This window comes from Strix uralensis, chromosome 17, assembly GCF_047716275.1.
Source record: "Strix uralensis isolate ZFMK-TIS-50842 chromosome 17, bStrUra1, whole genome shotgun sequence".
Taxonomy (NCBI): Eukaryota; Metazoa; Chordata; class Aves; order Strigiformes; family Strigidae; genus Strix; species Strix uralensis.
The window spans coordinates 7,854,484-7,971,334 of record NC_133988.1 but is presented as its reverse complement, the minus strand read 5'-3'; the positions used below and the strand labels follow the sequence as shown (position 1 = coordinate 7,971,334).

Below are 116,851 nucleotides of genomic sequence, written 5' to 3'. Positions count from 1 at the left end.
CCAAATGTGCTGTGTATTGCCATCTTTCATGAAACCTGGCATTCTGATCAGGAGTCTGTGCAGCAAAAGGTTTGCTGTTTCCTCAGCACTGTATCATCTCTTCATACAACTACTTTTTGGGTTCTTTTTTCAAGGTGTTGCAAAAAGAGCATTTAGAAAACACTGCAATTGTCTGCTACTGTTCTTAAAATATGAAAAATAGTTCTCTGAGTCTCCTGGCTGTTAAGATCAGCTCTGGTCCCTCATTCTGTTCACAATCTTAATCTTGCTACTGTATCCAAGTTCCTGAGCTCCTGGATACTAAATGGATGCAATGAAGCCTCTCTTTTGACATTAAGTGGCATCTGCACACACATGTCTTCGGTGTCATGCTAAGGTCTAAGAAAATCAGAAGACATTAGAGAAAAATGAAGAGTATTAACATTGTTAGGGTGATAGCTCATTTGCCAGAGCAACATCAAGAAATACAACACACACACCAGCGTGTCTTGCTCCAGTTTCAAGAAGAGTCCCTGCCATGGATGTTGCAGTGGTATGCAGAAATGGAGGTTAGATACCTCGAATGCAAAGCACGGGTACTGGCATACAGGTTATTTTAACGCATTGAACACTGAAATGTTCAGTTTCATAGTGACTGGAAATTTTAATTCCAATTTTGAGTCGCTATGTGAAATGACATGAAACCCACCAAGTTTATGTTCACATCAGAAAAAATACAAGCACAGATGGTACCTTGTCTTTCTGGCAGTGTCAGCAGTTTGAATAAGGATTAAGCAGGTAAGAAGGGTGAAACGCAGGCCCTGTGGCTGCCACTCGTAAAGCTCCACTGCTAGAATTGATTTCAACATTACTGTTTCTTTCTGAACACAGAAACTGTCCCATCCTGTCCCCTACACGCTCGCCCTCTCTGTCAGGCCTGAAGCTCATTAGTGGAGCAGCCCGGGATGCTTGCATTGTCACTCTGCATTTGGCACCTCGTAACTAGAAAATTTCTGTTTTCAGCTCTGTCAGCCTAGCGAACAGCTAGCACGTCAGTTATGAAAATGAGTTCTTTCGGAAATATGGTGTGGGGATGAGAGAAGGCAGGACATTAATGAGTGATGAGCACTGAATGCAAGTGGGGAAGGAGGATGTTTACAGGTATGATCCTACAACCCTGTAAATCAAGTTCTCTGTTCAACTTGCTACTGTAACTGGGAATTCTGGGTTGAGCACTGATGTGTAAGAAGGAGTACAAGCTCTGCAGGACAAGGCTGCAAATTCTGAGCTTCCGTGCAATGGCTCTTACGCTGCATTTGATATTGTCATCAAATAATCATATTTTAATGAGGACATAGAGCATGCAGATTTTTTTACTTGTGTTATTCTATACTGTTGCAAATTAAAGAAACATCAGGGAAGCAAGAATTACAGCCCTCTGTCTCTTCTAGGGATGGTGCACACTTGCTTGAGGTACAGCTTGCCTGTTTTGTCATAGCCACTTCATCTGTATGATTTGCTCTGCAGCCCATGGCTTGTAACAAAAAAATGGATGGCACTGGTTTCGCCATTGTGACACCAGACTGGTGAGGAAAACGCTAATGTATTTGGCATTTTAGAGTGACCGTACATCAGGAAATTATGGCACTTCCATTTTATCTTAACAGCACATTTCCCATGACTATATGGAGAAAACCTGCTACATACCAGCTGGCACTCTCGTGTATTTTAAAAACAACTGTAAGAAAGTAAAAATAATGCTAAAAAGAGTTGCTAGGTACAATTCTGGAGCATAATCTAATATAAATTTGTTTTCTGTTATAAATTAAGTATTTGATTCCGTAAATACTGACCCCCATTTCCCCAGGTCTACAGTTTATACTCTGGGATACATTTTAGCTTCTTCTAACAAAAACTGCTTGGAGTTTGGTAAATTTATAGTTTTTTACAGAGTCAAGGAACAAAGATTAAGTCTTAACAATTCTGACAATTAACTAAGACTTTCCTTCCACTGAGCAGAGTCCTCAGCACACTGCGCTGCACATCTCAAGCACTGCAGTACTTTGTCATCGGGACTGTCTTTCGCTTGCAGAGGTGTTAAAAAATGGCTTCCAGCTTGAAGCAAAATTTCTGGTGACTAGTGACTGCATGGTGATGGTATCTTGTCTGAACTGAAAACTGAGGGGTGACTACTTGCAGGGCTGCAAGCAGGTAAAAAATGACATTAATTTCAGTTAAGTTTATTTCTATGTCCAGGATAAGACAAGAGAAAGACACAGCAGATTTGGACAGCTGAATGAAACTTCCCTATAAAAATCTGCAATTATTTTAAAGAAAAATATTCGTATTACCCAGTAAAATCCTGCTGTCATATATGACATAAAACATTTGTATAAGTGAATTTTTGCGCTGGGTAGAACGATTTAGCACTTTCTTACTTTCTGAGAAAGTTTTTTAGCAAAACCAGCAAACTCAGTCAGAGTATTGGCATGATGGATCTTTTCAGAAATAAATGTTAAAAGAACCTGTGTTCCGCAAGTCCAACCCTTTCACAGGGAAACAAGGACAGCAATGTGTGAGGACCGCTACATAGTGTAGTGTGGTTTTGTGCCTCACATTGGCGGAAAAAACAAGTTGACAGCAGCACAATTTGTAAACCAATTACTGCTTCTGGAATTGATAGTCTCGCGCTGCTAACTGGGGGTCTAACGGAATCAGGTGTTTGACTGCAGCACTGGCCAAACAAGGACAGACAGCAAATTAAGTGCTATCCTGAACAGCGAAGAAAATACTACATTTCTTGCTCTAAATTAGCAACACTGAAGTTTTTATTTAGACTTCAAAGGCTTACATAGAGTCCAAAGCAGTATGTTGCTCTGTGGTCAGTTTACATTTAAAAAAGTAACAATGTTAGATTGAAAAGAAAACAAAAAGTCACAGAATTTGCTCTTGCATGGAAAAGACCACAAACTCTGGGAGCATTTGCCACTGCGCCATGTGACCGACCTTCCCCTGCCCATGGATGGTGGATTATCGTCAAAGCTATTTGGACACATGCACATGACCTCACAAAAATGTGCACTAGCAAAAAGATACTTTTTCTCAAGCCAAAAAGGGAACAAAATTTTTCATAAAAGAGACCTAAGCCTTGTTCTTGTGCTAGTGATTGGATTAGGTAATGACTAATTAGATGAGGTCATCACTTTCTATGTCATATATATACAGTATTTATGGAGAATTTACTCATTCTAATTAACAGAGTAGAAATAGTTTCTTGACAAACTTCATTTTCCTGAAACTAAGAGCCTTGAATTTGTTCCACTTTTGATCTTTCTTCGGTGGCTATGTTTGCTTTACATTAAAATAACTTCTAACATTCCCATTAAGGATAATCCCTCCAGCAGCCACAGTATGACATTTCTATATTAATCTTTTAAGCATTTTAGAAAAGCAAGGTTTCATGTTTTAATAATCACAGTGTTTTTCTCCGAGGAGTTGTAAAAATTTATGGGGCCTTTCTATCCTATTTGACTTCTACATCTTTAGAGTTTGGTGCTAATGGCCCATTCAGCCTGCTTACTCTTTGACTCCTTCTTTACTTCTTTTTCATCTTCTTACAAAAGAAAAATTGCTTCCGAGCCTTACTCTGTTGCAGATGCTATTCAAGTGGTAAGTAATTTCAATCTAACTAGCTGAAAAGAACCCACAGTTTACCCTCATCTCGGAATCACTTGGGGGTCTCCACTGTAGACATGTTCATACAAATCATTTAATTCTTAATTAAGAACAAAATATAGCCACTTGTTTAAAGTGGCAAAAGCAGCACCAACAATAAACATACATGCATTTTTAACAGGTTATCAGCCCATCTAAAAAAACCCACCTTTTCTGCTTTAATATTTTATCCTATTCTTGCTTTTTTGGGCAGAAAAATAGAAGTAATAGATTAACGATTTCTGTTTATTATAATTTTAAGATGGCCATAAAAGTGGCTCTCCAGTGCCCCTGGAAGCATTCTTGTCCCATACTACTCACACTTTGTTCTATGCACAGCCAGGAAAGCCATTGCTACTAGTAAAAATCCAGCCATGCAATCACAGTAAGAAAACAAGGAAATTCCTCATTCTATCACCAAGACCTCTCTCACTGCCCAAGGTTTCACTTTCTGAGAGCCAACAAATCTCGGTGCTTTCAGACAAAGTAATTTCCAAAGTGGAGAGAAAACAATATGCCCGCTTTAAGTCAAGTCTGCCTCTGTTGATTTCTGTTGCTGAAATCCCTGCAGAAAAGGAGATACAGCGTCTCAATTAGGCAAGTCTCAAAGCATTTGTGGTTACAGAGAACAAAACCAATATTCTCTGTTTCAATGCAAGTGGAAGACACTTAGTGGGATCAATTTCTTGTGAGATGCTTCACTCAAGAAATAGGTTGACGTGATTCACACAAACAGCATTACTGTCAGAAATGGGTCCTTACCCCTTACTGAAGCCATCACAAGTCAAGTCTCACCTGACTGTCCTGTAGAGAACCAAGGGGATCAAAAAGTTTTGAAGGGTCTTATATAGCAACAACAAGCTGTTTCTTGATACAGTCTATTGTGGCCCCGCAAAAAGACTGGGGTAGAGAGGATAAAGAACAGAGCAGTCAGCAGCACTTCAGAATAAGTTTGATAATGAAGGAGACAGGAGTTTCAGGGGCTGGGAACACTCACCAAGGAAACTGCAGTAACTATAGAGGAGTGGGAAAATGTAGTTTCTATTGCATATTCAGGACTGTAATCAAAGAGATAAGTGCCAAGATCTGCAGCATCCAGAAACTGTCAGGGTTGTCTTGCCACAGCTTCCTCAGTGATCTTATCCTAAGACAAGTGTTTCATAACAGATTGAATGATAGCTAGAACGCACGTTTAAGAATAGACAAGGAAGAAGCAACCCTTTTTTGCACCAGAAGACTCCATGCCCTATTTAAAAATAAAGTAAGTAAGGGCATGGTGGCAACTCAGTCAGCACCACCAGAGCCAGCACTGCCTCAATGCCACTGGCAGCCAGCAGGCAGATGGGTCTTCCCTCACTACAGCCTCTGTGATTTACTGCATGCACATAAAGACTGAGTAACATGAGTGCCTCCTGTATGAATTATAGAGGCGTGGGTTGCTCATCTAAGCAGAGGAGTGGGATGCAGAAATGCTTGTGCTCTAACCAGTTTCTGACATGGACTCCTGCAGCCCAAGGCACGTCATGTTGTTTCTCAGCCTCTGGGCAAGTTCTCAATTCCTAAAGCAAATCCTGAGCGTTTTTAGATGTGCTGTTAAAGGTTCCAGGAGAATGGGGAGAACTTGCAGAAGTGCCCAGCTGTTCCACTCCAGCTTGCTTTCCTTCTATGTATCCAGCTCTCCTCTCATTGCCCCTAAGAGTGAGTGCTGCTACGTCGCCTGATATGCAAGAAGGTGCAATGATTTTCTTCAGGAGCCATGCTTTGCCTCCTGCCTCTGGGAGAGCAAATGCAGCATATCTGTTGGGCTGGATGAAGAGGGCAGTGATGATGTTCATCTGTTTCACAATCACATATTTCTGGTCCTTCATTACTCCAGAATTTTCCTTTGGCCCTTGCTTGCCTTAACACTTGGAAGAAAGTTTCTCTATTTGTACAATTATGAGTGTAAAATTTACTGTGCTGTATCCTTCTCTAGTGTTTGTAAAGTCACTGAAAAATGCTGCATTTTTGCTGATAAGCTATTTTTCAGCAAATACTATTGATAATATATATATTGTTCTGCTCTCTACATCAAGTTCGATCTTTAGTAGACATTTTGGATAAGTAGACTATTACCTGGCAACATGTCACAGTTTGCAAATGTTACACCAAGGAATGGGGCTAGCATCACAATTTAGAACATTGAATTTGTCACCAGAAGTTACACAAAGGTTGAAAATTATTTGCTCCGATTCAGCCCAAAGTTCTGCTGTGGACCTCCTTGGCCTGTGAACACTACATGTGTGGTATTAGGTGGCTACTGTGGTGTCTTTGGCGTTCAGTGATATTCACAGTTCCCTGTCCCTGCACCATCCTGTCACCCATCATTGGTTAGAGCAGGCTAAAAGCCACTGTGACACTCTGGCACTGGACCAGTATCTGGGTTTTTACTATGCTGCTTTTTACATGTGTTGTCCTTAAGCTAAAACAGTGTGAGAAGACTACCACAGATGTTGGCCTCCAGAGAAACAAAAGGAAGCAAAAAATGCAAGTATTAAAAAGAGGAAGGAGAAGCAGAGGGTCTGCATTCCCACGCATAACCCCTGATAACTGGTACTACATCTAGAAATCTGCAAGAAAGCACCACTCAGCCCTTGATGCTGATACAGAAAACAATGAAACTAAACCACCCCAAACATTCATAACCAGTCTTCTGTCTGCTCCTGAAAAAAATCCCAATCTCTTGTTCTTTGTCCTCTGAACTATAGTCACCTTGCATTACACGGTATGAAATGACTAGCCAGGCTTCCCATTGTCATTGGCGTTAATCACAGAAGATGAATATGAACTGACCAATGGTGTTTATAACCCAGTTTAACAATGTCAGGCACTGAGCTGGAGTCTCCTCTCCCTTTCACCCATATCATTCCAGTGGCTCCAGTGTAGTTATTTCTGCTTTACACCAGCACCATTGAAGTCAGACTCAAACAGAAAGGCACTTTTAAGACAGAACAATCCAACAACCCCTTTGAAAAATAATAATAATAAAAAAAAAGAATCAGAACCCAGTGAATTTCTTTGCTCCGAAGCTCAGGTGTACACAGAAAACACTTGCCATGAAAAGAGCACAGTGTATACTAGAGTAAGAGAGGATGTCCTCTGAAGCAGATCCCCTGCCAGCATAAAGCAAAACATGTTTCACACCCATATATTTTCACTAGCACTTGAAAAATCACGGTAAATACAGTCCATGTTGGTACCAAACAAGCAAATGTCTCTCTGGTGGTAGAGAAACTTTTCTCTTTGATCACCAGTGCCCTGCTGGCACTGGAACATATTTATTTTTTAGCATTCAGTAACCTTTGATACCAGTAACTACAGAGGGCTGCCAAGCTGCCCATGGGCTCTTCCATGCCAGTCTTTATCTGCTTTGTATGCTGGGCAGTTTGAAAATGAACTCTGCTTGTTTGTGAAGAGGGAGGTAGGATAGATAGCAAACCTATAGGGACTGTGTCCCAAGTTTGTGAGTGCGTGCGTGCATGTTGTGCACGTGCCTGTGTGTGTGACACTGATTCTGAGGCCACTGATACTCAGTTAATACACACCTATGTATGTGGGCATGTAACCAAGGGAACTGCAGTTTCTTTCTCTTATACAGTATAAAAAGTAATGTTTGCATAGCCATTGGCTTTAAAGGGCAGTCTTCAGCTGGGCTACAACATACCCTAATATTCTGGTGTCCACTTTGTATGGAAATGAGCCTTTTTATTGTCCTTGTATCTTGTGATTATCTTCTCCACCACATTAATTAAAAACACAGCTGTGACCTGACCAAACCTGTAGTACTCCCTGGGTTTGTACTTCACCCTGGGCAGTGCCAGCTTTGGGGAGTTTGCATAGCCCAGTTGCTCTACGACAGTTCCATTTTTTTCTGCTAAGTTCCCAGCTGGAGAAGCACATGTTGTCCTCAACTAGCTGTCCCAGCAATGACAGCGCACGGCTCATGTTCACCTAGATGCAACTCACTGAGAAAATGCCAAGTTGGGGAGGAAAGAAAAGGTGGCTTTTAGTTAGACCTCCCCCGACTAAATCAAGCTAAAATTACCTATGCCCTTTGCTTAAGTGCCACTGCTTGAGAAGCAATCTCATTACGTGTGGCAAACACATAAGCTTAAAAGCATTCAGCTAAAACCAATCCTTCTGCTGTCCCCTGGTCACCAACTGGCAACAAAACTCCGCATCGACACCAATCTGGCAACCTGTAGAGTTTGCCCTCTATTACATTCTGCTTCTATAAGCACAGCTATTATTGGAACTGCTTACTTGACCATATTGTATGCTTTACCTCCATCTGACAATAATTCATTCTTCCAGCTTGCAACATTAATTACTTATGCGTACTGTACACACTGCCACTCAAAGTACATATACACAAAGAAAGCAAAAAGATTTTATGTACAGCTGAATTTGATCGGGTTTTTCCTAGTATTTTTATCTAATGTGAGAATAATAAGAAATTTTTAAGTTACCTATAACTTGAGAGTCAACACCACAAATACTCAGAAATGTAGCATATTAAGAAATACTGGCTGGCTCTGCGTGTTATTACAGACAATACAAAATATAGCTCAGTATCTCTATGCCACCCAATAAGCAATAGAAGCAAAACTTCACTTAAATATGTATTTATGGATGGATGTGTGTGGGTGTACACACACATATGTACTTATTTGCAAACACAAAAAAATAAAAACAGGACCAAAAAACCCTAGTCAAAGTATACACATGCTTTTGACAATTAACACTTTCCTATCTGTAGCATTAGAAACGTAAGACTGGAAGAGATCCTGGCACCTCAGAAATTCCCAGCCACTACCAGCAACATATCGTACATCTCTCACACCCACGGATCAGCATTTGTCTGTAAAGTAGTTGTAGTTTTCAGCTCTCTGCTCTTGTTGGAAAGCTGGTGTCTCTTACGATTACCCTGGGCATCCTGATAGACTAATACCTGCCTTAATACCTGTGATGAGATCCTACACAACAACAGACATGATGGTCCAGCAGCGCCTTCTGTAACGTCAGCAGTGCCTTCTTATTGCTACTGGAAAAACCTTGTCTAGGACCACATTTGTCATTTCTATCAGTACCTCATGTTCTGATGGTTCATAGTCATTCACTGACAAACTAATGCATCCCTTTTTTTTTGTCTTTTTTTTTTTGTAGTCAGTTTTCTTCCTTCAAGAGAATTTATTTTTCTTCACCCTTCTGCAGAGGGTTCTGTATAGTTAAGAGAGAGAGACACACACATCCACAGAACAGTTCCTCTCATCCTACATTAAGAATCCAGAAGAAGCAGGATAGACCTCCATTCTGGAGGTATCTCCCTGTTTTCATTGGCTGCAAAGACACCCTGATGATCAGCTTGAAGGAGATGTCTAATTTTCGATGGCTAATGCTGAAGTGCATCCCAAATGTATGTTGTTTTTGTATGGAATTGCATCCCATTTCCATTGCTCATTGCTTTCACTGTCTTCCAGCTCATCAGCCGTGATACTCTGGCCCTGTTAATGACAGTGCTTCTTGACTGTTTCATCAGAAAATTTCTTTAACATACTCCAGTTTAAATGACAATAGATCATTATAGTGAATATTAAACAAGTTCAGTCTTGAGTCACTAGTAATCTCTCTATGCCAATAGTAATCTATTGGCACCTCTCCTTCAGACAATTCCTTATGCATTTTACTGTTCTTGTACTGATCCCCATCTCCTCCATCTTAATTAATAACTTCCCATGTGGCATCATATCAAATGCTTGACTAAAATCCACATAGATTAGATCTACTACATTTCTTCTTGCTTAGAAAATCAGTTATCTCAGCAAAGAAATAGCTGAGGATACTCAGCAACATCAGCGCTGTGGTTGCATTTTATCCTGTTTTATCTTCTTTTGCTCTCTCTTTCTTTTTTTCCCGGTTAATTATGTTTTCCTTCAAAACTCTTCTGAAAGCCTGAAATGGTCTCAAAATCAATGAGCACAGTGGCTACTTAGATAACTTTCTAATAATTTTAAAAATAAAAGTATTATATCTACTATTTTCAAATCATGCAAGAACAACCTCCAACTCAAAAATTTACTTCAAATCCTTGCTATCAATCTGGTACTTGTTCCTTTGGAATTCTGGGATGGAAGTTGCCTGGTTTCCCTTGCTTGAAAATGTTGAGTTCTTCTAGATTTGCTTTCACCTTTATTGTGATAATTTCCTTTTTTATCCCCTCATTCCAACTAATCATGCTATTTTTGCTCCCTTCTTCAACTCCATTCTTCCTCTTAAAAGCTATGACAAAGCCTTCATTTAGATTTTGGGTACAAAAGTATTTTTAATCTTTTCCTTGTCCACACACTTCCTAGTAGCACCAGTTCTTTTCTTATTCCCTGTTTATTTACAGGGCTGAAGAAATGTTTCGTTTTTGTTTTAATTTCCTTCTGACATCTATTTCAGAGTTATTTCCAGTACATCTCACTTTATTCTTAACACACATAGGTAGTGGTTTTGTTCATCAGTTGTTTTCCTTACTTTTTATTGCTCTCCCATAGTCTAGTGAAATTATGCCATTGCACAGACTATATTAACTAACAGGGCTGACATAGTTAAATACAGATGTTTTGTAGATAGGTACAGAGTGAACATATTAGCAATGAAATTCACAGGCCAACAGAAATCAAAGATCTTGTTATAATGGAAGCAATGTTTTTATCTGATTAGAGTCACAAAATCCCTTGCATCAGCCCTGCATATGCCAGAATGCCGAGCAAAAACCTTCAGCTTGTAGCAATAAAAATATTGTATGTTTCTACTCTTCCAAGGAAATTAAAACTTTCTATCACTAAGAATACAACAGAAGCAGAAGTGTACAAAATAGTACCTTGTACAAGCACTAAACGACTAGCCTAATTTTTCAAACTGTTACCTTCTGTTGTTTTGGGGTTTTTTAAACTGCGTTTCTAACCCCATGATTTTGAACAGAACCGTTATGATGCAAACCAATGCAGAGCTGAGCGAGTCTGTGACCAGCTGCAGCATAAAACTATCTCTGAATTGGGGACCTTTGTGGCTATTTTTGATACTAAAGATTCAGATTACATTTACAGTTTCTGATTTTCCTTGATTACATATGAGTTTCCTAAAAGACTGTCTTTTCCTTTTCAGCTGTGGAAAAATTATTTGTTGAATTTGTCCACTATCAAGTTTTGAATTAGTAAAAATAGGAACAGATATGAGAAATTAACGTATCATTATACAAAGGTCAAAATGTAATGTTCTTTGTGTCTGTCCACCAACTGCAGTCAAAAGACCACAAATAGCAGTGGGGGAACCAACTAATCCAGCTAATTATAAAGGAGCTTTACTGAGGATAGTATATTCATACACAGAGCATTTGCAGCTAAGAGAAAAAAGATTTTCAAAACCCATCTTAGCATAAAATTGGAGTCTCCTCCACGGACACTTATGAGTCCGGGGGAAAGACCTTCCAGACATATATGTCTGACTGTAGAGGGATATTTCTATTGAGGGGACAGTAAAATAACTTTAATTTCATGAGCTATCACCAGCTGTTCTGTTACCATCCAAGCACAATTTTCCTGGGTCACTGCAATGCCTCAGAGGATGCCTGTTTCAGCTCTAATCTGCTGTTCTGGTCCTCAGCATCTTTAGTGGCACTGTCAGGACTACCTCACTGGAGAGGTAATGACTGCAAACCTCTGCTATGAAACTTTATTTTTAGGGCTAAATCCTTATTTATTCTTGATGAGCAGTCTGGTTAGCCCTTGCTTTCACTTTGCTTTCAGACATGCACCCTGTATACACATTCTCTGCCCTGTATGTTTTTCTTAGTTCCTTGAATTATAGCTTTTCACTTCAACTTTTCCGCCCAGTTTTACCCATCAGTTTACTACTGTAAACAACTGTTTTGCCTGCTAGATGGCACTGGACATCCACTAGCGCTGGGACTGAAGGCAGGTGGCACTGAAGAGCTGTAAGGGCACATGGCCACCCTTTGGTCGTTATTCTATTTACTTTCTGCAATGGCATTCTCTTTGCTCAGATTACTTCATTCCTCACCCAGTGCACTCGCTTGCCACTACAATTCCACCCGTGTCCTCTTCCTGTTTTATGATGAGTATAAGCTTGTTATTAGCACCACTACAAAGGGCTCAAGCTGCTTCTGAACCCATCAGTTGGTCGAAAATGACTAAATCCAAACCGAAGCCCTGAAATTCCTCTGGGTTTCAGCCACTGACTTGATTTGAGTCTAAGTATTTTGCAAACAATAACTTATTGGGGGGGGATACAATTAATTAAACTTTTCTCCCTGAAAGCAGTATTACAGAACTATTTGTGAACAGATACTAAGGGCTAATATACAAGGATGGTGTGAAATCTGCTTGTTCTTTGGATTCTGCTCTGAATTCTTTGTATCCTGTTAGGACAAAAATCTGTTCATCATAGCTACCTTGGATGCGTTGTATTCAACATATTCGTCAACGCACCGAGGAGGAAGTTGAAGCTTTCTTTCGTGTCTGCAGAGCACCCAGCACAATCCACTGCTGCTGTCCTGACTGCTCTTTTCAAAATAAATGTTAAAAAAACCACAATCAAACAAAATTAGAAAACAAAGTTAATCACAAGTATCCGGCTGGAAATAGAGGAGCCTCTTTCTTCAATGTATCTTCTAGCCCAAAGCATCCTTCAGAATATGCTCATTGTGCCACAGTGTCTGTAACCAGAGTGCCACCATTACCCTTCTAGCCTGGTCTTTCACCTGTGAATGCTGTTCTCTGCACCTGAGTAACACGTTTGCTTTTCACGTACACAGGCACATGTTTCACCCAGTGCCAGTGGGTGTGATTTCTTGGAACTTGAGGGTGTACCCTCTGTTTGGATGGCAAGTTCCCTGGCTGTGGTTGCTTGCAGACATTATAGGTATCATGGTATCTGCCCTGCATGCCTGTAGATGTTTTCCAGGTAGGTGTGGTCATACTTCTACTTGGCTCATCAGATTCTCCACAGATGTCCATGGTTCTAGTGACAGCACCAGCTCTAGCTTTCTCATTAATTCTTTTTCAACCTTATAATTATCATGTATATATGAAGCTGAATGCAGTGCTGCATCCTACCATATCATTTCTAGGTGCCAGACACCTAATTTCTATCTTTTTTGTCTCCTCTCCACTGAGAATGTGCTATCTCTCCACTTCCTTAGGGATGCTTGGAACTGATCGTCCCCAAACCTAGAGAATATTCAAAAACAAGTAAAGCTTTTTGCAGACTAAATCTTGTGGTGGCATTTTAGGATGTTTCTCCCCTTCTTTCCAACCTTCTTCACTCCCTTCACTCTCAAAACTTAACCCCTGCCTAGCAAAGTTGGCAGACAGACTGAAATGCTTGTGCCTCAAGCCATTCCTGTGCAAAGCCTGGCACCTTTGTTCAAACGTCTGATGAAAGTGGGTTTGAACTAAGATGTTGGTCTGTCAGTTGGCAGAGGCACACAGACCGTTCTGCTGACTGTTTCTGGAGCGGTAAGCTTCAGCAGAAGGAAGGAAGATTGAGGGCAGGCGGTGGCATTTTTGAGGTCTTGAGATGCCACACAAGAGATTCACAAAAGTGGGTCTTTCTAAACCCAAATGTCTAAACTGGCCTGAAATAACTCCATGATGCATTTTCCCCGTTTAGATAACACAGCACAAGGACTTCTGTGTATTTGCCTACCAATTCCTCTGGCACAGCGTGAAGCAAATCACGCTACCTACACCTCCCTGGCTATTTGCAAGGCCACTTAGCTTTAAAATACAGCTAAGAGCAGCACCACCAATCTTAAATTAACTTTCCCGGTGGGGGAAGAGTCTTGAATTGATCCTTATCTACTTCACTGGGTCTTGTGCTGACAGTCAGGTTTGCTGTTCTCACCACTGTTGAAGTGTTCTGCTCTTTATTGGGTGTACTGTGAACAAACCACCAGTCCAGACCTTTCTGATACGGCTGTTGTGATTTGCCTTATCTTTATTTGCTCCTCAAGCCACTTTGGTAGGGCTGAAGAAACCATCTCCTGCAAAAACTTTGAACTCTGGATGCGCAACTAGAAAATATCTTTATTATGGGGGAAGGAGAGCTTAGGCTGCAGCTGGGATCCAGCTGAAGTGCATGCACACTGCAGGGATCTGCACAGGAAGTGGCTGAGAGAGTCGCTGGCATTGAGGCTATTAGAGAATTCTTAGAGATGTGTTAAATGGTAGGCTCAGCTTCACTAATGAATCACCTTGCTCAGGCTACAGAGAATTTTGGTTATGGATGGCTGTGAGGGCACAGAAGAAAAGAAAATGTCATCTCACACTTGCAGCTAATATGGTGATTCCTACATGGGACAGTGGAAGAACTCCTGTGCATGATTAGAATAAAAATGTTTATATGCATTGCTCCTGTTATTGCAGATTAATTAGCTACTGAAGAGGGGGGAAAGTGCTACAAAGGTATAATTCAGATTTCTGCACAGTTGTACTTTGTGGCAATGGTCAGTAAAATGAAGATGATATCAGTTCACTTAACATTTTACAAAATAATAGCTTGAGCTTGCAGGCTGTGCACATGCTTAGTGTAAGCACCTGAATAGCCCCTGCTTGCTCAGTGTGATTACTGATGTGCTTAAAGTTAAGCATGCATGAAAGTCTTTGCAGGACCAGGGATGCAAAACACAAATAACTTTTCCGCTCGATACGCTTCCAATAGGTAAATAACTAAAAAAAAAATGCACAAAACAAAACTTCAGATTTCTACAGATTCTATGGGTGCAAAGGCCATGTCTTCATCTGTGTCTTGGATGGTGCAAACTGCACTGTCAGTCCTTAACAAATAGACTGGAGTGATAAAAAGCTAATATGCAAATTGCGTTATACACGAGGATGTTTTCTTAATTAGTGTATAAAGCTCATTTCAGATTCCAATGCATGTACAAACTATCATCTATATAATTTCTCTTAACACACACTTGAGACCTCATCAGTGATGGGAGAAATAACCTTAACAAATGCCTTTTTCATTGCTCAAAACCTGGGAGGGAGCAGCAGTATTTGGGTCACGGGGAGGTAGTGGTCGGGCTCCGGGCTGGGTTTCGGGGTGTGGGTGGCAGGGAAGGGGGGGCGGCTCGGGGTGGGGGAAGCCCTGGTCCCTCGGTGGGAATTACCCAGCTCCCCGTCCCTCTCCCAGCCCCGCCGCGGCAACATTTATTGCAAAAGCAGGAAATTGCTTATTACTAAAGTAGCTGGCAAGGGAGCGGGAGCCGATGCTGTTCCACACTGGCACAGCACTTGCTTAGCTGCTGCTCTCCCTGCCTCTCCTTGTTCCGCTCTTTCTTCTTCTTCTTCCCCCTCTTTCTCTCCTCTCTCCCTCTCTCTCTCCTCTTCTTTTTTTCATTTTGGCTTCTATTCAAATGTGGGTCAGGGGTGAGCGGCTCCCAACGTCACAAGCTTGCAAGATGGCGCTGGGAGGAAGGCTGTGAGATGAGGAACAGGCTGGTATAAACCGAGAGGACAGGAGAGGGAGAGGAGGAGGAGGAGGAGAGGGGAAGGGGAAGAAAAGCTGCTGCTCCAGATGCAATAAGAAGGTAACGCGGAGCGGAGCGCGGGCGCGGGCGGGGGCGCGGGGCCGCGCGTCCCGCTCGGGCGGCCGGGCGGGCGCTGCCGGGCTCCGCGGTGCAGCCCAGCCCCGCTCCCCCGCTCTTTATTTGCAGCCCCGGGGATTTGCCCATCTGCACGGGTCCGCTCGGGAGAGTCGCCGGGGTGGCGGGGGTGTCCCCTTGTTCCCTGCCCTGCAGCAGCCGTGCCCGGCACCAGCGGTAGTTCCATTGAAAAAAAAAAAAAAAAAAAATACAGCTCAATTTCTTTTCCCCCTTGCCCCCCTCCCTCCGTGCCCCGGGCCCCCTCCCCTCGTTCGCCCGGCGCGCTGCCCCGTTGCTTGCGGGGCCGGGGCGTGCATAGGGTGTATTCGCCACCGTGCCTGTCTGGGGATCGCAAATGTTGGCGATTTGGTTGAAGCGGCTGGAAACTTTCCCCCTCCTCCCGTGCCATTTGTGTGTGTGCGCACGGGTGTGCGCTGCCCCTTCCCCGGCGGCGGTGGGATCGGGGCGGGGGGCCGCAGCTGCTGCCCGCCGGGGCCGGCCGGCGTGGGGGTGACCGGCGGGGCGGGCAGGCAGCCCCGGAGCAGCAGCCGGCTCCCCATCCCCACTCGCCCCTTGCAACTGAACCGTATTTTTTTTGTATTTCCCCCCCACCCCCACCCCCCGCGAAAGGAGGGAGCGGAGCGTCGGGGTGCCGGGGGGCGTGTTTGTGCCGGGGATCCGGCCGCATTGTGGAGGAGAGGGCAGGGAAGGGGCTCCCGGGACTTGCATCGCCTCCTTCCCCCCCGCAGTCCGTCCGCGGGGCTGCAAGGCGACGAGCCAGGCCGGCATCCCCCGGCCCCAGCGCCGGCCCCTGCCCCACCGAGCACCCCCTGCCCTACCGGGACCGCGGTGAACTTTTGCCCTGGCTCCCCCCTTCCCCGCCGCCCCCCTCGGCCGCTCGGGATCGCGGAGGGAAGGACCCGCCGGCTCCGCTCGCTCATTGCCCGTGGCTGCGGGTCTCTGGCTTTTGTTACGGCACCGTCTCGGACGCAATGGACGGAGCGCAGGATCGCGCACCCTCCCGCGGCCGGGGGCTCGCAGGACCCTGCCCGCCCGGCTTTGTGCCCCCGGAGGAAATGCGCGCTTCCCCGGCCCCGCCAGCCAGGCGCAGAGCTGTCCACCCAGTTTGGGGGAAAAAAAAAAAAAAATTTAAATTGTACGCCCAGGCTGGCAATATTGTTGCCGAGGCGCGGAACATTGTCATTCAGGGAGCCGGGAGGGCTGATCGCTGCCCGGTCCCGGGCGAACGGCGCCGCGGAGCCGGGCCGGGTTCCACATCCCCCGGCGCGCCGGTGCCGCTGGCAGCTCGGCGGCGGGGGGAGCCGGGCGTTTTTTGTTGTTGTTGTTTTGCTGCTTGCATTTAAAAGCAAAGCAAAGCAAAGCCAAGCCGGCGGGGGGAGTGGGGGTGGGGGGAGGCTGCGTGCGCGGCCCCCTGCGCGGTGCGCGGCCCCTTGCGCGGTGCGCGGAGCCCCGCGGGCGCGCAGGGCGGCCGCGGTGCCCGCAGCGCCCAGGCTGCTCCCTGCCCGCTCCCGGCCCCTTTGTATGGGGCGGGAGAAGTCAATTATTGACTTCTGCTTGGAGCGGTCCCAGGTGGAAGTGGGCACCGCGGCTCTCGGCGCGCCCCCCGCGCTCCCCGTTATCGCGGCTGCCAGCCGCGCTCCTCCCGGGGCCGCCGGCCACCGCGCCCGGCCCCGCCGCCGGGGGGACGCGTATTTACACGCGGGGATTCGGTGACTCGAAACTTTCTGCCTCGAAACCCGCAGCCGTGGAAAACTCGGGCTGCCTCGGCGCTTGGAGAGGCGGGTAACTTCGCGTTCAGGATCTGCGAGTGGGGCGGGTGTATACCTTTACATCAAATTAATGAATTATAGATGGGACCAAGTGTTTTAGCAGACGGTTACCGAAATCACCCCGCATGTTATTTAGCTGTTAGAATAAATCCGAGAGAGCAGCCAGTTAAGAGCATCAAAATTACATTCTGCTAATAAACTGTCCTTTGACCAAAACTGGTTTAAATTTATTGCGGAATGCTGTTTATATTTGAATGGCTCCCATGTTTTTCCACAAATTAAAGGGAAAAACAATATGCAATAGTCACTTTCATTGGAAAATGTCAGAACTATGAGCAGATGTTTGCTGTGCTTGATAAATGCAGTGTATAAACAACTAGTATTTCAAGATGACTTATTACTATTTTTTATGACTCAGAACTATTGTATATACTAGAGCAGCTCTGGAGAGAAAGCTGTAAATGACTCCTTAGGATTTCACAGCAAATCTACATGGAGAAAATGACATATGGAAAGAAAATTGACTTATTTCCACAACTGCAAGTGGCCTCCTTTTTGCGCCTTTTCATTAGCAATCTAATTCTAAAAGCATTAGGAGCAATTATTTGCAGTGGTGCCTGACATTCTAGGTCTAATTATTTAAATCAGTTTAACTTTTGATGGTTGACCCATTAGGTCAAATCTGTGTGCCCTTTGTTATATTTATTAAAAAAAAAAAAAAAAAAGGAGGGGAGGGGGGTCTTCAAACTTGCCACCTGCTACTGACATATCATTTTAGCTCTGGAGGAGATCAGCATTAAGAATAAGCAACCTCTTACATTTGTTACTTTCCATTCTAACACGGGTAAGGAAACCCCGCATAAGTGCCCTGTTCTTTTGCGTCTAAAATCCATTGCTTAATCACAGCAGACTTGCATGGCCGCAGGGGTGTGAGCAGGAGGAATGGGAGAATCCGAGGATATAGCAGGTTTTTCTTATGTCATGCTTCCTAATCTACGTGAAATGCAGACGAGATGCACATACATAAAAGGGATGATTTTTCAGTGTTTGGGGGAAAAGCTTCTTCCAAGGATCTGTGAGAGCTCTAAATCTTTAATGCATAAAGAAATAGCTCACGTTAGTATTCACATACGTTGCTGGGCAGAATGACTTATGGATGTGTAGATAGTAATAAGTATCGCAAGACGCTTGAAGCACTTGGTATCACGTGATACGCTGTAGTGTCAGTGCTGAATTGTTTGGCAGAAGCCAACGTGTGACAAGGGGTGGGGGGAGAGAGAAGGAGAGAAAGAGAAGGTGAGAGGCCTTATTCCAAGAGCGTACATGTTCAATTTATTTTGATCAGTCGTTTAAAACAACTAGAACACAACCTAATGCTAATCAGTTTTGCTGTGTAACGGATTGAAACTCCCTAAAACAGCCACCACAGCCCAAAATTGGTGGTCACAGCATGAAATTTGAAGTTGTGAACAGCAGATCTTGCAGTAAGAGTTCTCATTTTCTAGCACCTTTACAGCCCATAGTAATTAAGAACTGTCAAACATAAACTGTATGTTGTGCATTCCTTTGACCTTGTGTAGAAAATAGTATGTGGCTGTTCTTTGAGCTTCTGCTACCTTCTTTGATGATAGATGTAGGGAAATAGGATAATGTTTGAAAACCGAGGGGCATTTGCCTTCATATCAGAAGTCCTGTTTGTGCTGACTGCAGCATTTAACCCTCATCCAGTCTGATGAACATATCGTCGCTTGATAGGTAGAGGTATTGGTATGACAAGGTTGTCATGTTTTCTCTACAGAAAACCAAGTTTCCCATCCCCATGCCAAATCTGACTGATAAAGCGTATGAACAAAATTGCAGTTTTTGACAACATCCAGGGAAGAACGTTGCCACAAAGTGGCATTTCAGTGCAGCAGCAAATGTGGTCTTGGAGTGGGAGAAAGCAGAATCACATTTGTGACGTGGCCATTATATTGGCTGTATTGTGACAGAGAAAGCTCAATGGGAAGAGGGACCATTTCAGCATCAGCAGACATGCCTACCCTGCTGGGCTTGGAGAAAAATTAACAGGGCTCAGCTGTGGGATTGCAGCAGCAGTGTTGACCCAACCATAAGCAGAAGAGTATCTTTTAAAAAATAGAGATGACTTCTCCTTTGGTTTGGTGTGGAATGAACACCAGTGATTAAACCACTAGGGCTGCTTAAATTGGTTTTTATCTTGCTGTAGTATTGGGAACAAGGACAATGCATTGCAACAGAGATTTCACTCTGCTGTGCAGTAGCTCATTGGCAAAGCAACTGCATTGGTTTGTTTAGGTCTTTTTTTAATCAGCGGTGACAGTGTGCTTACTTCTCTCAAAGGCAGCAGAAACAATGTAAAAAAAAAAAGTGTTCCTGAGAGTTGTATTTTCTTGTTCAGTTAGCATCTCCAGGTTCCAACAGGATGCCAATTTTAAACTGGGTTTCTTTCCTTGAAGTGTGCGCGTATTACAAACTAGCTGTCCAAACTTGTAAGTTACTCACGCTTCTTGTTTGTAATTCCTGGAAAGAAAATTCACCCTCCAGTGCTGGCTCCCACAAAACAAGGAAGAAATGAAACAGTGAGGTCAATCATGGATTTTAAGCTGATATAAAATGATTGTTACAATAGCTGTAAGGAGGAGACTACAACACTGCAATAGCTGTACCTGCTGTAAGTGACAGGTGGGAGAAATTTTGTTCTTTTTCATCTGTGTTTGGATGACGGCCCAGTGCTGGCCACAAACTGCAATCCAGGATTAATCCTCACATAGTGTTTTCTTTCTGTATATCAGATTTCTCATTTTGTTAATAAGCACAGCCTAGCATGCACTTCAAGTCAGCTGTTCTGGAGTGGAAGCAACAGGGTTTTGCATTATTGAAATGACGGCTCTCATGCTTTCCTAGAGCCCGTATTGTTTGACCAGGGCAGGGCGGAGGGTGATCCTTGTAATCACAAATCCTAAACAGGGATTCTGGTTACTGATTTTACTTAATGAAAAGGGGTGGGGAATCTAGTTTATCCAGGATTACATATGTACTATATCACATTTTCTGATGTGCACACTGTGGATTTGAAGGGGCTGAAGAGTGATCTTTTAAACTGAAAACCTCAAGCAAATGTTCAGAGATGGACCTATTGTGGGAAACTTCCTTCAGCACTGGCTCTCTTGCTAATCCAGAAAGGACAAAACTGCTCAGCTCTCCTGCAGAAAGTGTCAGAAGACACGTGCACTGACAGCTAACTGGGAGAGGAAGGGTCCTTGTCTTCAGCTGGCAATAAGAAGTGTTCAGAGAAGTGCAGGGAGTTTCCTGCTCAAAACTGTCATCAGGGGCTGCTCTCCCAATAAAAATGGCCCTGAAAACAGGGAGTACTTCTTGCTTCTGTTGCTAAATGTTCTGAGAGATCTATGCAGGAGCTAGGAACAACTCCCTCTTGTTTCTCCAGCTTTAGATACTGGATGGAAAAACTTGCCAATGTTGTCCTCACCCAGGTTCTGGATGGGAGGTGGAAGGCATTTCATGTCAGTATGCTGGCCTGAGGCATTCGCTGGCCTTCAGTCTCTTGGGTAAAGGAAGAGGGGGTAGCTTTCAATAATATATCAGTTTGCCCTATCCACTCCCTTCCCCCACTGAACCAAACACTATGCAAGATAAAACTGTCTTCAAATCAGTCTTTTGCCATGAGTTTTAAAAGAGATACATGACGGACTGACTGGGGGAAGAGGCCTCATATGGTAAACAACCTTACTCTGCTCTTCATGCTGAGTTAGTCCCATTCATTCCTGGACTGGTTTAAGATGACAGGGGTGTACAGCAGATTCCTTCCCCTAAATGTGTGCTCATTTCCCGTTGTATAAAGAACCATTCAGTGTGTGGATTCAGTTTTCCAGGAGTCACATAAAGACACTGCCATGTAGGACTCCACTTACTGCATTTCCATCTGCTGTCAAGATGCCACCGGCCAGTTTGACAGTTTGGAAATCTTTTCTCTTGTCCGATAAAGAACAGAATAATTTGCATTGCCAATTTTAACTGAGAATTGAAATCAGCCAACAAGAAACCTTATTTTAAAGCTTGCTTGTTTGTCTACATGGTAGTTACTCTCCAGTGGAAAGACTGGATCTCACTGGTTTGTACCTATTAAAACACATTGATGTGCAACTAAAAATAACTTTAAAGTAAATTTGGTATTATTTTCTGTTAAGCAGGAGGACAGGGTTTAACACATTCAAGACATGATTTAGCATGTGAATCAGAAACTATTTACTATGTTATTGTTTCTGAGAAATGTATCAAGCAACTTCTTACATAACATTAAATTAAATGAAATGCTAAACCTGAGTATTTTGAAGTGTTGAATACAATTATTTGGAAAATATTTTCTTACCAAAATACTTTCTGACATCCTCCTATGTGACTTACTCTGTGATTCTTATTCATCTCCATTTTAAATGCAAAGCAAATTAAATGTTCTTCGAGCAAAAGGAAATTGATTATTTTCTGGTTATGCTGCTCTTTTATGAGTTTAGAACTAGCAAAAATTAGTCTCTAACGCCTAGTTTTAATTTGGAGGGAAGTAAGCTTTCCTGCCCTCCTGCCCCTCCTCAAATCTCAATTGCTTTCTCCAGTCTGAAAGAACTAGTTATTGAACTAAAACTGAAAAAAACATCCTCTCTGTCCCTTTACAAGAGGCTCCTGATGCGAAAGGTTAGTTAACTGCCCAGGATTGGATGAAACAATAAAGTAGTGGCTTTCTCTGTTTAGGGATTGACTTTCCTCAGAACTTCACTAGCAAGCACATACAATTGCAGACTGACTTTTTTTTTTTTTTTTTTTTTAATATTTAAAAGAAGGTTTGAAATTATGCCAGTGTATAGTGAGGCTTGAACTTGTGCTGTTTTTATTTAATGTTGCTTCCCCTACCCCTGGAAGGGTGAGGTGCTTTGTTATTCCTAGTTTCTGTTTACTCTTATAAAGTATTCAGAATGTTCCTCATGTGGAACTTTTTGCATCAAACTTCTCAAGTCCTTGAAAAAGGCTCTTTGTTCATTTTCTAGGCAGTTCAGATGCTCTTTGATAATGTGATATTAGTGACATGATTATGCCCAGTCCTCAAAGAAAAATGTGGATGTTCTTCTAAGCAGGAAAAATACCTACCAAAGTTGTAGATGGCAGGGAATCCACTAAAAAATATAAATGTGCGTGCACATCTATGAAGTGTACGTAGCCAGAACTGTAGTACCAAAATGCTCAGTAAAAGGACTTTTGGCATGAGAGTGAGACTTGTCTTGTAATTCTTCAGATGTCAGCAGACTGATGTTTGGCTGAGCCTGTTTTAAAAGTAATGTCACTTATGACTCCAAAAGTTTTACCCAGAAAACTTGGTTATAAGTACTTACTGTTAGGAATTTGTGGAGTGGTTGAATGTATGCACGCATTTAATTCTTCTGGGTGAGCTTCTGGTGTGCTATGGTCATGAAGGAAGTTAAGCAACTTAAGTATTCTTCATCTTTAAAGTATGGAGAATACAATGTCCTTGGTTTGTCTTGTATATTTATCTTATAAATGCTCATCATATTTAAAAGTTTGCACAACAGGACCCTGACCTTAGCAAGGGCCTGTAAATGCTGTCATCAGACACATAATTCCAATAAAACTTCAAAATGGTAAAGTTGCCAAAGGACTAATGTTTTAGTATTATGCAAAACCCATGGTGGGGGAGGAAGAATAGAGAAGATGGCTCTCCAGTCCTTCAGAAATGCTACATTTCTTAGTCTCCACTGCACTTTATCAAACAAGGCTTTCAAAATTGTAGTGAAAATTGAAACATGCCAGCTATAAAAATTATTCACTTTTTGCTACAGCATTGAAAATATTAATGAGACTGTATGCCCCTGCAGTGAACACTGGGTTTTTTTGGAAGGTCTGTTTTGCACTGCCAGTCTCTTCCTGGGAATAAATAAATGCCTCTAAATAACCCCTTTCAGGATGCGCAGAGCAGCAGCTTGTATTTTTTTGTCTTTCCTCCCTGGCTTGCATGGTGCAGTGCCAGCGTACTGCGTGACGCAACAGTCTTGGAAATTCTTGGAAAAGCACTTCCGTTTGCTCTAGGTAAAAATTGTGTTGGCAGCAAAACTGACTCTGCTGTTCATAAGCTGGCAGCATTCTTAAGTGAACTCCAAGAAAAGCAGTTTAATGTATGCGGTTCTGCACATCCATCCAAGATGCAGAGGTGTTTGAGACTGTTGGCCTGTTATTATGGGTGGTGCCTCTGGAGAAGGAATGTCTTGAGTATTTCCCCAAGTGTGGACCTCTTTTTAGTAGTTGTAGTCAGCTGCTTATCCCTGGGTCTCCCAGTTTCTGGTTGCTACTTTTAAGTGATGGGTTTAATTGCCATAGTGATATTCCTTAGTTCCTGAGTGAGGGAAAAAGTGACCTGAGTGTGGAGAGAGGACTATAAGCCATTATGTTCATTCTGACAATCTCTGTGTTGGTGGCTAAATCAAAGAGTTGAGTATGAGAATTTGTTTGCCACTGATTTGTGGTTTGATTCTGGAAAAATCATTGAATCTGTCTGTACCTCTCTATCTCTACCTGTGTAAGGGCATGACATTTTGCAGATGGGCTGAATTGCCATTAGCATTTAATGAACAGTAAATAACAGTAGTAGCCGCTATTGTCTAATATTTCACCCTGTTAATTGTGCAAGAGGATTTCAAGCTGAATGCTGTGCTAATAATTCAGTGTTTTGTAAGTGGAACCAAATGCAGAGAAAGCTAGTACATTTGATAGTGCTGTAGTACTGGGAATCATGCTGTTATTTAAAAGCTGCATGGAGGTGTAACTAACAACAGAGTATAGTCATGGAAGGAAAATATATTTTAAGGGTCCTGCTGGAACAGTGATCACTGGAGTATGGAATTAAAATATTTGCCTATCCAGCAAAGAGATCCTTTCCACCCAAGGGTCTCAAAATGCTTTAATAATTAGTAATCTGTGACTTACAGCTGTGTCTCTGGTATCTTCATGTAACCTTTTTTGAGATGTTTATATGACTTTCTGAAAGCTGCACAAGGGTTCTTCCCTAACAGAACAGAAGCCATGGCCATAGCTAGACAAACCAGCTTTCATTCCCAGTAGACGCAAATGACTGATTAAGCACCCCAGTTTCTCTCTTTCACTTGTAATAAATATTCAAAATCTCCCTTTCCCTTCCAAATTTTGAGAGTTCATATGAAATGGGACCTGGGCTACATGACGCCAGCTGTACCGTTTCAAAAGACTTATCAGTAGTTTTCTACCTAGTACCCAGAGCATCTAATACCATATGCCAGAGGCTTGGGATGTTCCCCTTCCATGAACTGGTTGGACAAGAAAGGGGGAAAGGAGTCCAGGTGAGTCCAAGCAAGTTTCCATGTGCATCTGCTCTGCCATTATTCAGAACATTTGCCTATTTGTGCATGCTTCCTCTGCGGTTACACATGGACCCATGCTACCTCTGTTTGTCTAAAACAGCTTGGGTTGTACCCTCACCAAAAAGCTAAAAAAACTCAAAGCACCCCCCCTAAACCTTATTGGAGCAAAAGCAAAGCACATCCCCTTTTGAGGTGGAGGGGAAGCTGCTTCACTGCAACGGCTTTGACCATCAAAAGTGGTGAGTGGGAGGGTATCTGACAGTGTTAGCTCTGTAGATTGACTGGCTGGGGTCATGTTTTTGTAAGTGAGAAGGTAGCAGCTGTCCTTTGTGGCATGCAGGATGCAGCATTTCAGGGGAACTTGCAGATTTTTTTTCCATAAGAACTGCTCCATGCTGTGCCATGCTGCTGTCCCACCCTTCCCTCCTCTATGCTTTGAGGGGGGGGGGAGCGGCTGGGTGCCCATCAGGAATGCTTGCACTGGCACGGGGAAAGCAAGTCCGCCTCTACTAAACTTACTGGAGACTAATCAGTCAAGTTTGTTACTTTAATTTTGTTTTCAGTTCCCAGTTTTTAAATCTTCAGGGAAGAAAGGATGGCAGCATCTCAAGGGAAGTCAGTGTAATGCCAGGGTGTGGGGTTTCTGTAATTCAGTGCCTGTCTTAGTATTTTTCAACAAAATGCTTGAAATTAAAGAAGTGGAGAGGTAGTATGAACATGGTGGTTTTGCAATAAAATAAAAAAATGAACAGTGCAAACTGGTTGTTGGTCAGATCACAGTCTTCAGAGGAAACTGTCTCTAATAGATGTCATTGTAAGGGTAATGCTGCACTTGGCACCAAAAATTAGATTTAATGCCATAAATGGAGATAAAGCACACTGCAGCTGACAATATACTTCCAGACCGTGTCCCTGGCTAAAGAGCTTGCAATGCAAGGCACAAATAGGTGCAGTATAGATAACTGACTGGGGGGGGGGGGGTCAGATTCTGCAAATGCTTACTCAGGCACTTTGCTTGAACTCAGCGTGACTGCTGGAGTAAGAGCTTGCACAATCCAGCCTCAGGAGTGGGGCTGGAGCCTTATAGCTAGCTGTTGGGTAAAACAGAACTGCTTGGGGGTTTTATTTATTTTTCAAGTGCCTGGTGAGGCAGGCTTTAAGTAAATGCCCGCTTCCGACCCTGACTTGCATGTCTGTTTATTTGCTGTAATCACCTGTAACCTGGAATTGCAAAACTCCTGTGGATATACCAGTGATGCCTTTGTAAAGTTTTCCTAGCAAAAATTCAACTGGATTTTAAAAGCACATGCTTCTTTCAAAAGCTAAGCTATAGCTTAGCTATGAAGTTCAGTCCTGCCATCCTGGTGGGCTGAGAACATTTTGGAAAAGGTCAGAGGGCCACATTGAATGCTATGGGTCCAATTTCCCAGGCTGATTTGTTGCCTGAACTCTTTGAAGGGAGCGGAGCACCTGCAAATCCCCTTCTGGGGATTCCCTTAAAATGTGGGGAAGCCTCCAACAGGTGTGTGGAGCTGGCATGGCCTTGGCCCAAAGTGGGGAGAGGTGTGGCTGGGATGCGTCTGAACCTGCACTTGGGCTGCAGCAGGGAATCAAAGAGGCTGTAAGTGGTAGCTGTTCTCAGCTCCTCTCATTCCCCTGAGCGCAGGGGAGGGATGCTAACCTTCCCCAGGCAGAGTTCAGTAAGCTATTCTCCACTTTTCTGCAGCCTGTTAGGAAGTAGGCAGTGGGCAAGGGAGTTGCAGCTGCTTGTCCCCCCCCTCTGAGAGGGAGCGGGTTGGCTGCCAGGGCAGATGCTGACTAATTGTATCAGGAAAGAAGTGGGAGGTGATAGAGCTGATTCAGATCCCTGGTTTAAAAATCGTGAGCCTGGCTGAGTGGATGCCTGATTAATGTATTTTCTTCTCAGATTCATTTGCTTTGAGGTCACAGTTCAGAGGCTCAGGAGAAAACAGGCAAGACATTACGAGTCTTGCTGGATATGTCACACGCTCACTGCCCAGGTGCTCTCCATGTAAAAGGCTTTGACAAAGTGAAGTCCCAGATAGACTGTGGTACTACAGTGTCAGAGAAGGCTCTGTCTGGGATGTCTGATTGGGTAGGGGTTTGAATCTTTCTTCTTCTTAGGAGGCAGTTCACTGGCTGGCATAAAAAAGTTATTCCTTCTGATGAGTCATTGAATCTTCTTCATAAGACCCTTTGTTTTAAAAACTTAATGTTTAAGGGATAGACAAAGCATTTCTTTTGCTTTCACTGAAAAGAGTGTAAGCACTTCATCTGAGTAGGAAAGAAAAGAACAATTATTCATATGAAATCAGTCTCTACAGTGAATGACTGAACAAAAAAAGTCCAACTGGAAGAGTACATCAGTTCTACTGAGGGCAACAGACTTTTACATTCTGTTCATCCCCAGAAGTCTGAGAGAAAAATGTGGTTTTTCCCTCCTGCCTCTTGTCAGAGGATTTGGCAGAAAGAAATCTACCTCCTTCCCAATCTAGTTTTTAGAATGTATTTGCTCTTTAAGAACAAGTCAGCACAGTAATCCTGTTTCATGTTAACCACTATGAAATACAGTGTTAACTTTTTAGGCCTATAGTGGCAGGAAATGGGATTTAAGATTTTTTTCCTTGAGCACAGAAGAGTTTAGGAGCAGGATTTAAAAGAAAAAATCCTTACAATCCTCTTTCTGAGTCTATTTCCGTAAAGTAATCTTTGAATTCATCTCATTTGCCTATTATGCAATTTGATGTATGATTTTAACCATGATAATCTTTAAATACAAGTTGACACTTCAGATCCCTGTGCTGGCTTCAACTCTTAGTCCATAGTGTCTGCTTATTTCGATTTACGCTTTGGTTGTCTAGCCTGATGGATTCTTTGCTTCCTCCAGAATCCTCAGTAGTGCATATATTTGCTTTTCCCAACCATTTCTACATATTTGCTGTATCACTGTAGTCTCTTCATTCTCTGGGCTGTGCCTATTCCTATCTGTCTCTTTCCATACAAACTTTGTACCATGTTTTGGGCCATCCTTCATAAATGTAACAGTAATTTCTTCACTGTAAGCTACTCCAGAACTTCAGAGGGTCACCAAATAGTCTAGGGTTACATCCATGCAAGTGTTGGTGTAGCATCTGTTTGTGCGTGAAGATTCTCTTTAGAATAAGGTCTGTGTTTCAAAACTCTGCAAACATCCTCTCTATTATAATACTTGGCACAAATCTTTTTCCTCCTGACTTGTATGAAACTGATGTCCCAGTAAATAAGAAAGTATCATTGCAGATGCTTTTAGGGACAGGGAAAATGAGTAACATCTACTGCAGGAAAATCTTCTGGCTGTTCTACTGATGATGTCCTTCTGCTTCCCTTAGTATAATTCTTAATGTTCGATTAATTCTTCTGGAGCAGAAGGGTCATATGATAAAGTTCTAAGGAATATTCCAAAAGAGCAAACTTGAATGTGTTGCTGCTTTGTCTTCGTAGATACCAGTGGTTAGATTGAAGCCTATGGCTTTACAATTCCCACTTGTTCTTGACCTCAAACCTCCAGCCTATGTCTAAGTCTTGCTTTCCAGAACTGCATGCCCTTATGTCTAGGGGAAGCTTGTGACTGATGGAAGGTTTGATATCAAATGCTCTCAGATCCTATTGAAGTCAGTATGTTGAGGTTGCTCATTGCTAAGATCAGGCCCAACAGCTAAGATGGAATTTGCAGATCAGATCCCTCCTGCAGGTTACAGAGCCTTAGAGAGAAGCAGTAGACAGTCTCATTCTCTGCCATGGACAGTCTTGAGCTTTCTTAATAAATTGATCATTATCTGTTATACACACACACACACATGTGCACTCTTTCTCCAAGTTAAATACATGTGAATAATACCAGACATGAGTGTCCTGTGTGGAATGACTGAACTCAGTTACGCTTGGTGTTCAGTTACAACAGGAAAAAATGGGTTTTGGTACTTAGTGCTGAATAGCAGAGGCCAACTCATCAAGTTTTTCTGTTGCAAAAATGCTATGTCTGAATTTCTTAAATAGTGTGTGTCTATAATAGGCCCAGAGACATGACAGCACACGTGGAGCACATGAAGGGGAAGACATAGGACATGAATTTTTCTGCAGGTTTTAACAAAGCCACAATCTTCCATGCCCTCTCTGCTCTGCCACACAGCATAAAAGCCCCAGGGGGTTTGTTTCTAAAGTCATCTGAGAGCTGCCAGCACAAAATGAAAGCCCCAAGGGTTTCTCCAGTCATTGAAGGGGCATCCACAGCCTATAAATGTAAAAATGCAACTGAGCTGCACTTTGAAAGTGAGAGGACAGTGGCCTGGCACAGTCAGTGGGGAGTCACTGAACAGTCAAGACTGACACAGTGTAGAACTCATGAACTTGTGCTTAAACAAGTCACTTGTTTAACCAGTACGGGACTTACTACGGGGCGCAAACATCCCAAATGTTCCTCTACCACCTTCCCCATGGCTGTGCGTAAGTCAGCTCCCCTTTGGGTACACCTGATGTGGCACGAAGCCTGCTGGAAAACCCCGAAGTCATGCTTCATTTCAGACCTGGGCATGTGGGATGGTCTAACAAGTAACCTGAGTAACTTCTGCTGTCTTTTAAGAGGGATTGCCCACCTCTGTGTCTGGAGGCAAGGCTCTGCATGGCCTGTGTGAGGAACAGCCTGAGTTTTTGGCTCCATCATACAGGTACACAAGCCTTGGAAGTGAGTGATGTTGTTGCTTTCCCTGGAGGCCTCAGCTTGCAGCTCACCCTGAGTGAGCCGGGCACAAAGCGCTGTAGGAGGGAGCTGGAGGGCAGCGTGGGCAATGCTCTTGCTCCAGCCCTTGGCTGCTTGAATCCCCAGCAGGCAGAGCTGGCCACCGTCACAGACAGTTGCACCTGATGTGTGGGAGTTACTTGGCACCTTGTGGATGTAGTTTCCCATTGATTTTTGGTGGAATTGATTTATAGAGCTATTTAATGGAATTGATTCTTTTTACAACTTTTTTCCCCTCTTAAAGACCAATTGTTTTTCTTGAGTGATGGCTACAAGTTTGTGTTTATGTATTAATATGCTCATGCACCCGCAGTCCCAACTGTGTTCTTTCTACTTGCACTGCAAAAGAAAGTCTCAATCTCAAATGCCATCTTAAATTTTAATATTATATTTGATGTATGACCTGGAATAAATTAAACGTGCTAGAACTTGCAAGATGAAATCCTAGTGGTGGGTATAACCACAAAGCAGTGTTCTATTAAGCCAAGGACTGTCGAGAATGTCTGTTGTGGTTGTGTCTGGGTTACGAGTGGCTCCCTTTGGTTTAGTGTAGGTGGATATTTTTATTCTGCCTGGCTTGTGAACAAGGGGATGAAAATTCAGAATTTACCTACAAGAAGTGTAAGACTCTGCTGAGTTTTCCCTTTACAAGCCCATAGGTAAGAACCACATTTTTATCCTAAACCCAATATTTTTATTGTACTTAATGTCTTTCATTGATTGTCACTCCAGAGTGGATTATAGTAAGAAAATATGATATTCTGTACCTGGAGGAATACTATGAGAAAGTGTGAATATCATAATTCTCTGGTACTGTTTTGCACTTTGCAGGTCAGTTCTGTCAGTAAGTTTAACTTGCAAATTTGTGTTGTGGTTTCAGGCTTCTTTCTTATTTCCTTCCTTTCTGTCTTTCTTCTTTCAAGAAGCACCAAAATAAATTTGGGCAGGATCCTAGCTCTGGGTGGAACTCCTGAGCAGATATTATGCCACCAAAATTTCCAAATCAGAGACTTAAACATGTGTGCTGAGGATTTAGTATCCAGCTAACAACTGCCTCTCAGGATACAATGAAATAAATAATCTCTGAAATAGCCAGCACCCAAGTCATACAAGGTATTAGTAATCCAAAAGTACCTCCTTGAATGGCAATGTGAAACAAACATCAGCCATCACAGTTGTTCTGTGTGTGATCCCTGTGTGAAATTTAGCTAAGCAATTTGGCAGCTCTATGTAGTACTAGCTGGATCTTCCAAGTGGTGGTCTGATGTAGCCCAAAGCATGTACATTTGGTTAGTCTAGTTATCACCAGAGAAGTGACAGAGATAGAGTCAGCACTAGTCAACATCCTATTTGAATAGAAAAGCTCTCAACTTCATGACTGCTTATCAAAACTTCCACCCTTGGCCAGCTATAATCTGTAGCCATCTAAAAACTGTTGAGAATCCAGCAGGGCCCCCTACTGTGCATTTAACTTACACTGTGAGTTTAACAGGATGGCCAAGAATAATATCATTAGTATGCTGAATGTGCAACTGCTGAAGAAGTGGGTTGTACATGTGAACAAAGCTTAGCAGGAAAACTGTAGATGGTACGTGCATGATGCAGAGCAGATAATAGCAGTTTATCCGGTTGTCTTATATCTACAACTCTAAATCCCACATACCATTAATTTTGGAAAAGTACTCCAAATGTAAGCAAATTGCTCTGACCCAGATTTTAAACTGGTAAAGGAACCTGAATTCACATGCAAGACAATATGGGCCCTTTTGCAAAACATGGTATTTAAATGTGGCTTGCTTAGAGAAGCTTCCAACAACAATCAACCTTCACCATGTGTCCCAGAAGACAGCAAAGACTTTATTCAACACCTTAGTGATCCTAAATGGCAGTCTTTGAGAGGGAAAACTATATCATTACTTTGTAAATGAAACCTGCAGCAGTTGAATTATACTGTAGTTTTACAGAGGTGTTTTATATACCACAGCCACATTGTAAACTAGATTTTGTTTGCTTGGAATTATACTAGTGATTTGTAGTCTGTCTCTGACAGATGTGTATGTGTCTCTCTCTAACCATCACATGCCCTAAGCAATTATGCAGAGTTAACAAAACCTAGAGAAGGCAACTGCTCTTATCTGTCTTGCCCCATGCCAAGTCTTTGCTTTCCAGTCTCTGCTGGGAAATAGTAGAAATTCCAGGCATTCTTTGGAAGGGAGAGGGTTAAGTTTAAAGAGAAGGGTATCTTGTCTTTCACCACTACTGGGGTGGAAAGATTTTAACTGTGCCTGCTCCCTAGAGGTGCTTCGTTATAGGTGTGATGATATGGCCTTGGCATGTCCTTGTGGGATGGGATGGACATTAAGGATCTGTACTGCCAAGGTTCTTCCTTGTCATATGGACAGATTCTGGCACTGTGATTCTCAGGACGCCAGAAAAAACAGTTACATGAGAATAAGGGATTTCATAGTTGGTGTTATGTAAATTGATCTATAGCAAAGTCTTTATATAAAGGCATTGTTTGGCTTAGGGACTGCAGAGCCCTAAGGCTGTCACTGGGTGCTGTACAAGCACAATCTCTTCCCTGAAGACTGTCACAGTCTAAATGGACAGTATAGGCAAAAGGTGAGAAAGGAATCAGGGACACGAAGAGATGCATTATTCAGCCAAGGTGGTGTGACAGATGGAGAGAACTAGGAGGAGAACCTAAATTCCTTCAATTCCAGTTTACTTTGCTACCAGAACAGACTACTGTTATTATAGCACTCTTTTTTGCATCCTAACTCTTCCAACTAAATTAACTTTCCTTGCCTCAAGGACTGACACAGTCCCTGTACAGTCTTCTGGTGTATTTTAGCTATTCCAGAGAACTGGAACAACAAGCACACAAACAAGTTACTGCACACTGACTGATCATTGCTTACCCTGTATGTGAGGCTTTAGCTCATGGCAGTGAAAGGTAACCAGATAGAACAGCTTTGTGCCCAGGACAAAGCCAGCCACACAAGTAGAAGTTGTTTCTGGATTTGCACAGTTACCTGTCAGTCTTGCTAGTTCTGGAGATGCCTACCTTCTGTTTCGGCCTCTGGGTGCCTGGTGCTGCACACAAACAGGTGTAAGGCTAGGCAGTGCTAATGCCTCCTCACTCTGCTCTACCTGGACTGTGTCTGAGCTGTAGCCTGCTCTCCCATTAAGTCATAATGGTGTAAGTTGGTTTTGACTGTGTAACTTAAAAAGAGGAACATTTAAGTCTGACCAGACTAAGTCTGACCTCTGGCCACCTACTCTTCAGAACACAGAATGGACCCCGTTTTCACAAGTCTCCTTGAGACAAAGTGCCAGTGAGAGGAAACAAATGCAACTTCTTACTGCCCCGTACTCTGCCCTGGCTCCATAGGTTGGTTTCATCAGAAAGCTCCTGTGGTTGCCCACTCTGATCTTGCTAGTGTTTTAAATTCCTTGCCAGACTCCTACCTTACTAAGAATTGGAGGGATTGCATTTCTGTAGTGCTTGGACTCTGAAGGCTACGAGATGGAAACAAATACTCCTGCTCTAGAAGATGGTAGACAGGACCAAACAGTTACTTACTCTTTGTGTGTTGCCTTGGTAAATTTAAAGACTTCCGTGTATTAAATGATGCAATAGCAAATTCTTTACAAAAAATAAAATGCCTGTAATCAGATAATGGTTGCTCTGGTGCTAGCAGTAACATGGCATTGAATATCTCTTGGTTTGGCTTCCACAGTTCAGGGGTGAGGGGAACTGGAATGGTGTTTACTGAGCCAATAAACTTCTCACTAAACATAATTCATGGGCTCTAGCTGGCTAATAACCAGGACCTCAATGCTCTAACAGTTGGCCCCATACATTTTAAAACAAAGCTTTATTTGAAGTGAAAACTTTAAGAAAAATAAACTTTAGGATTTAGTGGCCTCTAATATTATCCACCTCCACAGGCCATGAGAGATCTCATAACTAGAGAGTGCATTTTTAAATATTTGTATTGCAGTCTCTTTGACCAGTGCTAAAAGACTGCTTGCTCCAGAGATTGCCTCAGTATCATTTTTTGTCTGTTGTTTTCAAACTTACAGGAATCCATACACTTCTTTTAAAATAGCCCAGTGCAGGGATTTTTTCCCCTATTTATGTTTAAAAGGAGTTTCTGCTGGCCATTTCAGTGCTCTAGGCAGTCAGCGTTTCTTCAGTTATAAGAATAAGGTGAAGCGCTGAAACAAGGCCTACTCTCTTTAAGATGGTGTTTTAAAAATTATTTTCATAACCTTTCTTACAGTCCTAGTTTTTCTCTGGAGAGGAGAGATCTTCATCTGAACAGGTTTATTTAAACACTTTCTAGATTATGTAGCAGGATTTCCCTCCTCTCCTCATGAATGGAGACCTGTGCTTCTGCAGGTTCACTCAAGGAGCGCTCCTCTTCAGAGCACTACAGAACTTAAGATCTGGACTGGTTTCAGATCCCCATCATTTCCCTGTGTGTAGAAGAGTATTCTTGTGTTCTGTGTTTGTTTAGTTTCTCATGAATGAAATCTAAATTCTTAAAGAATCCCTAGCAATTCTGAGAGGGGTGTGGGTGAGTGGTGGTTCTGCTCTTTGGTGCACATATAATTTATAATGCAAGCAAAGTAGTTCATTTTTAAGGACTGGGAATCAGTTAATTTAGATTTGTGCTAATGGCTTTACCTTCTCTGGGAGACCTTGCCACTTTGTGCTTCAGCTTCTTCCTTGGATGGATGAAGAACAACGCCTGCCTGCCTCCTGTCAGATGCTTTGAAGTCTGTAGATGAAAGATATCATATGAATGCAAAGTACTTGCCAGTTAATGTCAGCAAGTCATTTTGCTTGTACCTTGATGGAAAAAGCTTTATTGTAGGCTTACAATGAATGGATCTGCATATGCACCAGTAGTTCTTTCCCTTTTACTTAAGTCTTTTGGACGATTATATTGACTGCCTCTCAGAAAGATAGAGGGAGGTTAAATAACAAGCAATAAAAGATTATCAGAGGAAATTTCTTGTCGTGTGATACCGTAAAGATAATACTTAGTAATATTTTGAAAAGGAAAGAAAATAACCACTATGCACCCATTCACAAGGAGTTCCTGCTAAATACGATCTCATTCTCTTTCAGGGATTATTTTCTGATGCAGAGCTAAGCCTACTTCCATCAATGCATAGAAAAGTTCTATTATTATACACTGATTTGATAAGATAATATAATTAGTGTCTTGGTTCATTGATGCAGACCTCTACTGTCCAAAAACAACATTAGGTTATTAAATCAATTCTTGTATTTGTTACAGTAATAAGTTAAAATAGCATTATTTAGATACCGCTTGTCTAAACTTAGATAAGTCATTCAACTGTATCTGTGTTTGCTTATCCACATTCTTCTTCTATCTTTAAAAACCAGCACAAATTCACTATGTAGGTGTAGGCTTTGGATATCCTGGCTTTTATTGTTTGGTGTGGCAAGGTCTTCCCTGTTTGTGTCTTGTCTGTGCGGCTCTGTCTCCCCTGCAGCAGATGGGCAGTAAGGAAATGAGAGCTCCAGTGGATAAATGCAGCAGCAGCAGCAGCACCAGCAGCTGCTTTCAAGAACAGTATCCATGAAGCAGGTCACAAGTGAGATAGTGTCTGGGCAGCTAATCTGGACAGATAGGTATCTACCAGCAATTTCTGCTGACACACAGATTGGGAGACCTGGAATTGAAGGCTAAACTGGCACAGAGCCAAAGTCAACAGAGAGAATTTTTAGGTAGAAAGGCAGGTCTAAATTTCCCCAGATTGTAGTTGTCTTGGGGAGCTTGGAAGCTTTCTGGCTCCAGAGAAGGAAGAAAGAGGCCTTGCCAAATGCCCTTTTGAAGTATAAATGCTATCCCAAGCCCCTAGTTCATAGGCTGATACAGGTATTTACTATTCTGCTGGAAGTGGGTTCACTTACTCAAAGGTTGCAGGGAATTGGTTTTGTAGGTACACTTTGATGTGTTTTGCTTCTTTTTTTTTAGCTTTAGAGGCACAGATCCTATAGGACGACTGATTTAGCTTGACGCTGTGTTACCATTGTGTCTATTGAGATCTTTTTTTTTTTTAGATATTGCATTTTGTATTAACTTGGGCTGCAGACCACAATTCTGCTCTGTCCCCTGGTTTTGTAACACATTTACTTGCATGGGAACATCCTGCTTCTTGAATGTTTGAGGACTTCCAGGATAAGAGCTGAGCCCTGCTCAGCTTTGTTCCCAAATTCTGCAGTGGAACACAGAAATCTTTGAGAATGCAAAGGGCCAAGTTGTGCTGCTGTGTGCTTCTGGTGTGCTGCTGGCATGATGGTGCAGGGCCAGATGGAGAGGGAAGGCTATTTAACGGGGCCGTGTGTTATTGGAACTTGCCATCTAACATTCCTTGCTTTCCCCAGTGTGTTCTCCCCCTTCCAGGGTGGAATGCAGTAATTGCCATACCAGAAAGAAGCCATGATCTGCCTGTCTAGTCTGGCATCCTTTCTCCAAGAGAGGCAAACACCAGATGCTTGAGGGAAAGGTACAAGACCTCCTAAAACAAACAACTATGGAATAATAACTTGCCCATAGAGGAAGTTAGTGGTTGGCTTATGCCCTAAGGCGAGAGGGTTTCTAGCCTTTACGTGAGTGTTCTGTGTAGCTGGGTGTTCCCTATCATATACAACATACTGGCACTTAAGCCACTCTTGCTGACTCCCTGCCTCTTGAATTGGGGACCAAGGAACTCCACAGGTCAGCTCCATCACTGTGCACTGTGTTTGAGTGGTCCCCGGTCTCAAACCTTTGGAGGGACAGAGATAGCAAAGTGTGATATCACTCCATAGTGTGTCGCTGATATTGTTGCCTGTAGACCAGCAATCACTCTGGGCAGCTGTCATTCACATCTGTTTATTTTGTTTGCTAGTTTTGATTGTCTGCTGGCTTTGCCTGTTGTCAGCAGCCCCTGTCTCTTGTGCTAAAGGCATAAACTGTGTTTGCCTGTGTGCTTTTTCTGTAGTGCTCCATTTTGTATACCTCTGTCCTCTGCTATCAGTCCCTTCTACCTCTACCTGTACAGAAATCTTTCTATGCTGTGCATGGCTTTGTGCTGTGTCTCACGTCTTCTGTGTGTGTTAGGCCTGATGAATATACTAGCTGTTCCTGGTCTTTCAGTAGCTCTTCCTGAAGAGGATCCTGAGAGACTGTGTTCCAAGCGGTATTACCAAATGCCAGGATTTACTCTGTTCAGTAAAGTGTGATCTGAGCTCTTCCCTACTCCTCCCTTCTAAACACAAGAGCAGGAGGGTTGGCTCCACTGGTTCTCAATCAAGGCCGCCACTAAGGGACCACTGAACCTCTATTGCGAGTCAAGATAAGAACTACTGTCTAGTTCCCTCCCTCCTGGTGTTCTCCAGTGGCTAAGTCTTTCATCACAAGCTGCACATATGAACAGCGTGTCCTGCTGCATAGGAACATTGCTGGTAGCTGGTGTGAAATAGCCTCCAGCAACTGAAAGCAAGAGAGAGGCCTGGCTAGAAATGAGAAGGACCTCAAGCGATAGCTTCATTCTCTGGTGCTGATGCAGAAGTCAGTATTATGCAGGACCTGTGTTCACCTCGGGGACAAGGAAGGGGAGAGTGCTTTTTTAATTATGTATTGCTAATTCTTTCCCAACCAGCCAGCCTGGGATTTCCTTGCATTCTGAGGCAATGCTTTCATCTGTCCCCTGTTTAACAATCTTGACTTGCTTGAGAAGTTGGTTTTCCTTCTTGTGGAAGATTGCATTGGATCCAGAGTGTTGTTTACTTACAATCTATAATAAAAATTCTTTATCCTTTTTTCCTTCCTCTCCTACTCAAAAAGGGGTGGCATGGAAAGTAGCATGTATTCTGTGGGGGAACATCTTTTGGGTTCAGCCTGTTTAGTAACCACAGTTACCAGACTGCATTCACTTCAGGCAGTTGGTCAGTCTCCCTTGCGCTAGCTGGACCTCTCTAGTCTATGGTTCTGATTTGCCACAAGCTCTCCTAGCAATCCTAGGTAAACTGAAGCGGAGAGGTTAAGCCTCTTTTCCTAAATGGCAGCTGGAAATTTACCATTACTTGCCATTTCTCCTCTGTGAAATTATTTTTGCTGAGCCCTTTTGATGAAAAAATGTAGTATCTGTGCAACTAGCTGAGTTGTGGTGTTGCATGGCCCTTAATGAAGCTGTAAGAGGTCTGTTCTGCTTAGGTCAGCTGGAAACATACACCCAGTTGCTTACAAACAGCACAAAAATCTTACTTCTAAAACTCGAGAGCTCTCCTCTCTGTTAGGTGATCAGATTAGTATCTCATGGAAATGGTGGAGGTCAAATCTAGATCCAGGTCCATAAGCAGACTGTTGCACAGATATGGCTGGGATCTGGTGTTTTGTCTTTTCTGTATGTGAAGCAATGCCATGAATGTTTCTTATGTTCTGTTGTCTTTTCCCATTTTTTTATGATATCAATGTCCTTTTTCCTTCTGATATTTTCATTATTAAACAGCACATATGCTCTGGTAGATTGAAACAAAAGGCAAAGGCAGAGCCAGAGGTAGTTTGTTTGTTGTTTGTTTGCTTGTTTGTTTTTTAAATGCAGCTTGAGATTTGTAGGCATGGATAATAAGTAAAACTGAATTTATAATTTTAGTTAGCTTATTTTTAAGGGGGGGGGGGGAATGAACGATCTTTAGCATGGAAGTGGGGAGACTTCCTATGCCGCATTTAACTCCAGCATAGCATGTAACTTCATCCTTTGTTCAACCCACTAATCCCTGCATGGGCATTCTTAGAATTAAAAAGCTCTTAATTCAGTAAAATGAGATAAACCAAATTAAAGTTCCTTTTAATACTGAATGAGTGTGTCTGTACAGAGATATAATGTGGTTTAGCTAATTCACTTTAAATTCACAACTTTAGTTAATCTGAATTAAGTTTCCCAAGTCCTGCGTGTAAAGACCTCTTTATTTAGAAAAAGCTGCTCTTGTGGAAAGAGCAATGGACTCAGCCCTGTCCTGAGGCATTCTGGCGTGCAGCTAGATTTTTCAGAGAGAGTTTCTGGGCATTAGCAAATTGTCTACCACATCCTTTTCTTCTCCTCTCAGAACGCCTCTGTGCCACCTCCTAATATTGAGGTTTCTGAGCCATTACTCTGAGTAACTTGCTCTGGTTTTATTTGCTGTGCAGCTGAGGAAACAATATTTCAGCAACTTGCATCATTTCAGAACAGGGAAAGTTAAACTCATCCTAAAACCAGCCATGAACATACCCTTTGATTTGAAAGGCTGTCCAGTGGATGTTCACTGCCCAGGCCATACACAGAGCAGGAAGCAGAATGTGGGATCTCTACAATAGCAAAGGTTTGTGCAGTAAAACCCGACTTGCGTTGCATTTAGATGGGAAAGCCAAACCATTAGCACAACTATCTTTTAGGGTCAGAACTTGAGCTTAGAGACTTGCTCCTGGGAATATGTGCTTTTCTGCTTGGAAATGATCTTGTGGTCATGTTACAATTTTCTTAGGAAAGGAGAAACTGGTCACATGGGTCAAGTTTAGGACAAACATGGCTTAATGAAACTTGCTGGTTGCCAGATGCAAGGAGTGCTGGACCATGTGAACTTTGACTGCAAGTTTCACCCAGTTCTGTTTATTGGACTGGTTTCGGACTCTTGCCCTAATGGGAGATTTTTTCATAGAATCGTTGCGTTGTCTCAGGGGCTGCTGTTTTTGCCAAAAGATCAGCTGGGAGGGATCAGTTGGCTTCCTCTAAAATTTTTCAGTTGGAATTTCCAGTATGTTGATCATGGATGTTACGAATAATGGGTAGGAGATAACAGAGCAAAAAATATTTTCTTTTACTCCAACTTTGAGTTGGAGTACAGAGGCAGATAGACACAGGGGAGGTGGTTTTCTATGGGTCAGTTGATGAATTCATGTTCCTTCCACCCGGCAAAGTCATGGCTGACATGTTGAAGTCTCCAGAAGCCCTGAAAACATCATGCGCTGTGCGTGTGTACTATAAATAAACTTTTAAAAACATAATTTAAAAACACCTCTGGCAAAGCACATGCTTAACTGAAACTCGCTTGGTGAAGGTTGACTCAGGGGTGTAGGAAGGAGATGGGGAAAGAGCAAGTGGGAGGAAATAAATGGAACCTGCTGTCAGAGAAAAGCCACTTGTTTGTAATTTTCAGGCTGTCCAAGCTCTTGGCATGTCAGCTTTGGGAGATCCCTAGTGACTTTCTGGATATTTGCCCTTGGCATGCATGTGTGTGCGTGAACTGAGAATTCAAGTATTAAAAAAGCTGCATGAGCAGGTTTAGTCAACCTACTAGAAAAGGATCAGATGTCTTGGAATTATGGTTGATTCTCCAGTTCTAGGAATCCAAATAGCTCCTGCTGACAGTCTCCAATCAATTAGACAGAATAATTTCAACAAGTCCTCTTAATGAATTTTCATGTGTTCAACCCGCAATTTAGGTAGCTGCCTCCCTTTATTTTAAATGGACAATACTTTTGATCTGCACAGAACCAGAGGCTGTTTGGGGAGATGCAGCTCTCTTAGGGTAAATTCCCCTGATAGTATCTGTGTAGGTATATAATCTGCACTGCTGCAGTCTCAAAGCAGGGCTGGTTTACTTGCTTGTTTTTTAAAGATGTATGTAAACGTGCTGCATCTTCGAGCAGGAAAAAGAAGTCTTCTACACCAAGGCCTCTTTAGATTGGCTGCTGAGGGGTTAAATGCATTGCCCAGTTCTGAGGAAGCCTGTTCCAAGGAGGGCATTGACTGGAATAAGGTTTTGCTGCAGACAAACGCTGATGTGCTTGCAGCAAAGATTGCAGGCTTATCAGTAAAGATAAACATGCAAGGGCTTCCAAAACCCTGTGTCCCTGCCACTTGTTTGGGATCCTTTTTCAGAGACCAAGAGAAAATACAAGATCTTCTCCAAGATAGATGCTACTTCGAAGAGGGCAGCTAGCAGACTTTGTAGAAACAGAGACCATGTATTACTGTGTGGTTTGGAACAGGTACAGGAGATATTAGTTTACCTGATTCAAAATAGTACTTGAGACTTTGCAGTATCATGTGGGGTTGGCTCTTTCCACTCAATCTTTTGCAGAGTGTCCAAATGCTGGACAATGCTGGGTTTTGTTGTCCTCATTTAGTTACTTGCCATAGCTAATTTCTGCATGTGGCTTTCTGCTGCCAGGCAATCTCTAGGTTTTACTACCCATTTATTTGCCATTTCCCACAAATACTCTGACTGTTATTTTATTTTAATCCTGCTGCTGAGAGGAGGGGAATGGAGATAATGTTTCTTTAAAAGAATGAAATAAAAATGCACAGGATCAGCTACAGAATTTCTGGGCACAGAACAGACCTCTTGAGTTGCCTGCAAAAACAATGACAATGGTACTATTAGGTATAATTATGGTGTAGCCTTGTAAATAATACATTTTTCTTTATTTCCGTCTCTTCTTGCTTTTATCACTAAACACTGCAAAGCAGGAGATGCAGAAATCAAGCGCCTAGCTTCTTGAGGTCAAATTCCAAAAGTCTGCATTGAAAAATACAGGAATTATTCCAGATGGGTGAGGACTGGCACTTTGTTTCTGTCCAGGAAAGTCTGTGCCATTCTGAAATCTCAGCCTGGGTCCCTCCGTTTTGCCACCGAGTCTGATTGACACCTACATGTGTGTGGCCCTTTTACACAGGGGTGGACTTAAGTTTGAAAATCCGGACATTTTTGGACTGTGACAACAGTTGGTATGGTGTTTCAATCCATATTTTAGTTTTTTAAAATTATATATATTATTTTAAAAGGGAGTGTAGCAACTTATTGCAAAAATCAAAGAGGAGAAGAGTTTATAAAAACAATTTAAAAGTTTCTCTCAGTGGAGTGAGTCTTAGAATGTGAAAAGAGGGACTTGTACAATTTCAAAAAATTCTCTTAAACTTGCAATGTGATAGATAAAGCTAGTTCTGAGAATGTGAAAATGTGGGCTCCATGTGCTAAAGCTATTTGAAAAGAGGTGTGAGTGAAGGGGCTGAGGTTGGTGTGAACGTCAGACTTCCTGCCTTCTGCACTTTCTGTGTCGCAGCTGTAGCACGTTCATAGTGTGGCACTTCTTTTAAAAGGGACTCTGAACTAAGCCAGCCTTTCAGGAAAAGACTAGCTGCAGCCAGAAATTCTGGCCCATCGCAGGAAGACAAGAGGAAGAGCTTTGTTACTAGCTTGTGTTTGATCTTAGCTGCTTTTTTTTTCCTGCTCTCAGTAGCATGCTAATGATACCTGTGGGAGGTGAAAAATGGGTGAATTCCTGCTAGGGTGCGGACAAGTTCGCAGTTTAGTTCTTGTCCTCTTCTTCCCCTCTGGTAAAAATTTTGGGGGCTGTCCCAGATACATAAAAAGGAACTTTTTCATAGAATAATTTTCTGTCTTACATGTGCTGAGGACTCAGAAAGGCACTAAGCAGTTGACTTAGTTTGTTGTGTCTCCTCTCCCCCTTTTTTATGTTTAAAATTATGAGTATTTATGGGAAATGACTGGCTTGAAAGTCTAGGACAAGTCTGAGCTGCCCATAAGCCATTCCTTTGCTACAGTTCAGTTTTGCCTTGTTTATTTTGAAGTTTAAAGCTGAAATGCCAAGTGAATCCTGAATTCCCATTCTGTTTCAAATGCCAGTTGCCAGTTTCACATTTCTTACATGTGATTCTCTACATATTACCCCGCTCTTGGTATCAGAGAATCCAGCAGGGTGGGTAAGCTGTACCCCGGGTCAGAAGAACAGGGTGATGGTGAAACAGAAGGATGCCAAATGTGGATGTAAATATGCCCCAGTTTCTGCTGCTGCCCAGGGAGAGAGGGTCTGCAAGTGTGTGATAAGGAATGGAAAGAGACCAAAAGGGATGGGTGGGCCCCCAAAGGCTGCGATCTGGATGCCAAAATATCTTGCTCCAGCTTTGCAAGGAGCAGCATGCAAGTGCTTCAGAGGGAGGGCTAGCTGTGGTTTGTGGTTTAGGGAGTTGACACAAATAGTCTCTGGACCCTTTTTTACGGGCCTGCAAAGCAGTGTTCTGTCTGGGGAACCGGAGCCTGTCCTCCTTGGTGTAATCCTTTCTTGCTTAGCAGGTTCGAGGCTGTGCTCAGACTAAGCAGTCATGGCTGTCTGTCAGAAAGGCTCCTAGCTTAAGAAGTAGAGTTTAGCATCCTACATAGTTTATGTTATATTGGAATTAGATTAGGATGGACATCTCTGTAATTAAACACTTGGGTTTGAATTTCTGTTTTAAACTACTGTTGTAAACCAGCAGTAAGTACTGTGGCAGGCAACCTGTGACAATGTTTCTATGCCCAAGAACTGTATGGGGTAGGCTATTTTTTTTCTTCTTTCAGTAAGTGAACTGTGTAACTTTTTTGCAGACAGAAAATGCAGAACATCATGTTGACCTTCACTGCTGATGAAACTTCAGTTGCGCCCAGATATAACTGATAGCAGGTCTTACCTGGATTTACTTTCTTTCAATGCACGTAGCTGGTCACATGGGGGGGAAGTGAAATACTTCAATAATATATATACCACAAATACCTGGATGGAATAAGAAGAAACAAAGTTTGTCAGAGGGGAAAATGCACTGCAAATCTTTCAAATTCAATACAAAAACATTTCCATAGTTCAGATATTTCATTCTGCATGAAAGGCTGATGCTGAACCTGATAGAAGCCATCAGGGTGGAGAGAGATTGTTACCTAGTACTAAAATACCAGCATGCCAGTTGACCTGTACTGTGCTCCTTGTACCTGGCAAAGCACTGGTTACGCTAATCTCCCAGTCTGCTTCCCTTCCAATTGAGAGTTCTTCCACGGGGATGACCAGAGGGAATCTTAGTGATAGTACAAAGAAGCCTGTTTGCTTAAGAGGGCATATGTACATCTTTTAACAATCTGGTTGTGTACCTCCTTTGTGGGAGGATCCCTGACCTTATACAGAGAGGGACAAGTGCTAATTAACTTAATTCTGGGAACAGGAGGTGGTATGACCTTTTCCAAAGTGATTCTTTTGGGCTAGAGTTTGCAGAGGGGTATTTGCTAGGACTGATGCCTGGGTTTGCTATAAAAACATTATTCATAGAGAGGTGTAAAATTCCCTGTGTGGCTGGGGGAAGAAATTAACCTCCCATCCCTCTGGTTTAGGTTCATGGTTCCTTGCCTAAAATTGTTGGTACTGTGGCCAGATTTGTATTATTTAGTATCAAAACAGTTATGTTTTCTGTCTTACCTTTTAGCACCGAACACAGCAAGTAGATCCAAGTTATTAGACCGTTGTTTTGGCCACCACTCACTGTGTGTTGTGAACATCCCATCTTTTATTGGTACCCCAGGAGGAAATTAATTTCTGGGGCATTTTTTTTTCTAGACATCAAGATGTTGTCTGTCCTGAGCATTTTCCAAATTTCTCCCTCTTTTGCCAAAGAAGTGGTAAGGATTCTTAATGCCATCTCTTTGCCGTACTCCCTCTGAGCAGCTCAGGGACACAGTTACATCCACCTCGAGTGTGCCTATGCCATTTGATTTTTGTTCTTGCTCCTAGCACTAAGCAATCAGTCCCAGTTGCCTCAGTGTAGACAAAACTGGAGGCAAGTACAGCACTGCCTTAGCAGCAACTGCAGAAAGCAGAGCTTATGGAGACGTGACTGAGGTGAGCAGGACAGAGGGCCGTCGGTCTGACTCGGCTGAGGAAATGAAGGCCCCATGAAGGAGGCAGGTTGCTGAAGACCCCTTGGCTGGCCACGTGTCAGGCTCATAAAGTATCTAGGAAGCCCTGGCTGCTGAGAAGTGGGCAGAAAACTGGCCATGGGGTCTTACAGCTTGAGAGAGGTAAGAAGGCAGCTGATGAGACTGAATTTTCCTCAGGGAGAGAAAGATCTTTAGTCCCTGTTCCCTGTTGTCTTCTAATGGTTTTTAAAAAACCCCGGCAAAGCAACTCTTCCTCATTCCCCCCCACCACCCCCAACAACAAAAAAGCACGGGTTTGCTGGACCCTAGGAGAAACAAATGTAAGCACCTCTTTGGAAAACACTCCTGAGGCCTGCGGCCATCCTGCATTCCTGAGGAGGCTGCAAGCCTCCTCCCCAGCGTGCCTGCCCAGCAGGGCTCTGCAGGCCACGCTGCAATGCCGCCCCTCTCCCTGCACCAGCATACCCACTCAGAGCCAGATTAGGGGCTTGGACCTCTCTCAAGCCTGTCCATAGCCATGTTTTGTACTGCTTGTGCTTGGGAGATGACTGCTCAGGAGAACGGAAGCAGCATCTTTACCATGCGGCATTTTCTGCCATATTCTTTCAAAGGACAGCTCCACGTCTGAAGTGTTGCCAGACTGATCTATGAACATTGTGAAGCAAACAGCTGCCACGTCCTCATCCTACTTCTTGTTATGGCATCACCAGCAGAGCAGGAAGTTTTTCGGTAATGTAACTAGGTAAGGGGTATTTATTTAGATGAAAATGAAGGTAAAATCCCTATTTCCCAGTTGGTTTGACCCCTATTTACAAAGATCTAGTAATGCATGTATGTAGAAGAAATAGCTACATGAGTGAAAATGTGCCCTGCTAATATTAAAAGGTACACTGTGGAATTTTGCCTAAGGATAAAATGTAATTTTAATTGAAAGCTGCTGTAACTTGATAGGGAATATCCACAACAGTCTTGAGGATCTACTTTAAAATATAGTTAAACACAGAACCAACTCCCACCACTCTGTCTCTGAGAGCTTCATGTCCTCTTTGATCCATCCATGGTGCTTACTATTCCAGAGAGACACACATACTGCCAGTAGTCAGAGCTCATTAATATTTATGTGATACCTTCCATCTGAAGATGTGCGCTTGCAATTATTAATTAAAATAATTTCACAAACCCCTGAAATTTAGCTCCATTTCATGGCTTACAAAACTGAGACCCAGAAAGTTTGTGCGTCCTTGCATGAGACTGAATGAGATAAAGAGCATGGAAGCTTGCATGGACTCCTATTATGCCATATTTCTTTATCTTTCATTATCTTTCATTTATTTATCACCAGTAACTTTTGAAAAGGCAGCACAGGTTTCCTTTGGCAATAAGATGCACTATGAGCCTGTACTACCTAGGCAATACTGAGAAGGTGAGTAAAGAGAACTTACTCTTTCACTATGGTTCTTCACACAGTATTTGCTTGCTTTTTCAAAAGCCTCTTTAAAAATGCAACCTGGAAACAGCTTGTTAGCCCTGCAGAAAAGACCCTGAACAAATCTTTACTTGAACGCGTTAAACCCTTCTCTAGCACGCTGTATTTTAGTTCCCGTGTAGAAGTAACAGAAGGGATGGTGGGTTATAATCCACATCAGACGTGGGCTCTCTCCTCTCAGTCCTTGGTGCATATGGAATGAAGGAGCTTGGCTCAGTGTGAGACTGATAACGGGAGGGAGGGCTTGCCACGCGATTAGACCAGTTCACTGTAAACACCTAAGTTGCACAAGTGGCTCAAACTTTGATCTTTTTGTTGTGGAAAAGAAATCTGAGACTGTGAAACCTGCCCTCAGTCACAAACAAGGAGGACATTACTCAGACCTGGCTGTGGAAATGTAAATACAGTTAAATGTGATCAAAATGGAAAAAGCACTTCTTTCTTCCCCATCCCTTGCTCCCTGGCATACAGTCTGCTTTTACCAGGGGCTCCTATTCTGACTTGCCTAGCTGTGTGTGTGAGTGCAGGCCCCAGTCCCACACCTGAAACGCCCAAATCCAAATGCTCCCGAGTGCTGTCTGGGATAAGGTTTAAGCCACAGGTGCAATTAAGCTTTTAAGTGGTAAGCCTATTTGGTTAGGGGCACACCTAGAGCCTGCAACAAGCTGAGAGAAAAACGATCAGTCTTTCAAACTGACAGGCAGTTCCTGAAATACTGCTGGAAGGGTTAAGAAGAAGCTACAACATTCGTAATTCTCCTGGTATTTATTGTAACAACCCTCTGAACAAGTTGTCTGTGGATGCATCTGGCTGCCCTAGTGAGGTGGGACTTGATTTTAATTACAAATCTGGTAATGGATTATCAAAATGATGGTGTTGCTAAGGCCCTGGGCACACTTTTCTTAGTCCTCTCTTCTTTTCCCCCACCCCTCCTTCCCAAATCTGTCCAAGCAAACACTGGAGCAAAATGAGAAGTTTCACAAGAGTGTAGCCTGTTAGCCTGTGGTATCTTTTCCTATTGGCATTTGGAGCTTTGATTAGATTTTTAGAGGGACAATGTCATAGCAGGTTGTCCAGTAAAATGCTGGTGAACATTTTAAGATGCAAATATTCATAGGCATTCAATGAGCATGTGAAAAATGCTGTATGTGAGACATCAGTGATTCCTTGACAGTCTGATTTCTTTGCACTATGTCATAGCTTTGCTTTTATAATCAGTAGGACAACATCAGAGACCTTTGCTTTGCATAGCCTTGAGTTCTTAGGCAAGGATTTAAAAGTGGAACATTAAGATGTATTAGTGAATGTGTCCTAATTAGACTCTACCTTGGCTACTACATGCTCAAAGGCCATGAGCCTTACCTATGCTATGCTTCTCAAACGCCTGCAACAATATAGCATTTTATCCTAGTCTAGACGAAGTCTTAAGGGTTACGTTGTCTAGTCAACTAATCACTCCTTTTAGTGGGAAAACTGCTTTCCTTCAGGATTATTTCTCTGCCTGCTTTTTCCTCCTTGCTGTCTCTTTTCTCCTCCTTCCTTCTGCATACCTTCCCTGCAGCAACTCTTGTTCCATCTGCTGTAATGTAAGCATTAACTATTTAATTGCTGATTAGGAAAATCTCATCATGTGGGCTTTGGAACAATATTGGAGTAGGAATAGAGGAGTGGGAGGCAGAGGAAGATGTGTGAGTTCCCAGTTCTCTATCACAGGCTGACCTGGGAGGGCAGTAGTCATTCTTGACGCCACGAGGGTGTTTAACGTCTCTTCAATCTAATGGGTAGAATGGTTGAATGGGATTTGGATGTAACTGAGTCCTAGCCATCTCTTGCTGCTGAACTTGCTATTTGACCTTGAGCGAGCTAGGCCTGGCCTTTCATCCCTTAAGTGGATAGAGGGCAAGTACTGTAGCTAAGTGCTTTGAGATTCTTGAATGCAGAAAACATACTCGTGCAAAGGACTAGTTGCTTTTCCTGTATAATAAAATACTGTAGGGTTTTGGAATATTTTCTTTATGTTTCTGCACCAGGTTGTACAGAGTGAGATGAGAAGCTGGAGGAGATCTGCAGTTCTCCAAGCAGTGAAAGCCCTTTTAGCTCTATGTTCCCAAGAGCCATATGGGGGCTTTTACCCAACTGACTTATTTCCTTGTGTGATGCAAATTCAGCTGGTGGCCCCCTTCTCTCCCCTGGCATCAGCTATTCTAAGCATTCTCGAGTTATCAGCATTTCAGCTTCTCTTTGCACTTGCAGTACCTAGTTGCCACTGTCAGATGTAGTCTGTAGTATAATACTTGTGAAAATTCGGCAGACTCCTGGGGGACTGTGGGCAATGTGGGGAGAGAAGGTGTGCAGGTGGACTCTGCAACCTGTGTAGTTGGTCTCTGCCCCAAGGCCTTTTCATGGCTAGTCACAGTTGCCAGTTTCTCACTTGGTTTTGCATTGCCCTGAAAGCTGAGTTGGAGATGGGAATTGGACCTTTTCCCTTCTGCCATGAAAGAGAAAGGACTGAAATATTTTGATAATTGCAGAACTAATGAAATTGCCATTGTGAAAGACAAGAAAATGGTATTCTTAGCAATTAGCAAGGGAAAGCATTTTAGTCAGACTGAAACTATCTTCTCATTTGTATGGGGAGTTTATGGTTAGCAGATGTTTAATTTCCGTAAGCAATTAATATTTGAAAAGCTTAAAAATTATTTATATACATGTAAAAAACCCTTGTGTTTTACTTCACTCAGGGAGTAAGCACTCACACAATGTCTCCTCAAAGACCCCACAAAGACCAGAACTGGCATTCTTGATAACTTTCAAAGAACAGATGGGCCTATATGTAGGAGAGCACAGAAGAGAGGGTAAGTGTATATATGGGCAGGGAACACAAATAAAGGAAAAAATACGTTTGAGGACAGGGACAAAAAATGCCAATATACTTCTCATGCTGTCTGCCTTCATCACAGGCAACCCCCACCTCTTCTCTCCCATCCCCACCTAAAAAAACCCCCAACAATTCCATTTAGAAAACATATTTGCAGATCACGTGGCAGCTGGCAAAGGCTGCTAGCCCTTCTGCCAAAGACAGCTTAAGACTCCTGAAACAAAGCAAACTGGGTTGAAATTCTAGGCATTAAAAAACTAAAGCAGCTGCCTCCCTGACATCCTGGGTTGGACTCTGATTTCAGTTTCACTTCTGCTAGATCTTAGGTAATGTCATTGCTACGGTGTAACTGAAATGAGAACTGGGTCTGCTAATCTTGACATTGGGTCACTCATTGGTAATCCATTTGTTATCTCTGTTACATTTGTGGGAGCACACACACCCACTCCCTTTAGACTGCAGTAATTTATTTGGCCTATTTTATGTCTGATGGTCACTTGAAACTGTACCTCTTGCCTGTCAGCAGCTGGAGTTGTTTTGCTAAGTGACTATCTAAAGTGAGACTTCCTTGTGCAAATGTGTATTTTAGACACTGTCACCAGAAATCCAGTGGTTCTCCTCTCTCCCTACCCCTCCTGTTCCCTTCAGCTGTTTAGATTTCAGGACACATGGCTTAAATGAACGTATGCTTGGAGTTTGCAAAATGGCTTGGATGACAGGAGAAATCGGATCACACAATGAGAGTTCAGAACCCAGCCACCAATTGGTACAACAGGAGTCTGCAACTCCCTTACACTCGTTATTGTCTCGGCATAACATCTAGCAATGTGTGTTTCTCATGTCCCCCTCTGAAAAATGGTAACGCAATTGAAATGAGCAGGCGGAGGAATGTCACCACCTCCCTTTGAGTGGCTGGGCTGTCAGCCTTTGCTTTCTGTGGTACCCCCAAGGGCTGTGGGTATCAGGGTGGAGAAGGGCCTGCACACCTTATTGTGCCTTCTTGCTTACGCTGGAGAATCTCCAGCTTATCCTGCCAGTGCAGTGACTGCATGTGGAGGAGGGGGAGAGGTTGTGTTGCAACCCCTGAGAAAATTAGTTGTCTCTATTTTATCTTTTGCAGCTGCAGCACTTTCCCCCCCCCCCCCTCATCACCCCCACCCCCCCCATGTGAGTGGTATGTCTGAACCATATCCTTCAAAACCAGTTTTCTAAGCAGATTAGATGGGTAGCAGAGACAGCTATGCAATCAGGCAAAAATGTGCACTCAAGCCTTCATTTCATGCAGTGGCCAGAGCAGTAAGTGTCTACCACCTGGATTTTTTTTTTCTTCATTCTCTCCCTTTCCTGTTGTTCTGCAGTACTGTCATCTGTTGCTGTTGTAGACTGAAATAAAATGCTCATTTTTGTCCTTAATTATATCAAAAATAGGGAGGGGGAGGAAGTTGGGGTCCATGCTAATACTCATTAACGTGAAACATAAAGCATGCTCCCTGGCTGGCGTGCTTCACCATGCAAAGTGACATTTGCTCCCTGTGAGCATGTTGAAGGGTAATCTGGGGATTACCCTCGGGTCCTCTAATACCAATTCTCCCCTGACCGGTCTGGAAATCCCGTGTCTGAGTTTACTGCTCCTCTGAATTCAGTATAGTCTCCTGGACTGCTGCTGCACGTGAATTTGGTCTCTTGCTGCCCTGTATCTTTCAGTGCTCCCTATCAGCCTTGTTGCATGCTAGGAATCTGACAATAATGGTCTTCACCTGCTTTGAGATATCATGAGAACTCTTAAGCTTGGTATTGGTTTCATGACTGGTTTCTTATAGGACAATAAACTGAATTTAGGATTAAGCTCTTCCGACAAGTTTGGAAACCTTACGACTTGTTTGGTGTGGGTGGAAAATGGGGATAGGTTAGTGGGCTGAGTGGCAGACCTGAGGAAAAGAGAATTGAGTAAGCTTTGGCTTTCTTCCAAGAGAGGAAACGGAACAAAGTGTCCCAGGAGCCATTTGTTGCTTCTCTAGAGGAGAGGAAGGAACCCAGAGCAAGGCGATCCAGAAATGCTTTTTACTGTGAGTCTGGAGAAACACGGTGGATAAGAGCAGGAGGGAGACAACTCATATGATAAAACTAGAAGAGAGAATTTGGGGATTGAGGTTTGGGGGAAGAACATAGGAGGAGAGAAAATAAACCTTTTATTTCCCATATAAGGCATGGAGAAGGAAAGAAAAGAGAAACTAACCTTGAAGACTTTTATGTGCTTTATGGAGTAAGAAAGAAGCTACTAGAAGCCCAGACAAAGTTATATTTGAAATATTGATAGAAAACTGTGCTTTAACATGTTGGCACGATGCACTTGATTATCTTCTGCTGATCCCTCAAAAGTAAATAATTACTTTGAGAAGATGAAAAAATTGCAAACAAAATAAAGACTCAATCATACTGGCATAAAGGGGGTGAAAAAGTGGGTGGAAAGTTGGTTGGATGTGTCAACCACAAAAGCGGTGAGATATGATCATAGAAAATTCTGGTTTTAAAACACAAGGAAATCATGCAGAGGTATTTTTCACACTGACGCGTAAACAGCGTCTTTGGGTGTGCAGCGTTGCCAAATTTACCCTTGTTACAGGGGCAACTTCAGTAAGTTCTCAGCAAAGCCATACGCCATCTGTTTAAATTACTTAGAGGAAAGGTTTGTCTCCTTATTCCCCTTCTATTAGATGTGACAGATTAATGTCTTTGAGGGGAGATCACTGTTAGGCTAAATCTTTCTTTGGTTATGATTCCTTATAACTATAAAACAGTCACAAGGTTATGGGGTTTAAAAAGAGAGGTTTATTGCAGTTTCCAACACTGAAACTACAGGCTAAGTGTCTCTTTCTTTTTTTCTAAAGTAAATGAAAACCATACATGCACATACACTCTACCTTTTCTCAAATACACAGACCTAGGGGTAAGAACACACATTACAAGAGAAGCGTTATAGAGTCTACAGGAAAACTACTAAAATAGCTTTCTGTGAATATATACTAATCCACTGAGTCCTCTCTGCTTGTTTTAAGAGGTATTTGTTGAGCATGAGTTGGTGGCACCCCTGTTTAGGGCAGAACTTGGAGCCGTCAGCAGCACCACCAGCACTTGTTGCTAGCCAGATATCGTAAAAGCTGTGTCTGTGCCTTGGCTGGAAGCAGCAAGGGATTGACCATTCAGACATCTGTTGCAAGACCTCTAGTTGAATACTTGTCAGACTCTCTCTAAACTAGTTGTTATACTCAGTTGATGAACTCAGTCCTACAGTCCTTGGGTCACAACAGGACCTGTGTAGGAGGCAGAGGGGTGCTGATATTGCTGTAACTGAAGTTCCCTGCTGGGGAAATCTCTGTAAGAGTGAGCTTTGTTCACCATATTATTTTTAAGACAGTTTGTAAGAATGCTCCTGCGGTCAGTAGGAGACTGATTTGAGTTTTTCTTTGGAGTGGCTTTTTCAGGGAAAAATACAGTTTCTTAAAATAGAAACATTTTTTCCTAGAAAAGCCCAATTCTACAGTTCTGATCACCTGTAAAACTAATAAACTAGCTTTTTACTAGAAATACTACATTGACCAGTCTATACTACCTGAATGGGAATACCTCGTTGCTTTTCTTTAACTGGTCTGAAAGGCCTCACTCAGAATTGGTTCAAAACATTGTGTTGGATTCCAGGTAGTCCTGGGCTGCTCAGAGAGCTGTTGTCTAATGTACCTGTCTCCTTCTCCAAGGGCCTTGGCCTTGCCATATGACATTACAGCTCTCCTGGAGACCATGCTGTGCCACGGGACACCTCAGTGCATGCTCTGGGAACTGCCTTCCAGCCAGGGAGTCTGATCCAGAAGTCAGACCAGGGTTATCAGGCTGCCAAAGTGCAGTGTCTGAAGCAATGCAACATTGTGGGAATAAAAGCGGTTCAATAGTCTACTGACTCAGAACAAAATTTCTCAGGTCAGGTCACCAAACCAAAATGAACTAACTTTGGTTTCAGTAATGTAAAAATATTCCATTTCAAATGACACAAAATGCACTGGTGTTCACAAATAGGTTTCTTTTTTTTTTCCTTTTAAACTTGTGAACTTCCGTTCTACAAAGAGTCTCTAATTTCAGTTTTTCTCCCCGAATTAAGATGAGAGCAAATGTTGAAATACTGGAATGTCTTCCTTTCTGGGGAGGAGGCAGCTGAGGAGTATGAGCAACAAGTTTCAGGGTTAGGAGAGCTGACTCTGAAGACCTACAGAGCAGGTGATGGTGGGGCAGATAGGTGATGGAGGGGAGGGGAACACAGGCAGAAGGAGGGAAGTAGGTGACAGGAATGAGAAGCAGCAATGATGGCTAGAACAGAAGAGTAAGGAGAGAGGAGAAGTTTCTACCTGGCTCCCTGGGCTGTAGGAACTGCTACATTTTTGTGCTGTGTTATGCTGTTGTCTGTACCTAGCTCAGCACCTTCAGCTTTGCTGAGTGACCGGCAGACGTGCAAGCTGGTGCCGCATGGAGAGCTCCTGTCAGAGGGAGCTTGAAGCACTTCAGAGAGAGGGCAAGAGCTGGGTGAGGTGGAGCTGGAGGTTCACACCAGTGCACAACCAGGCAGTGCTGCATGGTTTCACTTCTGCTCACTGAGCAGTTGAGTCCTTCCGTGCTAATTGAACGGGGGGTGAATGCAGCACCAAAAGATGAGCATTTTTCAGCTCTCACCTGGGCTCTGAGCAGAGAGCACTGCAGCCCTTGCAGGTTGGAGAATCTCTCTGCCACTAAGTCTTTTTCTGTGAAGCAGAAAGAACAGGAATACTCTTTTCTTGTGTGACTGGGAAAGGAGCATTAGTGGCTGTTCCTAGCACTCTGCAGAGTGTTTATTATGCTGATGCTTTTATTATTTAACAGGTTTCTTAACTTTTTTTTTTTAAATATACCAAATTGATACACTCCATCCATCAGCAATGCCCTCCAGGAATGAGTAGCTAATTAGAGAGCAGGACTTGTGAAAAGACAAACCCGGGTTATGCACAGAACAGGTTTCTCCAGTATTTATTGCCTACGTTACTGGCCAAGCTTCCTTGTAAGTAATAGTCAAATAATCGGCCTGGGTCCTTTTGTGAATGGTTTGAGTCTGTGTGGTCTTCCTTTGTTAGAGCAGCTCATGGTTTCTGAAAGCTTCTGCACCCCCTGTTCTGAACAGCAGAGCCTGGTGGCACCAGCTGCTTCTGCCTGGAACAAACATTTGCATGTGACATTAAAAAAAAAAAAAAGCCAATTTCAAAATGTATTTGCTTTTCCTTATCCCCTCATTTTTCAGCCCTTCTTAAAACTCTAAAAATATTTAAAAGATGAATATATTTTGCTTTTGCTACAAGCACCTTTTAAACAAGTAAAGCTTGACGAGGAAAGAAATCTTTCCTTCAGAAATAAAACAGCAGCCAGTGTTTGGAAATATTTTAACAATAGACCATATGGGAGTCCCAAACTATTAAGCTTTATTATTCAGAAGGCGGAAAATGTGGTTTGATATTCAATTGATATACAGCATAAATGAGAGCCGCAAACTCGGCTCCCTTGAGCTGGGATTCAGATGTTCTCTTGAATATAATAACTAACGCTTTGGCCTAGTTCCACAGAATGCATCCAGCCTGCTGATCACAAGCCAAGAAACTGTAGGCTTTTTTTTTTCCTTCCCCTCTCTTCTCCAAAGTACTTTCCTCTCCTGCCAGCGTGAGCTTTTGGCCTGAATATAAATCTCCTGATATTAGATGCGTATAGAAAATGGGGAGGATGCTAATAGCACACAGCAATAGAGCTGTGTGTGTTTGTTTTTCTTCTGCTTTAATGATAAGGTTTTCCCTTCATGATGTGCTGTCAGGGGATTACGTTGGTCATCCGAGGTGGGAGCTTCTTTGTTCCTGTTTCACTGTTTGTTTCTTAGTGCTGTGGGAGCAGGTGAACATCTTTTGGGGTTACTGTGAAGTGGTGCCAGAGACCATGAGTGGAATTTGTTGGAGAGAGAGACTGGAAGTGGTTTCAGTTTCTTTTTTTTTTTTTTTTTTTCCTGATTTGACTTGCATATATTTATAATTGCCCTTTCCCCTTTCTATCAGGTTTCTCTTAACTTTCTCTCCTATAGGGAAAAGAGCCCATAAAAGTTGCTTATAAAATATTACATATATGGACTAAGATTGCCTATATGCCAAGGGAGGCTGATAGTTACACAGATATTGCGATCAAGTAATGACAGGCTGGATCACCCTGATATGTTTTTGACACAGGATCCTTGATTCACTCAGTGTACGGGATGGACCAGCTTTGTCAGTGTGAAAGTGTGAATGTGGGAGGTGTGGTATGAATAAGGAGTTGCAGGGACACAAGAAATGGCCTTGCGGGTCTGACAGTTGAATGCTGCCCCAAAATACTGAGTTCTGTGCTGTCTTTGTCAAAAAGTTCCTTTGAGATGCCAGTATCGTCCTTGGAAATGACTGAACTATGTCCACTGAAACTTTCTGCCCTATGCCTCTCACCAGAACCCAACTGCCTGGGCACAGACCTCAGGCACAGAAAATCATGCAGATGGTGATGTTTAACAGTCAGGTATACCACATCAAATCATACTCTAACAGCCTAGAAGCAACCTTATCAGAGTATGTTTTGTTTCTGTTCCCTCCCTATAACTCATGCAACATGAGATGGTTTGGTATATATTTCAAGTTGTAGGTATTAAAGATTTTTCTCAGGTTTTTGTGCTGCAGGACTTGACAACTATCTACAAGTAACTCTCCCTCCAGTTTTGTGACAGATGTCCTCAGTGATGTTGGGTCCTATCTCTTCTAGCCTCTCAGAATCTGAAATCAACCGAAGAACCTTCTCTATGGTCTGTGATTTCCCCTGAGTAGGCTAGGAGACTCCAGCATTAAGCTATCTGGCATTTTTCTCTAGAAGTGTGATGAGCCCGAGGAAAAGACTTTCACTTTACACATAAGTCCAGGAATGCCTGTAGAGAATATAAATTATACACTCTGAATGTGAAGTTCAGTTTTGGCTTCTGTCTTTCCTCCATTTCTCTTTTCAGTTGTTCGTGATAGCTGAAATTTTTCATGTTTTTGTCTCAACCCACACACAAATTTTTTCCTTTGGGGAAAACTGGAGCAAAATCAATTTTAGTGCAATTTTTCAAGCCTCTTTGACTTGCACCTACATCTGTTTGGTGTGGGGGAGTGGAATTTTATCATAAAACGTTTGATTTATTTAATGTATTCAATAAGCATCCAAGATGTGCCAGGTACTTTCTCAGCCCTTTTTGGATGAGAAATCTTGCAAGCTAAGAACCTAATAAACAAAGAAGCTACAGAACTCAAAACTTCCCTGCTGTTAAGTCTCCATATATCTTAGGAATAAACCAAGTTTGAACAAAACAGATCCAGAGACTAGTAAAATACAGTGTCACATGCAATACTGATGAGAGGTAACTTTATAGGAACAACTATTTTTTACATATTTCTTGATCTTGTTATCTGCCCAACTTGCAACAAACTCAGCTGAGATGTGTCTATGCAGCAGCTCTACTTTCAATGCAACTATGAGTCTATTTTTATTGATTAAGTTAGTGCTGTGGTTGTATGATGCTGTGCTAAGGGCTCATCTAAACAGGGTCATTGATTCAGACCAAGGTAAGTTACAAATCTGAGCGGAAGAGCTATTCCCAATTAACTTCATCATCCTAACAAAGAGGTGGTTGGGAATAGTTAATAAGGAATAGCTGTTCTGGAATAATCCCTTTTTAAGACAAACCCTTACTCTTTCTATAATTGCATTCTAGGAAGCTATTCTGTACTGAATCAGCATGGGATAGAGTGCCTAGAAGACGTTCAGACCAAGCACAGCTAGCGGTGAGTGGGGCAATATACACTGGGATGCCCTATTGCAACTATTATGAGTGAGCAGAAGAATAGCAAAATTGGTTGCCTGTGCATCTCTCTAGAAGGCAACAGAAAGTATTATATCAAAATCACTGTAAAAAGGCCTCTTTTAGCAGGGATGAAGTATGAGCTACCTGTTACTGTCTGAGCATTAACCCCCTGTTATGGACAGAACGCATGTATCAACTTGTACCTGATTACAATTTGATTAAATGTTGGGGCATGGAAAGGACTTGTGTGCTTTTTTTCAATGTGTATATTTACATTATTATGTGGGGAGCAATCAATTTATTAAACCCATCTGATTATTCAATAGTGGGGAAAACCAGCTGGTCAGAGGAAAACTTGTATTGTTTCTCAGGAGGACAGAAAATCAGTTCAAAAGAAATTTGCACAATCTTTTTTTGAGGAGAACCTACACTAACTAATCAAATAAAGGAAAAGCCAATAATTTATAATGCCATGAAAATTTTCCTGCAGCATAAAATTTTGTCCTTGACCTTGCCAAGGATGGGCTGGAGTAGATGGTGCTCTTATGCTTTAATGCATTGTAGTTGTGATATAGCTGCTGTTAATTCATAGTTCTTCTGACTTTTGAAATTCATCTCTTTCCTTAAAAGGAAGGTGGCAGCCTGGAGTGGAGAAGCTCCAACTGCAGGCCTTTGGATGTTAATCCACCCTGACTTTCTTAAGCCTCCTACTTAAATCATTATCTTAATGAATCACCATTGCTGCTATCTTCAGTGCTACACAGGAACATGCAAATTTTAAACAGCCTAGGGGAAAGACCTTTTTGTCTGTAAAGTGCTCTGATACTCGCATTTAGATGTTGCCATGATAGGTACCTTGGATACTACTTTCTGCCTAACCCCATGGATAGATCATGGGGTATAGTGTATCACCAGTGTACGCCTACTAGGTGGCTCTCAGGGCTTGCTCCCGAGAGGAGATGGATGTGATTCTGCTACTGACTGCAAGAAGCAGCTTTAGCTCAAGCGGTTGAAGCCAGATCACTGTGCAGGTTTGTCATTCATCTAACTGCCTGTTGGCTATGCTTTTCTTTAGCTGCAAAGCGACAAGGAGTTAAAAGAGTGAGGATGGGGGTCCCCCCTCAGCTCTGCAGCTGCCATTTTGACTTTCGGGCAAGTTTCTTCACCTTTTCACTTGACTTTCTTCACAACACAAAGAAATATGCCATGCAAATGTTAATGTATCAACTAAATTTTCTCCCAAGTAGTTATCAAGAAATTTGATACAGCAGGAGAATTACCAGCTTGCTAGAAAATCTTAAGCACATTTGTTGGAGGAAAAACTGAACATAGTGGAACCACTGCAAAGCATCTTCAAGACTTTCAGCATTGTGTTGTCCAAATTTTTCCTTGAATTGGCTAGGCGTTGAGCTCTGCCTACTTCCAGCTCTCCCAGATGATCGCTTGAGAAATGTTTACTTGTAGATGGTGGATACGGAGAGTGCACCATGTATAGTTGTTTCAGATGGCAAATCTTTATGGTTATTTGCAATATGCATTGAAAGATTTGATTTCTTTATTCATTAAAGCAAGAGCTGAGGAAGCTGTTTTACACAAATGTCCTAGATGATAAGAAGTACCCTTCCCAAATTGCAAAGTAAATTCACCCATTGTCCCCTTTCTGTGGCTTAGAAGAAGAGTCCTTACTGTGGGTAACTTCTCCTCACCAGTAACAGTTCTGCTTCTGGAACAATGGCAGGCTAAATGCAGAAGATACCAGAGGTCCTCTAGTCTCATATGGGAGAGGACCATATTAACAGAACTGAGCTTAAATGTATTTTCTGCAGTAACATTATCAACTGTCAAATCTGCTGGGAGAGTTATGCCCACAAGAGGCCAGAACATCTATCTCAAGGAGGGCATCCTCATTCTTCTCAGCTAAATCTTCTCTGAAACCAGTTGAGCTGGATCTGGATGTTTCTAGACTAAGAAGCAATGCATTTTCTTGGCTCATGCTAAAGCTAAGTAACATTTTCTCAATTGGTTACCAAAGAAAGGGGATGTGAGCAAACAGTACATGCTGACTTTTTGCAGCTCAAGTCCTGGACAGGAATCTAGTGTGAGGCAGGAGATATTAACTGCTTCCTTACCCATTTGTGCACACCTTCCCAGACAGCAGCAAGTAACTAGCCGTGTGCCTCAAACTTTTTTTCCTGCCTGGTGTAGCTCTGAACAGGCTGCCACTTTCTTGCAATAGTGTTCAAGACACTTTTTGTAAGCTGCTTTACAATGATAACTTTTCTGCTCATTGTGAGCAGACTGTTGTGTTTTCTGTATTCAAGCTCATAGCCGGTTCAGATCCCTCGTTGGATGGCAGCATTTTATAATACAGGAGGTAAAATAACTGGGGAATCCATCTATTAGATTCAGCACTTTAAGACCAGTCAGAGTAGGGATTTCAGAAGAAATGCCAGAAGTGATTTTTTGTGTGTGTGTGTATTTCAAAAGAGAAAATTGAGGTGACTAACATTTGAGGCTGAGTGCAAAACTTAAACGCAACATTTTTTCATTCCAGTCTTGGAAAGTAATGTTGATGGGTGTGGGCAGGTCTCTGGCTGACTTTCTGAATTGCCTTTATGTCGGAGCTCCAGCAAGGGATTTGGTGGAATTTCTCATCCTATTGAGTAAAAGTGATGTTCTATCCCACATTAGTTTCCTTAGGAAACAGAAGGAAAGGGACTCTTCTCCCCAGCACTTAACACACCCAGTGTTATTTTTGCAGGCACTGTATGCAAAATGTTCAGAAAATGAGATATCCAGAAGGTTTAGATTTTAATATGTTGAACTGGCTTACATTATTCGTCTAGCTTTTGCATGCTATCTTATGCTTGTGGGTAGTAGTAGTTCTGTTGATGTACAAAGGTTGTTATTTCTATAGATTGCTCATTCAAATTCAGACGTTTGTAAGTATGGAAGTAAAATGTGTCTGTGCTATTATTTTGTTTAAGCTGTCTTGAGGTACTTCTGTTAACCGCATGTTCATGGGAATCTGTGTTTGCTCAAATTACCTGCTCAGGTTTCTGGTCAGGTACGCTGAGATGCAGTGTTTCAGCTCATAACTTTGTTTTGTGTTATCTTTCTCATGGTGCGTTACAACTGCCTCCCAGAAATTCTGAAATTGGGGTCGAACAAACTCTTCTGATGTTTCTCCTGACATTTGCTAATTTGGCAGTATTTGAGCTGCTACTAAGAAGCATAGAGAAACTGCAGCTGAGCACTGTGACTGACAGTGCTGTTATGAACAAGTGATGCACACAGCACTACACAGGTAGATGGATTTTAATCTGCAAGCATATCTACCATTAATTTTAAGGGCTTTTGGAACCATGGTAGTTCAGCTAAGAGAGGGGAGATAAGCCAAGCAATTATATGGAGCAGCTATATTTGGTGAAGCACGTTTCTTGCGATTAGCAGGGGCTCATGAGGCAGGGTAGTGAATCGTGCATCACAGTGCCAAGTCTGACTGATCCTTCAGGACAGTCACTCATTATATGTGGACACCTGGGAAATTTCTTAAGGCTTGGATATTTGCTGGGATAAGCTTACGAAAGTTTCCTTGGTTGGTTGGTGTAGATTTTAGTGCAACAGTGCTTCCCCCTGCTTGTTGGTGAGAACCATGAACTTTCTGCTTCTCTGGTTTGTGAGACTTCTCACTGGGTGTACAGGTGAAAGAAAGTAGCTGTGAGCTTCGAGTGGCTGCAAACTGCCATGCTTTTGGGAAGACTTTGAGGGGGGGAAAATGGCAGGGATTTGAAAGCTGTGTTTGACTGCCTTGAACTGGGTGGTAAAATTGAGAGATCTGTGGCAGCAGTTGTAGGGAGATGAAAAATTTCACCTGTTGCCTCAGCAGTCTACTTAAGAGCACTATCTGAAATGAGTTCCCAAAAAGTTCTTGCAGAGACTAATGGCCAACTGGGAGGAAATGCTGTTACTCTCTGAAGAATCAACAAACTCCCTGAATGTCTACCCAAGCTGGTAAACCAAACAGAAACTATCAATATGCTGCTATGTAAATTCATGGTGTGATAGTATCTTAAACGCTATGCAGTTCTGATTACCACCTCTCAAAGTTAGTGGAAGGCTAGGGCAAGTCCAGAGAAGACCATTGAAGATGGGTCTCAAGGCAGTCAGTGTGATTTCTCTCTTTGCTATAGAGAAGAGATGACTTATTACAGAAATTGCAGATGTTTTATATGGTCATGAATGGGGTGGGGAAAGGGAGTAGGGGGTGATTCTTCACGGTTCTTGTGTTAACTCAATTGATTCAAAGCAGGCAAAGAGGAGGCACTCTGTCAAGCAGCAGTTACCACGTGAAACTCATTGCCAAAGGGTGTTATGGATAGCAGAAGTCTAAACAGATTGAAAAATCAATGAAGGACAGATAAGAACTTATTAAAAGTGATGGCCTGGATACAACCTCTGGATCAGGAGATCTTTAACAATTGCACAGGGTATAAGAAGAGAAAAGACTGCCTGTACTCTATTTCACTGCTTTTCCTCCCACCCTGCCCCCCTCACTTTTTTTTTGTTTGGCCCTATTCTGGCTACTCCTGAAGAACAGAGAGAGAGCAAGACCTTTGCTCTCCTAATACGGCTATTTTTACAGTTCAAAACTAGAAAGGAAACTAGCTACACTGCAGTACAGGGAACTAGTTTTGCCTTGCAGCCCACAAGTAATGTAAAGCACACTGAAATGAAGAGAATTAGGAGCCAAACGCCTCCTAATACCTTAAAAATGTGTGTGTTATAAAATGCCTCTGTAGCCTGCTTTCTTCGTTAAAATTCTGACTTAACATAAAGCTGAGCTTGTTAATGAAGCTGTGAGTCACTACACTGTTAGTAGTTGTTTTTCTCACTTTCTGTGTTTGGTGCTACAGTCAGTTGGGTTGCCTGATAATGCACCTAATGAGCTGGCTTTGGCATTTTAACTCGAGTAGCCTAGTGACACCTTGGGCTGGAAGCTGAGGATGGCTGCCTGCTGCAGAAAGGTCTGGGGAGCAGGACAGGGAGGGAAGAAGCAGCAGGTTGGGAAGGAGGCTGAAGAGAAGGCAAGATACTAAAATCTCTTATATATGCATAAAAGCAGGAAAGTCTAATACAGAGCAGGGCTTATAGTTGTGACTGCAGTGGCAACAGTCAGTTGGTATTTGGGAAGTGAAAAAATCAGTTTTACATTTTGCTAGACGATTGTACTGTAATACAGCAGTGCCTCCTGGCAGGGAAAGCAATGTAATGTAAAGCAATACAGCGTGGAAGAGCAGTTGGAGAGCTGTCAGAAGCTGAGTAGCTTGGAATGCTTCCACGTGAACCTGGGAGCAAGCAAGCTTGCTGCAGCGTGGCATTCCCCAGCCCTAAGGAGGAGTATGGACTGCAGCACAAGCATGAACGACTCACCTTACAAACAACACAGCTCAGCTCTCTGGAGGAGGGCTACAAGAGGCTTTTCTAGGCAAAATAGTGAGAGTTTCTTCCTTCTCTTGGGAGATTTCTCTTAGAGCTCACAGACACCTTCTGAGTTCACATGCCAGGCAGCCCTGGGGCAAATGAGCTTGTACCTGTCAGCTGTCATTGCCTGGCACACCTCAGTACTCAAGGGCACAAGGCTGCCAGAGGGGTAGCAAAAGGCTGGAGCTCTCTAAAGCACAGGCTGCAGGAAAGCTGCTGGGTTTGATCCGATTGGGCAAACAAGAAAGTAATGGCCCCTTTTTTTTTTTTTCTTTCTTTCTTGTAATAGTTTGTATTTCCAGAGGGCTTTGGTGCATGGCATTGGCTTTTATTCCAGTTTTTAGATGCTGGATATACTTAGCAAACTTACTTGTGGTTTTTAACCCTCCCCCCTCTCCCTGCCCCCAGCATTTTCCTTCCCTTCAAATCCTCTGCCTCATTCTACGTATTGCTACTATAAATTGCTTGGAATGATGGGTCCTGTTTCTTACTTGGAGCCTCTGGATGCTATTAACAAGTAATTGCTGGAAAAGCTTGTTTAAACATCAAAACCCTACATTATTTTTTAAATTGCCCTTTGAGGTGGCTGAAATGCTACCGAAAGATTCCTTTAATACTGGACAAGAAACTTTTATTAGGTAAGGGAAACAGTGTTCTTACTAGACTATTTCTGAGGTACCAAGTCATCTTCCTTTTAAAGAAGGGATGTGTAGTTTTACTCCCCCTGCATCCTTCTTCCCCCACGCCAGCAAAGCGGATATTTATAGTAAGGAGCAAAAAGGTTTCATTGGCTTTATCCCTTCAATGCATCCAGGCTTTTTTTTTTTTTTTTTTCTGGAAACCTGTACGAATGCAATGATTCATTCTGCTTCATTCTAGCCACAACTGGAAATCTAGCAATCCTGGTAAATTATCCAGGGAGATTCTCTCAACATCTAAGCTACATACAGAAGGATTGTCCAGCATGATGTAGGACCAGGGCACTGTGTCTAACACACTACTACTTTTCCTGTTGTGATCACATCAGTCAGATTACTGGATGGTTAACCTGTGGTCAGGGTGAGCTTGAACAAGATCCTCCACCATTCAGAAACCAGTAGCTACACGTATGATGCACCTCTCCTGGTTAAGACTGCTGTAGGGATTGGCTGAAGTGCAACAGGTCTTGCTCAGAATGTAACTGAGGTGTGTTCTGTCAGTGGTGCTATGAGTCACCGTTAGCCTACTAGCAACCATTGGATAATCAGGTGAAATTTGCATTTATTTCACATTCTGAAAACTGTTAGGCAGACCTCCTCACAGGATGAGTGTCTCCTGACTTTAAGAACAAATGGTCCATTTTGCTTTGACGTTCATGCAGTCACAGGGACGCAGTAAATGTATTGACTTTTTATTTTTTTCTACTCTTTCATGTAAGTGTACACACATTATTATAAGAAAGCAGTATGTGAGCTCATAGCTGTGCCTCATCACTTAATGAAGTGTTTGCTTTAAAGAAATTACATGGACCTTCTGTGGAGGCTGTAGAAGCAGTAGCTAGGCTGCCCAGGTCTGAGCCCCAGCAGGCAAAAGGAGGTTTCTGAAAAATTACAGGTTTCTGAAGCTTGACAGGCAGCCAGGCCTGTGCTAGCAATTAAGGTGTGAATTTTATAAATGGAAGTGCTACCTTGGGAAGGAATAAACAAATAAGGAACTTAGTGCAGAAATGGTTTGAGAAATGTCATGGATTGTGAAGACAAGCGTGAATTTGGAAGTAGCATGGCAAGGTTTCATGAGGACCTGTTTCTTCTGCATTTTTCACATAACAGTGTGTCTGATCAGGTGGTCTGTCTTCTGTTCCTCTGCCATCTTCTTGATAGCAAATTGAGCTTTATCTTTTTATACCTGGTATGTGTATTAAGGTTTTTTGGAAAAAAAGGTTTCTCTCTAATATAAATTGCTAAACAAAATGTGGACAGACACAATCACAGCCTCTCAGTAGGTATGCCACAGAAAGGGAAGCAGAATGCATATTGTAGGAAATCGATACATACCTCTTGCTTTCATGGTGTGCAAGTGTTCCTCTTTCCCCATTGTTGTTTATTTCAATTTGTGTTTTAGTAGTCTTTATGTTAGGAATTTGTGGGATATTAAGCAAAAGTCAAGTGCATCATAGACGTAGTGGCTAAAAGCTACTGAATTGAACAATCTATTTGATACCTAGGAAAAAATACTTGCTTGAAATTACAATAGCTGCCTTAAACAATTTTCATAGATACTAGTGAGTTTAGGTATGACTATTCAGACACTCCTTGTCTTCTGCCAGAGGTTTAAGGAAAGACAGAACTCTCAGCTGCAGAGAGAGTCTGTTCCTAGGCATGAGGAACAAGAGTTGTTAGAAAGTACTCAGCTTTTGATAGATGTAGCTGATTTTGCAGGGAGACCTTGAGGCTGTTTTTGCTGAATTTTTTTTTTGCGTTTATTTAATGCAGTAAAGGATTTCAGTTGAGAAAACAGTGAAAGCTTAAGAAACTTGGGATGCTTGTTTTCCTTTTCTAAGCTGGTGAATAAGAGCTAGATAATAGGAGGCAAATATCTGGTAGCTCTGGATTTTGAAGGACATGGCAATAAGAATTCAGTTTTAAATCATCAGCTACATCTCACTTCTCTTTAATAAAGAGTCTGTTTTAAATGATAAACATTTTTGGACTTAAATGTTTAGTATGCTTGATAAGAAAATGAAGTAAAGATTCTCAATGGATGGTTACTTTTTGAATTTTCAGGCAGTATGATTCAAATGAGGGAAAATAATGTCTAATAAAAGTCATTGGCTGTTTATTAAAATAATAAAAGGAGAAAAAATGTCAGCTGGATAAATACCTGTAAGATAGAATAAATGTTTCAACTGAAGATAATTGCTGCTCTCTGGTTAGCAAAAAATAATACCAAATTGAGAGCAGACTATATTTAGTTGCAAATCAATATGGCTTAGTAGTTACCAGCCACTGATCATCCTTTATGAAAATAACTAGAGTGTAAATGTAAAACAAGATTAAAACTGGTAGCTTTAAATTACTTTGATTTAAATCTGCCCTTCCTCTACTATTGGATGATATCCGAATAAAGAAATAAGCAAAAGCACATTTAGCTGCTGGCATGGCATTGCCATGGCTTTTCCTGTATTTGCTGTGATGTGATACATAGACAAAGGAAACTCCTTCTGTGTGTTCATATATTAAGTCACTAACGTAACATTTGGTCCCTTTTTTCTTCCTCCAGTTCCTCTGTCTCTCATCTCCATTACCCTCCCCCCAAATTTAAATGGCAAGTGAATTTTGAATTTGTCATGTTTTACATACTTCTCAAGGTGTGTGCGCTGCCTCTGAAGATAAGTGCACCTGGCCTCCTGTCTTCTGTATATTTGATACAAACTGCAAGAGAGCCCTAAAGAGGTTTTTCTTATTTTACTCCTGGTCACATGTTTGGTACTATAACTTCCGAAAATTAAAATTAATTATGACCTTAGAGGCAGACAGTCCCAACAGTGAAATAGCTTGTAATTTATTTGAACTCTGAAATTCCACTGGTTAAAAATGTGTAAAACTTGCCAATAATTTGTTTATATATTATTTTAAGGAAAAAAACACCTTAATTATGAGTCTGGTTCCTTAATAAAAAAGGATAGCTATCTGGCTAATCATTGCTATGCACTAGATCACTAATTTTCTTCTTAATGACAGTAGGATTTTTACCATTTTCCCCCATAAAACTTCAATTATATAACGAATGCATTTGATTTAAGGGGACGCTCTCTAGGATTTTATGCCCCAAGACAGGCATGTCAGGAAATAGCTGGAGGTTGGTGAAGAACCTCAATTGGATTAAATGCTTGCAAGTACTGACAAGAGTGGGAGTTAAGCATTTGGATGGAGGCCTGTACAGAGGCTCATGGACAGCTCTGTTCTCAGCTACTCCTACTTGAAATGAGTTATTTTGTTTAGCTCTCACCTAGAAATTCAGACTTTCTGAGTCTTCAAAGAAAATGCATGTGCTGCTGTCTGCCTATGGGAACACACAGCTCTGTCTGGGTATATTGAGAGGTTGCTCATAAGAAGGACTGTTTTTTCCAAAGTCTTCAATATCTGTTTGTGGGAAAATGAAGTGAATGATTGCACTCCTGTACTAAATGTGGGGATTTTCTTGGAATGGCTTCTTAAATAATTGTTTCTGCATTAAATGTGTCACTAAGTATCAAGGTTTCTGGATGTGCACGTCCTGTGTATTGCAGTTATGAAATGCAGCTGGGCCTCCATTTGCCTGTTGGAGACACAGACCCGCTCTTGTGATTTGGTTTCAAGCTGCTTGAGAAAAATGTGACAGAGTATATTCCAAGGTCTCATGACACATGTGTGAAGTTCAGTGCTCTTACCAGGCTGGCTGCTAACTGGCCAGGAAGTCACTAACACTGTGGCTGGCGAAGAATAAAGAAAACAAAGATGCTAAATCTTGGTTATGGGAGATTGTTCAATATTTAAACTCCTGATGTCTGAGAACATGGGGTGGCATTTGCAACAGATGTTTGCCTGGCAATCAAAGACCCAGTGTAGTAAATAGTTTGTTAGAGTAAGAGTTCACCTGGCGGTTAATGCTGATTTTTATGGCTATGGACTTCAGATCTCTGGAAAATTAGAAATGCCAGTAGTAAGAAGGGTTTCTAGGGGTAGATGGATTTGGAGGCTGTGGGCTCCTGCTCATTTGTTTGAGAATGAAGTATCATGGAATAGCCTTATTCAGGATTCATTTGAACAGAGATAGCCAGTGAGATGAACAGGTGACTGGGATGTAGAGTATGTGAGAATTTCCCTTTGTTTCTGACTAGTGCTGGACTGATGAGTTGGGTTCATTGAATCCACTGTATCACCCAGCCCTCGAGGGGTTATAAAGCTGAGGTGGATTGAAAAAGTTCTACCTGTGCCACTTCAGAAGGTTTATCTTGGCACTGCCTTCATCCCTGACAGCTGCTTGTGATGCCTGGAGCTACGTACCATAGGGATGAGCAGACAAACCTGATGTGTGCTCAAACCTGGAAATCTGAATTAACCAGTGGAATAACTTATGGATGTGGTAGATTCCTCATAAATTAGATGTTTCATCAAGATTGGTGTGTGCATTCTCACTCATGTACTCTCTCTCCTAAAAGCTGTTGCTATTAAGGAGCAATAAGACAGGAGGATCCTACAGAGCCCTGTGGTCCTCCATCTCTGAGCCCATACATCCTGGCCAGCATCTTCTCACACCCATTGGTGCTCTGGCTCCCTGTTAAGTACTACAACATGCCTTTCATGAGATGGGTGGCATGGGGGCAGTTCTTCATGTTGAAGAATACCTTTATATTGTGATGCAAAGCTATAGCTCAACAAAGTAACTCTTCTCTTTTTATTATCTGTGTGAGTCACAAAGAGATGATACAAAAAATGCCATTAATGCATTTGCTGCCCTAAAAATTTTCTTGTTGGCTCTTTCAGCTGCTTAGGCCAGCAGCTAGTATCCTCCCAGACTTAGTGAAGAATTAGGTTGAAATTGCCAAGGAGTGTCTCTTCCTGCACTGACTTCGAGATGTATGAGGCTCGCTCTCTTTTGTCCTTCCTTCATTCTGCACGAGCCATATCTGCCTTGTGCCCTGTCAGCATTTTCTGCTTGGGAATGGCTGAGTGGGCTTTGCTCTGTTAGGCATGTATCTTTTTTTTTTTATTTAAAGGAGATCTTCAGAGTATCTATTTGCCATAAATCAGTTGATAATTTGCTGGTAATAAGTGCAGAGGAGGGAAAGAAAAGAGTGCTTGGAGCCCTCCAGTCCCTTTCTCTTGGCAGTGCCTTGTTCCTGCTCTGGGAGGTCTTTCACTTGTCCCTGAATTGGTTCAGCCTCCAGAGCACAAATGCTCCAAAGCTGCAGTCGCATGGTTGCTGTCTGTCTCCAGAAAGTCATGTGGCAAGGGGCTCTGCATGCTGTGGAGAGCAGCTCCCCCCGTGCAAGGAGTTACAGGATACTGCTGGGGGTAGCTACAGCTGGTATGCACTGGTACTAATATAATCCCGCAGGACTGTATCCATGAGACACAAGTGTGACATGTGAGGTATTTAAGGAGACACACCTGTTCTAGGCACAGGCCCGGGCACTGCATGCCTTGGAAACGGAAGGGTTTGGTGGAGCAGGAAAGACTCTCATTTCATCCACAGGAGGGCTTTGCTTTCTTCTTTCTCCCCAGTTTCACATTATTTTATAATTCCCTAATATTATGCAATCCTGTGGCCTGTTAGCACCAGGCTGTTTCAAAGGCCAGGCTAGTGTTTGCATTTGAACTTTTTTTACCTTAGTGTGTGATTCCAGAGTGATTAGCAGGAGAGAATGGCTTCTGGGGCTGAGTGATGGTTTGGGTGTAACTGCTCCCAAGAAAGGGCAGAGAATTCAGAGAATGTCATCTATGTGCGGGGTTGGGTTTTTCAGTCCTTCAGATAATTTAGATTTTATGTTGTGTTTACCTGTATTTTTATTATAAGGCCTCTGTCTTGCAATTTGGAGCAGTAAATCACATAAAAGTGATATCATTTTACCAAATCTTGTACAAAAATATTTTGTCCCTTTAGTTTGAAATCTTAGTGTCTTTCCCTCTCTTCTTCCCATCTGTCCCCTATCCCAAAAATTTTTGTGAAATAGCTACTTTCCATACAGAAGAAAAAGCCAGCAAGTGCAAAATAAATCTCATGGTTGCGTATTGTAAGGAATTCACTTGCTTAGATTTTTATCTCTCTTTAAATTAATCTGACACTTGTCTGGCACAAGATTTTTTTTTTTTTTTGCCATTGAAAAGGGGATGTATTAAGATGGAGGAAAAAAATCGCAGGGTCTGTCATAGGACTCGATTCCATCTGTCTGTCTTGTCTTTCAAGGAAAATGGAAATTTTCTCTCAAACTTCTTTTTTATGTGCCTTTTTTTGATGTTAATGTGGAATCTCCTAGTTTGCCTCTGTCTCACTCCATATGCCCCTTCTTTCCATGGATTCCTTATCTTGGTAAGGTTTTAAGTGCTGCTTGGTCTGGTACAGCTTCCAGGACTGGGGCCAAGATCTCTCCTGTACCTGATAGACTGTTGTGTGAAAATAATACTGACCGGACAGTCTTTTCCTCCCACCTCTATTTTAAATAAAATTTTCCAATAAACATCCAGTATGCCAATTTTTTGTAGGACTAATAATGGCTGGTGGAAATAAGGAAGAGGGTGTGAGAGGCATGTTTTATTTCAGGACCTGGTTAGTTTGGGCAGTTAGGTATTATGGGGGGAAGGTGGTTATTATTACCTTCTATAACAGCTCTGAATTCTGAGTGGGGTGGACTGGAATAACCAGACCCTGAGGGGACAACAGATTCTCCTTCTCAGAAATGAAATGTTGTTGGCAGGGGAGAAGATTCTGGGAATGGAGACTCCTTGGCTCCAGCCTCACCTGGCCCATGGGGTAGGCTTACTGTGAGCAGGTCACTGACCCTTATGGCAAGGGGATATATACATCTGAATCTTGTTAATCCTAACCTGAAAGATGGCTGCAGTGTGAGAAGAGCCTCCTCACCTGCATGGGTGAGCAGAGGTACTGACCAAAACCCATGGTCCTCTTTAGTCCCTGTATGCTGTTAGTCGCAGTTTGACCAGCCCCAAAGGCTTCCTTGTGGGCAGACCCATCTTTGTACACATGAATGTGTGATTATGATGCAATGAGATATCCTGATTCTTAGAAAAGGAAGCATTATCCTCATCTAGCTGTGGTGCCTCCCAGGCTAGCTTTGTATCTGCACATCACTGTGTTTTGCTGCACGGGCACAGCCTAAGGTAGACATGGCCTCACTGTCCTTGCTAGCTGGTAATGGTGGGCTCTCTCCCACCCCTGTCCCTACTGGATTCTCCCAGAGTTAATCGATTTCCAACCAAAAACTGTGAAGATATTTATTCTGGGTGTTTTGTGGGGGCTTTTTTTGGGGGGTGGGGTGTTGGGTTTAGTGGGGTTTTTTGTTCCTTAACTGCACCCTGCAAAATGTCCTGGCTGAGTTGTTTCCAAATACTGGCATCTCTAGGGAAGGGGTTATAAATTGCTAATTTAAAGCCTGCAACAGGATAATTAACTAACCAGTTTGATGTAAATGGCTTAATGGGGCTTTACTAGCCCCTTTGAACTTAAAGTAGCACTAAAAAGTAAACTGTAAATACCTTCAAGGAAAGTACTGGCATGCTTGAATGTGGGGCTGCTTGGTTGTAAGGAGCTCGACTTGCCAGGAATCCAGTGGCCTGTGTGACAGCAAACATGTCAAGGGGGTGAGGGGACCAACCAGGCACCCCTTGGGGAAGGCTCTGCAACTACCCTAGTTCTTCAGGAAGCACATAAACTCAGATATATCAGGCTTTCAAACCTGCCCTGCCTGCTTTTGAAAATTTAAATCACAACCTCAGTTTAAATGCAACTGTAATGAATTTCATCAGGATTGAAGAAAAAAACCAAAAAAACCCTGAGGGAGAGGCAGCCACTAGAGTCCACCCTAATTTTCCTGGAGTTGTATTTGCATTAAGGTCTTTCGGCAAGTCGAGGCAGAAACACTTATTACACCTTGTTTCAGAAGACCTCGTTACGCACTGAATCTGCTGAGACAACGTACTGCAGCCCTGCAGCAGATTCCAGTTTCTGATGCATTTCAGGGACTTTTGTGAGAACCTCTAAGCTTTCGTTCTTGCTGGGTTGTTACAAAATTCCAAGGGAGGAACTCAACAACTATTAAGCATCTAGAAATTAAGATCATTACAAAGTGGAAGCATCTCATGTAGTTAGGCATTGATCTCACTTCTGACTGTGCAAACTGGGGTGTGAGCGAGGAGAATTTCAGGCCCAAAGGCAGGCAGGAGTATTCCCTTCTGTCCCTCTGTCTATGGGAGAGAAGCTCCTCCTGGTCCGAGTGCTGCTCTGCTCCATCTTCTCATTGCACATGCACCGTGCAGTGGCAGCAATAATTTGCAAGAACTTTTTCTTCACTGTTCCTTTGTTTCACCACCATCTTTCACCAATTGCCAGCAGCCTTCCTGGGTACTGGAGGATGTTTTGGAGTTTGAAGCACAATCCTCAAATACTGCTGCGACCTCTGACACACGGGATTTAGCTTTACAGCCAGCTTTGCTCAGGAGTGTTCCTGGTCCTTGGCTGTGCTTTCTTGCCTGTTCTGCTGCACTACCTCCGAAGACCATGAGGCTGTAAGGCTGAACCAGACCAGGGCTGATGCAGGAAGAGGGCAGGACCTAACCTTTTCAGTGGTGGCTCTAACTTGCATGGGCTAAAACAGATCATGATGTCTCATCATCTGTAATGATGGATCTATTTCTCTGTGGTTTGTTTTTTTATTTGGTTTGTTTTCTGGTGTCTTTTGGGTTTTTTTTCAGCTGGGAAAATAATGTACCACTGACAATGTTAACGCTGGCTTTAAAAAAAAAAAAAAGAAACATAAGAGCACTGCAGTCTGTTGTAGAGGGCAGTGATGCAGAAGTGCTACATCTTATTTTAAAAATCATGTCTGACAGGAGATTCAGCCTGGCACTCTAATTGTTCAGGTGTCTATGGGCCTATTGTATGCAAAGATCACAATGCTGTACTGTGGCCTTTAGGAGAAGAGGTAATAACATGGCACTTCTTTGCTCCTGTATGTTGACTGAAGAAGTTGGCACCATGGCACTACCTGCTCGCTGTGTGTGGGTGGGAGCACAGTGCAGGATTAATTTGGGGTTGATTGTGTTGGCAGGGATCTGTCAGCAGAGCTGGCCCAGCTGCCTGGGCTACGCGGTAGCTGTTAATCCTTCACTTTTATGAGCATTAACCTAGATCACATATTTTAAAAAATTAAAAATGCATGCGCTATTAGAGAGAGAGAGATACTTGCAAGCAGAAGAGCTCTGTACACATGCAGTGTTGACAGCGGGAGACTCTCTTCAAGGAACGGCAGAACACCTTAGCATGCCAGCTTTGATATCTTGGCATCTGACTAGGAAATGCAAATACTCAATCTTAATCCATCATTCCCACATGCTGACATGTATCCAAGGGGAACTTCTGTGAATGTTGTTGTTATTCCCATATAATTTCAGCTGCTTCTTTGCTTCCCAGCACCACCCCACCATGTGTCCAACTGAATGCAGTGTCTTCCAAGCCTTTTATGCCAGATCTTTTGGATTTGTTTCTCTCATGGGGCGGCAAAAGGGCATTAGTGTGCTTGTGCAGCACAGGAACAAACCCTGTGTTTGGAGGGGGTGGGGTTGTTTTTATGAGGCTTTTCTCTTTCTAATCCCCCTCAATCTGCAGATTCTTAGATTCCTCATTAAGGCCTTTAAGTAATATCATCAATTAAAACAAAATTAATAAAAAAGCTTTTTCATACATCCCAGGAAAATAAAAATTAAATAAAAAAGTGGATTGTATTGATGATCTGTTCTTTCACAGGAGAGATGGCTCCTTTCTGAAGTTCTAGTGTGCCTTCTGTATCTTCTAATAACTATACTTTTGTCTTTTATAATTAAAGTTTCAAGCAAATAATAATAAAAAGTACATATGAAGAAAGCTAGAATGACTAAGAATTTCTGCTGTGCCATTCATCCCATTGAAGGACCCAAACTCATTGGTCATTTCTGGGCACATCAGTAAATTTCATCAGTTGTTAGTCCTGTCTGAAGCTTTGAATATCTCTGTGCACACAGTCACAGGGGGGAAGAAGTAATATTTGCGATATTGGCAAAGTACAATTTATTTTCTCAGTAATTTCACTAAATATTCACTAAAGACACTAAACTGTCTTTAAAAACCCCCACAAAAATCCCCTTTCCAACACACCTTTTGTTTTGAAACCCACCAAACCCAACACCCATCTTTGATTTGTTGGCTCAAGAATAACAGGGAAAATGTGAGTGGTAAAGCCTGGCCCAGCACTCTCGATGGCTATTGCTAGAAAAAGAACAAATTATGTGTAACAGTGCTTTCCTGACCTTTCCTCTGTTTTTAGAAACATGAAAAATTTAATCAGCACTTTTTTTCCCTGGCTATTGCAAATAATAGAAAGTTGTGTGAAAATTAGAACATAATGAAGACAAATTTTAGAGTGGTGACTGCTGCAGGTCTTGGGTGTGTTCACCGAATTGCCTCCTGCTTAGAGAGCAGCTGGAAAATACAAGTCCTTTCCCAACATGTCAAAACCAACTTTTTCAAAGGATGCAGTAGCTGTGCCAAAGCACCTTGCCTATTTGTAAGCAAATGCATACTGTAGGGACTATTTCTGCCTGGGCCAGCATTCTCACATGCAGCTGGCTGTATTAAATCAATTTGATGAATTACTATATACTTTTTAATTTTTTTACAGGCAGGTCCCTGCTATTTCTTGCCTGCACAAGATTAAACGGGCTTCTACATTACATACCCTGTTATAAGACTTTAATTGTCTGGAATGGGTCTGTGTGTGCAATGACTGGTCCTGAAAGGGTCTGGGGATTTGGGATTATTGTCAGGCTTCTTACACTGAGGTAGCAGAGAAAGAAGGTGTGTGAAAGCCATGTTAGCATCCATGATGATCTTACCTTATGATAAGAAGGAGGCCACCTATGCCACTAATTTGGGTTCTTTACAGGAGTTGACTGTTTGGTTTTGGATTTTGGGGTGGTTTTCCTGCTGTTAAAACACATTCTTTGAGTGAGGTGCCTGCCAAGAAAATGCCTGGAGAAGGGAATAGATTAACCCTAGATGGACTGACTTGATGGGTCAGAGAAAGCTGGATGGCATCAGAACATCCCTGTGACTGATAAGGCCTATCTCTTCACAAGTTCATGAGCGCCAGGATGTGCATGTTCAGGAGCACCTGCACTGTGGCATAACAATGCTACAATTTATTCAGCCCTTCTCTGTGACAGAACTGTGTGTGGCTGAATAATATGCAGCCAAGGGCCAGGGACTGAAAGCAGTTAGATACTAGATACAGCTGTTTGGGAATGCACAATGCTAAGAGAGAGGTTTTAGTCCAAACATATCCTCACTAAACATACTTCTGGCATCATCTGGAAGTCTCTTGATGCTGTTATATTAGTGGGCTCTGCTGGAAGTGGTAAGGATCTAAGAATTTTATTTTTTCCTTCCAGTCCAAGGTGTAGTATCAGTGTTTGTTGTGGCTGTTAGCAGTAGTTTGTGCATGTATTACTCCTTTGGCCAGATTCTGATCCTATTTATGTAGCTATAAAACTGCTGAGTTGTTTCATCTGTGTAACAGAGGTTTTGGTCTCTCTGGCTGTTTTGGTTTTTCTGTTTTGGTTCTGTTTGTTTCTTTGTTTTTTCTTTAAACGCTTTCCTTGCTGAGAGGGGAGAGTTCTATGGGAAGTGATCCAGCAAACTTTTAAAATAGCCTTTTAGCGTGTTTTTTTTAAACTCTTGCTCAAGCTTTTAAATATCTCTCTGTGAATTCTCATCTGAGTGCCTATGAAACCTGCCAGCCAAGCCTAAATCTTGCAGGAGGTGCGGCCACATTTGTGTTCTCAGAGCTCTCTGGCACAGACACCTGGTACACCTGTGTCTCCTGCTAGTTTCAGTACTGTCACAACTTCACCCCTCATGCCTGTTTCTCTGGTACCTCCTGTTTTTCCCAAGGTTATCTTCTATAAATAGAAGCTGCTCCAGCTTTTCACTCCCCCACACCCATCTTGAGAAGAATAATTACCAATGAGGTGGTTTTAATAGTGCTGAAAGAAGGAGGGTAATCCGTTCTGCTGTGCTCTTTGAGGCTTTTTTCTGACAGGAAATAAATGCACAAATTGCTTAGCAATTTCCTTAGGTGACAACTGTAAAGTGAGTAGCTTCTGAAATAATTAAACTTGAGTATTTAAATATTTGATAAACCATGGGTTATCTGAAGAATAAAATTGTAATTGTTTTGGCACCCCCAGTGTTCCATGCAAAGGTCTCAATCTGAGTATAAAATATAGTCATTTCCTTAACTGTTGTTAGAGTGGTGGAGGTAACTGTGGTATCTAGTGTTCATCTGTCCAGAAACCAAAACCGTGCTCAATCCAGGCTACCAGAGATGCGTTGGATGATGCAGCTATCTGTCAGCACATGATACAGCAGCCAGAAGATGCAAATGTTTAGAGCATTCACAAACCAGAAAAAATTATCTTAAAATGAAAAAAATAACTAAATGAAAGCATGTAAGGATTTGAGGTGATGATGCTGACTTTACTGTCCTTTAAACTATGTCTGCAGCAGCCCAGAGCTTTGTGTCGTATCAACCAAGAGAAATGAAAGAGAAGCTGTCTCTATAGGCTACATGATGCAACTGGTGAGCAATTGCTCAGATAGCAGGGTGCTCTGTGTTCAGTAAGTGCCTACAGATAGAAATGCTGTGTAAAGGAATCATTGCTGGCACACTGATGCATGCTGGCAAATTAGACTGTATTTGGTGGAAGGATAAGAATCTACTGCAGCTCTTTAAAATTACCCTTGCTGTGATCACCTCATGATAAAACATTAATTTCTCCAGTGTAAATAAAAGCATAGCACATTTCCCAAATAATCTCTTACAGTAAAAGCAGGTTGGTGCATAAGAGTAAACCAAGTCAGAACAACCAGTCAGCCTACAATATTACCACCCAAAGCTTAGAATGAAATGAGAACAGCAGTACTTTTTCAGGTTTTACAGCCACCTCTTTTGCTCGACTTTGACAATTATTTATTACCGCTAATATTGTGCTTTGTAAACTTATACATTGCTTTATGAAGTAAGACATGTTTCCTATTTTAAGGATCTTATAATCTTGTGGACTGATAAGGGGTGCAGATTATCCCTTGGCTGTTCATAAATAGCATTAGCACTAAGAGTTTTATTAGTGCTGGGTCCTTTCAAGCCTGTGGCTCTTTCTTTTTCTTAACAACACTTTCCTAGTCAAGTGCTGAAATACGGATTTCGACACCGTGATCTTCCAGGGTGGAACAGTGTGGGGATTCTTTTGTTCTGCTTGTAGTGAAAGAGCACAACCCAAGCAGAGTCCCAGTGCAGTGACTGTTGCTCTGTGTGGGTTTAATCCACCGCCTTTGCTTGCCTCTCTCTCTGAGACTACAAATCTGGAGTTTGGGTGATGGCAGCAGAGAGCAAGCTTGGGAGGTGTGTGTGTGTGTGTGTGTGTGTGTGTGTGTGCACGCGCGCGCGTGTTTTAAATAAACAAACAATGGAACAGCAACTTCAACAAATTGTGAGTGGTGCTAATTTGTTATAGTGCTGTCTTGCCTTCTGGCAGTGTTGATTTAGGAGAAGCTGAGCAGACTGGAACGGATGCGGAGAGCCGCAGGTTCTTTTGCTCTGGGGTGTATATATGTTCAGTATAAAATGCTTCTAGGGGTCCTGTCCTGAGGAGCTTTCAGATTACAGGGTACAGCACATGCATAGGCTGCCAATTCCCTTTTCAAAACCAAATCTTCAGCAAAAGTGCCTTCCCCTCTGCATTGCTCTTCTCCTTCCGCTTTTTTTAAATGGAGAGATGTTTTAAGTCTTGATTCATGACAAGAGCCTGTAATTTGTGTGTTTTGAGGACTGCCAGAAAATCCTTGACCTTGACAAGAATAGTGTGTAGGGAAGGAAAGGAGGAGGATCCTGTGCTTTGGATTGTAGCAAAGTTTTCAACACCCCATGACCTTGCTGGGCTGCCTTTCATAATGTGCCTGGGGCTGTAATCCCCAAAGCTGAGCAACTGTCTGACAGAGAAGGCTGGCCAAATGTGCATGAGATATCTGCAGCCCTGGACCACTGTTGTGCAGTGCTGCAGGATAAGGATGGCAGGATGGGAGCCTTGCTGGGAAGAGGTGGATTTTGGAAGCATATGTGGAGTGACCCTTGTAGCCTGTGAGTTGAGTTTAAAGGAAGTCTTAAGTGAAGAAGACACGGGAATGAAACAGTCAAAATGAGAAGTAGTGGTTGAGGAGAAGGCAGCCGAGGAAACAAAGAATTTTGGAAATGAGTAAACCCTGCTTTCCCCTTAGGTTATCTTCAACTTGGATAGATTTGGATACAACGCAGACAGTTTGCAAAACTTTGAGTCTGTTAGGCCTTCTGCTTTTACAAGCAACAGTGACTTTCTGGCATCCTCTCATTTGCCAAGCTCAGACTTGCAGAAAAACTTCTTGGTGGTTGCAAAGAACCAAATATATGAGGGTTCAGGGTGTTCAGTTAAGCATCCGATTTGGAGGGATGTTCGGCAGTCTTGAATCTTGATACTGCCAGGACCAACTCTTAAACAGTGGTTTGCTTGAAAGACTTCACCAAAGTCTTTAGAAGCTTAGAGACAAAGATTTTTCTAGGAAGTACAGGGCTGAGTATCTGGACAGTTCTTGGGGAGGAAAAAAAAAAAATGCTGGATAAAGTGCAAAAAGTTCTGCATTTAAGGCATTGTTTTATTTATGTTAAGGAGAACTGTTGCTGCTGCATCTGTAGGTATGGACGAGATAAGGGAATGAGATTTGGTCTTGTAGAAGAAAATGAGACAGCAAAGTTTGTTTCTGTGCGCACTGGTATCTGGCATATGGTGAGAGAGATGACATTTTGGTCCAAGGCTGTTACTACCCATGTCCTTCCTGCACCCCTCAGTATGGGGCTCAATGTTAACTATTGCAACAAGTTCATGATATTAGCAGTATTCTGTATGCAGTTGCTCCTGTGCAAACTGCTTGTATCTGCAGAAAAGTTTGCTGAGTCCACACAAGAAATAAAAATAAGCAGGCCAATTGCAAGGATCTTTATCAAGCACTCTCCCACTTCTCCCAGTACTCTGAGGCCTTGTTTGCTCTAACAAACCCTGTAACTAAGGTGTCTGAGTCACCAGTGGATTTAACTCCCAGCCGTCTGCTCTGCCTCATCCCTGTCCTGGAGATCCCTCCGCCGTTGAAAGGGCCATGCATTTGCTCCAGTATTGCTGCATTTCACAACCCGGCTATCAGCTTGTACCTGTGGTGACTCAGAGCCCTAAAGCAGTGCTGCAACTGGGAGGGTGCTGTAAAACTGTCGGTTGGAAAAGGGTCATGACGTTTCTTCTTCACCATGCTGTGTGCTTTTGCCCCCAGAGCAGTGCTCAGCACGAAGCTGCCACCCTGTGCACCCCTGGCCAGCTGTGGTCTACCATACTGAAGGACAGGGCCCAAGTTTTTAGGACCAGAAGCATCTTCTTGCTCCATGTAATTCATAGGTTTGTTGATTCTGTCTAACACTCTCTAGGATTAGCTGGGAGGTAGCAACAATCCTTTAGTCATGTCCTAAATTCTTGCATTGTAAAGAGAGATTTCTGTACATCAAGGCTCAAAGGTAGCTGGGAAACAAGAGGAATTTTGCATACCAAAGGGGCCTTAACGGGTGGATGAGCATCCTTCCTCCTGTATGGGTTGAGCTACTCCACTGAATATGTGGGTATTTTAGTGTAATAAGGAGTCGTTAGATTAGCATGGGACATCAGAGCTGCCTTTACTACTTGCAATGCAGGTACAGTTGGAACGGAGCTTGCTCAGTTGTTGCAGGGCTGCAGAAGAGCCCAACATCTCTTGCTGCTCACTGGCTTCTGAGGCTTTATTTATTTTGTGCCACTGCTGTGTTCCTGAGATCAACTGTGCTCTGCAGATATGCAGGAATTTTTAGTGCCTGCCTCTGCTTGACAAGATCTGCAACGTCCATGCCTCTCACCTTCTCCTCCCACTAAAGGGTTTGGGTAGTCTTAGGCTCCCTCCATGTCAGCAGTGAAAATATACAAGGGCTCTGTTTAGGAATTGGCAGGAAGCTTCATTTCTGACTGCAGTGTGATGTTCTAACAGTAGGAAACACCTTTGTTTTAAGCAGTACTCTGCTAATCTCTGCCCTAGAGGGGAAATACAAATATGGAGAAGAGTTTCTTGCTTCACAGGAGCAAAAAGCAAATTGCTGTAATCTGGGTGTAAATCTGCATTTGAGCTGCTGTCCAATAAATACCTTTATGAAGCATTCAGCCTCTCTTAAACTGAATATTGCTAGTATTGCTGAGTGTTGTCCTGATGCTGGCAGATGCAGCCAGTAGTATGTTGCTCATATGCAGTCTAGAGTGTGTGATCTCTTGGAGAGGGGGGAGCTCCAAATCCCTGGGGTTCCAGCCCGTTATGCTTAAAGTTGCGTGTTATTTAAACGTGGGTTGGCCTGTTTGTGCTGGCAGTGGTCCGTTCAGACTAGTTCAGCAAATGCTCTTGGCTCAGCAGAGCCCAGGTCAGTAAGCAAACACTTGCTTACATTTCACTTCTTCATTGTATTGGCAAGATTTAAAAATCTTCAGTCTATAGCAGTCAAAACAGGGCGATCTGAATACAAAAGACCTATTAGTTCAGTGTGAAAGGGATTTAGTTACAGAATTGTGGGGATAAGCACGCAGGTGGGAATGATGGGAACACTGTCCTGGGCCTGAGCCCAGCAGATGTCCAGGAAGAATGAATAACTATCTCCTTACATTCAGCGTCTTTTTCGCAAAGGCACTTTCTATTTCCCAGGCCAGTGTCCTCCTTTACGTTGTCTCTCATCCAACTACGTTAATTATTGTAAGTCTTTTTCATTTGGCCTCTTATCTTTCAAGGTTGAAATGATAATCAGTATTCCTCTAACTTTTTAAATGTAAGATTTCTATCTCCAGAAGCACAGCTGGAGACATGCTGCTATCAATGTGACAAGAGCTATGCAGAAGTTTCACTTTGCCATGAGGGTCTATAAACCTATTTTAAATTCCCGTGAGGTTGCAGGCTTATTTCTGTTCTGGGTTTTTGTGTTTTGTTTTGTATTGGTTTTTTTCACTGGGGCAGGATCACCACTTAGAAAGGGTAGAAAGGCAGGAAGGGACCTGTGCTTAGCATCTACCCTAAGACCGTGCTCCTTGATAATCCTGTGGAGCTGATTACAGGATCTCTGGGGGAAGGAGGATACACACTGCAGAGGATACCCTAGGCTTGACAAGCTGAGTGTATCTGTGGGACGTGCCTTTCCCTGACATGGAAAAGATGTTGCTTTTTCCTTTGGGCAGGGAAGGGTGGAATTACAGATCTTAAGTTTTGTGACTCTTGTACTAGCTGCAGTTTACTATGAATCAACTTGATCTCAAGTCTCCAAGAACGTAGATTAAATTATCAGTTAAGCATCATTGTAAATAGGAGAGGGTATACAGCATTTTCCTTTCCCGTCTTGCACCACAGATGTAACAAAAGCCAAAGGATCCAGCCTGGCTCAATGCCATAACATCTCTAGAAGAGCAGGATTTCAAAGGCTTGGGAAGGGGGACAGGGAAATGGGGACAATACAAAGGATCATCATTTAAGTGTTTCTTCCATTGCCTGTACTGTGCGGGGAACGAGACCATGAAGCTCTGGTGCCAGACGTTTCTCACTGTTGAGGCATTTCTAAATGGTGATATTTAGTTGCCTGAATTTCTGGGCAGAATGAAGCTGGTTCAGACATCCTGGGATCTGCTGTTCTTGGATATATATGGACTGGTCCCCCTGAAGCTCAGTGCCGTTGGGAGTCCTGAATGGAGGTGGCCAGAGAGAGTCATCGAGAAACTTGCAGAGGCCTTCCGTCACAGTACAGCAGTTCTGGGGAGAGGGGTGGAGGGGAGGTTGTTCTAGTAGTTACATATTTAAGGCAGGTGGCCGTTTTAAAATGTACGTTTCAATTTTGATTGCAGTTTTTTAATTGCATTTAACAGCGTCCCTGCTGGTTCTCCATTCTGCATCCGTGCAGCCACGTTCTATTGATGGCCTGTTGTGATTTCAATGGAACATCATGGGATGTACCTGGCACGTCGGGCAGCACTGGATGGAGGTGCCTTTAGCCCAATGTACCTGGCATGGTAAGCGGCAACCAAGTGGTTAATCTGCATTCTACTGCTCGTAGTCTCAGCTTGTATAGCAAGGTGTTCCTGCTTTGCTGCAGCCTTGCACTGACTGGAAATCACTTTGCTCTCCTGATGTTAGTGCTTTCATGCACACAGGGCCCCTACCCTTTGCACCCATGGAGATTCCCCTTCCCTGGGCAGTTTGCCATGCAGTAGAGAAGGGCCTAGCCATGTCAGGCTCTCCTTGTTATTCTAGAACAGGAAAGAGAAGGGACTGAGAAATCATCTGACTCTTTTTCTTCTCTCCTTTTTGGGCCAGGAGCTGGTAGCAGTTGAGCATGTATTGCCCATGTTCCCAATGTCCAAACGTTGCCGCACAGAGGTACCAAACTGGTGCTTGTGTCCATAAGCAAAGCTATACCCTTTCTGCGGGAGTCCTGCAGGAGCTGCTTCAGAGAGCTGGGAGGGCAGCTCTGCCTGGCACTAATTGGAATGTAACAAACTAAACAAGGGCCACTTTTAAGTTTGCTGATGTGGTATCTCTGCGAAATGATCCTCCATTCTCCTTCTCCTTTCCATGTGCACACCTGCAACATCAGCCGCACATCCTGCTCTGTCCTGCATGTCGCTTTCTCTCCCTTCCCCAGCTCTGCAGACCTCTCCCCAAGTAACTCGACATTTTGGTCTTACCTATTTTGAAGCGAGAGATATTCCTGTGAGAAAAACAAGGGTGCTGCATCCTGTTTTCTGCTTGAGCCCACTTCACAGAGCTTTTGCTGCTCCACTGCCAATGATGAAAATGCATGTTCTTGCCTCTGCTTCTGAGTTCTGCTGTCTGCCTGCTCACAGGGGCTGGGGATAGGGAACCATTTGGGCTAACACAGTTCCTGCATTCCTCCCTGTGCCTCTGCTGCTCCGGAATGTGAATACCTTTACAAGGCATGGGCTAATGACCTGCCAACTGCAGCTCCTGGGGCGAAGGTTAGCGGCCAAGAAAGCCCACTTGATACCTTGGGAGAGTCCTGGAAATAGATTCTGTTGGGATGTGGGGAGAGGATGATCAGTTGAGCCAGTGAGCAACAGGAAAGCTCTCTTCCCAGTGCTTCCCAAATACTCTAAAAGTTAGTTCATCTGAAACTGAAGGGTGCAGAAGTCATCTATTTCAGTTTCATCCAGATCCAGTAGCAGCTGGACACAGCATTTTTAATGTCAGAAGTAAATTGATGGGAAAGAGCAATGTAGGAAACAATTGGTTTAATTTTGTCTTGTTCTTCCCCACGCTCACTGCTGCAGTGTCTGCTCAGTGCAGCACAACTGCTTGGGAAGGTGGAGAAACAAGTAAGCAGGCCATTATCTTTTTCTAGGTGTTATTATAACATGCACAGTAGGCTAACGCTTTAACAGCATCTAATTTGATACATCACATCTAATCTGTTTGTTGGTTTTTATCTGCAGTACTGTTAGTTCACTGTTCAGGTGCTCGGTGTCTAGCCTTCTCATCCATCCACAAATCCTCTACGTGAAATGAGTGATTCCTTAGATCTGTTTTTGATTGATTCTTTGCTTCACTGGTGTTGCTTCTTAAAAGGTAAACAATATTCATATGCTGCAATCTATAACTCAGAGATGATACCAAATAGCATCTCCTGCCAGAGGTTGCTAAGATAACACATTTAGCATTCATTCAGCAATTACTTTGAGGAAGAGATTTAGTGATATTAAAGAGAATCAAATCGGTAGTGAATATGTAGATTTTACACTATTTAAAGGGGTGAAGGGATTCCTCTTCTCCTGTGCTTGGGCAATCTAATTTTCTGAGACGTCCAGAGTCTTTGTGGAAATTGAGAGAAAATTAAGTTTCTCCTGCTTTGTAGTGAGAGCAGCACAGCTCCTGGAGCAGTCTGTGTGTTCTGCACAATCTTCATGCCCATGGGATCACAGTGTACCCCAGGCTGGGCACAGCAGCTCACAGTTACCCAGCTTCTTGGGCAATATTGCTTATGAAAACGCTATCGGCTTTTAGCTTGCGAAGCTTTGTTTGATGTGTGGCATCTGCTTGCAGCATTACTGTATTCTGTGATTTGTGCCCTGTATTTTTCATGTCTTTGCATGTGCTGTGTCTCAGTGTCATGGATATGGTGGAGGTAGTGGAGAGCCTCAGTCTTGCTTCATTCTGTACTTGCACAAGAATATTTGAGCAGGTTCAATTGCTCTGAAAACTATGTGTCTTAAATGACCTAGGAAGCAACCTGAATCTGAAAAAAACCCCATCTCTAATGCTATTTGTCCAAAGCCTTCTGTGATCCTGTTTTAAATGCAAAGAAGTGAAATGTTGCACACCAAATTCAATTATAAAAGACTGTGGCCCCAGTGAGACATCTACATATTCTTGAGGTCTGGGATTTAGGTTTTTTTTACTAGAAAAGCATCTGAGCCTTTTCTGAGCCAGGGCTCCTCTGAACTGGGAGTATGTTTTTTCTATCTTTTGGCAGAAAACAGAAAAGGAACGGTTCTTAAAAATGATACTGAGATACAAGAAACATAAACCACTGTGATTTTTCAAGGCTTTATGGGGCTTTTGTTGTTACTATTGGTGGCAGTGATGTTATCCAAACGTTCAGGGTTTGTTAAAGAGCCAGTCTCTGCAAACTAATGGATAGCAAGGCCTTTGTAAGGCTGCACCTGCCATTTGTTTGGAAGATCTGCTAACTTTTATACTGGATTTAACCTCGTAGCTGTATTTGGTCCCATGCTTTCAGCTAGAAGTGAGATTTTAGGAATGCCATAGATTAAGGAATAATGCCTGCTTCTCTTTTGCTAACAAGTTTTCCAACACACCCCTCTTCCCCTACCTCTGAAATGCATCATTGCTAAAGAAGGGTTTGTAACTGGTCAGCTCTGGAAAATATCTGGAATGGATTTATTTTTGTTTAGGACTGCACAAGATAAACAAGCCAGGTTGATGCTATAAAGCTTTTGTCAACAAAGGTACGTCAGTCAAAGGTGTGTTCTCTGACCCATGTTGCTGTCCTGGTAAAAGCCCTCGGTGGGCAATTCTGCCAAAATTTTAAACATGAGGCTCTAAACTTGGCTGAAGGTTTTGCTGCCTTGTTCCATTGCATTCATTTTGTTGGGGTTGCTAAATCCATGTTAGACTTCAGCTAACAAATTCAAATTTGGTAGGCAGTGTTATAGTGCTTAAACCTGACCACTGCTTTTAAAATCTACTAAAGGTCATAACCTACCTCATGCTTATGTCCTACTGAACATGAATACTTCTGTAAAATTTGACATGTGAGATAAATAGAGGTAATTTAAACAACTTGTACTATGCTAATTTTTATGCTGCAGAACCTACTGAGGTTTAATAATAACATTATCTTCCTCATGAAGGTCAGTAAAAAGCAGAACTATAATTCTACCCCTGTTTTCAGGGCTTTCCCTGCTGGCTCATTACCTGGTTTCAGTATCATTTAAGGCAGAAAGAAAAAAAAAAAAAAAAAAAAATCTAAAAATATTTCCCATTACTAGCTGCAGCAAGCCTTGACTCTTGCAAAGGCTTAGACAAACACGTATACAGAGATTTCTAGACCTCTGCTTCAAGTGCCACATGAATGGGAAATAAGTTCGCTTTTACTTCAGTAACATACTTTTTTTTTTATTAGTCTGTTTAGGCAAAAAATATCGGCTGTGCTGTTTCCTTTCCTATATTTGTCCTTTATGGAACACTTCAAAATTGTATCCAGGGATTTTGTGTGTTCTATGCATGGAGAAGCACCATTATGTTTGTAGTGAAATAGTGTAGCAGTAGGCTGTCTCTTGCTTATTCTTGAGCAGGATGCATTTATATATAGATGCTGTGTTACGTTGCAAGCCATGTTTTTGTCCTTCCCTATCAATATATCTCAGTGACCCAGAAGTAAGTGCTTTTACTGGCCTGGCTAGATAAAAGTGAGTATTTGGTGCCTCTGTGCTGTTGCTTCTTCCTCTTAATCAGCAATTCTGGAAGCAAGCCACTAGAACCAGACACATTGCCTGCGTGCTGCAACTCTGATGTAACTAATTACAGCAAAACTTGTTTTTAAAGTGCTCAACACTGTTCAGTGGTGGTAATCCCTGTCTCTTACCACGTTTTTGTGATGCTGCTGCGTGAATTTCTATGACAGAAATACTATAGATGGAGAAGAAATAACTGGCTAGCACCGTGGCAAGCCTGTATGGCTGCCACCCTTTCTAAAGCCAGCCACCTCTGGGAACAACATTCATGTGCATAAAAAGGCACAGTGGTGACTCCACCGTCTTCTTGTGTCCCATCCATTATTGAAACAATATAGAACAGAAAAGCAGAGCAGCCATTTTAGCTGTGGGTCGAGGTGACAAGCCACTGATATCTGCGTGGATGCAGAATTAGGTGCTGGTGCACGGAACAGGGGCCGTGTTCCAGGGTGGATATACATTCTACCAAATGTACATCCAAGTACCAGGCTGACCAGCTAACCAGTTGAAGAAATGTGACCTGTTGAAGAAGGGAGGCACCTGCTTGGCAGATCTGTTGGTAAAAGTATAAGTACCAGGCTAGTCAAGCAGCAACATTGAAGAAAAAATTGTATTGGTTTACTTTTTGGTAGCTTTTTTCATAACGCAAAGTCTTTTTGTTGTGCAGAAATGATGTAAATTTACCACCTTTCTGCCAAATTAAATCTTTCTATTTATCACCAGTTAGTGAGAATCAGTTTTGAAGGAGGTTATTTTTAATATTGACAGTATCACTCCTTAGTTCTTTTTCTTTATACACATACTTGACACAGAGGGAAGATAATACAGTCTAATGCTTCATCATTTGAAAACTGATGGGATGGAATGTGGTAATGGGACTCACAAGCAATAAAAACATTAACTAATGATGATTTTAAAAGAAAAGTTAAGCTCTTCATTTCTATAGACTTATGGCCTGCTTCTCCTTCAGTAAGACAAATCTGTTTCAATACCACAGTGAACTTGGGAAAGGAAGGAAGGAAGTGGAAGGGTAAAAGTGGCTGTTGTATGTTTGGTATTTAATTCTTACATTTGAACCTCAGAAACTATTTTAAATCAACTTTAACAGATAAATGCCCCTTACAAGTAGTAGTTGGCACTTTCAAACAAAAAACTCAAGAAAAAAAGTTTAAAAATTGATCTTGGATTCCTGAATGCAGCCCCTGATTTAAATTCTAGTTTTTAGGTATTGTAGTACCTACCAAATGTGCAATTGCAATTAGTTCTGATACGCCTCAAACTACATATTTCCTACAGTCCATAGTACTGGGAAAGTCAATATAAATATCTAAACTAAAATACATAGTGAACACTGTTTGTGAAATACATGAACTACACAGAGGTAACCACAATTTTCGTTTCTTCCCAGTACTTCAAGGTAGAGAGACTTGATATGATTACTTGAGTCTTATCAGTTTAAACAACATTCCTTCAAAACGAAAGGCAGGGCAGAATTAATTTAAGAAAATTGTTTCAGATTGTTGAAGACAGTTGGTGGCATTTAGCTAGCTCATCATCCTGAATTTCAGCCAGTTGAGGGTTGATTCTAGCCCTTCATGTGAATGGACTGGGATATGGACATTGCAGGGGGGTGGTTTTTAAAGCAGCCTTTCATACTCTTAAGGAGATTTCCCATTCACACCTCAGTGTGATTAATTCCATCTTCAATGGATTTAGTTGCTACATGCCATTTTCTCAACCTCAGAACAGCTGGGTGTTTTAAGATTTCAACATGTAAGAGCCAAAACACAAACTATATGTTAAAGCAGGGAAGCTGCAGCTTATGATAATTATTTTACATGCTCAGATATGTAAATGGCAGTGAAGTAGATGCTTCTTTTTTCTTCCTTTTTTTCTTGCTCCTCATACTCCCTTCAGATTTGTGTCAGAAGAGGGAAAATGCTTTCCCCTGTACCTAACTATTGTTTTCCTGCTGGTATCTTTTGAATAGTAATTCCAGCCAACGACGATTGCTTTTGTAAAAAGTTATTTACAAATCTCATTTTTGAGACTTGAATCAAATCTTAGCATGAGAAATACTTCTCTCTGTATTCCAAGCAGGATCACAGCTTGCAGGGCTGAACGTACCCAGAGCTCCTTAGTCAGTGTCAAGCCTAACATAGATTGCACCGTGTTAAGCCAGTCTATTAAATGTAACTTGTTCAAGTGGAAACAGCAGGTTCACACCTCTCATCCTCCTGTTTTGCAGGTGGTAAGGTGAAGGTGAAAGGAAGAGAAGGTGGAGATGGAACTGCCAAATCATGCCAAACAACTGCTACTGCAGCTGAACCAGCAACGAGCCAAAGGTTTCCTCTGTGATGTGATCATTGTGGTAGAAAATGCCCTGTTTCGTGCCCATAAGAACATCCTGGCAGCCAGCAGCATGTATTTCAAATCCCTTGTCCTGCATGACAACCTGATTAACTTAGACACGGACATGGTGAACCCCACCGTGTTCCGGCAGATCTTGGACTTTATTTATACTGGTAAGCTCTTAACGACTGACCAGCCCGGTGAACAGAACTTTAATGCTCTCCTCACCGCAGCAAGCTACCTCCAACTGCACGACCTGGCAGCTCTCTGCAGAAAGAAGCTGAAGCGGAACGGCAAGTCCTTTGCTGGCAAGGCCGGTGGCCTTGGTGTTGGGAGATCTGCCAGGAGTCAGAGACTTTCCACTGCTTCGGTCATCCAAGCTCGCTATTCAGGGTCAAATGAGGGGTTGAAGGGCTCGCACTCAAAGGAGCTGTCAAAGGGAAAGCTCTCCGATGACGAGGTCTTCATCAGCAGCTCCAACCAAGAGAACTGTCACTCCTTAAGCAGGGGAGCCAGTAAGAATGGCGGTGGGGGCAGCAGTGCAAACGGGAGCACCGGCGACCAGGAGCTAGGCCTCGACCTGTCCAAAAAAAGCCCGTCGCTCCCTGTTGCAGCCTCCCACGATGACACGCAGCACAGCGAAAGCCAGCATGGCTCTCCCCAATCTGCCTCAGCCCCCGCAGCCAACAGTGCCTCATCGTTTGACGAGTCTGGAGTCGGAGCCCCTCACAGCATGGCGGACAGCAGCGACCCCATGGAGATGGATCTGAGCGAAGAGTGCCACCATTCATTGACGGAGAGCAGCCAGCGCAAGGGCCTTCGGCACTCATCCCGCAAGAAGGAGTGGATCAAGAAAGACAACGCCTTTGACCGAAAGGAGGGAGGCAAAGATAGGGATGACGGCGAAGGGCTGCCCAATGGTATCTTGCTGGGTCCCTTGTCCAAGTCTGTGGAGCGGAGTCTGGCCGGGGCCTACGGTGCAGACCTACCCTACCCGTGTAAGGAGGAGGTGGAAAATGGTAAGGAGAACAGTGACGACAGCGGCCAGAGTGAGAGCGAGAGTGGCGGGCATACTAGTGCCAACTATGTCTACCGGCAGGAGGGGTTTGAGCCAGTGGCCTACGGTGACAACCTGTATGTCTGTATCCCCTGTGGCAAAGGCTTCCCCAGCTCCGAGCAGCTCAATGCCCATGTGGAGACGCACACCGAGGAAGACCTTTACATCAAGGAGGAAGGCACGTACGGCGGCAAGGATGAAGCCGAGGATTTGTCCAACCCCAATCAGTCCTATGCCGCAGAGTCCCGACCCTTCAAGTGTTCAGTGTGTGAGAAGAGCTACAAGGATCCAGCCACGCTGCGGCAGCATGAGAAGACTCACTGGCTGACGCGGCCCTTCCCTTGCAACATCTGTGGCAAGATGTTCACGCAGAGGGGCACCATGACACGGCACATGCGCAGCCACTTAGGGCTCAAGCCCTTTGCTTGCGAGGAATGCGGGATGCGCTTTACCCGGCAGTACCGACTGACAGAGCATATGCGTGTCCACTCAGGAGAAAAACCTTACGAATGTCAACTGTGTGGTGGGAAATTCACCCAGCAGCGCAATCTGATCAGCCACCTGCGAATGCATACCTCTCCCACATAAGCCAAAGACTCCAGAATGAGCTTCGAGCCCATCCGCAGTGATTTACCTTTCTGTAGACTTGCTGCTTAAAAAAAAAAGAAAAAAGAAAAAAAACAAAAAAGGGGGCAACTCCCCATACTCTGTTCAGTCATGGGAGGCCTAAACAAATGTAGCTTTAACATTTAAAAAAAAAAAGTTCCTTTTTTCCCTTTTTTTAAAAAAAGAAAGGTCCACAGCCAAGCTGATGCATTTAGTCCAACTCTCCCTCCAAATCTTGGTGATCTGGCAAGAAATGCCACTTCTTTTTGCGCACATCGACTTCATTGCCATATTGATTATCTGGAGCAGGTAGGGGGACCATGGGGAACTTTCAGCCTCTGCTGGCTCCCTCCTCCCTGCCTCTTTCCTTCGTGTTACTGTCACCCTACTCACCTCTCTTAAAACCAAATTCAGCAGGGGCATTTCTTGCCATTAAAAAAAGTACACCTTTTCAGTGGCCTAAGTAGCTGTGAAAAAACATAGAGTTGAATTCACAAGCGCAGAAGCTGTGTCTGTGGACCATCTCACAGGGTTGGCAGCCCCTTCAGATACTGTGGGAAAGCCACAGCAGTGGTGGAACCCACCACCCTTCTCCTGGGCTGGCAATGGTGGGGAGAGCAGTCTACCTAGGTGTGCGCCAGCCCAAGTACTTCACTTAAAGAAATGGTGATGCCTCCCTCACCATCCCTTTCTCTTTTGGTTTTGATCTTTATCCTTGGCACACGTAACCACATGCCACCTTTTCCCACAAAACACACAAACCTCTTCTGCCTTACCCATGACTGAACAGGGACTGGATGCCCTGGGAATTTCTTTCAGTGAGCAGGGGGTCGTCTTTACTTTTCTAGTAGTTTCGTATGAATATTCTTTGCTTAGAGGTACTTGTTTTATTAAAGGAAAAACCATTGTAACGTTTATGTGAATGTTTGAACTGGAAGGTCTGAGGTTAATTCTAGGGTGGGTGGGTGGGGAGGGGGTTTGATGTAGGCTGGACTTGCTACAAGTTCCTTAGGTACTTTTTTATTATTTTTTATTTTATTTTTTGTGTGTGTGTATGTTTTTAGCTTTCCTCCCTCACTAAAGAGCGAGTCTGTGTGGACAGACTTGTTACCTTTGCTACCTCTTGAATTCATGAGAACAATAAGATGGTTAGTGAAAGATTAGGCATTTTTTTTCTCATATTGTAAGTAATTAAATGTATAAAAGTAGAAGCTAAATTAAAGTTAAGGGATTTTTACCACCCCGTCCTTCCATCAAAAGTCAGCTAGAGAAATATTAAAGCAAAGCTTGGCCAAAGACAAAGCAAAAAATACACTGAGCCAGAGGCTGTGCTGGCTGCTTGGACTGGCTCATTCGCAGTCTCTTGGCTGTTTGTAGTCACTTTTAGATAAAAGAAGAAAACTTCTCTGAGCTTTTTGGGCCCTTTCCAGCTTTGTTTATTGAATCTGGATACTATGGGGAGGGGAAAATGTCCCCCTCATCTTCCACTCCCCCAGCACATCTGGGTCAGTCTGTAAACACCTGGCAGGACAGAGGGTGAGGGCATAGCAGCCTATAATTTACTAGAATCCAGAGTGCAATAAGGTGGGGGAGAGGAGGAAAAAGCAAACCAAAGTGTTTCATATCCTCCCTTTTAGACAATTTAACACACGCACACAAAAAAAAAAAAAGAAAAATGAAAAAGAAACAAAATGTTCTTGCAACATCTGCATAAGACATCACAGCCAACAGCTGCTATTGGTTTAGGAGAGAAGACAGAGAACTTAGCCCACCGATTCTTGGCCCCCTTGACTTTGTTGGCGTGACCTTGTGGAAAGCTATGGCTTATTTCAAGCCTCCCGTGACTGTGGTGGTAAAAATTCACAGCCAGTAGAATCATCCCTTCTGAATTAAGGTTTACACTTGTGTTTTTTCATTTGTTGTTTGTTTTTTTTTTTTTTTCCACTCAAACCAGTATAGTTGCTATGCGTAAGGTTTACCAAACCTCATGTTTTGTCTTTTTTAAAAAAACAAAACCAATTTTTTTAAGTTTTGACCAAAAAAGAAAAAAAAAGAAAAAAGTGAGCATGTTCGACTAAAACAAAAAATTATAAGCTTCATTTTCTATTGTTTTTTTTTGTTTGTTTGGTTTTTTTGGTTGTTTTTTTTTTTGGTTGTTTTTTTGTTTTTGTTAAGGTAGACTAGTCCATAAGAAGTTTTTGGGTCAATTGAATGAACTGAGGAAACTGGAATCCAGGCTCCAAGCAATAGACAACCCAAAGGCGCTGAGCCTCGGCCTGGTGTCACGTTACAGGGAACACGCTCGCCCTCTCGCCGCCCCTCGCGCTCCAGTGTGTTTCTCCCAGTGCCATTGTCTGCTTGCTCCCAGACGCCTTCGAGCTGTGGAGCGTGAGAGGGGAGCATGGAGTTTTGGTTTTTTTCTAATTGTGCTGAGATGCGCTGTTTTCTTTTTGGGGGATTAGGTGGGTTTTTAGTGTCTTTAGCACTTCCACATTTTGAATATATATTGAATTCTTTTCTCCTTGATTCCTTGCCAAACCCCCCTGAGAATGTCCCCAAAGTAGTCTTTGGGGAGGACAGGGAAGGCCTTGCCATCTACCTTTTTCTCAGAGCAAGTCTCAGCAGGGCCCAGGGACAGCTGTGCAAGATTAGTTCCTAGGCACTTTCACCATGCCTTTACCTTCCCTCCAACCATCCTAAAGCTGAGCTGAATCCCATGCTGGCTTAGGCTGCAGCCAGAGCAGGCTCCCCTTGCTGTCAGCTGGCTAAGGACCCATCAAGTCCGGATTTTCAAAACAATTTTTAGCTCCGTCAGTGAGAAGGGCACGGCCAGGGATGAGCCCCGTCCCCCATTGTGGGTTTTGGATGCAGGTTTCCCCCATTCGCCTGTGGCCCTGCAGTTTGCTGAGATGGGGCCACCACCGCTGTGGCACATGGCCAGTGATGGGGACAGCAGGCAGGTGGCTGTGCAGAAGCCACCCGTGGGACAGCAGTTCAAGCTGTGACTGACTGAGCCAAGCCACAGAGCAGCCGAAGGCGCAAGGAAGCAGTGAGCTCCTCAGCAGGCAAATAACCTGCTCCCCCTCACTTAATTCCATTTTTACAATCATGTGTGTGGGTGATGTAGCCTCTCCCGCCCCAGGCCCCCTCTTCGTTGGTTTCTTAAGCCTTGAGAATCATGTTGAAGTTTCAGGACCCAATGCTATTTTTAAAAAATTTTTTTCGGAGCGTCTTTTTTTTTTTATTTCATCCCTTCCCCAGCACTTAAACAATACGACATAAAGTCTGTGTACAGCAAGAGTATTGTACAAAAGGAAATTTTGTTCTTTTTTCAAGTAGCTGTGTAAAGTTGTGTTCCATAGATTGAGTATAAACAACATTTTCCAAATTGTGACAGTAATAATGAATAACTAATAATACTCAAAACTTCAGGGACTGTTTCAGGCCTGCTTGGGGCCTAAACACTCAACTGCATTTGTACGACATAGTATTGTATCAAACATTTTTCTGTATTTTAATGAGAAAGCAAAACACTAGTTTCATATTTAAGATTTTAAGAGTTTTAGGGTGGGGGGGAGGGAGTTGCATTTTTTTGTTTTTTGTTTATTTTATTTTAATTTTTTTTTTTGAAATACACAAAGAGCCTCAAGAGGAATAAAACAATTTAAAAACAAACAAAAAAACAAAAATAAAAAAAAGAGGCCAGGCAGCTTAAGTATATGCTTTAGTCACTTAGTTCCAGAATGTTTTCGGAATAACAGGAAAAAAAAAGATAAAATAGCAAAAGTTGTATAAAAGAATAAAGAAGCTCATACCCAAATTCACAAAACTATTTTTTAAACCAAAGCACATTTGAATGAGTATGGAACCTCACTTGGCTCAGAAAAGTACTAATATATTTATCTCATTGTTTACATAAACTTTTACAGTTTCAGACCTCAACAGATCTAGGGGCCAGTCAAAATTAATCTTTGCTTTTTCCATTGGTTTGTCTCTGAAGGCTACGCAGCGTTCCCCAGCTTGGGAGGGGAGGTCTGTGTCCCAGCCTGCATTCCAGCACTGCTTGGGGAGGGCGGGGAGAGGGAGGGCAATTAGAAATATGGCATGTAGATATTATTTTTTTTGTCTTCAACCCATGAGAGATATTGCTGGGAGTGAGACCCAGGCACTATTGCGGAGGCATTCCAGCCTACCTCGTCCTCAGAGGAGTCTGAGGGTACCAAGAGGTTAAAGAAAGAGAGATGCAAGAAGCTCTAGAGATAGAGAGGGATGTTGTCAGAAGATGGTGTGGGAGCTGCTACGCCCAGTACATCTCCTCAATGTTAGCCGTGGGGAGCTGGGCTGAGCTGTTTTCCGATCCTTTACTGCAAAACCTCCAAAAACAAATTCCTGGCAAAAACCCCAAAAGCCCAGCTCTGTGCATTTGGGGGAGTTATCAGGAGCCACAAAGATCACAGAAGACACCAAAGAGCTATTGACATGCAGCTTCTGTGAGGCTTTGTGGCTGCTGACATGGAAGAGCATGCACAACTCGGAACCGCTCCTCTGCGCGGGGCAGAGGCTGTGGCAGAGGTGGCTGATCTCCCTGCAGTGACTTGGGTAGCTTTAATGGTCTGGCGTGAGGTCAAGAGCACGGGCGCCTAGCTGCCTCCTGTTCGGAGCTGTGCTGGGGCCTGAGCTGTACTGTTCAGAGCATCTGAGCCACCTTTTAATTAAACAGCTGGATTGATTCACTCCAGACCTTACAGTCATGTGCAAAGAGCCCAACCAAAACTCCTAAGGCTTTCTAGATGGAAACCTAAGCTTGATTTGCATGTTAGAACAGTCTAAAGATGACCAGTGAAGATGGTTTGCTAAAATACCGCTGAAGCCAAAAAAAAAAAGGTTTAAAAAAAAGCTCCCCATCATTAGTCTTGACCCTTTGTAGCTTTTACCTTCTACACCAAAGCCACCTCAAACATTTGAGGGGGGGCTGATGGAAAATGAAATATTAATTTTGCCTGGTCTTAATATCTAACAAAGATGGTGCAAACACTATTTGACAGTGTTGTTTTTGTATCAATATGTATGTGCAGTAATGAATGTATTTATTTCTCAGATTCTGTATGCACAGTTTTGCAATGTAATTCAGAAAGTTGCAAACACAAAGATGTGTCCGCAGGGTCTTCTCTACAGGATTTCAAAAAATGAAAAAAATATATTAAAAAAAAAAAAAAGAATCTCAGAGACTCTCAGCATAGCCATAAACCATAACCTGTGAAGACAATACAAAGACTGGACTTTTGTAGCTTTGCATAGAAGAGGAATTTATGTTTTGCTGTATTTAAATGTTTCCATTTACAGTGTCACTCTTTTAAGATTCCTGTTTTGGTTTTTGTTTTTGTTTTTTTTTTTTTCCTCTCTCTCGTGTGTGTGGAAAGCATTGTTTTCAAGCAGTGCAGGTTCAAAGTCTGGGTTAGCAGTATTTTACCGTGTCGCTTCAGTTCTGAAAAGCAGGAGTATGGGTCTTGACCAGGGAAACATCCAGTGCACTCAGTGAAACAAAACAAATTCCAAGGTGACTGCTGGCAAAATCCGGAGAAGGTAAAAGTCATCAGAGGAACGGCTGTGTGCTTCCGATTGCAGCTTGTGACTGAGACAAGTCTACTGTCCTCCCTGAAGGACAGGACGTAGCTCCTTTGCTAAAGTTCCCCTCATCCCCCGCTTACTGTTCCCTGTGGTAGCAGTAAGGATCTCAAGATTAGGGAGTCGATGCCTAAGAAGACTAGAGGAAGCTTTGTGCCAAACCCAACAGCCTCTGTGCCATCTTGTGATGGGCCTTGCAAACTATACTGAAGCATCAGATTCCCCGTAGTGTAAGGTGGTTAGAGTCCCTGGGAAAAGCTGTACTTTACAAAGCCTCTTGTTCCAGTATCGATGGAGTTAACAGTTATGGACCTGCTACAGCCTTAAAAATTAGCATGAAGAAAGGATGTTTGTTGATTTCTGGATATTTGCCAAATTCAGAAACCTTTCCAATCAGCTGTGCTGCAGTTAAGGGAAAAGCAAATAAAAAACAAAGAGACAAAACCTCCCTACATTTTAAATGGGTTTGAGAGGCTCTAGATAGTAAACATTTAGCTCTCCCCAGACAGTAGAAATGCTCATCATTGAGATGGCATGTTTGAATAAACATTTGTTTAGTAAGAGTTTAAAATCTAAATGAGCTCTGAGCTGTAATTCTGGAATAATTAAATAGACTTGTAGCATTTTTTCTTAGTTTTTGTTTAAACCTAAGGATTTGCTCAACATCAGCAAAGTCTCTCCATTTATTTTAAAACCCTTTCTTTTCATAAGCTTACTCTTGCACTCCAGAACCGGCCACATTCTCGAAAAACAAAATCTGGGGGTTGCTTTCAATAGCCGAAAGTAGCTTGTTGCAATGTTTTAAGTCCCATGGTACTTTATGCAGGAGACAAGCAGGCAATCAGTAGCTGATTCTCAGCCCATTTCCACTCCTTGTATTTTGCATTTTTTTCAGAGTAGGGTAAGAAATTTCACCTTTGATGATTCCCCATTAGACTCACTAAATTTGCTGCTTTCCTTGTAAAAGGAAAAAATTTGGGATCCCTTATGAGGCAGTTCCAGCTCTACTGTAAGACTCCTAGCTGGACCTCCTAGTCAGGAAGTTGTCTTCATTTCAGCCCTCGTTCATCTCTGTGCCACAATAGAATTGCTATTTATTCTGCTTTCCTTATTTTAATTAACTGGACTCAAAAATGCTGAAACATAAGTTCAGAGCTAGAAGTGCTTTTTTTTTTTTCAGTTGTCTCCTACCACCCTCTTCCCCAATTTTCCTAAGCCTTTTGAAGCCCCGTGTTGAACACATAGGGATCAATGGATCAGTGTTTTTTGAACAGAGCAGAACCTGTGGGATGCAGTAGGGAAGGTCTAAAACAGAATACTTCGTGCTACATTTGTTGGCAGTTAGGGGATACACTTCATAGTGCTCGCTTTTCCTGAGGAGTGGAACTTTTTTTTAAACTTTCTCATTCACGAGTTATCAATCAGAGCACCTAGCACAGCTGTTGCTCTAACTTCCACAGGAGTTTTGACTGGCTGGGGATAACTTTTCTATGAGGAGAGGATCTTGTTCTGGCTGGCTGGATATTTTTCCCCATTTTATTTTAGTATTTTAAATACAACTGAAAAAGGGATGTTGCATCTCTCTCTTTTTTTAATTTTAAGCCTTAACTGTCAGTCAGCCTAGGAGCCCTGGATGTTTCCTGGGGAGGGGGAGAGGAGGGAAGGGCAAGGGAAAGGCCGACATTCCTGCTGCAATGTTCTGTTCATTTCCTTCAAGAGCTTGAATTCAGGTCAGAGCCACACATAGTTGTGGCTTCAACTCAAGTGTCATATAAAAAGATACAGAAATTATAATATGATCTCAGCATTCAGAAATTTGCAGTCTTAATGTACAGTGATGAGAAACTGTTATTTTATGATCTTTTCATTAAAAGCTTGATTGAAAAATTACATCTTTTGCTCTAGAGTTCACCTTGTTCCTATAGCTATCTCCATGTTTTTTCCTCCCTCATTTATTCTTGCCCAGGGATCCAAACCAGCTACTTCATCAAGCAGACACACCCCCCGCCCCCAGCCTAAAGAGCCACACACTACTTCCCATTTTATGCACCTATGCACTTTGCTCATAAGCCAAACTCTGACCCTTGTTAGAATATAAGAAAGAATGAATTGCATGGGCCAGTCTGGCATACAGTAAATGTGCAGGCAATGGATAATGGAGGAATCCTGATTTCACCTTTTTTCTTGTGTGACCCTGAGCAATTCAAGGCTGTTTTTGAAAAGTTACCCTTGCTTTGTCCTAACCCCAGTATGAAAGCAGTGTTTGCCAGGGACAGTAGATGGTAGATAGACATGCCAATCCATAAATCCCTTCAGTCTATTTGGGCTCTAAGTCTAACTCCCTGGGCACATCTCTGAGGAGCAGAGAAGCAGCTGAGGCAGAAAAGTTTCCTAAAAGAAATTACGGTTCTCCATCCACCTGTGGTGCAGGTAAAAAGGGAGAATGCTTCCAGGGAAGATGGCTGTAAGTAATGACAAAAGCACCCACTGCAGATTCCAACCTCTCAAATGTTAAGATCCAGACATTTTTCCTTGGGCAGGTTAAGTGTGACCCTAGAAAAATTAATTAACATTTCCTTGACCTGGGTTCTTAATGGTGTTTTCTGGTTCCCAGGCCAGCTTTTTGGATCTAAGGATCCTTCAATAAAATACCTATTTAATGGAGACAAACTAAGTATCTTCACCGTAATGCAAGAGCCAAGCCTAGTATTTTGCAACGCTTCCCTTTGCCACACTACTCATCACACAGTTTGCTGTTTCTCCCAGAGCCTGTTGGAATGCCTTAATATGCAGCAGAATAACCCTGGCGTTGAATTCATATATTTATTTTTTTCTTCTTCCTTTTTTTTTTTTTTTTTTAAACACAATGCTGACTATATTTTAAAGTGACTGACTGAAGGAGCTTCAAGTTTAGTCAGTTTTCTGACAGGTTGCAAAGTCAGCAGCACTGGTAAGAAAATCATTTTTATTTGTCCTTGGAGATGTGTTTTACCCAGCAAGGTTAAAGAGAAGGACAAAAATGAACAGAAAAACAGATGAAGAGCTACAGAAAACCAGGGACTGTTTTTCAACAGCTCAGATGTGGTAATGAGCCTGTACTCTTCTCCCAGCTACCAGTGACTTTTCCTTTTTTTTCCCCTTTATTTCTAATTTCTTCTGGAAGTTCTTGCTTCCTGGCACCCATTTCTCTGTGGCATTAAGTGGTTTCCAGCATAGTTAATAGATTGCATGTTCTATTTTATTTTCTTTGCCGTGGTCAGCTCCTTTTCATCTCATAAGATCCTGTGACAACTATACAAAACTCTTCATATAATAACTCACAACTGAAATGCAGCTGCCTCTGCGGTGGAACACTGAAATATGTACAACCGAAGTGCAGAGCGCAGGATGTAAAGGATACCAGATATGTCTGGAATGCCTGGGAATTTGTACTTTTTTCCCTCTGCTTTCATTGCCCCCATTTATTGGTAGGACTTCTTTTCTCCCAAACCCACACTTGCTTTCTCTCCACTACACTTCTCCCTCTTGAAGAGCAGTCAGACATCGGGTCAAACCTTTGAATGATAGGTTTGGTTTTTGCTTTTCTATGGGCAATATAATTTAATCAAAATTGGAACTTTTCTATGGGAACAAACTTATAATTTTTTTAAAATGAAATTTTGTTTCAGTCTCTGCTGAGGTCCCATTTGGACCCTGCTGAGTAGATATAGATGCAGAATGCTTGTTTGTTTCATGAGAACTCTGATGACTGATATCACATTAAGAAGTTAAAAGGGAAGGACGGGTTTTTTAAAAATAATAATTTCAGGTCAGTAAAAGCCAAAAGACTAGTACCTCACTTCTAAAATTATTTCTAAAATATCCCTTCGTCCTGTTTTGTATTGAAAATAAACTTGGAAGCACTGGAGGTTTTATCTGCAAGTAATGCTAAATTTTCAACAGCTTTAAGAATGCTGAAGCTGTTACCAACTATTAATTTTATGTATCTGTCTGGGTTTTGTTTGTCTGGATGCACTACAAAGTTGCCCAGGTTTAAGCAAATTGATTTTACTGTGCACTTGTGCAAAGCCTGCTGTGTGCCAAGTTTAGTGTGACCTGGCTTATAATAGCTAAAGCTAGTGCATTTGCCTTAGAAAAACTCATTTTTCTTTGTCTTGTTCTTTTCTTGCACAGCGGGAGCCACCTCCTGCAGCCCCCCGTAAGCTGCATCTTGAGAATCCAACTGAAGGGGTTCCCACAGGAGAGTCTGGCTGCTGCCAGCAGAGCCATTCAGTCCCTCACTCCTCCCATGTGGTCTATATATACTCTTCAGCTCCCAACTCAGGACTATGGGATCCTTTACGGCAGGAAGCAAACAATGCAGTGGTTGCATCCAGTTGGGAGCCCAGCCCCTAGACTGCAAATGTAATGCTGCTTTCATCCATCTCTGCACATTACTGTTTGCCCCAGGTCACAGCGTGCTTCTGGTAACACTACTCTTTCTTGGTGTTCATTTCACTAAGACTCTATTCTTCCAGCATCTGAAGCCAACACCCATCTTACCCCTCACCTTGAGGTACCTGGATTACAAAACTTGTCATAGAGGGCCAAAAATACGCCAAAGTTTACTATTTGGACCAAAATTGCTTCCCTTTACAACTCCTCTGGGCACTGCTTTTGTCGCAATTCTGCAGTTTCCTTCCTCCTACAGGTCATCACACCACATCTTCCTTCTTTCCCTCATGGGCTCTGTAGCAGTGATCGGTTTTGGTTGTTTTTTTTTTTTCCTCTGCAGTTGTTCTGTCTCAGTGATGAACACTATTGGAAACTGCTGCAGAGCAAGGTCTGAATCCATATGTTTCAGCTTGGTAGGTTGAGCCAGTTGTAAAAAAGCACGATCTCCCTGCAATTACAGTGCATCCATAGCTCCAATACTGTAGAGTGAAAAACATTCATCATACTGTCTTCTGCTGTTCCAGGTGCTAAGAAGAGAGGCCAATGTAGCTGGTATGTATCAGCCTAGGAGGTGATTGATGGTCCTGCCTACTTCCTTTGCTTTCTGCCTTCTCACCATTTTGCCCCTTACCTTAGTTTCTTGCTTAGTTACAGAGAGCACTGGGAGAGGAGAGATGTTGCGGGGCTCTCTCAGCAGCAGAGGGTAATTTTTCTGATAATTTGGCTCTGAAGCAAAGGCCTAATTCTCCCTCTCTGTCCTTGTCCATCCTCTCCTTCTTGTACACAATAATTAGATTTAAAAATCCAGACAGAATCCTGCACCCCTTCTCTCTGGATTCAGACTCAGCTGGTTCATTTATTTTTGGTTAGAGGTTTTGAATTTGATAAAAATCAAGAACAGTTCCAGAAGCCTGACCTGAAGCAAGCAGCACTTAAGGCTAGTAAAAACGTGACATAGCCTTCCCTTGATTTCAGAGGACGGTGGTGGCAGATGCTAGTTCTAAGACTTTTTGGTCAGCCTCCCTGCATAGCATGTGTGTGCACTGTCTAGTTGTTTGGTGTGCACCTACTCCCCAGTATGGGCACCGAGGATTCAGACGCAGGAACCTGGCCAGACTACATAACCACATCCCCTGGCTGTGGCCACACAGCGAGCACTTTATGAGCACTAAGGCAGGAATCGAGCTCCACACCTGGGCAGATGCTGCTTCTCTGTAACCCTACAGATCTGTGTGCCTTTACAGTAACAGGCCTGGCCTTTCAAATGCCATCTGGGACTGGCCAGACAGATCTGACCACAGGACACTTGGAGAGAGCAGCATCACCAGATGTCACTTATCAGCCTCCCAGGCATCTGTAAAACGTGCAGAACTAAGCTCTGGGTTTCTAGCCTTGTCACCAGAAGCTCTTGCTACCCCCATCGCCTGGCAGCAGCCTCCTACCAACTCCAGCTGGTCCCCTTGCCACAATAGCAGCCAAAGGCCAGCCAGGGAAGATTGCACAACCAGGCCTTGATCTGTATTTTCCACTGCTCAGCCAGCAAACCCCTCCTTTTTTCCAGCACAGCTGTTTTCCATCTCTGCTCAGGAAACATGCTCTGTTTTTGATTCCTGGGTCTTGCTTTATGAAGCAATCATGGGCAGGCTGTCTGGGTGGAATGGGTCACAAAGTGGCTGTGGGATAACTCTGGATTCTGAACGCCAACACAGAACAAAGGGGAGCTTTGCCAAGGCTCAGGTGAGCCTGGGGTCAGCACACAGACGGGCTACTGACGCAAGCACGAACGCAGGGTTTTCTTTCTCTGGGCTGTGGCATTTGAAATCCCCCCTCCCTTTTCCTCTTTTGCCCACTTGCCACAGCCTTTTCCTAGTTAGATCCACGTTTCAGTAACAATGGTGGGTGCATGGGTGATGGTGTCAGTTTTTTGCTACATCTTACTCACGCAAAACTCCTAGACCAAGGTGTCTCTTCTTAAGCCACCAGCCTTTTATGAGTAGGTTAATAAGCTGCCAGTTTGTCCCCTTCTAGGTTTGGCTGGCGGTATCATGACATGCAGCTGTGGCTTGGTAACTTGTAGCCCTGCCATTAAAGACACTTGGGCCACGGCGCAAGTGGAGGATGGTGGGGTGGCAGATGGTGGGAGGAAGCCCAGGATGAAGTGCAGACCCAGATGTGCTCCACTCAGGAACACCAGCAGCCAGAAACACCCTGGCATTGCACTTCTTGGCTCCCTCCCCAAAACACTGGAAATTAGCCAGCTCCCTGGTCATATCGACCTGGAAATTAGCTAGCTTCCTCAAGGGTTAAGGCATTAATGTTAACACCATCTATATTAGCTAAAAATAATATGCGTGCAAAAAGGTCTGAGTTACAGCTGTTACAGAAGTCATACACTGGCTTTTCTGAGTCCTTCACATGTGAAGTGTGGTCCTTTACAGCAAAGGCTTATAAAGTGTCTTTTAGGCTGGAATGGGTAGAAGGGGCAGTTACGATGAACAGCCTTGGAGCTCACAAAGATATGCTCTGGAGCAGGCTTTGAGATCAACCAAGGGCAGAACAAATGGTGAAGGAGGCTGGTCACTTTTCTCTTTTTTTCCCCCAGAGGGGCAGAGCTAAAAACCAGCTGGGCACTGTCATCAAACTGCCTGGCTGTGCATCTAGATAGAGGCAACAGACAGAAAAAGAGAAGGGAAGCAGAGTTCCGCCTCCTTTTCTTTTACAAATTTACAGTCAATCAGTTCCTGGCCACTCTAACTGGTTTAAGAGTGTCCACACAAAGGACTTACTGCCATAAGAGGAAGGATTCAAAAATCACTTAATTGAATCATTGCTGTCATCACACAAGCCACAGGCTGCAGCAGAAGCAGTTGACATGTGGGCAGCAACTAGGGAATCTTCCACTACAGCTACTTCTTTGCTTTTAGTGGGAGTCTTTGTTTCAGGGCTGGGGGGGCAGGTGGGAACTGGAGGAGGGGAAGGAAAGCAAGCAGGCTCAGATGTCTCTAGCAGTGCATTGCAGTCCTGCCCAACAGACAGATGTAGCCTGCTCTTCCAGTCTTAGGTCTCTCCTGAGCAGAGCGTGCCACTCACACCAGATTGTGCAATAGCAGTTTAGGATGTGTACAAACACTGACAGGAGGGAGAGATGTCAGTCCTTGGTGTAAACTCTGACCCAGCCTGGCTTCAAGCCACTGATCGCAGTGGTGAGGTGAATATATGCCAGGGCTTGTCACGCACTCACAATGCACTCTACCCTTCCCGACAAGGTCTGTCAGGCTCCTCCTGTGCTTTGCTTTCTAAGTGTAAGCACAACACATTCTATGAGTGCTTTGTCCTTTGAAGGCAGCAAAAGTGAGAGGGATCTCCATTATTTTAGAAAGCATTTAGCTTAATCTCATGAACTCCTTACAAGATGGGTATCTCCCAAACCTCCTGACCACTGTGAATACTTTCTACAGAGGCATATTAACTTCCCTTGATTTGGTTGGAGTGCCTGCGTACTCTCATTACACTTTTGCCCTATAGAGTACTGTTCCGCAAACTATCATACTACAGAAGACCTCTGACCACAAAGTCCAGACCAGTTCCTGGTCCATAGCAAAACTGTAATACAAGTAAAACAACAATTTTCAGACGGATCACCCTTTCTGTCAGCGTCAGGTAGCCCAACAGTGGCTCATGCATGGTCTGTGGGGCACATCCTCCCAGCGGCATGGCCCTTTCACACCCTAGGAACCAGTGAAGCAACATTCTTGAGCAACAAAGGGAAGCATGACACAGTGGCACATAAAATGAACTTGTTAAACTTCTTCCACTACCATGTTCTTTCTGCTGGGCTCTGATTTAACCTTATCTCCAATGCCAGTACCTTGCCTTTACGTTCATCCACATTTTGTTAAGTCATTTTTACAGTTTCATTTTCTTTTGCACAAGGCACAGTTAAAGCTTAAGGAAAAGAAAGACTTGCTTTGTTTTGATGCCAATGGTAATTTTTAAAATTTTCTTTTTTTGCCTTTTCAGTTTTTTCAGTCTAAACAAGAGATGACATACCTTTTGAAAAGCAGCTTTCCTGGGGTTGTTTGTGCCTGAAAACATATACACCTGGAAATTCTAGTGCTTGAGAGGAGCTGTAGAAGATCAGTCCGTAAATGTTTTTGCTGCACTTGGTAAGCTAGAAGATGGGCTGGATTCCATGCTCAGTGACTTCAGTCTTCCCTAGAAATGACAATACATGAAAGCATCAGCACTGAAACGTAAGAGCAGACTAAATGATGAGGCTTCTTTCCCTTTAACAGGATCTTTTGAACAGCCTTCCTCAACATCTCAGTAGAGTTGACTCTACCAAGATATTCAGAAAGGTGATGCTTTGACAACCTGATCTCAAATTATGCAGTATACCAGTATATATATAAGAGATCTCTCAATACTGCAAAAACAACAGTGCCAGAAGCACAAAGCAAAGCTTCTCCAAGCCTTCTTAACACAGTCCTAAAAGTTTCTGTATTGGCTGGCTGTACCTGCCTCATTAAGCCTGGAGAAAGGACAGAATTAAAGTGCATTTCTTTTACATGAAGCAAAGCCTGGCACTGTCTGCTGCTAGAGAGCACTAAGTTCTTCAACAGCCTTGAGGTGCTTGAAGGGAGGATCTGTGAACACATGAAAAAATACATGCGAGCAAACTATGAAGCCTGTTACAAAAGCCAGAGAGGTTTAAGCTGTGCTGCCCTTCATAGGAGGCCTGTTCTGAGAAGAATTAGGTTAACATCCCATCTAAACCAACTGCCCATGTCACTTAAGCTGATGAAACTGAACATGTATGCACCATGCAGTGGGAGGGAAAATTTCAGAAAGGGTCCTTTACATCTACAAGCCTTTGATCATTCATTTAGCCTTTTGTTCTTTGGTACCCACTACAGTCAAAGCACCCCATCAGGCAGCCAAGGGGATGGCTGTTATAGAAGTGTGCATAGCAATAAGGAGAGTTAGCAAAGCTATGTCAGGTTGCTCTAGGCCTTATCCAATTGAGTTCTGAAAATCTCCAAAGATGGAGCTGTCATACACTTCCTGGGCTACCTGTTCCAGTACTTAACCCACTCTCACTGTGAAGTATTTTTCTATATACCCAATTGGATAGGTAATTCAGTAGGGCTGAGGGGTTTGTCTAAAATGCCAACATTATACTTTCTTCTGAGGCTCCAGGCCATCAGGAAGATCACACAGTGACAGCATTACAAAAGGAGCCTGCCATATAATTATGTATGGGCACACAGGCTGCAGGGGCCCAGGGGTCTGGAGATGACAAAAGACATGGTAACTGCCTGGGCCTTGTCTTTGTTTCTCAAGGCCTGTGCCAACTGTGCTGCCATCCATGTGTGCTGTGCATATCAGGTAATGGTCTGGAAAAGCCTTCCCTCTAGAGGCACGTTCCATGTTCGTGGTCTTTGCTGCTATGCCAGCTCCTCCTTCCTCTTCTTTATCTTTGTGAGCCTGGGACCGTGGAGGAGTCAGCCCATGCAAGGGCCGCAAGGAGTGGTCATCCTCTTTTTCAACTCTTCAGCTTGTTAAGGAGTGGCACTGTGCAATGCTGAAGGCAGGAGCAGGGCACAGATCTTGAGCAGCAGATGTGGTATGGCACAGAGCAGGAGAGGGCCTGAGGAGATCCGTAATGCTGAAAGTAACAGATGCCCCTCTTCATCTCTTAGGCCAGCTAAGCCTCAGTGACTTTATGTGCTTTTACAATTTAAGGTACACAGAAATCCATATTTAGAAAGTGGCAATAGGAAGAATTCAGTTAATGCCACTGTATCTGCATCCACCCTGCTTTAAAGAGTACATAGGGCCTTGCTTTCCTCCGACAAATGGGTGAAGGGAGAGGCCAGGGACTGGACATGTATTCAGTTTGTTCTCCTGGCTTTGAAAGACTTAGTTATAGTAGGGCTAAGAGCCAAATGCAACTCTGTCTTGAGCTGTTCCTTCTCCTCCTCCACTAAAGAATGATCTTTAAGCTCTGGACCCTCACCTCCACCCAAAATGACTGCCCTGATTTATTTTACGCTTTTTTGTTGCTTCCTTTTACATTGCTCCTAAGCTAAGCTTTTGTTTGCCAAGTTTTCAGCCTGCAGCAAATTTTTACAGTCGAATTATAACCCCCTCTCTTTCCCCTTGAAAAAGAGGTGTTTTTCTGGATATGCTGCTGTCCCACCCATTGCTCACCTTGCTGCTGGGAGGCAGGGGAGATGGCAAACTTTCAAAATATCAGCATCTCAAAGTTCAGTGTCGCAGGCATGGGCACACATCTGGTTAAACCATTTCCCTCATATCTTGGCTCAAAATCCTTGGCTGAGACATCTCATGTCGGTAGACGTGTCCAGGGAGCTGAGAGGGAGGGAATAAAGGAGACAAAGTGGTTAGGTTTCTGAGAAAGGGAATGGTTGTGGGCTGGAATATAAAGAAATGCCAGGACTGCAGAGTCTGCTCTCTCAGCACGTTAACAGGGCTTTGACTCTTCAGGGCAGCATGACACTAGCCCACGTTTGAGAAGCCCCCTCTAAAGCACAGGCTGCAAAAAGCAGAAGACAGCAGAGGCCAGTGCCCTCCACTAAAGGGACAAATGGGAGACAGTCTGAAAAGGTACTATGACCTGGAGCCTCAGAGGAGCTTGGACACTTCTTTTCCTCAGGGATTTTGGTTTCCCCACTTAGAACCCAGTGAAAGCCTTAAAATCCCTGCTCAGCTGCCAGTGAATTCCCAGCACCAATTTTGAAGCCAGGAAGGTTCTGGAGAAGACATTTCATAGCAAGCAACTTCATCTCCCCAACTGCCTGCTTTACCAGTGGGATCCAGTCCCTTGTGCTTACTCAGAGCATGCCTAAATGTTATCTGCGGTCTGGGATGGGGTGTGGGAAGGCGCAAGCAGGAGGGGAATAAGACATATTTCATGGGGAATTCCCTGTGAATGTGTCAGATCAGGATTGAAAGTCCTTCACAGGATTAGAGATGCTTCTTGTACAGGAATTGATGCCCAAATTACTCTGCATTACAATCTTTTATTATTTTTATCAATTTACTTCCCCTCCTCCCACAAGATCAGTTAACAAGCAGTGGTTGCCTCTCTCACTCCGGGCAGATTGCCTGCCTTTCCACCACACTCCCTCTCCTCAGGAATTGCTCCGTATTAGGAGCCACCATAGTGTATAATGACATTTTTACTGAGGCTGACATTATCAGCAAGTTTCATGATTGCTAGCCTTTAAACTACTCAGTGCACAGGTCTTCTAGAAAGACTATTGACTGGGAAGGAGAACAACCAGCATTCAGCACAACAAAAAGGCCAATTCTGGTATTGAGCTTCTCTGCAAAGAGGGAAGCTGGACCAACTCTGAACTTGACGACATCATGAGATGTGAAAAGTCACACAAGATGGTGCATGTCATGTTCTGAGAAGGTCTAAAGGTAAGAAAACCACAGGGTAGAATAGATCTCTGTTACTTTCCCCTGTGAGTTAGAATCTAAGTGAGGGAAAGAGGAGCCTCTTTCTACAGGCAAGCTCTCAGCTGCATTTTAGCTCTCATTGTCCAGGGAGTCACAGAAACTGAGGACAGAAAGGGACCTTCTGGTCCATCCATCTGCTTGCTCCAAGGCAGGTCAGCTCAGTCTGCCATCCTTCACTGAAATTTTTCATTGTGTTTTAAACATTTCCTTCACAGACATCACAGCCACCTTTGCACTTTATTTCAAGGCTTCATTTGCTTTACAGCTATAAAGATTTTTTCCTAATGTCTTGCTGTAGTTAAAAACCTTGGCATTTTGTCCTATATACCCTGGATATGGAGAACAAATTATACCCATTCTTCTTGTATTGTCCCTCCAGCCCTTTACTACTTCATGATGTTATCACATTTCTCCTTCATTCTTGTTTAAGAGCCTCAGGCTCTCTCAGTTCTCCTCTTCTAGACCTCCTAGATCCTCTTCTCATACCTTACAGCAAATGCCAAGCTTGCTATCTTAGCAGAGAATGGCATAGCCCCACACTTTGGGGGCAGGGACTGAAGTGTAGCTACATGCCAGATTGTCTCAAATAACTGAGTCAGCTTAAAAATGTCTTCTTTCCACTGGCTTTGCTGCGGTGCTACAGTTCACCCCTTTCCTCAGTTGTGATTATCAATTAGTCTGCAGGTTATGTTCCTGCACAACCTGGAAAATAACAACTTTTAAAAAAAATATGTAGAGCTGTTTTTAACTGGGATATTTTCAGGGATCTATGAGAACTTCTGAGGCTCGTCTCACCTCCCAAGCCATCTTATTGCAACTACCCTCTAACAGGTATTTTGCAAGTGTAGTTACAGAATCACAGAATCGCTGGGGTTGGAGGCACCTCTGGAGATCATCTAGTCCAATACCCTTTCTCAAGAATCAACTCTCAAGAATACCCTTTCTCAAGAATCAACTACAGCAGATTGCCTAGGACACATCCAGTTGTGTTTTGAATTATCTCTGAGGATGGAGACTCCACACCCTCTCTGGGCAACCTGTTCCTATGTTCAAACACCCTTACAGTAGAAATCACTAAGAGTTTGGCTCCATCCTCTATTCCCTCCCTTCAAGTATTCACACACATCAGCTAATCATATCCAGCTCCAAAAACCTGCTCTTTTCTCTTCTCTACACATCTTCTTCCCGTTAATACTTTCTCTGGTCAGTAAAGCAGATTCCAGTTTTAGGGAGCTGCCAGGGTGACACACACAACTAAAACCGCTCAGGTGTGCCCAAATGTTTGTTTGCTCTTATTCTGATCATATCTGCATTGGCAAGCCTTGCTGTACTTCACAGTGACGAAGAAACAAGGATTTAGGCCAGGTATCAAGGCCAGCATCAGAAGACAGGGTTGAAGAACTGCTCTACTCATCTTCTGTATCAATCATGTCTAGAAGCCTGTGGGGTGATAAATACTTAAAAGCCCATGTGTAAGGAATTTTGTGAGGCCTGCCTGAATCTGCAGGCAGCCTGAGAAGCATGAATAGCTGTCACTTATCTCAACATAAGATAACTAAGAACCACAGTTCTGTAAAGAGTAGGAAAGGATAAGAGCAGCTGCCCAGTATCCTTCTGAAAATACTAGATTTCTTACCCAGTCTCCAAACTACTATCCTGGCTTTTACAGGGAAGGGGCACGGTAGGGTGAAGGTAGAGAAAGAAACTCTGCTCCTCCCTCTGCTCTCAGTGGTGTGCCAAGATCCCAAATTGCACTAATTTGAACTTGCCAGACTTTTCAAGGAAACAATTACATGGGTCTCTGCCCTTGGGACTTTGCATCATTGCAAGTCTCCAACCCTTCGAAAATGCTTGACTTATAGCTGCTCATATCAACATGATATGAATGAGTTACAGGCAAAGAAGAAAGGCTGGGACATGCATACCCTTGCAAGGGTTGTCAGAGAGCAGAAGATGATCACAAACCTCTCCCTCTCCACCGGGTGAAAAACTTTACAAAACACTTGTGACCTTTCCCTTGTCCTTTGTCCCCCTCGTCTAAAGCCTGATTTTTTTCCCTGGAATATTTGTCTTTCCTACATTTCCCCTCAACTAATGATCTAATCAAGAGGAATTCTTCTGGTATTAATCAGATGAGCAGGGGAGCACTTTGTGATTAATATTATCAATGGGGATGTCAGGAAGGCTTTTGACAGGATTACCCTTGGAATTTGCCGTTTATTAACTAGGCCATTAGCTAAAATGGCACGGCTGGGGTGGGGCTGGTTTTGCTTTGCACATGGGAGATGGCTTGTTTGAGGGTGGGGAAGCTGAGGGTGGTGGAGTTCTGTCTCCATCTGATTCAGAGATCTCAAACAGCTGCCCTGGCAGCCCTGAGATATCTTTCCCCATCTGTGTGTCTTTGTTTGCTTTCATCATCTCTTCCCATTATTGGGAAACCATCACAAATCAAGCTGCAGACGGAGCTAGGAGAGCTTGCACCACCAAGCGTAGGCTTGTGGTCCTGACCTGGGGAGGCCGGAAATGAAACCCACTGTTACAGGCTGTTCTGCCATGGGACGCCAGAGATAAGCGCTCCAAGCCAATAGCCCAGGGCACCAGGAACCAGAAACCGGGTTTAGAAATAGAGGCATATTAGACTTGCAGAAGCAGCTGGGATACAAAGTAGGCACATGCAAAAAGTTTAGGCAAGCAAGGGAATTGAAACAAAACAAAAAATTTATTTTCTCTTCTTGAAATTTAGCACTGCTGTTTGCCCAACAGATAGATAAACATGGTCAGGTAATGGAAGAATACAATCAAACATGAAAGAGGAAACAAATGTGAAAATATACCAGCAACACCCTTCCCCTCCAAGCGGGCTTCTATCCCAAATTCCAGAGGCACTAGGCATTATTTGCTGTGCTCCAGAGATCTTTACATGGGCTATTGCTGGAGGGAACCTTTGCAAACTTCAGTCTCAAAGATTACCGCACCAGAGAAGAGACAGAGGCACCCAGCACCAAAAGTGGCTGGGCCATAAAGCAAAGGGCCAAAGAGTGAAAGAAACTCCCGTAACACATCGCAGGACATGTCTTCATTCATTCCTTATTCAGGAAATGAAACAAGACTTCTATTCAGTGCTATTTTTCTTGGTAGCACACCTCAGGAAAGGATGGCAGGGGTTCCCTCTGCACTGCTAGTTCTGCAGGATGAATCCCACCTGATGGCACTTGTTTCCTCACAGAAAACGGGTCTCTAATCCTCGGGGGCAGGTGGAGCACAGAGCTCCAGAGCAGAGATTCTGGGGAGAAGACAGCAAGTGCTCCTCAGGACAGCTGTAAGTCGGTGTCTGGGGAGTCTAAGGTGAATGTAGCCCTGACAGTGGCCAGACTTGAAAGCTGCCTCAAAACAGCATCTCCTTCTACCACTGGCAGAGACAAAACCCTTGGCTGGATGGAACCAGCCCACTGGTGTGACCCAGCAGGGCAATTTTTACATTCTTACAAGCCCCAGAATCACAAAGGCATTGAGAGCTTTTAGCACCTCTCAAATTTTGTACACTGCAATACCCATCACTGCATTCAGACACCCCACAGGATTTATTTGTCATGAGTAAGTCAATGAAGTAACTGGACTGAGCATGGACCAGAACTGGGCCCTCGCAGAGCATTTAGACAGTGGAAAGAAACTTTGCTTTTCTCGTACAGAGTACTGAATACAGAAAGGCAAAAACCAGCGCTCATTTCTAAATCCTGTCCTGCCTGGTCAGCTAAAGAAAGAATTAGTACTAGAATCCAAAATGCTGCAGGAACAAAAGCACGTCCAACCCATACAGTCTCCTCTGCTTCGATACACACAGAGAACATATTTATGTAATTCCATCCACTCTCACTTGAAATGTGGCACTTATGCAGAGAAAGGCCTGCAAAAGGAAGTCCTTGAAATCTCAGTAAAATTTGTAAAATGGATTTCCTATATCATAAACCAAGATCTTGCATCAGGCGTTTACCGTTTATTCAGCATGAATAGAATTAACCGAAAATTCAACAGCTACTCCATAACTTCTCACATTGCCTATGGAAAAACCTATCAACTCATGTCTCAAAGTCCAGGTGTGAAATTCCTAATTCTCAATTTGTTCCAGCAATTGCTCTGATGAGGGAACATCCCAGAAAAAGTATTTCTTCACCAGGTACTTTGCAGAAGTCTGGCTCCAAACCCAAATTCCCTATACCAGTGTCATCTTCTTCACCTTAAGCAGATCACTTAGGCTTCATTTAGAAAGAAGGTTATGGGTTCTCCTCGTGGCAGCTTGCTCCAGAGAAGTCCACCCAAAAGATAAATGAAAAGCCAAAAAAATGTCAACATAAAATAGAGACTGAACCTAGCAAAACTGCTGCTGATATTCGGGAGCAGAAACCACATGCCTCTTGCCTGAACAATTTCCAAACCATAAATGATGTTTAATGTGGAAAAAGTCATAAATGTACAAAAGTTACTTCTAAAACCAAAAACACAGAGTTTCTTACTTACGGCTTTGATGAATGAAGTGTTTTGTATTCTGGCGTCACGCTTGGCACTCTAAAGAGCCTTTCTGCTAGATGGAAATTAATGGCACTGCATGTCAGCATGTCCACTGGCTTTGCAGCAGACTGGAGAGTGCCCTTCAAGATCCTAACACAGGCTATTTCTGTTGACTGCTCGGCAAGATGGAATATGTTCTCCTTCCACCAGTGCTAGATTGCAAGAAAGGGTTAAACGATACTAAAAGGACTTTAAATGTTGCTGTGCATTACGTTCTTTTGTGCTCTCAGTTCCTACCTGTCTTTCAGCTACTGTCCAATTCAGCAAGAGACAATGTGCGAATAAATCACACACAAACCAGAAGCCGCTCACATAAAGCAAAGCAGATTAAGGTATTTCAAAAGGACACAGGAGTTAAGGAAATGATGCTCTAGTCTCTTCTCTGTTACTGTTGATTTGCAGACATTTCCAAGTGTGTTCCAAAACTATATTTAAAATTAAGCTTTTAAAATAAACAGTTTGCACTGGGCGCCAAGATTGCTTTAATGCCAAAATAGAAAACTGTCTGTCTGGCACATGCATCACTTTCCAAGCAGGAAATCCAACAAAGCGTTTAATACAACAGACATCATTTGATAGTCTCAACTAAGACACCCACTTGGCACTGGCAGTAACCAGTCTTCCATCAACTGCCTCCAAAAATGATGCTTGCCTAACTCGTTATCATGCAAAACATTAATGGGAGTATCTTCCTCTTTTGAAGTCCGTTGGAACTGGAAACGTGGGCTGAAAATGCCTGGTACACAACCGTGCAGAACACCCGAGAACCACCCTTCCGAGATGGAAGCAGACAGAACAACATTGGAAAGCAGAGCTTCCCAGCCTTTTCTGTACGGTGAGTCACAGCATGTACACACAGTGCTGGGGAATCCCTATGGGAGCTACAGCCATGGGGAACACAGGGAAGCAAAGCGAATAACTGTTTTATGGAAGAGGCGCTTGCTGGAAGAGGTCAGCAAGCCAGTAGCTGCCCTGTCAGCTCTCTGAAGGCAACTAGTGGCTAGTCAGCAGACCACAGTTTTGAGTGTTGCTATCTGAGCCGTTTTCTTTTTTCCCTACCACTAGTTACTTTTCACATTGTGTAATCCCAAACTTTTGTACAAGGAACTTTCTCTCTTCCTGCATCAGAGAGAGGCATGGGGTCTTCACCTGGTATGAAAGAGAGCTATATTAACTCCTTCACTTGCAAAAAGCAGGGATGGGTAGTGTAAGAGCTGCTACAAACATGCACATATTTTTGCTTATAAACATATGTATGACACCAGGTCCTGAGGACAAACAGTCTTACTATCAACACTTGAAGATTCATAGTTTTCCTAGGCAAAAATGGTCTGTTGAAAGACATTCATAGCTGAGAATATTACATCACCATATGATTTGTTTAAGCATACTCAGTGATCTTCTAAAGGCTTGTCCCTACTCAGAGAAAAGACATGCTACCTACCAATGGATCTTTTTGAGCAGGTCCTGATAGTTGTTTTCATCATTTCTAATCACCAGTGACTCTGTTTTCCTTTTTCCACCTGCACCTCACTCAGTGAATTAAACAGACTGTCAGTGGCTCAAGGCCAAGTCTGGCTCTCTCACTCTGACAGCACGCTTCAATTTTGCTGTTCGAGCACTTCTTCCGGGACAGGTGCCCAGTAAGTGCTTTAGAAACCAGTGTTTACTATTCACAAGAGGAAGAACTTCAGGAAAAATACCATCATAACATCCATGATGGGTTTTTTTATCACTCTTGTTACAGAAATGCACTTTTGGCATGCCAGCCTTCTGAAATGTGCCTCTTTTGGGGTCCAACCCACTCTAGGTTGCAGTTTTCTGTGCACCTGGAGTGAATGTTGCCTCAGGTCTGGTAGCACTCAGATCCATGACAGTGTTCTCCCTGGGACACTGGGAAGCAGTGATTAACAGGCTCCTTAAAGCCAAGTAGTTAGAACTAAAGTATGTCAGAGGAAATACGTTCCTTAACTTACCCACTGTAGCATACTTGGTCTTTCCTTAAGGCTGGAACTGGAAAGACCCAAATCCTTTGTGTCTCAGCAGACACCTAATTCCTGAACAGACAACAGAGCTGAGTGTCACCCCTAACAGTTCACGAAGTTCTCACTCTCTCTTTTTCACTGTTAGTATATTTTGCTATTTGACTACTAACAAGTTTTCTCCACAACATAAGCAACTTCTACATCATATTAGTGGCTGGTGCAGCTAGGTCAGAGTCTGTATACACAGCGAAGTGTCATATACCAGACGCAGAAGGAATTACCTTGAGTTCCACATGAATGATGAATTCATCAGGGGTAGTTTTGTTTTACTCTTGTTCATTATCAAATGCTGCTCCCACTTCTTATCCATTTGCAATGTGCCTATGTCTTTAGAGCTTCTGTACAGTCCCCAGCAATCCAGGTGTTGCTCCCGTGCTCCAACCCGGCACTTGCTTGTAATTACCTTTCCTGGTTTTCCTATCCTTTACCCAAAAGGTTGAAGCACTTTTTCCTCTTTGCTATTTCTCAGCTCTCACATGTGTTTTCCTCACACCTATTCAAAATTCACCACCATAACAATCCAACATGCTACCACCGTCCATGTCACAGCAACAATCTCTGAGCAGTCATTCCTGAAGCTGCTATGGAAACACAAGCATTGCTGAAAAAGAGTTTTCTGGGCCACTCATGGCTCCTCACCTGCAGCCTGGGGGCACACCACCTGAAGCTGCTATCCCAACACCCTGTTTTCTATCTCATTAAGGGCAGAAGGTGAACTGCAATCCTTTATTCCTCAGCATGGAGCACAGGCATATCCTGAATAAATTCATTTTTTAAAAAATATGCTCATTTTTTGGAGACTACTTCCAAACTTGACTTAAAAAATAGGAATGAAGAATACAGTGGTACATTATTCAAATGAGTGATGATCCTCACCATTGTAATGCTGCACCCTCTTTCTCACATAAATTTACTGAGCTTCAGTTTTTAACCACTGCATACTAATACATTTTTTTTTTGCCCTAGATGGACAACTCTGTTATCAAAGCTGCACTCTCTAAACAAGTAGCAAGAGATTACAATAAGGCCTCCTTTCTTTCAGTAAATTAAACATATTGTTAAATGAGGTGCTAAAATTGATTCCGAGTTATCAAATGCAGAAGTCTGCAGCTCAAAACACATAGACCAAGGGACAAGTGTTGATACAGTTTTGAGTCAATAGAAAAATTGGGATTATTTCCACCAGCGTTGGTGAGAGCCCAGCCAGGTTATAATGCAATAGAGACACTCCTGAACCCCAAATTCCTCTAAAGAAGGAACCAGTCCTTAGACCAGACTTGAAGCTTTCTAATGAAGAGACACAAAAGTTTGTCCTGTTGCCACACAGACTTTGTTTGGTGACTAAGTATGCCTGAGTATCTTGTTAACATGCCCTACGATCTTGAAAGCTGACCCTTTGCAATAAGAAGTGTGACAAAGAAACAAGCTCTTGAATGGGGAAAAAAAGGGCTGTATGCCCCAAGCACTGTAACCCGAATAAAGGTGCTTTCTAAAGGAACAAAGATGCTTGTACACAGGTGCCTGCTACAATTGCTGCTCCTTGAGTCAGTGGGTAAAGTGCAAGACAGCAACACTGCTGGGAATTGGGCAGCACGGGAATTTGAAGCAAAGAGGCCGGTCTGCTTAGCCTCTCGATGTCACAACATTTCCTGAAAATTTCTGAGTTCCAGGAGAGCTGCCCGACTTCCTCTGAGCCACTGTCTCCGAGCTGCATTCGCAACACTGGCGGCCTGTGTATTTCAGGAATGCGAAAAACTGGCACAGTGAGGTCTATGATTCAGCCAAGATGATGTGTTGGGACATGACTGAAGTTAATTAAAAGGAGCTTAAGACAGACAGACAAAAAAAAAGTTTGCAAGACTTCTTAAAGAGCCAATTAATTATTATTTGTGGCTGCACACGCCAGCTGGGCCACAACATGGAATCTCCTCAGCCCTTACCACTCACCTCAGAGCCTTTATACAACGCCAAAGAAAACCCATATGCAGGTCAGCCTTCGGCAGCTCTGGGCCAAACCCCCTGCACTGGAGCTCGGTAGAGCTTTACTGAAATCAGCAGAACGGCATCGTTTACACCCACAGATTTATGCTAGGTCTTAATGGTGGACACAGAAGCAAGAAATGAACAATTTCTTGTCTGACATGTAAAAAAAGCATGGGCTACTGTGGAGCAGGATGACCCCAGTGACAATCGTCTTTGTGTGCACGGACTGGAGCAGGAAGGACTGACTCTGCCTGGAGTCAGGGTGGGGGAAGAAAGAATAAATGTGAACAATTTCATCCTCTCTACTGCACGATAGTGATCATTTTCAGAGCTACACGAGGCACCCACACTAAAAGAAGCATAGTTTCCCAGAACACACTTCCAGACTAGTTTCCTATGAGGAATTCATTGCCTCCTTAGCAATTCCCTAAGACTCTAAATTCCTCTAAATACTCAAAGACTAAATTCTGAGTCCTGAGTCTAGGGCCCCAAACGCTTCATTACCTCCGTAAGGACAGCAAAGCAATGCTCACATGAATGAGCAACCTCCTCGCTTCCAATTCTTCTACATGTTCAGCTAGCACTGTCCCAGAGGGACAGCTGAGCAAAGACAGGAGTGGGTCTTGTGTAGACCAGCCTGGCTGGAACTCCGAGTCACGTGCACTCACAGAGACAGAGCAGTCAGAGCCACCCACGGCCTGAGCAGGCTGCCCAACCCACGCTTACCAAAATTTGCACTTTTCCTGCTCAAGAGGAATAGACCTGTCAGTAACCGACACGTATGTTTAACAGGAGGCCGCAAATTTTAACAAAGGGACTTTTTACTTTGACTCCCTGTCAATTCAGTGGCTTATGGCGATTACAGCTTACAAGGCTCCTGTGTGCGTGTGACTGGCACGGCTGCTCCCGGGCCGGGGCGAGGAGCCTCCTACCGCTGCAGGCCCCACACCTGCTCGCACAGCCCTACCTGCACGTATACCTTGGCAGCCCCTGTGGCATTTGCTGGGGTGGGGGTGGGAAGACCATGGTGTCATTTACACACAGGTTGAGCAAACCAGGTGCAATGGGTTTGGGTTTGGCTGAAGAATCCTCCACCCTTCTCAAGCTATTTAACCCCTGCAGTGCCAAACCTTTATGCATGCCCAGGGCAATGAGAGCATTAGTCTACAGAGAAGAAATCATCATTCCCAGATTCCCAAAGGCACCACAGGAGGGACAGGTCATATTAAAGACCCATTACCTAAAGACTGATAGCCAGCACTCTAACTACTGTACTCTGAAAATTATTTAACCAAAGCAATGAAAACACATGGTAAATATCATAAAACCAATTGTCATCTGAAAATTATTTCATTGCCCTTCTGTTACCTGGCCTTGGACAAGATAAAATGATGCTTGAAAACCTTCTGAAGAGCACAGCATAGGGACCAGTGTGTGCAAGTGCAACGGGCAAGATGACAGCAACCTACCCACTCCTCTCCGGAGGCTGCAGTAGCTCTTCTGGTGCTGCCCTGGTGAGTGTGGATGGCCAGCATGGGAAGTCTTAGGAAGGGTTCCCTGCTTCAGCCTTGAGACCCAGTGTTTGGTGCCACCATGCAGGTTATGTTCCAAAAGTGACCTGAAGGGGTGTATCTTCTACACAGCTTTGAAAATAAAGCACCTACTGCACACAGCAACATATACACTAGAGCATAAGCAGATAAACTGTGGCACTTCCAAGCAGCACACACCCCAAAAGCAGTTCATGTGTAGCTCAGATAAGTTACAGCAAGAGGGCTGTAGTGGTACAAGGCCCACTGGGCACCCCAAGCTTCCAGCAATACCACTGTATATCCTTTGACATGTTCAG

At 43.0% G+C, this 116,851-nt stretch overlaps 1 protein-coding gene and 1 long non-coding RNA gene across 2 annotated transcripts; one reads left to right on the top strand and one right to left on the bottom strand.

Moving 5' to 3' along the window:
* Positions 1-15,002: 15,002 nt before the first annotated feature.
* HIC2 (HIC ZBTB transcriptional repressor 2) lies at positions 15,003-96,373 on the top strand. The gene is made up of 3 exons (XM_074886923.1): positions 15,003-15,334; positions 80,719-80,862; positions 87,092-96,373. The coding sequence occupies exon 3, from the start codon at positions 87,128-87,130 to the stop codon at positions 88,838-88,840; it is 1,713 nt and encodes a 570-aa protein (XP_074743024.1). The 5' UTR covers positions 15,003-15,334; positions 80,719-80,862; positions 87,092-87,127; the 3' UTR covers positions 88,841-96,373.
* Positions 34,153-103,053, bottom strand: LOC141951109 (uncharacterized). The gene is made up of 3 exons (XR_012631274.1): positions 102,968-103,053; positions 42,949-43,031; positions 34,153-34,199 (listed from the first exon to the last, which is right to left on the bottom strand). It is a non-coding gene; the product is annotated as an uncharacterized LOC141951109 (long non-coding RNA).
* Positions 103,054-116,851: the final 13,798 nt, after the last annotated feature.

Excerpts from the sequence above, each read along its gene's own strand:
- HIC2 (XM_074886923.1), top strand. The coding sequence starts at position 87,128 with ATGGAACTGCCAAATCATGCCAAACAACTGCTACTGCAGCTGAACCAG.